At 50.4% G+C, this 118,962-nt stretch overlaps 3 protein-coding genes, 1 long non-coding RNA gene and 1 other non-coding gene across 11 annotated transcripts; 2 read left to right on the plus strand and 3 right to left on the minus strand.

Moving 5' to 3' along the window:
* Positions 1–2,172: 2,172 nt before the first annotated feature.
* On the minus strand, positions 2,173–7,437 carry TEDC2 (tubulin epsilon and delta complex 2). Of its 4 annotated transcripts, none has more exons than XM_066382846.1 (10): positions 7,378–7,437; positions 7,158–7,256; positions 6,841–6,911; positions 6,358–6,733; positions 5,844–5,897; positions 4,710–4,803; positions 4,437–4,548; positions 4,251–4,352; positions 3,268–3,458; positions 2,173–2,916 (listed from the first exon to the last, which is right to left on the minus strand). In XM_066382846.1, exons 1-10 carry the CDS (start codon positions 7,401–7,403, stop codon positions 2,770–2,772), a joined length of 1,272 nt encoding a protein of 423 aa, XP_066238943.1. In that variant the 5' UTR covers positions 7,404–7,437; the 3' UTR covers positions 2,173–2,769. The 4 variants fall into 4 exon arrangements, with proteins under 4 accessions (XP_066238943.1, XP_066238940.1, XP_066238942.1 ...); XM_066382843.1 differs by having other exon boundaries at positions 3,268–3,521; XM_066382845.1 differs by having other exon boundaries at positions 3,268–3,455; positions 7,369–7,430.
* A 2,168-nt stretch (positions 7,438–9,605) lies between these two features.
* On the minus strand, positions 9,606–38,006 carry CCNF (cyclin F). The gene is made up of 17 exons (XM_066382847.1): positions 37,909–38,006; positions 36,704–36,858; positions 34,092–34,198; positions 32,718–32,785; positions 31,120–31,313; positions 30,686–30,739; positions 29,464–29,568; positions 28,857–28,934; positions 26,259–26,410; positions 22,570–22,734; positions 20,610–20,733; positions 20,170–20,350; positions 19,621–19,708; positions 13,403–13,502; positions 13,179–13,306; positions 12,294–12,463; positions 9,606–11,581 (listed from the first exon to the last, which is right to left on the minus strand). The coding sequence occupies exons 1-17, from the start codon at positions 37,922–37,924 to the stop codon at positions 11,112–11,114; spliced, it is 2,355 nt and encodes a 784-aa protein (XP_066238944.1). The 5' UTR covers positions 37,925–38,006; the 3' UTR covers positions 9,606–11,111.
* Positions 38,007–38,112: 106 nt separating this feature from the next.
* LOC136403744 (uncharacterized) lies at positions 38,113–41,060 on the plus strand. The gene is made up of 3 exons (XR_010751181.1): positions 38,113–38,204; positions 38,324–38,571; positions 40,890–41,060. It is a non-coding gene; the product is annotated as an uncharacterized lncRNA (long non-coding RNA).
* Positions 41,061–47,518: 6,458 nt separating this feature from the next.
* On the plus strand, positions 47,519–109,862 carry ABCA3 (ATP binding cassette subfamily A member 3). Of its 4 annotated transcripts, none has more exons than XM_066382848.1 (32): positions 47,519–47,743; positions 58,909–59,096; positions 62,585–62,664; positions 62,828–63,092; positions 64,011–64,138; positions 64,876–65,041; positions 68,815–69,074; positions 73,137–73,253; positions 73,542–73,662; positions 78,173–78,346; positions 82,361–82,542; positions 84,362–84,505; positions 85,047–85,176; positions 85,356–85,510; positions 85,741–85,896; positions 86,184–86,394; positions 87,402–87,552; positions 91,924–92,022; positions 93,311–93,497; positions 94,293–94,596; positions 95,861–96,134; positions 101,409–101,613; positions 101,954–102,173; positions 102,523–102,681; positions 103,778–103,950; positions 104,540–104,668; positions 104,772–104,966; positions 107,075–107,262; positions 107,664–107,834; positions 108,094–108,284; positions 108,436–108,509; positions 108,958–109,862. In XM_066382848.1, the coding sequence occupies exons 3-32, from the start codon at positions 62,611–62,613 to the stop codon at positions 109,087–109,089; spliced, it is 5,115 nt and encodes a 1,704-aa protein (XP_066238945.1). In that variant the 5' UTR covers positions 47,519–47,743; positions 58,909–59,096; positions 62,585–62,610; the 3' UTR covers positions 109,090–109,862. The 4 variants fall into 4 exon arrangements, with proteins under 4 accessions (XP_066238945.1, XP_066238947.1, XP_066238946.1 ...); XM_066382849.1 differs by lacking the exon at positions 47,519–47,743 and adding an exon at positions 58,301–58,396; XM_066382850.1 differs by lacking the exon at positions 58,909–59,096.
* Positions 65,942–66,017, minus strand: TRNAT-AGU (transfer RNA threonine (anticodon AGU)). The gene has a single exon. It is a non-coding gene; the product is annotated as a tRNA-Thr (tRNA).
* Positions 109,863–118,962: the final 9,100 nt, after the last annotated feature.

Consider the following 118,962-nt stretch of genomic DNA (forward strand, 5'->3'; position numbering starts at 1 on the left):
TTGGTTCAGCATCACTCAATTCATGCTACACTTCAGCTGGTTCTCAGTTCTCTGCCTCCTGGGCCAGGATACCCTGGGGGCAGAGGCTGGTGTTACCCCAACTCTAAGTTACTGTCCATACTAAGGGCCAGGGCCTCAGCTCTGAGCATCGTGCCTAGTCTTTGTTGGTGCTCAGTAAAAGTTCATTTAAAGCAGGAGTCGGGAACCTATGGCTCATGAGCCAGATATGGCTCTTTTGATGGCTGCATCTGGCTCGCAGACAAATCTTTAATAAAAAAAATAATGTTGCCTGACCAGGCGGTGGCGCAGTGGATGGAGCATCGGACTGGGATGCCGAGGACCCAGGTTTGAGACCCCGAGGTCGCCAGCTTGAGTGCGGGCTCATCTGGTTTGAGCAAAAGCTCACCAGCTTGAACCCAAGGTCGCTGGCTCCAGCAAGGGGTTACTCATTCTGCTGAAGGCCCGCAGTCAAGGCACATATGAGAAAGCAATCAATGAACAACTAAGGTGTTGCAACGCGCAACTAAAAACTGATGATTGATGCTTCTCATCTCTCTCCGTTCCTGTCTGTCTGTCCCTGACTATCCCTCTCTCTGACTCTCTCTCTGTCTCTGTAAAAAATAAATGAATAAATAAATAAAATAAAATAAAATAATAATGTAGGCCCTGGCTGGTTGGCTCAGCGGTAGAGCGTCGGCCTGGGGTGCGAGGGACCCGGGTTCGATTCCCGGTCAGGGCACATAGGAGAAGCGCCCATTTGCTTCTCCACCCCCACCCCCTCCTTCCTCTCTGTCTCTCTTCCCCTCCCGCAGCCAAGGCTCCATTGGAGCAAGGATGGCCTGGGCACTGGGGATGGCTCCTTGGCCTCTGCCCCAGGCGCTAGAGTGGCTCTGGTGGCAGCAGAGCATCGCCCCCTGGTGGGCAGAGCGTCACCCCTGGTGGGCGTGCCGGGTGGATCCCAGTCGGGCGCATGTGGGAGTCTGTCTGACTGTCTCTTCCCCTTTCCAGCTTCGGAAAAATGCAAAAAAAAAAATAATAATAATAAAAAAATAATAATAATGTTGCCTGACCAGGCGGTGGCGCAGTGGATAGAGCGTCTGACTAGGATGCGGAAGACCCAGGTTCGAGACCCCAAGCTCTCCAGCTTGAGTGAGGCCTCATTTGGTTTGAGCAAAAGCTCACCAGCTTGAGCTCAAGGTCACTGGCTCGAGCAAGGGGTTACTTGAAGGCCCGCAGTCAAGGCACATATGAGAAGGCAATCAATGAACAATTAAGGTGTTGCAATGTGCAATGAAAAACTAATGATTGATGCTTCTCATCTCTCTGTTCCTATCTGTCTGTCCCTGTAAAAAAACAACCAAACAAAAAAAATGTTAAAAATATAAAACATTCTCATGTATTACAATCCATCCATTTCCTACCGCTCATGTTCATAGTTGCGGGTTGCTGGAGCCAATCACAGCTGTCCTCTGGGACACCACCATATTTTTATTGAATAATGCGTAAGGTACACGGGTCGTTGTATGGCTCTCACGGATTTACATTTTAAAATATGTGGCGTTCATGGCTCTCTCAGCCAAAAAGGTTCCCGACCCCTGATTTAAAGAATGCCACAGCCTCCCTCACCAGGGCCCAGGGCGGTGAAGCATCTTGTATCTCATTTATCTTCACCCCAGGCTAATAACCACTCCCCCCAGTGTAACAGTGGTGACAACGCTGAGATTTGAGGCTCAGAGTCTTTAAGAATCTTTTAAAAAAAATTTTATTATTATTTATTCATTTTACAGAGGAGAGAGAAAGGGAGAGAGGGAAGGGGAAGAGCAGGAGGCATCAACTCCCACATGTGCCTTGACCAGGCAAGCCCAGGGTTTCAAACCAGCATCCTCGGAATTCCAGGTCAACACTTTATCCACTACGCCACCACTGGTCAGGCAAGAATCTTGCTGAAAGTCCCAAAGCAGCCAACAGTCAGTGTAAACCCAATATGTGACTGGTTTAAAATCAGAGGCCATGCCCTTGACCTCTTGCCTTCCAAAGTAATGATTCCTTCAAAAGGGGAGGTGGGAGCCCCAGAAGAAGTAATAGAAGAGCAGGTGAGGGGTGTTGAGTAAAGGACCTGTTCCCTGTTGGAGGTCTTGGTAAAAAACACTTGATATATTTTTGGAAAACAAAAACACAAAGAAACCAAAATATGCATCAAATCCCATTTTGGTATGATAAATATATATACTTAAGTAGTTTTTTAAAAAATATTTTATTTATTGATTTTTAGAGAGTACTTAGGTAGTTTTAATGTCACATAAGCAGCTTGTAAGCCTAAACTGAGAAAAAACAGCCCTGGCCAAGTGCTCAGTGGATAGAGCATTGTACTGGCAAGCTGAGGGTAAGGGCACATACAAGAAGCAACCAATGAGTGCACAACTAAATGGAACAACTAAGTGGGCCAAGCTAATGCCCCTCTCTCTCAAATCAGTGGAAAAATTAAAGTGAGAGAAAACAGAGGTAGCTAAGAAAAGCTCTCCATGGGTTTCTGGTCTCCCCAAGCCACTGGAGGGCCCAGTTGACCAGATTTAGCAGCTGTGAGAAGGGACCTATTTCCTCAGGAAGAGCCAGGGGGCTGTCCATGCCCCTTGGAAACCTGGTCTTCCCAGGGTGGCCAGACATCTTGGCCTAGGCCACTGCCATCAGTGAGAATCTCCCCAATCCTTGTTCATTAACTCGGACTAGAGAGGGGGTGCTCTCCCCAGCTTGCCCTGACACAGCAAGGGTTCAGTCATCAGGCTCATCTCGCAGGATGGTGAGGAAATGATGGCCTCCCTCACAGAGAAGGCTGTGCACAGCCCGGAACAGCGCCAGCCAGGGCGGTCCCAGTGGCTCCCCTGTGCTCACCAAGGGGAGGAGCTCTGCCATCAGGACCTGGTGGAGAGATGTGGGGTCAGTGTAGTTGCAGAGAGGCCTTGTCCCAGACAGCTAGTCCAGGGCCCCCATAGGAGGGCCCAGGGAGTGTGGCAATCCCAGGGCAGGCTTTGAGGCACCATGCTCCAGCCTCTCCCTCCTCCAAAAGCTCCTAGCTCTCTGCTGCAGCCCCAAGGCCTGGCTGGTGCTGGCAAGTGCACGAGCCCAGAGGCTCCCATCTTCCTGGGGGCTACGGTGGGGAGCAGAGAAAGGTTCATAAGCCCTCACAAAGCTCCAGACCCAGAATCTTCTCATGGCTCCCTCTCTCCTGGCACCCAGCCACCTACTCCCCACCTCTTACTCTAGAAATACCTTTTCCAGGTGGATCTGCTGGTCCAGCATGCCCACTCGAAGCCTGAGGGCCGCCAGGGTCTGCAGCTCCTCGGTGCTGGAGTAGAGAAGCAGCTGGGGGCCCCAGATGGGGTCTGCTCTTCCTCCACAGGGCAATGAAGCCCTGGGAAGTCTTCCCTCAGGCCATGGCTTCAGTGGCTGTTCCACCACTGCTGTGAGGACAGGAGGATGTGGCCTCATGGGGTTGCAGCTAGGCACTTCCTCCCCACTCTCCTCTAAGGGGTACAAAGTTGCAAAGTCTCCATTTGCCTCTTGGATAAAGCCCTATTGTCGGCCCTGGCTGGTTGGCTCAGTGGTAGAGCGTCGGCCTGGCGTGCGGAAGTCTCGGGTTCGATTACCGGCCAGGGCACACAGGAGAAGCGCCCATCTGCTTCTCCAACCCTCCCCCTCTCCTTCCTCTCTGTCTCTCTCTTCCCCTCCCACAGCCGAGGCTCCATTGGAGCAAAAAGATGGCCCGGGCGCTGGGGATGGCTCCTTGGCCTCTGCCCCAGGCGCTAGAGTAGCTCTGGTTGTGACAGAGCGACGCCCTGGATGGGCAGAGCGTCGCCCCCTGGTGGGCGTGCCGGGTGGATCCCGATCGGGCGCATGCGGGAGTCTGTCTGACTGCCTCCCTGTTTCCAGCTTCAGAAAAATACAAAAAAAAAAAAAAAAAAAAAAAGCCTTATTGTCTAGTCATCTCTTGCAAGGCTAGGCCAGTTATCTGCCAGTACCTCTCTGATTCTCACATGCAACTTTTTCAATAACTGGACAAATATGCAAACTCTTTAGAGTGGTGGGGCTCTGTATGTGGGGAGAGGGAATGGGGTGGGGGGACTGTCCAGACTGGTCCCATGGGACAACTGGGGAGAGCTCTTCGGTTGTTATTAAAGTCCCTAATCCTGCCCTGTAGCCAGAGGACCTTGATCCCCTATCAGACTGCAGTACCAGTGGGGGTGGAGTCTCACCTGCCTGCAGCTCCTGTAGCCTATGGAGACACTGCCCCACCATGGCCTGCAGCCCCTCCAAGGTAAACAGGCAGCGGTACTCCTGCATCCAGTCTGTAGGGTCTATAAGAGTCAAGGAGGGCAGGCTGAGTCCATGTTGGTCCTGTAGCCTTCCCCACCCTAAGACCTGTATCAGGGCCCACTGACCTGTTGTGAGCTCTTCCCTCATTCGCAGTCTCAGTAGCGAGCAGGCCTTCTGCAGGCACCCCACCTCTGCCTCCACTTCTGCAGCACTGAGCCCAGAGCCGGGCCAGCCAGACTGGACACAGGTCAGGGAAAGTCCCCTGTGGTGAGCTCTCCCCCACCCACAAAGATGGGGTTTGCAAGTGGCTCTGGACCTTCCTGGAGTTACTCCTCAAATTCACCAAGTGTAGAAGCAGACACTTCCCCCTAATCCCCTAGCAAATCCAGTAAGGATACAGTCATCTGCATTTTCTGGAGGAACCGGGTTTTGGAGAACACAGTGGCATCCACGGAGTCGCTGGTCTGTGTAGAGCTGAGCTGGGCCCACAGGCTGGGATGTAGACATGGGTACCCCAGGAACCAGGGAGGGATCATTATTCCAGCCAGCTGGGGGCCTCAGGAAGTAGGTATGGGCCAGAACAGGGGCCCCAGCCTGGGCTTCTGAGTGCCAGGAAGGGCCTTGGGAGCCTTTAGGGAACTAAGAGGACACTGGCCAGCTAGCTGACCCAATCTGGGAAATACTAGGAGAGAATTCCAGGAAGAAGAGGAAAGGGGCCAGCAGTGACTGGTAACTATGATGACTGGTCAGAGCTCTGGGTGCTGGCTCTGTACCAGGCACAGTGCATAACCTGAAAGGAACCACTATGGTTAACATCTCTACAGAGCTACCAATATTATCATCACCTGCACGTGGAAGACAAATTGGAACTCAAAGACACCAGGTGCCTTGCTCAAAGTCTTGCAGACTACAAGTAAGCAGCTGAGCTGGGGGCCTCAAAACCCACTGAGTCTAAGGTGACTATGGCAGTCTGAGCTGGGCAGACTCTCTCTCTCTCTCTCTTTTTTTTTTTTTTGTATTTTTCTGAAGTTGGAAATGGGGAGGCAGTCAGACATGTGCCCGACTGGGATCCACCCGGCATGCCCACCAGGGGGCGATGTTCTGCCCATCTGGGGCGTTGCTCTGTTGCAACCAGAGCCATTCTAGCGCCCGAGGCAGAGGCCATGGAGCCATCCTCAGCACCCAGGCCATCTTTGCTCCAATGGAGCCCTGGCTGCGGGAGGGGAAGATAGAGACAGAGAGGAAGGAGAGGAGGAGGGGTGGAGAAGCAGATGGTGCTTCTCCTGTGTGCCCTGGCCAGAATCAAACCCAGGACTCCTGCATACCAGGCCGACGCTCTACCACTGAGCCAGCCGGCCAGGGCCCTGGGCAGACTCTCTTAATAGTGTCCCTACCTAGCAAAGAAAGTAGAGGGATCTTTTGGAAAAGTCTTACCAACATGCCCCCAAACTGGTGGGAAGCCTTGGCTTCCCTGCTTTCTACATTCCTCTGGTCTCCCCATCACCCCCACCAGTCACAGGACTCAGCCTCACCGGGAGTTCTGAGAAGCCGCCTTCCTGAAGGCCATGGGCAGCTGCAACAGGGTCCTGTCAGGAAAGCCAGTGCTCAGAAAAACGTCGCTTCACCCTGGGGCTGCAGACCCTGTACCTTGCTCATAGCCCACTCAGGGGTGAGACTAAGTGTCCCCCCCTTCCCCACAACAGGGCCTCCAGAGTGATCGTGTGAGCCAGCTCAGTCCAGGTCTGCTCTGGCAGAGAGAAGAGCGAGTACCACAAGCAGAGCCCGTCTGGAGCCCCTGGGTTGAGTAGGTAACTGAACAGGACACTGGACAGCCAAGGGAGGAGAGTGGAACAGGCTTGTCAAACTGGGCACATTCATACCCAGCTGTTCCAGCTTCAGGCTATGGGCCTCATGGGTGGCACTCCAGAACCCACACCCACCTCAATGCCCTGCCCTCCCTGACACCCCAAGTCCCAGACTACAGCTGCTGGCCAGGGTCTGATCGGGCAAAGAGCAGTTCCTCCAGTGAGGGTATCAGAAACCTACCCCTTCTCTTTCAGTCTGAAAGCTTCTGGCGCCTGAGGAGCAGCTGGGGGGGCTACTGGTTGGTCTCTGAGGCTTTGTCCAGGCTTGGCAGTGTGGGGCCCTCTCCGTATACAGGTCTGATCCCCCGCTGACAGAAGCCTGGGTTTAGGGAGGCGGGTAGCAGGCGTGGTGGTCTGGCCTATGCCCCTGGGGGGTTTTGTTTCAGAAGCCTGGGGTGGGGCAGAGGCTGTGGTAGCATGAGCAGCAATGGACCCAGACTTCAGGCTGGAGGCCTTGTCTCCAGTCTTCGAAATGCCTCTTCGCACCTGCACAGCTTTCTCCAGTGCCTGGGTCAGCAACTCCAGCTCCTTGAGGTCTTGGGGGCAGGGTGTGCATGCTGTAAAAGCCCAGGCGTAGTGAGCTTTCACCACTGTCCCCAGGAGAATCCTGCATGCCAGGAGACTGGTCAGGGGCAGCACCTGGAGGCGGGTGGCGGAGGTTTACCTGGAGGCAGGACTTCTTCATTAGTTTTTGGCCCTGGAGTTGGCTCTGGAGCCGGGGTCTCGGCTGGTTCCCTGCGAAGACACAGGGTAGCCGTGGCACACGGCCAGGAGGCGGAACCTAGGCCCAACAGACTCCGCGGGGTCGCCTGGCTTCGAAGCAAAACCCCATCCTCAGAACCTTCAAGGAAAGGGGGAAGTACCGACAACCGGCAACTCGGAAGTGGGCGCTGGGCCCGGCCTCCGGGTCCGGGGGTTCTGGGAGGGGTTCTGAGGGCCCGAGGGAGGGAGGTCTAGCAGGTGGTCCCGGAGTCCGCGTACCAGGCCCGCAGCAGCCGCCGGGAGACTCGCAGGCTCCGCTCCAGTTGTCGCTGTCGCTCCGCACAGGTGTCCAGGGCGTCCCGCAGCTCGGCCATCAGCCTGGGAAGGACAGATAGATGGGCAGCTCAGACCCGGGAAAGCCTCCCTCGGGCCTCGCTCGCTCCCATTCCTGCTCCCTCTCCCGCTCCCTCCCAGACTCCCTCTGTCGCACGGGCCACACCGGCGCGAGCAGTGCGCGGGCAGCATGAAAGCGGCAGCCACTCTTCAGGAATTGCCGCCGCAGGAAAGCCCCACCCCTTCCGGGATACAAGCCCGCCCCTTTCCGACGAGCTACCCAATCCTGAGCCCAGAGCCCCCCACCCCGGCCACCCGGCGCTCCCTCCCTCCCTGAGCTAGGTACCATGGCCTGGGGTGCCGCGCAGGCTTCTGGCGTGAGTAGCTGGGTAGATGGTGGCATCTGTGATCACTTCGTCTTTGTCCTTATTGAAGGTACTCTGAATTAGGGCCCACCTACCTTGTTGACCTGGGGAGTGGCCCAGTCGGTATTTACTGGCCACAGTCGCTAGAGATGAGGATGAAGTGTGTTTTGGAAGCGAGGTGGGGGCGGGGAGTGAGCATGGAGGGGGTTCAATTCTGGACATACTGGTGAAGTGATGACATCAAGGGGAGGCATTAGGAAGGCACCTGGGCAGTGAGGGATGAAGCAAGATGGCCCAAGGTGGAACAGGTGTGCATAGTCAGAGACAGTGGAGGAATGGATGAAGGAAGAACGAGCTCAGAGAGGTGGAGGGACAGCAGAGCCCGGTGTCAAAGAAGTGGAAGGCTTTACTAGGATGTCCAAGGGATGGGCGATGGGGTGTTCAGTGACTAAATGAACACCCTGGGTTGGAGGAGTGATGCGGACAAGGTCCAGTGTAGTTGGAGATAAGAATAGAGATTTGGGGGTAGCCGAAAGGACAACAAATCTTGGAGGCACGGTTGTTTCAAGATGGAGAGCTGTTCATACTGTAGTCACTAAAAGGGAGGTGCTGCAACATAGGAGAGAGAGACATGAAGGAAGGGAGTTGAGGGGGTCAGACAGAGAAGGGGAGGAGCGTTGGGACCCGGGCAGAGCTAGGACTGCTTTTAGGGTGGCCCCTCCAACTGCAGTGGCCTGGTTTCATGCCTAATGGGGGGAAGGTGATGCCATTCCTGCCAAAAATGACGTTCTCTGTAAGGTAGGAGAGGAAAGGAAAACGCACCCATCAGTACTTAAGAGACCACACCACTCATAGGTCACCAAGCTGATTGTTAGAACTTAGGGAGACACAGGGAGAACCCACACTGTGATCAGGCAGTTTTAGGTTCCACTGGAGTAGTTTTCTCCCACAGGTTGGGAGAAGGCAGACATGGGTCCACCCAGAGTTGAGACTTATTTTTTTTGTGTGACAGAGACAGAGAGAGGAACAAATAGGGACAGAAAGACAGGAAAGGAGAGAGATGAGAAGCACCAATTCTTCATTGCAGCACCTTAGTTGTTCATTGGTAGATGAGAAGCACCAATTCATTGCAGCACCTTAGTTGTTCATTGATAGATGAGAAGCACCAATTCTTCATTGCAGCACCTTAGTTGTTCAGTGATTGCTTTCTCGTACAAGCCTTGACTGGGAGGGGCTACAGCAGAGCTAGTGACCCCTTGCTCAAGCCAGCGATCTTGGGCTTCAAGCCAGTGACCATGGGGTCACGTCTGTGATCCCATGCTCAAGCCAGCCACACTGTGCTCAAACCGGCAACCTCAGGATTTCAAACCTGGCTCCTCTGCATCCCCGTCTGACACTATTCACTACACCACCACCTGGTCAGGTAGAGAGTTGAGATTTTGATAAGGAGCCATGACAAGTGCCCCAAAGTGACTTGGGTGACAGTAGGAAGTAACAACAGGCCCTATCCAGCTGGCTTAGTGGATAGAGCATAGGCCCAGCGTGCAGATATCCCTGGTTTGATTCCTGGTTAGGGCACATAGGAGAAGCGACCATCTGCTTCTCTTCCCCTCCCTCTCCCGCTTCTCTCTTCCCCTCTCGCATCCAGTGGCTTGATTGGTTTGAACATGGGCCCTGGGCGCTGAGGCTAGCTCAGTTGGTCCAAGCATTGGCCCCAGACAAGGGTTGCCCAGGTAGATCCTGGTCGGGGTGCATGTGGGAGTCTCTCACTATCTCCCCTCCTCTAAAAAGTAGAAAAGGAAGTAACAAGAAGGCAGTTCAGCCTTGGCCTGATAGCTCAGTTGGTGGGTGTGGTCCCAGTAAACAAAGGTTGCCACTAGTTCTGTCCCTAGTCAGGGCACATACAGAAGTGGACTGATGTTTCTGTCTCTCTTTCTCTCCACCCCTCCCTCTAAAATCAATAAATAACAATTTAAAAAAACCACAAAAAGGCAGTTCAGATATACACGTCACTCAGCTTTCACTATCCTCATCACATTTAATCCTCACAACACCCCTGTGAGGTAGGTATTCTTGCCCCATCTTACAGGTACACAGTTGACAAGAGGTCTACAATCCTAACACCAGGGTCCCCTCACCTCAACCACATGCCAGGTCAGAATTCTCTTACAGTAGCAAAGACAGCTCCCATGGGGACATAGATAGACACACACACACACACACACCTACACCCACGCAGAAAAGCCACTTCTGAGTCAGCATCTCCACATTACTGTAGTTCCGGTTCAAGAGCATTTGGGGAACACCCCTGGCCAAGTGGTTCTGACATTTCGAGAGGAAACAAAAGCTGTTGTAGCACGGCAAGTGTCAGTGGCCAACCCAACTGGGGAGAGGTCAGGGTCACTATTGGGCAGATCGCTCTGGTGTTTTGGCTGCTGCCCCCATGGGAGGGGGGAGCCCGAGTCTCTGGGCTAGTTATTCTCAGGAACACACAGCAGACCTACCCCTGCCCCACAGGCAGGGACAGATCCTCTGAATCTTGCTCTTCTGCCTCTGGGTCACCTCATTTATAAATGACTCTTACTTTCCTGGCTAACCTCTCCAGGAAAATTCTTTTTGCATAAACAGAGCTAGGATAGCTTTGAGGGGTTTGAATGAGATTTTCTTGTTTTAGCTAAATAATGTTAAAGAATCTATTTTTTAAAAATGTTAATACCTTCTATTTGAAATTTTTGTTTCCATCTTAGAAGATAGAAATACAGGAAAAGAAATGGCCCAGAAATTCAGCACAAAGAGATGTTCATACAGACACTATCTGTTGGGGACACAGATAGATCACTTTGGAAGGAGGGACAGATTTCGAAAATGAGCTGGGAATGTAGGAGGGAGGGAGCCTATGACCACATTGAGAACCTGGCCTTTAAAAAGTCAGGGCCATCACGCTTGGCTATCACATGCAGTCCCTTACAATGCATAGGTCAGGGCTCCCTCACCATGGGACCCTCTGCCTTGTGAGGAAGGAGTAGCTGACCAGGGCAGGTAAGGTGGGCATGGAGACAGACCTGTGCTCAGAGTTCTCAGCTCCCCTTCGAACCCCAAACCAGATAGCTGTGGGGAGGGAGGATGCTGTGCCAGGCTACCTGGATCACGTATGAACTGTGAAAGCTGTTGGCTCCCAGGATAGGGGTTCAGTGGGGCTGTGGTTATCAGGTTGTGGACTTAAACCTTCCTAGAAATCAGAAACAACATAGGGTGTGTGTGGTGAAAGACAGAGAAATAGGTTTTACATGGTGTTTGGCTTTGAGATTAAACTTTTCAGAGAAGGATCTGAATTTTTCTTCTGATTTAGACATTCTAATGGCTCAAATGGGACTCCCCTGGTGAAAGACTCAGTGCCTCAAGTGCTCTGTCCCCTGTTTGAGGCCTCCCCCCCCCCCGGGGGGTCTACACATCACCCACCTCCCATGCCCCCACGCCTCACTAGTGCAGCAGCAGCCCTTTCTGCCAGCATTCACTGTGGCAAACACTGACACACTCACAGCTTCAGGAAGCACAAGTTCGTGTCCTGCTCCTCCTGGATGGGGGCCGACAGGTTTTTCCTTTTCACCTGTTGCTGGGGAACACTGCTTTCTGGGGAGCTTGGGGCACGACACTGTAAACACGACTTTCTGGCATGATGGTGGCAAGGCTGTGTGTTCAAGTCACTGCCTGGGGACAGTACTGAGGTAGAATGGGGAGGGCTGCCATCCGAGGAGTTTGTGGGGCTCACGCTGCTGATGGAAGAGTACCCTGAGGTTATCATGTCCTTGCCCCGCTCCCTGCCACCACAGAGAGGGGCCTTGGGCCCTGCGGCCAGAGGCGGCTGGGTGTTCGGCATCATGGTATGCAGGTCCTGGCACCCTTCGTCCTCTAGAGAGGCCTCCTCATCACTCGATTCTTGACAGCAGTGCTGTTCTGGGTTGAGGTACACCACAGTGACATCAAGGACGCCGCTAGGAGCTGTCACTATGGGAGAAGTCAGGGGAGGTCAGGCCACGGACAGTACTAGGGTGACTCCCTGTCTAGTTGGGACCCTGGTGGCCCAGGGCTCAGCTGTCATGCAGCTCACTTGGCTACATATGTAAACCTTGCCAGATAGTTTCCTGTACTGATCTCCTTCAGGTTAAGGAATGGAGGATGAATTGCCTCCTTCAGGCTCTGGATGACACCCAATAGGACATAGGGGACAGTAGGAAGTAACAACAAATTGGTCATCTAATAGTTTACCTAATTTCCTGAATGGACACAAAAAAAAGCAATTGGAAAATCGACAGAAACTGAATTGGGCTTTCTATGCAGGGAGCTGCCTGAGAAAACGGGGACGAGGCCTCCTGCAGTCTCCCTTGGAGGAGTATGTGAGGCACAGAGCCCAACAGGGCAGTGGGGAGCACATCTCACACAATGTTCTAGAAAGATCGTATTGTGAACTCCAGACAGGGTCTCTTCCTCTTCCCCTACCCTGGTGAGGACCTTGTATTAACACAGGCCTGGCTGGAGCTGGATACAGACTTGGCCTATCCCCTGCTGTGGTGTCCTAGGGCCTCTGCTTGCTCACATCTACCTGTAGCTGGACATGTTTTTCTGTAAGTAAGGCCCGGGGCCCTTCACAAGAGCTGCCCTTCTGCCCACTGCCCCCTCTGGCCTAGCCCCTGGGGGGTTTCATGTCCATAGGACTTACCCTCGCCCTCCTTCTCGCCCTCACTCTCTTGGTCACCCTCATAGCCAGAGCAGTAGTCCAGGTTCCAGTCCAGGAAGCTGCCCAGTAACGTCTCCTCCTGGCTGGACAGCTCTGCGGTGGGCGTGGTGACAAAGCTGCCCCTGTCCTCCTGGAGGCTGTTCTCCCGCTTCCTATGAGGTGGAAGAGCCAGAAACTGAGTCACAGGCAGCTGTGTTGGATCCTTGGCACCTGCCCACCCTGGCCTAGTGTACGGTGACAGACAAGACAAAGCTGCCCAGTGCCTGCCCTCGGGAGTCCCAGAGGCGGGACCAGAGGCACAGGGAGAGTTCTGGCTCATCTAGACTTTGCAGAATCAGTAAGAGTTCTTCATGTGGATGAGAAGGGAAGTTACTCCAGGTGTGTACAGCCAGGACATTGAGGTGGGGGAGAGCGAAGTGAACAGGATACACACAGATTAGGGTGAGTAGGGGAGGTGCTGAGGACACTAATCCGGTCGCAGCTGGAATGCATGGAGTGGTAGCAACACCATGGAGTAGAGGGCCCAGGGAGGGCGCCATGACCAGTACGTGGCAGGACCAGAGCCTGCCGCAGAGCTCACCCTGTGCTCAAGCCCAAGCCCATCTGTCCTCAGAGGGGACCAGTCAAAGCAAGAAAGAGTACATGGAAGGACAGGGCAGCTCGGGTCCAGGGGCCTAAGGTCTGGACTCAACACAGCTTCAATTTTTACGGGGCCTTTTCCTTCTCCCTGTTATGCCTCAGGAGGCCCCTGTGTATAAAGGGGGTGACAGAGCGCCACAGGCAGTTGCAGGGGTCATGAGGGAACCAGGGTCCAGCACGCAAAAGCCAATACTGCACTGTACCCTTCTAGATCCCTGGCTTACTAACCTCTTAGTTCTTCTTGCAGAGGGAGAGGTAAGGAAGGCGTGAATGTCCCCTGAGCTGAGGAAAGGTGGAGGTTCTGGGCTCTCCTGTTTCACTCCCAGAGCCGCACATACTTGGCTGTAGCTCAGCACCTGCGAGGAAGTGGAGTCAGAGGGAGGGAATAGGTCCCAAGGGGCAGGCAGGGGCCTGTCCCACTGCAACCAAGAGAAAGGGTAGGAGGGTGGCACCTCTTCCTGGCTGATCTCTTCATAGCGCTTGTCCTCAAATCGCTGCTTCACGGCAGTCAGAGAGACTTGTCTGTAGTCCTTGGGGATGTCATCATGGAAACTGCAAACAGAGGTATACATAAGGGACAATGGGAGGACAGGTGGGGGTCTAGGGTGGCATTATCAACATGCCCATCCCAAAATACAGTACTCCCATTTTAGTCTCTGGCACTGAAAGGAGAGGGAACCACATACTTTGCAAAACAGCCCAGTGTTGGCAGATAAAACAGGGTAGTGCTGTGGAGAAGCCTAGCAGTTCCTAACAGTGCTAACCCTATGACCCAGCAATTCAATCCCAGGTATATCCCCAAGAGAAATGTGAACACTTGTTCACAAGGAAACTTATACTGGATGCTCAGAACAGCATGATTCTCAACAGCCAAATGGTGGGAACAAGACCGAGCAGGCGGTGCTGCAGTGGATAGAGCATTGGCCTGGGACGCAGAGGACCCAGGTTCAAAACCCTAAGGTTGTCAGCTTAAGCATAAGCTCACCAGCTTGAGCGTGGGGTCACTGGCTCAGCTGGAACCCCCCCCACCCCTCGGTCAAGGCACAAACGAGAAAGCAATCAATGAACAACTAAGGTGCGACAAAGAATTGCTTCTCATCCCCCCCTGCTAAAAAAAAACACAAAAAACGTGACCTGGGAAGTGACCAATGAATGTACAACTAAGGGAAATGAATGTGTCACTCTTTCTGCTGATCCTAAAATCAATCAATAAAGAAAAGAAAGACTATTTAACATTTCATATAATACTGACTTGGTGGTGATGAGCTTCTTGAGCTTTTCTTGTCTGGGAAGCTCTTTTTATATCCTTCAACTATAAATGATAGCTTCGCTGGGTAGAATAATCTTTGTTGTAAGTCAAGGTTATACTTTTCATGACCTTGAATATTTCTTGCCAATGCCTTCTGGCCTGCAAAGTTTCTGTTGATAAATCAGCTGAAAGTCTTCTTTTTTATGATTATTATTATTATTTTATTTTTTGTATTTTTCTGAAGTTGGAAACGGGGAGGCAGTCAGACAGACTCCCACATGCGCCCGACCGGGATCCACCCAGCATGCCCACCAGGGGGCGATGCTCTGCCTATCTGGGGCGTCGCTCTGTTGCAACCAGAGCCATCCTAGTGTCGGAGGCAGAGGTCATAGAGTCACCCCCAGCGCCCAGGCCAACTTTGCTCCAGTGGAGCCCTGGCTGCGGGAGGGGAAGAGAGAGACAGAGAGGAAGGAGAGGGGGAGGCGTGGAGAAGCAGATGGGCGCTTCTCCTGTGTACCCTGGCCAGGAATTGAACCCGGGACTCCTGCACACCAGGCCGACAATCTACCACTGAGCCAACTGGCCAGGGCCAAAAGTCTTCTTTTTTTAATTAAAAAAAAAATTATTTTTTGAGCAAAAGAGAGAAACATCAATCCATTGTTCCACCTATCATGCATGCATTGGTTGATTCTTGCATGTGCCCTTACTGGGGATCGAACCCGCAACCTCGCCATATGGAGACCAGGCCCTACAGGACTGAGCTACCAGGCCAGGTCAGCTAATAGTCTTATGGGAGGTCCCTTGTAGGTAACTGCTTTTCTCTTGCTGTTTTAAAGATTCTTTGTTTTTAACCTTTGGTATGTTAATTGTGATGTGTCTTGGTGTGGGCCTTTTTAGGTTCATCTTGTTTGGGAGTCTGTGCTTCTGGACTTGTATGTCTTTCATCAGGTTAGGTAAGTTTTCTGTTATTTTTTATTTTTTTTTGTGACAGACAGAGAGAGGGGCAGATAGGGACAGAAGAAGGGGAGAGAGATGAGAAGCATCAATTCTTCATTGCAGCACCTTAGTTGTTCATTGATTGCTTTATTGTATGTGCATTGACCAGGGGCCTACAGCAAAGCAAGTGACCCCTTGCTCAAGCCAGTGACCTTGGGCTCAAGCCAGTAACCACGGGGTCATGTCTACTAGCCTGCGCTCAAGCCGGCAACCATGGGGTTTCAAACCTGGGTCCTCTGCATCCCAGTCTGACGCTCTAACCACTGTGCTACCGCCTGCTCAGACCTGTCATTTTTTCAAATAGATTTTCAATTTCTTGCTCTCTCTCTCTTTTTCTTCCAGCACCCCATGATGCAAATGTTGCTACACCTGAAGCTCTCCCAGAGGCTCCTTACACTGTCTTCATTTTTTTGGATTTTTTCTTTTTGCTGTTCTGATATGGTGTTTTTAGCTTCCTTATATTCCAGATCACTGATTTGATTTTTGGCTTGATGTACTCTATTGTTTGTTCCCTATAAATTATTCTCACTTCAGTTAGTGTATCCTTCATTTCTTTTTTCTTTCATTTTTTTATTTTTAAGATTTTATTTACTACCTGACCAGGCGGTAGCAAAATGGATAGAGCGTCGGAGTGGGATGCTGAGGACCCAGGTTCGAGACCCTGAAGTCGCCAGTTTGAGCGCGGGCTCATCTGGTTTGAGCAAAAGCTCACCAGCTTGGACCCAAGGTCGCTGGCTCGAGCAAGGGGTTACTCGGTCTGCTGAAGGCCCGTGATCAAGGCACATATGAGAGAGCAATCAATGAACAACTAAGGTGTCGCAACGAAAAACTGATGATTGATGCTTCTTATCTCTCTCTGTTCCTGTTTGTCTGTCCCTATCTATCCCTCTCTCTGACTGTCTCTGTAAAAAAAAAAAAAAAAAATTACTAATTTTACAGGTGTGGGACAAGAAGTAGTTGCTTCACTCCAGCTGTTCATTGGCTGCTTGTTGTATGTGCCTTAACCAGGCAAGCCCAGGTTTCAAAGCAGTGACGTTAGTATTCTAGGTTGGCATTCTATCTGCTGTGCCACCACAGGCCAAGCAGTGTATCCTTCATTTCTGACTGGTCTTTTTTTATGCCATTGAGGTTCTCACTAATTTCATTGAGCATCCTTATAAATAGCGTTTTGAACTAGGCATCTAGTAGATTGCTCCATGGTTAGTTGTTTTTCTGGAGTTCTGTTCTGTTCTTTCATTTGGGAAATGTTTCTTTGTCTTCTTATTTAGGCAGCTTCCCTGTGTTTGTTTCCATGTACTATGTAGAGCTACCATGTCCCCCTGGCTTGGCAGAAAGGCCTAATACAGTAGGTGTTCTGTAGGGTCCAGCGGCACAGCCCCCTGGAGCACCCAAGCTGGGCACTCAGGGTGTGTCTCCTGTGTGGACTGTGTACACCGTCCTCTTGTAGTTGAGCCTTGATCGTTGTTGGCACTTCAGTAGCAGGGATTTACCCCCAGGCCAATCAGTTGCGAGAACTGGCTGCAACCACCAACTTCTGTGGAGGATCAGCTATGCAGAGGCCCACCCCACAGAGCGGGACTTTCTTCAATGGGGCTCTGGTGACCACTGAATCACCCCCTTGAGAGTGTTCTTTGTGGAGGTGGTTGGGTAGTGAGTCTTCAACTTGGTCGGAAGCTGTCCACTGTGTGTGCTAGCTCTGGGGCCTCATGTGAGGTGCAGGCCAATGTCAGCCTCTGTGTTCTGACCAGGACCACCTGGCATGAACTATAAAGTGATCTGCAGATAGCTGCTACTTGTGCTGAGCTTAGAGGTGCCCAGACAAGGCTAAGTTTCAAACCAAGGCCAATTGTTGCTAGTGCCAGGCCTGGGGCCACTTAGCATGAGTTATGGGGCATGCTGAGGCCAGGTGCTGCTTGTTTGAGAGCTTTTAGGAAAATCTGAAACATGAGCCAAGACAAGCCATTAGTATGGAAAAAACACTGGAAACAGCTTGGGTGGGCATGAGAGTTGGGTGGGGTAGAGCCTAAGAGACTCACCAGGTTGATAGAACTCAGATATGGTGCCCACCTGCCAGCTCTGTTGGGGGAGAGGGCTCATCAAGGGATCAGTGGCCTCTGCCAGCCTTTCTTTCTGGGAGAATGTTGCCTCCCAAGCTTCTGCCCTGTTGTCAGACAATTCAGTTCGTCCTTGTAAGTCCATACATATGCCCTTTAAAAGGAACTGGCTGGGACTCCAGTGGCCCTCTGGCTCTCTCAGCCTAATCCCCATTGGTTTTTACAGCCAGAAGTTATGAGGTCTTCTCTAGTTTCTCTAGTTGTACAATTTGCATTCAGCCAGATTTCAGGTGGTTCTGAATAATGACTTTTCTGTAGTTTAGTTGTAATTTTGATGTAGTTGTGAGAGGAGGTGATAAGGTGTTTATCTACTCTGCCATCTTGACTGAAGTGCAGAGTTTTTCTTTTGAGGGTGGTGAAAATATTCTAAAATTGACTGTGGTAATGGCTGCATAACTCTAAATTTACTAAGAGCCTGTTGAATCATACATTTAGAAAATAGTTCAGGCCCTGGCTGGTTGGGTCAGTAGATAGAGCATCGGCATGGCATATGGACATTCTGGGTTTAATTCTTGGTCAGGGTACACAAGAAGCGACCATCTGCTTCTCTCCCCCTTCCCCTCCCACAGCCAGTGGCTTGACTGGTTCGAGTGTCAGCCCTGGGTGTAGAGGATAGCTCGGTTGGTCTGAGTGTGTCAGCCTCAGGTGCTGAGGATAGCTTGGTTAATTCAAGCATTGGCCCCAGACAGGTTGCCGGGTGGATCCTAGTCGGGGCGCATGTGGAAGTCTGCCTCACTATCTCATCTCCTCAAAAAAAAAGAAAAAAGGAAAAATAGAAAAAAGTTCAGTTTGTAAATAAGTGGTTCTCATTTATCTGATACATCTGGAAATAAAAAACTCAAGGGATAGGTATACAACCTAGCAATAACTTTTGGTAGCAATAACAGGCAATGGCTATTTGCACTCCCTAGCATGAGCAACCACAGGTTATACACACGCTGACCTGTCTCTGCACTCCCAGTTCATTAGCTTCAAGATCTGAGCACTGTAGGAGAAAACAGTGGGCTGAATCCCATGTCAACCCCTGATAATAGCTGATAGGTCCCCCCAAAACTGGAGCACAGCAGGGAGTGGGTAGAAACAGTGAATGGGCCAGAGCAGAGGCTGGTCAGAGGGATCTGGGGCCATGCTGGAGTTTTCTGAGCTCAACTTAGAGGGTGTAAGCAGAAGTGACATGTTCAGAGGCCTCCACAGCAGTAATGCAGGAGGTGGCTGGGGGAGTGGCAGTGGAAACTGAGGGCATCAGATCCCAAGATGTAGAAAACCAAGTGCCTTTGCCTTCAGAGCCCCTGGGATGCAGGAACAGAGAACCAGAAATGGGCTGGCCTAAGGTCTCTGCTAGGATGACCAGGGCCTCAGCCACAGAATACCAAATGCAATCTATGAGGAGAAATAGCTCTAGGAGGAGAGAAGTTCTGGCTTGGATTAGCTGGCCGGGGGTCTGGGGCCCCAGGTTTAGATATGTTCTGAATCCTGGAAGTGGTTACATTTTCCAGGGATGTCTGAGGATAAGAAGCCAGAATTACACAGCCTCTCGTGCAGCGGGGAGGGGGACACTGAGGCAGCGTAGCCTGGTGAAGGAAGATCACTACGTGCTTTAGTAGATATGCATGTGGTGGTGAGGGAGTGGGGAACAAAGTGAGTGAGCCACAGAGTGGGAGGAGAGAGTGCCAACTGAGCAGAGATGGGCAGGAGCTGGGGATGTGCTAGTGGCCATAGTTTGCCAGCTCCTAAGCTAGGCCATGTGTCTTGCACTGAAATTCATACTTGTCATGGAGATGGTTTTGTTTTTTCTATATATTCTGCTGCCTGTAGAATTTGGTTTGGGTTGGGAGGAGCTACCGCATACAGATCAAATGCTAAAAAACAAGTGAAATAAGCAATATGGCCTTGGAATGTTTAAATGTCAACTCCGAGACATACAACTCACTGCAGGAAAGGTCTGTGTGGATTGGTCTTCCCAAGAGAATCCCCTCCCTCCCCCCTGTACTTGAGGATACAGCCTCTGTGGCAGAAGTAAGGTAGAAGAACCCCCCTTCCTTTTTTTTTAGGGAGAGACAGAGAGAGGGACAGATAGGGACAGACAGACAAGAAGGGAGAGAGATGAAAAGCATCAATTCTTCGTTGCAGTACCTTGTTCATTGTTTTCCCATATGTGCCTTGACTAGGGGGCTATAGCCAAGCTAGTGACCCCTTGCTCAAGCCGGCGACCTCAGGGTTTTGGACCTGGGTCCTCTGCGTCCCAGGCCAACACTCTATGCAGTGTGCCCCCTCCTAGTCAGGCAGAACCCATTTTCTTTTACACACTTACCACTTCTGGTGAAGGCTCAAGACGCAGGGTATGAGGTCTGCACAGGAGAACCCAGTGAGGTCCCACAGTCGAGAGGTCCAGGGCTGTGCTGGGGAGAAAAGCAGGAATGGTGGGGCTGTTCTGACACCCACTTACTCCTACAGCCCAGATGGTTCTGTTATGGCATTTTCTGGACTCAGGGTTACAAAGACCTGACACACAAAGCATGCCTGCTCACTGTCAACAGTGTGGGGAATACAGGGGTGGGCACAAGTAGGTTCACAGTTGCCCGTATGGAACGTAAGAAGTAATAATAGAATAAACTCTGTTTTGCATACTCAGAACTATAAACCTACTTTTGCTCGCCCCTGTACTTAAGCTAGAACCATCCCTAACCTCACCCTCAGAGAATGGCTTTTAGTCCATTCTGGTGTTTTCTTCTCCAGGGGAGGGGGGCCTGTTTCTGTCTCTCCCCCCTTCTATCTGAACATCGTCTCCTGACTCCAGGAATTGCCCAAGCCCCTGGCTTAGCCTATGCTGAGCAGCCGGCCCGAAAGGCAGGCTCCTTACTCTGCCCATGTGTCAGCCTTGCTAGCAGCAGGGCGGCCGCGGCCAGGTGGGCTGGCGAGTAGGCAGCCAGGCTGGTGTGCAGCAAGGAGAGCTCGCAGAGGAAGCTGCACAGGTGCTGGGTTCTTGGCGCCACAGGGATCAGCGTCAGCAGGATGTCCTTGTAATCAACCACAGTGGGGACCTAGACAGAACCGGGAGGTGGGGTCTCAGCACACAAAGAGCTCACCCACCCACTCAACAGGGAGTCTGGCCCAACACAGGGTTTGGCATCACTGACATTCAGGATGAATGCCAGGGCAAGCGGTGACAAGACGCCCTCTGGGTCCAAGAGGACTTCTCAGGGCAGGAAAGCTCAACACCGTGAGGTTGCCCTTGGATGCTGCCGCCTCCTTATGTGACCTCCACTGTGATTTACAAGAGAAAAGCAAAAAGCCACTTACTCGAATCTTCCCTTCCAGGGCGGAAATGATCTCTCCCATCATCCTCACCAGGTCCTCATACTTGTACGTGTTGTCTGTGAGCCACACAGCTTCCCGGATTGTCAAGATCTCTTTGTTGATGAACCTAGAACATTGAGAAGGGGTCCGAGAGTTAAGCCCAATTCCCTCAGTCGGGCAATCACTTCAGTGACAGTGGGTGGGGAGGGTCAAAGAGTGGACCTGGGTGCCTATGACTGCAGATGGCAACTGAAAAGATCACATAACCGTGTCATAAGGGGCTGGAAAGGAAGAGAGAATAGTGCCATGGACCAGTGAGAATGGCTGGAACATCTGTGTGCAGAACACACAGATGTTTCTGCAAAAGGCGGCCATTAATGACGTGACCAGTCAATCCTCTTAGTGCCTACAGGGCGGGGAGTTTGCCTGCTTTGTGCCAGATTCTGCAGAGTATAAATGGCAGGTGAGCCAGCAGAGCTGAGCTAGAAGTTGTTTGAATGTTTGTACACAGCAGAGTCTGACCACTGGAACTGTGATTGTCCCTTAGGCAGGTGCTCTGTACTCTCCACCAGAGCCAACTCTCAGTGGACACTCTGGTCCAGTGGCCTGCTGAGGACAGGGCCTGTGATCACTGTCCTGAGGACTCTGCAGCTCCCACACTGCTGTTGGCTTGACTGAAAGGAGAGGAGGTACAGGGACCACAGGTGCTGAAAAGATGAGATGCAAGTGGGGTCGCCGAGAACCCTGAGCTTGAAGCCATAGCACGTGCTACTTTAAGAGCAGAGGAGGGAGTATCTTGGCCTCTAAAACATTTTAAAGCAATTGGCATCTCGCTGCTAGTCAGTCTGTGGTCCAGTAACTCAGTGTCTGATGGCAAGAAGACTTGAAATGCTAAGGGGCCCGGAATAGCATGCAGTGGTCTGTTTGCTGACCCTGAGCCCACACTTCCTCCGCCTGTGGTCATACAGCCCTGCCTCCATGACTACCCAGAGACCACGCTTTCTCATTCCAAGTGTCCACGTGACTGAACATGCTGTGTAGACATGGTGACTACAGTGGTCAAGGGGGTGATGGCAGAGAGTGAGACAGAAACTGGGGCTCCTCTGTGACCTCGTGAAACAGAAAAGCCATCCCAATGACATGGTGAGCCTGGACCCCTCTGGGTTCCTGTGCAAAAGAAATCAATCTTTATAGTTTGCACTACTGTGTACAATGAGCCTGTTCCACACTCCCCCAAGCCTTGCAGACAATGATGGTTGGTCTGGAGAGAGTATTGTCCAAGGTAAATGGCAGGCCACCTGGTTTAGGAAAACTAGAAAATGCAAACTGTGTGATGGGAATCGCTGTCCATATTGCTTCCAAAGGCAGAGCTGGCAGACAGGCAGCTGCTAAAGGGCGGCAGACTTAGGTAGAATGTAGATGGCACAGCTTATACGATCGCCGCTGCCAGGGGTCCATGCTGCACGTGAGGCAAATGTGCCCTGTCTGTGTGGCTGCAGTGTACTCTTCAGGGAGCTGGGTGGGGGGGTGTGTGTGTGTGTGAGACCCACTAAATAGAGGTCTTTGATAACATGTATTTGAGAAACACATTCCTGGGAAACTGACTGCCAACAAGCAGTCTTTCTGTGATCTTGGGTGGAGAACTATGACCTTCCTTCCTTGCCAAGTCATCCTCAGGGGCCAGGGGTAAAGAGGTCCAGCTTGAGCCTGCCCAAGGAAGGCCATACTCGGGGGCCTGAGCCCTGTGCTGAGATGAGTGGCTGCCCATACATCGAGGGTCAGCTCTGCCATCCCTGTGTGGGGAGGACTATGCAGCTTGGGTACTCCCTAAAATTAAAACCCCCATCTAATAAGGGGATCACTGAAAGTTTATTTCTCTGAAAAGCCAGCCCAAGAACTAGGGCAGGGCCAGTATATTATGCATCATCCTATGGGCAAAGCCACAAGGAGGGGGGCTTCTCACCGGGTACAGATGACCATGCAGGCAATGCCCAGCAGCTGGAGCCTATACCGGGGTACCAGCCTCCTCCGTAGATACCGGTCCACACACTCCACAGTCAGGTGAAGGCATAGGCTTGTGAAGTCCTTCATGGTGGCAACTTCTACCAGCCAGTCAATTAGAATGTACCTTTAGGAAGAGCATTACTCCTGAAAACTAGAACGGTCTTTCACAAGTATCCCATCTCCCATTCCAAATGGCCTGTCTGACCCAAAGGAGTGAACTGGTCATCTATACCATTGGCTTATGCCCAGGAACCGTCCCAGGCTGGGATGCCATATTCAGAGCAGTTGGGGAGCCCCACATCTCCCAATTTTGTTTATGGGAGGCAGGTGAGCTCACATTATCTGTGTCCCTGCCTCTCCCACAAAACCCCCCAGGCATTGGAAAACCTGACACAGGTAAGGGGCAAGGTGGGGGTTCAAGAGCCTCGGCCCTCCTGGAGCTCACCTGTGAGGTTATTTTCCAAAACCCTCTGCATTGGAGCAAAGAGGCAAGAACACAATAAAGCAGGATGCACCAAGCCCATGAACTGGACTACCTTCATCACCCAGCAACCCTGATGGAGCACATGGCCTGACACCACTGATACACACGGGGTCCTTCCTCGAGAGCACTAAAACCTGGGGCTGGGGACACAGACATCACAAGGGAACGCTGCATGCAATGGCAAGGATACCAGAGTACAGTCAATGCCTTTCTGAACAAAGGAGAAGGGATGAGAAAATAAGAGAGAAAGATCGTGATCCTGTAGCATTCTGTGCTGACAGGTCAATGGGATACTCATGTCAGCCTGGACAGGAGCATCTCACATGCAGAGGGAAGCAGGGAAAAACAGGGCCAAAGCAGTGGAATGGAAGGAGGAGGGAAGCAATGGAGGTGAAATGGAGGGGGAGAGGGTGGAGGAAGACAGCATGAGCATCAGGTGTGAGATTTAAACCCACCACTATTGCAACAGAAGAGGAAGCTCCCTCACACAGACTTATCAAGCTTAATGATCTAACAGGAACAGAAGAACCATAATGTATACTTTAAAATGGTTAAATCTGACACTGATACAATGTTACATGTCAGTGATACTTAATTGAAACATAGAGAAAAAGTTTGCCTGACACAGAGGAAAATGGAAAGATGCTCAATTCAAGGGCTGAAATGATATTAATATTTCAATAATATCATTTTAGTTCTTGAAAAAGAAAACAAAAAAGTGAAATTTGTTTATGCTCGCCCCCACAAAAATAGCCAGTCCAAAAAATAAGTAAAAGGGCAGACCAAGAGGGGCCGCAGGTGCGATCAGCACATTCCTTCCAACGGAGAAAGGAGAGCTGAGAGGAACGGGGAGCAGGGCTGTCCCACCACCACAGGCAGAGCATCGAAAACACAACAGCTCTGTGACAGTTAATGTAAGATCAAAGAATGATGCATAGTGCACTGTGTGTATGAAACACCAAGTCTCTCCAGAAAAGACTAGATCCTTAAAAATAATTAGTTTATTTTGTTGAATTTAGGGAGAGGAAGGGAGAGACAGAGAGACAGGAACATCAGTCTGTTCCAGTATGTGCGCTGTCTGGGGACTGAACCAGTTAACTCTCTTCGCTTCAGGACAATGTTCCAAGCAACCGAGCTATCTGGCCAGGGATAAAAATAAGTGTTTACTGAGAACTTACTATGTGCCGGGCATTGTCTGCTGAAATACAGCCAAACCCTGCCCATTATAAATCCAAACGTATTAGAAATTTCTTGCATAAGTTTAAAAAAAGTGTTCACATTTTCCATTTTACTAACATGTTCTGTGATTGAGTGTATGAGTGTCTTATCTCTGAACCTTGGAGAAAAATGGACCTGCAGAAGAGGGGTAGTGCTGGGGTTTCAGTCTGCTGGGCACATCGCAGCTGCTCCACAGGGCATAGCTCCCTGGGGCAGGCTGGCTCAGAGGGCCATGGAATTTCATGCACTAAGTTGATGCTCATAATGATGGCCTGTAAAGAATAGGTGGTTTCTGGGCTTCAGAAATTGAGGGTATGAATCCCATCATTTTAGAAAAATGTTTAAAATGGTTTCACTTGTTCTGAGGCTTAGAAAGAAAAATTGGAGAAAGCAGACACTTTTTTTCTATAGGCTTCCCCCCAACCCCCTCACTGATTTGAGAAAGAAAAGAAAGGGGAAAGGGGATAGGGGTGGGAGGGAAGGAGGGAGAGGGAAGAAGAGAGAAAAAGAAGCATCAACTCACTGCTCCACTAAGTTGTTCCATTTAGTTGTGCCCTCATTGATTGCTTCTCATATGCACCCTGACCAGGAATCAAACCCTTGACCTTGGTACACTGAGATAACACTCTATCCAGGTAGCAACCTGGCCAGGGTGAGAGCAGACACTTAATTTTTTTTAAGCAGGGTGAGAGAGACAGACAGACAGGAAAGGAGAGAGATGAGAAGCACCAACTCATAGTTGCAGCACTTTAGTTGTTCATTGATTGCTCCACAGATGTGCTTTGGTTTGTTGTGTGTTTTTTTTTGTTGTTTTTTTTTGTATTTTTCTGAAGCTGGAAATGGGAAGGCAGTCAGACAGACTCCCGCATGCGCCTGACCGGGATCCACCCGGCATGCCGACCAGGGGGCGATGCTCTGCCCATCTAGGGCATCGCTCTGTTGCAACCAGAGCCATTCTAGCGCCTGAGGCAGAGGCCATGGAGCCATCACCAGCGCCCGGGCCATCTTTGCTCCAATGGAGCCTTGGCTGCAGGAGAGGAAGAGAGAGACAGAGAGGAAGGAGAGGGGGAGGGGTGGAGAAGCAGATGGGTGCTTCTCCTGTGTGCCCTGGCTGGGAATCAAACCCAGGACTTCCGCATGCCAGGCCGACGCTCTACCACTGAGCCAACCAGCCAGGGCACATATGTGCTTTAACCAGTCAGCTCCAGCTGAGTCAGTGACCCCTTGCTCCAGCCAGTGACCTTGGGCTTCAAGCCAGCGACCTTTGGGCTCAAGTCAGTGATCATGGCGTCATGTCTATGATCCTGCGCTCAAGCTGGCAACTTCAGGTTTTCAAATCTGTGTCCTCAGCATCCTAGGTCAATGCTGTATCCACTGTGCCACACCTGGTCAGGCTAGAGAGCAGACACTTCTTTTTTTTTTGACAGAGACAGAGAGTCAGAGAGAGGGATAGATAGGGACAGACACACAGGATGGGAGAGAGATGAGAAGCATCAATTCTTCGTTGCAGCACCTTAGTTGTTCATTGATTGCTTTCTCATATGTGCCTTGACCAGGGGGCTACAGCAGAGCAAGTGACCCCTTGCTCAAGCCAGTGACCTTGGGTCCAAGCTGGTGAGCTTTGCTCAAACCAGATGAACCCACACTCAAGCTGGCAATCTCGGAATCTTGAACCTGGGTCCTCTGCATCCCAGTCCAACGCTCTATCCACTGGTGCCACCACCTGGTCAGGTAAGAACACACACTTTTTATGAGGGATATTTTCTCCTCAAAGCCCCAGATAACTTTGGCATGACTGGTTTTAGAAAACACACACACATATGAATGGGGGGGGGGGTCCTAGTGGGGTTGACAACAGAGTGTTCTGTGACAGAACTGACAGATCCCTTCACTCCAGAGACTGGTGGTCACTCTGCCAATTAGAAGCTCTGACTTGAACCCCTCACCTCATTGTGTCGTTGAGTCCCTTCTGCACGGAAAAGACTTCCTGCTTATTAGCAGCATGGGAGGCCTGAAACAGCTGGCAGACTATCTCACTGGACGTTTTCACTTCTAGTCCAAGCTGGTTTCCATTTGCACAGGCTTTGGCTAAAGACAGCTGAGAAGGAAGGACATGCAGAATAAGCACAAAGCAGTGGCTTTTACAAGTTTTTCCATTCCCAAACGTGAAGAGCTGTTGAGGGAGAAGACGTGCATACCCATTCGCTCTGCTTATGCCTTCTAGGCCTCCTGGAACCAGTATGGCTAAGGTTTTATTTATCCTTTTTGAAATAAGTAATATATCACATGATAAAGGATCTTAAAAAGGATAAAAGGTATACAATAGCAATCTCCTTCATACTTGGTATAGCTCCTCAGCCAAAATATTTTGGCAACCTTTTAAAAAAATCACATTTGTGCCTGACCTGTGGTGGCGCAGTGGATAAAGCATCGACCTGGAATGCTGAGATTGCCGGTTCAAAACCCTGGGCTTGCCCGGTCAAGGCACATATGGGAGTTGAAGCTTCCTGCTCCTCCCCCCCTTTTCTCTCTCTGCCCCCTCTAAAAAAATGAATAAATAAAAAAAAATAATTTTAAAAATCACATTTGTTTCTGTTCAACTCCCAATTATGAAAGATGCCCAGTGGGACTCTGCATAGCCAAGTGGCAAAGAGCAGGCTGGGGGTTCAAATGACCTGCCTTTAACATCTGGGTCTGTATGTGGCCGCTGGCAAATACATACATGTCTATGTACTTCCTTTCAGGTTTTTCTATGCATTTGTAACAGTGTGCATATGCATTTGTGATCACAGTATACACATGTCTAATCTAGTCTTTGCTTACCTAACAATAACGTGTTTTCTTAGGAAATGAAATTATCTGCAAACATGTTTCACCTGTACTTCCTGTTCAGGTATTTCTGACATGTTTTATTATTTTGTGGAACATCTTTGTGCAGTCAACTTTTAGTGCCCGCACCAGTCTGCTCCCGTGGTCAGTCTACAGAAGTGGTGCTCTGCTAAGCATTTTGCTACTTGTGGCCAAGTTCTTTCTGAAAGGCAAGCACCAATGTTCACACCCACTAAAAAGTGTATTTTCTGAGTTTACTACCCATCTACTCAAAAAACACATGGACTGGCCCTGGCCGGTTGGCTCAGTGGTAGAGCGTCAGCCTGGCGTGCGGGGGACCCAGGTTCGATTCCCGGCCAGGGCACATAGGAGAAGCGCCCATTTGCTTCTCCACCCCCCTCCCCTCCTTCCTCTCTCTCTCTCTCTCTTCCCCTCCCGCAGCCAAGGCTCCATTGGAGCAAAGATGGCCCGGGCGCTGGGGATGGCTCCTTGGCCTCTGCCCCAAGCACTAGAGTGGCTCTGGTCTCGGCAGAGCGACGCCCCAGAGGGGCAGAGCATCGCCCCCTGGTGGGCATGCCGGGTGGATCCCAGTCGGGCGCATGCGGGAGTCTGTCTGACTGTCTCTCCCCGTTTCCAGCTTCAGAAAAAATACAAAAAAAAAAGAAAAGAAAAAAAACACATGGACTATATATACACAAACATGTATATACATAATTTGCTAATTTGATCCTCTGTACTCTCATTGAAACACATGCCCTTGTAGCCAGCAGTAATTAGAATGCTGCTTCTGTATTTCAGCCAGTTTTGCCTCTTTTCTCGGAGGTCACTCAGGTGCTGTGGACTTTATCAGGGTCTTTCTATTCTTATTGATGAGTTTAAGCTCCAACTAGAACCACATTGTTGGTTGTCTTATCTTACAAATTTGCTGAATGCCTTTTTGGACATAAAACATTACAGTATTCTGGGACATGTCAGGCTGGGCCACCTACTGCTTTGTGATTTCTTTCCTCGCTTTATTATTTTTTTTAATTTATTGATTTTACATAGAGAGGAGCTGGGGGGGAACGCAAAGTTATTGCTTCACTCTCAGCTGTTCACTGGTTGCTTGTGGTATGTGCCTTGACCAGGCAAGCCCAGGGTTTCAAACCGGCGACCTCTGCTTTCCAGGTCAACGCTTTATCCACTGCGCCACCACAGGGCAGGCCCTCACTTTTGAGGGTTGATGACTCTCAGCCATCCACTTGATTGGTTGAGCTTTTACCACTTGCTTTATTTGTCTTGAAACCATGACTTTATAGATACAAAGAGAGAGTAGTTGAAGAATGCCAACTATAAATCCCTGAAGTTCTGGTTCTGACAGTGGGCGACCCGGTGAGCAGGTCAAATGAGGAAAGGGCAGCACTGCACATGCCCACCTGCTCTAAGGAGCCTCAAGTTCTGTGGCTGAGGTAAGCTTCACCTGCTAGACACCTTCAGGGACTGGTATGGATTTGGACAACAATGCAGCCCACAAGCACTTAGAAACTGGACACACTGGATTAGGGGCAGTGGGCTTTGAGATGATAGGGTGGTAATGGGCAGAGGAAAGGAAAACTTCCAGGCTCTCCTCCTCACACATCCCAGAGCTAAACTTTTAAGACACAGTTCCAGTCCTGGGTCAATTTTACTGCCTCCTAAAAGAGAGCTCAGGGGTGTAAGGCCAGCTCCCGCCTCACCTGGGCTTCCCAGCAACCTTTGGCGGCGTAGTCCCTGAGTTTCCGAAAGCTGTGGAGGCATCGTCCAGGATCGGACATCTGTCAATGTGGGAAAGTCACATCTTGACTTAATATGCTTGTATCTACGGAAAAACTCAGAACTGACCCATGGGGTCCTTAAATGTTCCCCCAACACCCCCAGAGGGTCCCTGGCTGCACCTTCTTTCCAGTCCTCTATCCTCCAAATCAGTGTTTTTCAACCACCAGTCCACGGACCAGCCTGCCAGAAATTTTGTGCCAGTCCGCAAAAGTTAACCCCCCTAATGTTGTATGAAGATTATAGACTCAGTGATCTTAGTCAAATTCACTTAAACTCAGGGTGATTTCTGCCTTAGTGGTCCCCGAAATAATTCTATTTTCACCAGTTCCCAAGTGTAAAGAGGTTGAAAACCACTGCATGACGGTGGCCCTTTGGGGGCAGCACCAAGAGTGGCCAACTGAGCAGCAAGGGGCCTAGGAGCTAGCTGTATGAGGATCCTTTCTGTGGTGACAACCTCATCTGAGGGCCAGTTTGGAGACTGCTTTGGCCAACATAATTCCTCCTCTTCCCAGACCCTGGTCCACTCACATCGCTCAGTCTGTCACTTTCCCAGAGGAGGTACGAGCTGGTCAAACATCCCTGATTAGCAGACTCTTCAAAGAGGTCACGGGCCTGCTTCTTTTTCTCTTCATCCTGGAATAAGTCCAAGCATAATTTATTCTTTTTTTATTCTCTTCCTGCTAAACCATTCTACTAACTTCTAAGTAATCACATGCATTGCTCTTCGATAAAAATGAGTTAACTAAATTATTTTATTTTATTTTTTTACAGAGACAGAGAGTGAGTCAGAGAGAGGGATAGACAGGGACAGACAGACAGGAACGGAGAGAGATGAGAAGTATCAATCATTAGTTTTTCATTGCACGTTGCAACACCTTAGTTGTTCATTGATTGCTTTCTCATATGTGCATTGACCGCGGGCCTTCAGCAGATCGAGTAGCCCCTTGCTGGAGCCAGCGACCTTGGGTTCAAGCTGGTGAGCTTTTGCTCAAACCAGATGAGCCCGCGCTCAAGCTGGCAACCTCGGGGTCTCAAACCTGGGTCCTCTGCATCCCAGTCCGACGCTCTATCCACTGTGCCACTGCCTGGTCAGGTGAGTTAACTAAATTAGAATAGAAATGAATTCTCTAAAGATACACAATTTGAGAACCAATGTAGAGAGTGAATTCATGAGTTCTGCCCTCAAAGGCCCTGCTTTCTCTTTGACCAGGTTTGTGTTTGGCTTGGCCCTGGGCCACCTGGAGGGCCAGCCCTCCACACTGAACCACCCAGATGGTGATGCTGGGGGCTGTCTCAGGGCTCCACTACCCCCTTCACGCTCAGTGTCCCTCCCTGCTACTGTCAATGCACACCTGTTACCAGAAGCCACCACCATACCTGAGTTAGCAACAGAGGGGCTTTCTTAATCACAACATCCGTTACAGCTTTCTCAAGTGTGGAGAAGCCTGAGTGAGGAGTGGGAGAGGCTCCCCAACAGCAGAACCATGAGACAAATATGCCCTGGTCCAGTGCACTCTTGGATGCACCGGATCCTGGTTCCACATAGCCTCTCACAGGCAGGACTCACTTTGGCTTTGAACCCTGGACACCTCCTTTTGCTGCTTTTAGTTTATTTCCTCATCGTTGGTGTTTGTGCTTCCAGAAAGGTGAGCAGCATGGACACGTGAAGCTGCTGTACTCTGCGTGCTCACCCAGGCCAGACACATATCAAACAACGCAGAGTCCAAGGAAGATGGATGACTCAACTCACCTCAAAGAGACTCAGCACTCTCCCCAAGCAGTGCAGTATGGATGCTCTGTGAGTCTAAAGAAAGGAGAAGAAAGAAGGATAAGCATCAGTGGAGAGAATAGCTGAGGGCCGCCCTGCCAGTCTGTGGGTCCCATGGCCCCTGACTCACCCTCTTTGCAGAGGACTGACTGCTTCAGAGCCTCTGTCTAGCCTTTCCAGCTGTCAGTGTGCCTGCAGTCCAACCCCTCATCAGAGTCCCCTGACCCCAGGCTCTGAGGCCTCCTCCTGCAGCGTCATTTCTAACCACTTGATGTTCTGTGCCTCTACTGCCATCAGATCCCTGACTTTATATGGTCCACAGCTTCTCCCTTAAGGTTTTCTCACCTCTTGGGATCCTACGAAGCTTGAACTAGCCAGAGCAGCCTGACCCACGTGCGCCCCTTGCCAGGACTCACTCTTTGCAGCTGGCACTCCGCCCTGAGGCTCTCGTGAACCACGGCCTTGCAGCAGCTTCCAGACACTGACCATGGAGGGCGGATGAAGAGCCAGATGAAAGGTGCAGCATTCACATTTAGTCGCTCGGCAAGACTGAAGTAGCGAGAAGCTTTCAGGCCGTTCACTTCTGCACGGGCCTCATCAGACACAGACACTGTAGAGGTGGATGCAATGTAACTCAGGGATGTATGAGGACAAACGTGGAATGTTCTCCATGGTCTTTTGTGAAAGTCTTAAACCTTAAGCCCACTGCGATGCAAAGTTGCTGGTGTTTTAGGAGAGAAGAGCCCTTCGGGACAGAGGACTCCTCCCTTTCCTCCCTCTACTTTGTGAACCACGTGTCCTTGCCAGGTCTTCCCAGCAGCCTAGATTTAAAAGGTTGGGAAGGTGCTCTCTGTGGAAATGTCATATGCCCACCCTCCCTCCTACTGAGAACCTCTAGCAACTGCCCTGCTAAAAAGTTTCTTTTAGGGGTAGTGAGAATTTCCAAAATAAGCCACAATTCTGTGAATATACTAAAAACCACTGGGTTGCATACTTTAGATGAGTGAGTTGTATGTCATGTGAATTATGCCTGGGAACTGTTATCTGACAGGAGAGTTGGGTAGGACTGCTGCTCTCCTGAGGCTACACGAGGAATGTTCATCGCCTTTTTCAGTTACAACAGTGTCAACCAACCATGTGCATAAGTCACCTCTCAACAAGATGCCAGATCTTCTAGAAACAGAAAAATGGATGCTATACCCGTCTTTGTGTTTTGGGAACCAGGACAGGCTAGTTCTTGGTGTGTCAACCAAATAGGCAGGAATTGGGAGAAGGCCGCACAAAATTCTTTAAGGAGCACCTGATCCTTGGGGGTGATGAGATTCAGACATCATGCCGGCTTCACCTGTTTGTACTTGCCTCCTGCTTAGAACCCTGGCTACCTGCATTATTGATACCCCATGGAATTAGGCATGCTTTGACTGCTTCCCCAGAGCTCCACAGAGGAGCTGTTACTGAAAACAGGAGCCCGAGTCTGCACATGGGTTGCAGTGTTAACTGGACAGAGGGTGGGCAACCAGGAAAAGGCTGGCGGCCTGAGTAGCCCCCATTCCGAGTCTCTGCTCATTTGTCAACCGAAATGATTTATTAAAATAAGAGTTGACTTGGCCTGACCTGTGGTGGCGGAGTGGATAAAGTGTCAACCTGGAAACGCTGAGGTTTCTGGTTCAAAACCCTGGGCTTGCCTGGTCAAGGTACATATGGGAGTTGATGCTTCCTGCTCCTCCCTCCTTCTTTCTCTCTTTCTCTCTCTTACCTCTCTATAGTGAATAAATAAAATCTTTAAAAATAAATAAATAAAAAATAAGAGTTGACTCTTCGAACCTACAAAGTCGAAGTTCTCAATGAGTCCCTTACCTGGGCACCTCTGGGCTCAAGCTCCCTGGAGGAGACAATGAGGCAGACCAGCAGACATAGCAAGAAGAACAACTAAATTACAGACACTGGGAAGGACTCCTGCTTGTTCTAAAACATCAACACCAAGTGGGGCAATGCTAGCTCCAGCCCTACTTACGGCCTTCATTGTAGAGGTAGGCAATGCCTAGCTTCACAGCAGCTTCAAAATTTCCCTTTTCAGCAGCCCTAGAACATAAGAACATAACATATTGTACAGTTTTAATCCATAAAGGCAATGTTCCATCACAGCAACTGAAGCTACAATACTTATTTTCTGGATAGAAAATTATTTTAGGTAATGTAGTCATATTATCATTTATCCGTGACATGCTACAACATGGATGAACTTACAACATGGATGAACTTTAAAAACATGCAAAGTGAAAGAAGGCAGTCACAAAAGGCCACATGTCGATTTCTTTTCTCTCTCTCTCTTTTTTTTTTAACAGAGACAGAGAGAGAGTCAGAGAAAGGGATAGATAGGGACAGACAGACAGGAATGGAGAGATGAGAAGCATCAATCATCAGTTTTTTGTTGCGACACCTTAGTTGTTCATTGATTGCTTTCTCATATGTGCCTTGACCATGAGCCTTCAGCAGACCGAGTAACCCTTTGCTCGAACCAGCGACCTTGGGTCCAAGCTGGTGAGCTTTTTGCTCAAGCCAGATGAGCCCACACTCAAGCTGGCGACCTCGAGGTCTCGAACCTGGGTCTTCCTCATCCCAGTCCGACGCTCTATCCACTGCGCCACTGCCTGGCCTGGTCAGGCTCACATGTCGATTTCTTATATGAAATGTTTATAACAGGCAAGTCCAGAGACAGGAAGAGGATTAGCAGTGGCCTAGGATTTGAGGGATTGTAGATAAAATAGGCAGTGACTGCTAATGGCTATGGGGTTTCACTTTGGGGTAATTAGAACATTCTAAAGTTAGACAGTATTGATGGCTACATAACTCTGAATATATTAAAAACTATCAAGTTCCACATTTTAAAAGGGTAAATTGTATAGTTTGTTCATTACGTGTCAAGAGGCCTGCCTGAAATCATCAGCACATGGGGTTCCTGGTTTCCCCTCTGGGCCCCAACTCGAGCAGGGGAATGGGATCAGCCAGTGAATGAAATGCAATAGGGTTTAAACCGCATGATTCTGACCAAAAGAAAAAAGGGCTGACTAAAAGTTTCCACACACAGGTGACCTGGGGCTCAGTAATAAGGGATGGGTCACAGCCCCAAGGGGGTTCTTCAGAAGCACCACTGTGACTAATAAGCCAGGCCTGTGCTGGTGGATGACTGATGACGGTGCTGGAAGTCATGTGACTCGATGGGCGAGGTTGATAGCCCTCAGTTGCTTCCTTGGGAGTGGGTATAAGGCATTGGCAGGGGCTATAGGAAGAAAATCATGTCTAGGTCAGGACTGGAGACACAGGCTGAAATATCAGGAAGGCCCCAATGTGGGAGAAAAACCAAGCTGTTGTCAGGGTACAGAGATACCTTTCAAAGAGCTTTAGGTTCCTTGGAGAAGGCCACAGCTCTTGAAAGCTGGCACATGCCCATAAGCTGGCATGGTTGTCCACCAGGTACTTCAGATGGGAGTGCACCTGCAGAACAACAAAAAACAGGGTTGGTGGGGGGATTATTAAGGGACCTCCCCCAAAACCATGCCTCTGGAGCTCTTGAAGCTAATAGAAAGACATAGGGTCTTCTGTCCCCTTCCATACCCCAATAGTAAAGGACCCCAGCCTGTGTCTCAAAATAACAGTTGCTTTGAACAGAGAAAACAGCCCAGAAACAAGTTTCTCTATGGCTCTAAAGGTGGGGCCAGTGGTCCTGGAAGGGAGAATAAGCACCTAGACTGAGAAAGAGGAGATGACACCTCTGTAGGAGTATATACCTGCAAGGATAAGGAGATACAAGTCTAACAGGAGCAGCTAGGACAGAAATCTATTTTGTGTTGCCCTGCCTGGAGTCTTGCCAGTGGGAGCATGACTGGAGCATAGAGGTCAACAGGGGCTCTTGGAAAAGACTGACACATATGACAGCAGCCTCACATAGGACCTGGAACCTTTGCCCTAGGTGGGAGCCTTGATCATAGGTTAGCAACTTGAGCGCTATGTTCCCATTGCCAGTGGCAACTCAGCACCCATGGATATTAAAACCCAAATGGAGGAAGCTTTGAGAGTTAGAGAAGTAGGTTCTTATTTTCCCACTAACTTCCTATATGCCCTGAGTTAAGTCACTCAAACTGCACAGATATTGCAGTTCTGTTATCTGTAAAATAACTCCCAGAGTCCCATTCAGTACTGAACGTTACACAGGACTTGTACTCAATAATGTATTTGTGCCCTAGCCAGTTGGCTCAGTGGACAGAGCATCAGTACGATGTGTGGACATCCTGGGTTCCATCGCTGGTCAGAGCACACATGAGAAACAACCATCTGCTTCTCTTCTCCTCTCTCTCCCCATTCTCTCTCCTCTCTTCCCCTCTCGCAGCCAGTGGCTCCATTGGTCCAAGCATTGAGAACAGCTTGGTTGATTGGAGCATCAGCTCCAGACCAGGGTGGGGGGGGCGGGGGGGGCACAAGGGGGTGCTGGGTGGATCCCAGTAGGGGCGCATGCTGGAGTCTGTCTCAGTATCTCCCCTAGTCTCATTTAGAAGGAAATATATATATATATACACACTTGTATTTTTTATATATATTTTTTAAAGCAAGAGAGAGAGAGGAAGAGAGAGGGGAAGATAGACAGGAAGGGAGAGAGATGAGAAATATTAACTTGTAGTTGCGGCACCTTAGTTGTTCATTGATTGCTTCGTATACGTGACTTGACTGGGGGGCTCCAGCCAAGCCAGTGACCTTGGGCTTCAAGCCAGCGACAATGGGATCATGTCAATGATTTCATACTAAAGCCAGTGACCCCGTGCTCAAGCTGGTGAGCCTGTGTTCAAGCCAGATAAGCCTATGCTCGAGCCAGCGACATTGGGGTTTTAAACCCCTGGGACCTCAAGCATCCCAGGTCGATGCTCTATCCACTGCACCACCACCAGTCAGGCCTTTTTAAATAGTATTTCTTTAAAAATTCTTTTAGCCATGGCAAGATAGCTGGGTTGGTTAGTGTCCTTCTGGAGCACAGCAGTTGCCATTTTGGGTTGTAGGTTCGATTCTCATGTCAGGGCACATACAGGAGCTGCTCAATGTTCCTGTCTCTCTCTCTCCCCCGCCTCTCTCTCCAAACAAAAATAATAATTTTTAAAATTTTTTCCCATTGATTTAAGTGAAAGAAGGATCTACTTGTTTCATTTAGTTGTTCCATTTAGTTGTGTACCCATTGATTGCTTCTTGGGACGTGCCCTGACTGGGGGTTGAACCTGCAACAGTGTGCAAGGTCGATGCTTTGTTCACTGATTCACGCAGCCAGAGCTAAAGATTTATTTTTCTTTTTAAAATTTTATTTATTTACGTACTTATTTTTATTAAGTGAGAGCCAGGGAGGCAGAGAGACAGACTCCTGCATGCGCCCCTGGTAAGCCCCCTAAAGGGTGATGCTCTGCCCATCTGGGACAACTGCTCCGTTGCTAGTCAACTAAGCTATTTCAGCACCTGAGGCGAGGCCATGGAGCTATCCTCAGCGCCCAGGACCAACTTGCTTGAACCATTCGAGTCATGGCTGTGAGAGATGAAATGAAAGGGGAAAGGAGGGTGGGGGGAGAAGCGGATGATCACTTTTCCTGTGTGCCCTGACCAAAAATCAAACCCGGGACTTCCACACCAGGGCTGATGCTCTGTAGCTCAGCCAACCAAAATTTATTTTTCAATTACAGTTGAGATACAGTATTAGATTAGTTTCAAGGGTGATATCCTATTTCTTAAGAGATGCAAATTTTACTGCCAAAGAAGAGTGCTTTCTCTGTTAAACATCACAATGAGTGTGCTTCATTTCAGCTTTATTACAATCAGAACAACCTCAAGCATCTATTAACAATATCTAACCCTTGTTTCTCTGCCCTCTTTTGTAGCCAAAGTTCTGTTCTGACATTTAAGTACATGAAGCTTTGATGGTATGACCAACAAGGCTAGGGTGGACACTATTTTCATCTAGCAACTTACAGATCGAACAGCAAGGATATCTCCAACAGAAAGCCATTTTAGGATATGAAAGAGTACATCTTCTGGGAGACTCAAGATGGTTAGGTTTCGGGGTCTCCTTCTTATTCTTCGCTTTGTAGGATAACAGAAACACTTGGCACACCTACAGTGGACCACTTAAGAAAAAAAAGAATCAGACATCCCAATAAATAAAATGGAAAAAGGAGTTGTACTGATAATGAAAAGTTATGTCTGAAGATGATGTAAATTTTATTTGCCCCATAAAAGGAATCAGCCATATTTCTAGTCCCCAACAAAGAATAAAGGAGGAGTATTATAAGGATAACAGAAGACATCATCATTCATTTAAATATTCAGTAAGTATTTATGGTGAGTAGCAGATAGTCGTATAATTTGGCTATTGGAAAACCTTCTGATCCAGACCCCAGATGACAACCAGGAAGAGAAAAAAAGCAGCCCAAGATGATGAGGTCTCTCAATGAAGCTCCCTGGGACTGGTGCTCATCTCTGCTTCCATTTGCATACGCCTTAAATGCATAATAATGATCAGTAAGGATCTGTGGACTTGAACAGTCTGGTTTCGAGTCCAAACTATGATGGTCAGCGCCACAAGGAAGCAAAGGCTGATCTTGGAGGCCAGGTCGGTCTCCGCTCTGCTCAGCATCCTCTCTCCCCGTTGGGCTCATTTCAACTCCAGCAGCATCTTCCTCGCGGTAAGCAGAGGATTTAGAAACCCCCGCGCCGGAGCCCCTTGTCTACAATGTACCTGGTTTGCCACCCGCTCCTCCCTCCTGTCGGGACCAGAGGTGGCGGCTCTCCCGGCAGCACTCCGCCCGCCGCCCCGCCGCCCCGCCGGGTCTTCCCATCAGCAGTTAACGTGCTGCGAAAGCCAGACCTACACTCGGGGCGACCGGTGCCCACTGATTATATGAGTTTTACCACACTGTCCTCATTTCCTTGATGTAGGATAGACACAAAAACGCTTAACTGCCACAGTGACAATCACCGAAACCGCGACTGCAGTCACAGCCCTCGACAAGGTAGTGGGACTGGCGCGGGGATTTCATGCGAACCAGGCGCTGCCTGGCATTTAAACCGCGCGCAGGGCAGGTGCAGCCGGGACCCCAGGGCGAAGGGCTCGAGCCCGTGTGAGCAATCTCGGGCCGCCCGCCCACCGCTGTCCGCGTCCCGAGCCCCGCGCTCACCACCGCCGCTCCCCATCGCCACCTGCACGGCCACTTCAGCCGCCGTCGCCACTGCCTCTGCCTGAGCCGCTTCAGCCACGGGACAGCCCTGCGCGGACCGCCCCACGCACGCGCAAACCCGCCCCGCCGCCCGCTCTAGTTTTCAAACGCGCCCAGTGCTCCCATTGGGCGACCCGGGGGGGCGCGCGCCGCTGGCCTACAGGCTCCGCCCTCGGTCCCCGCCCACTTGGCGGCCTCGATTGGCCACGCCAGGACGCGAATTCGAACGTCGGTCGTCGATTGGCGGAGCCGCCCCGGTACGCTACTCCAGGCGGGGGTCCCGAAGGGACGCGGCCCTGTTTGGCGGGCAGTAGTTTCGTTAACCCGAAATGGCCCGCGTGTTCACGGGCTGTTCGGTGCTTGTGTCTCGCTGCAGACTCGGCGTCAGAGGTCCTGGCCACCCGAACCCACGGCGCGCAGTGGGTTGTCAGGGAAGGTCGGGCGTTCCGGCTGCGCCTCTGGATGCGGAGTCTTGCGTACGGCAGTGCGCACCTGGGGCCAGGACGGAGTCGTCTACCTGTGGACGCGGACGAGCCGGCACCCGCGCGCGGCGCCCAGGCGGCCCCTGACCCCTGGCCCTCACCCCGAGGCCTCACGCCCTGCTTCTTCCTGTTTGTGTTTTAGGTGAGGACACCCGCTGATTGCACAGATTGTAATGCAGAAAGTTGAATTGGAGGTCTGGGCTCGAAATCATCCACTCAGTCAGCACATTTGACCTCTTCTTCCCCAAGAACGAGGCTCACCCTGGACCCTTACTCCATTCCTGCCCAGGGCAAGCCCTAACCCTCTCACTTTGACCAAATATCTTTCCAAGTCTATCCCCAGTATCTTTCCACTGTCACTTGAGAGCCCTTCCTAAAAGGAAAGCGCACACCTGTTTACTGGTTACTACTGCCAGCCACAGCTGAGCGTTCTGTTCATTCAGAAGTATCAGTGGGGTGCTCACATAGTCTATCAGAAACCAATTCACATCCTATCTCTTTTATGAGACATTCTAACAAGGAAAGAAATGCAATCCTTTTGGGTTCAATGGAGAACAGAGTAGCTTTGCCTGGAGAAGTCTGGAATCTTGGTCACGGCTCAGATCCTCCACCCTCCCAAAGCCTCAATCAGCTGTCATATCCCCTCTGTTCCCTCATCCCTCCTGCTCCCTGAACCCCGTGGTGCCCATGTTCCATGCCAGTCTGGAGCAGAAGATGGAGAAGTGAGGTGATGGATGATCACAAGGAATATGAGAGTCTCAGTGGTCCTAAAATGACAAGGGGCTATAAATTGGGGGTGTAAGAGGGGGTTGGGGTGATGTGCACAGGAAGTCAAGTGGATAAAGCTGAACATGTGTGGGGTCTGCACCCCCAGATGTCCCACATAATGTAGGAATCTGGAGGACTCCTCAGACTTCTCATCTTGCCTCACACCTTTGCTTCTGTTGGTTACTATTTGCCAATTTGTTACTTTGTTGCCTCCTCTCCTGCTATGTTACTTTGTTGCCCTCCTCCCCTGCACTGTTACTTGTTGCCTATTTCTCCCAGGCAGATATGTACAGTGTTAGATTTTGGGAGCACCTTGCAAGCCCTAATAAACTGGAATGAGCTAGTCAGTTGTCATTCACTGCTCTAACTTCCCTGTAATACTGCGGCACTGAGTAAAGAATAGCACCCTGGTCACTCAAAGTTCCTCAGTTGTCCTCTGTCTTGTTCTTTTTTTTTTTTTTTTTTTTACTTTTATTAATTTTTAGAGAGGAGAGAGAATGAGAGAGACAGAGAGAGAGAAGGGGGAGGAGCAGGAAGCATCAACTCCCATATGTGCCTTGACCAGGCAAGCCCAGGGTTTTGAACCGGCAACCTCAGCATTCCAGGTTGATGCTTTATCCACTGCGCCACCACAGGTCAGGCTCTGTCTTGTTCTTTATATCCTTATTGCTCTCCTTTGTACAGAGGTGAAGTTTTCTTATTTTTCAGGAATCAGATGTTCTCCTCTTGGCTATGCTGCAGCCACACCTTCCTTAGCCCCCACCCACTGCCCTAGCAGTAAGAGCGCCTAGGACCCAGTGGGGTAAGACACACTCTCAGAGGGTGTGTGAAGAACCCACTTCCCATGGGGCTTCAGGAGGATAAGAGAACTCATTAGAAAGTCTAGACTGTGGGGAGCACAAGGATGTTCCTGCTTGGAATAACATGGCAATTGAAGGCCCTGGGGTGAATGGAAAAAAGAATTCTTGGGTGTCAGGGTGCGGAGGAAAGGGTAAGGAAATGTGAAGTAGATTGGGAACTCGAAAGATCGCACCGTTTAAGAGAAAGGAAGAGGAGCCTTCAGAAGAGGCAGAGAAGGGTTGTGGAGGAATAGAGAACCAGACAAAGTGGGGAGAGACCACAGGAGGGCTTTCATCAGAAGGCTTCAAGGGAAATTGTAAATGCCACAGAGAAGTTACATGGAAAAATCAGAGAGAAACCAGTGGGTGTGGTAGCAAGGGATGTGATACTGCTATAATTTTGGGTGAGTGGTGATGGGAGGTAGGAAGTGTGGGCAGGGACAGTAGACACCACTTTCCTGGATCTTGGATGAGAAGGGAAGGAGACAATGACCTACAAATGAGGAGCTGAGAGTGCTTTTAGAGGGGGCCAGAGTAACCCCACTGGAGAAAGGCATGTCTCAGAGGAGATCCTCATAACAGAAGTGGGTGCAGAGCCACATCTGTCCACACTCACAGGCTGGATAGGGTGATGGTCTGGAGCACACGGGCCTTGGGTCAATGGTTCTCATACCTCGGTTACATCAGAAGCACCTGTCAAGGTCCTGACTGGCTGGCTCAGTGGTAGAGCATCAGCCTGGCGAGTAGAAGTCCCAGGTTTGATTCCTAGTCAGGGAACTCAGTAGAAGTGACCATCTGCTTCTCTGCCCCTTCCTCTTTTCTCTCTCTCTCTTTCTCTCTTCCTCTCCTGCAGCCATGGCTCAAATGGTTTGAGCAATTTGGCCCTGGGCACTGAGGATGGCTCCATGGCCTCCACGTCAGGCATAAAGAAGAGCTCAGTTGCTGAGCAATGGAGCAATGCCCCAGCTGGGCAGAGCATCGCCACCTAGTGGGCTTGCCAGGTGGATCCTGATTGGGGCACATGCAGCAGTTTGTCTCTGCCTCCCTTCCTTTCACTGAATAAAATAAATAAATAAATAAAACTATAAAATTTCTAGGAAATAAAAACATAGAACATCTCTGTGACCTTGGACTAAGACAGTGGTCGGCAAACTGCGACTCAAGGGCCACATACGTCTCTTTGGCCCCTTGAGTGTGGCTCTTCCACAAAATACCACGTGCAGGCGCTACCTTGATAAGGAATGTACCTACCTATATAGTTTAAATTTAAAAAATTTGGCTCTCAAAAGAAATTTCAATCGTTGTACTGTTGATATTTGGCTCTGTTGACTAATGAGTTTGCCGACCACTGGACTAAGAAAAGACTTCTTAGTTATGCCATCAAAGGCATAAAAGAAAAACGTATAAATTGGCCTTTATCAGGCCCTCGCCGGTTGGCTCAGTGGATGTAGTGTCAGCCAGGCATGTAGATGTTGTGGGTTCGATCCCCGGTCAGGGCACACATGAGAAGCAACCATCTGCTTCTCTTCTCCCTCTCCCCCTTCTCTCTCTCTCCTCTCGCAGCCAGTGGCTTGATTGGTTCAAGTGTCAGCCCCCCAGTGCTGAGGATAGCTCAGTTGGTCTGAGCATCAGCCCCAGACAGGGGTTGCCAGGTGGATCCCAGTCAGGGTGCATTCAGGAGTCTGTCTCTCTATCTCCCCTCCTCTCACTTAATAAATAAATAAATAAATAAATAAATAGGACCTTATCACAATTAAAAACTTTTTATCTGCTAAAGACTTAATAGAATTGTCTGACCTGTGGTTGCGCAGTGGATAAAGCATCAACCTGGAACACTGAGGTTGCCGGTTCGAAACCCTGCACTTGTCTGGTCAAGGCACATATGGGAGTTGATGCTTCCTGCTCCTCCCCCTTTCTCTCTCTCTCTCTTTTCTCTCTAAAATGAATGAATGAATAAATAAAAATAGCAAAACTATGAAAAGAAAAAGACTTAATAGAATAAAAAAATACACAAGCCACTGACTGGGAGAAAATTATTTGCCAATTGCTATCTGACAATGGAACTGTATCCAGATAAATAAAGCTCAAATTCAAAGTAAGAGAACAAGCCAATTTTTTCTTTGGATAAAAAGAAAAATGAAGATGCTTAATCAAAAGGGATATATGACTGGCAAATATGACTATGCAAAGATGATAAACATCATTAGTAATTAGGGAAATGCACATTTAAACCACAACAAAATACTACTACATAGCTACTAGACTACTAGAATAGCCAATTTTTTTATAAGCTAAACATATACTTCCATATCATCCAACAAGCCCATTCCTGTTTTTACCCAAGAAAAAGGAAAACTTTTCTTTTCAAATGTAAAACTTTATTTTTACTCATGAACCTATACACAAATGATTATGGAAGGCTTTACTCATAATCTTTCCAAAACTGGAAACTGGGCCCTTGCAAAGTGCCAAGCACTTTTCTAAGTATTTTCTGTTTGATGCATCAAATCTACACAATATCCTATGAAGTGAGTACTGTATGATCCCCACTTTACACAAGGAAACTAAGGCACAGAATGGTTAAGTAAGACATTAAGATTTGAGATTCAGCCTGACCACGCGGTGGCGCAGTGGATAGAGCATCGGGCTGGGACGCGGGAGTACCCTAGTTCGAGACCCCGAGGTCACCAGCTTGAGCACGGCCTCATTGGGTTTGAGCAAGGCTCACCAGCTTGAGCCCAAAGTTGCTAACTCAAGCAAGGGATCACTTGCTCTGCTGTAGCCCCCCCATCAAGGCACATATGAGAAATCAGTGAGTGAAACAACCAAGGAACTGCAACAAAGAATGTTTCTCATCTCTCTCCCTTCCTGTCTGTCTGTCCCTCTCTCTGATTCTCTGCCTCTGTCACACACACTCACAAAAAAAAAGATTTGAGATTCAGCCTGAACAGGTGGTTGTGCAGTGGATAGAGCGTCGGATTGGGACCTGAAAGGCCCAGGTTCAAGACCCTGAGGTTGCCAGCTTGAGCGCAGGTTCATTTGGCTTGAGCAAAGCTCACCAGCTTAGGCCCAAGCTCACTGGCTTGAGCAAGGGGTTACTCAGTCTGCTGTAGCCCCATGGTCAACACACATATGAGAAAGCAAGCAATGAACAACTAAGGTGCCACAATGAAGAATTGATGCTTCTCATCTCTCTCCCTTCCTGTCTTTCTGTCCCTATCTATTCCTCTCTCTGAGAAGATTTGAGAGTCAACTTGAGGCTGTCATCAGATTCAATAACAGGCTTTAACCACTACAATGTAATGACTGAATAACTGAATGAAGGGTTGGTGTACAGCCATTGGTCTAGAATTTATCGCCCCAATTATAACATTGTTCCTGTGGAAACAATCAGAGAAGCTCTATTCTAAAACTCTGCATTGAATACCAGCAGCTTAGACACTGCTGTACAAAATAATAATAATAATTCATATATTGGGATGGAGAAAGAGTGATAGATAGATATAGTATTTGTGTCCCTGAAAAAGAGATAAGAGCTGACATTGGTTTCTTTTCTTTCTTTCTTTCTTTTTTTTTGTTTTGTTTTTACAGAGACAGAGAAACAGAGAGAGGAATAGACAGGGACAGACAGGCAGGAACGGAGGATTGGTTCTTGAAAGAAAAAATTGTATAAGAAAGAGGTGGAGGCCTGACCTGTGGTGGCACAGTGGATAAAGCGTCGACCTGGAAATGCTGAGATCGCCAGTTCGAAACCCTGGGCTTGCCTGGTCAAGGTACATATGGGAGTTGATGCTTCCTGCTCCCCCCCCCTTCTTTTCTCCTTTCTAAAATGAATAAATAAAAAAAAATTTTTTTTTTTTAAAAAGAAAGAGGTGGAGTGAAGAGAAAGACCAGTCAGCCAGGATCATAGAGTTTTCTGGTAGAAAGGGGTTAGAAGGAAGGGGTGAAGTCTGTGAGGGCTTATAGGAAAAGACAATTTTTTAAAAATTATTTTTATTTATTTATTTTAGAGGGGAGAGAGAGAGAGGAGGGGGGGAGGAGCAGGAAGCTTCAACTTCCATATGTGCCTTGACCGGGCAAGGCCAGGGTTTTGATCTGGCAACCTCAGCATTCCAGGTCGACGCTTTATCCACTGTGCCACCACAGGTCAGGCCAGAAAAGACGATTTTTTTTAAAATTTTATTTATTCATTTTAGAGAGGAGAGAGAGACAGAGAGGAGAGAGAGACAGAGAGAGAGAAGGGGGGAGGAGCTGGAAGCATCAACTCCTATATGTGCCTTGACCAGGCAAGCCCAGGGTTTCGAACCGGCGACCTCAGCATTTCCAGGTCGACGCTTTATCCACTGCGCCACCACAGGTCAGGCTTTTTTTTTTTTTTTTAAATATTTTTTTATTTCGATTTTTTTTAAAATTTTATTTATTCATTTTAGAGAGGAGAGACAGAGAGGAGAGAGAGACAGAGGGAGAGAAGGAGGGGAGGAGCTGGAAGCATCAACTCCCATATGTGCCTTGACCAGGCAAGCCCAGGGTTTCAAACCAGCGACCTCAGCATTTCCAGGTCGACGCTTTATCCACTGCGCCACGACAGGTCAGGCCCAGAAAAGACAATTTTTAAGATGTTTGCAACACTTTAATAATCTATGCTCCTACCCATCCTACAAATACATTCATTTTTGGGTGGGTTTTTTTCTTTCTTTCTGTATGTTCATTATAAAATACCAAGCTATATAAGGCTCTAGTTGTATTCACGTTATTCTAGTATTTATTTGACATTTATGTGCCAGGCATTGTAATAACCACTTAGCATTTGACCCTAAAAAAATGCCTTTGAGTTTGGAATTATTATTATTACAGTTTTATTATTATTTTAATCTTAGAGATAGGAAATTGAGATTCATAAAGGTAAATGACATGCTTATTAGTTAAGGGATCAGGTTAAGTTTTTCTTTTAATTTTTAAATTTTATTTAGAGAATTAACGTTAACATGGTGACATTGACCAATAAGAGCACATAGCTTTCAGGTAAACATTTCTATAGCATTTGAACTCTTGATTATGTTGTATACCCATCAGCCAAAATCAAATCATTTTCCATCATCTTATATTTATCCCTCTTTATACACTATCCCCCAACCCCCAGGTTAAGATTTAAAACCAGGTATTTGTGACTTTTTATTCAACAAATATTTACCAAGTGCCTCCTCTCTGCCAGGCATTCTGGCATCCTGCAACGTAGCCATAAACCAGACAAAATGCTTTTCCTCATGGAGACTACCTTGTGGTGAGGGACAGAGAGGGAGGAAAATCAAATAAGTGAATACCACTGCAGATAGTAAAAGGTGCTATAAACAAAATCAAATGGGGCATCGAGATGCTCAGTTACTAATCTATAAGGAGTCTTCAGGTGGCAGAATAATAAACCTCTCTACTTGTCATTACTTTACTGTTTAAAAAGTCGTATCTTGATCCCAGAGGCGTGCTGGGAGCAGAGACAGGAACTGGGCTGGTCAGGTGGCAGTGCCCCAGGACTGGCTGGCTTGCTGCGGCCCAGGAACTGCTGATAGGAACCGCCAGATTCCCGGCGGGGACAGCCGAGTGGCTCACCTGTGGCTGTGCCTTGGGCTGCTGGAAGAGGATCCTCAGAGTCTTCAAGTTGCTGGAGACATAGACCCTACTGGGCCATGTTGCAGCGACTGTCGGCCCCGCGCTGTCCACACTCCAGCCCAGTGCACCCTCGCCCAGCCCCATCACCTGCCACGAGACCCTCCAGTCTCAGGTTTGACCCCAACTAGGCCTCAAAACTCTCAGCCCCAGGTGACCTAAACCCTGTCCAGTGACTTTCCCAGACAGGTGATGTTTGCCTCAGGACCCTATCATTCCCGAGTGACTCTGACCTGACCTCACTATACTTCGGTCCAACCCAACCCATCACTTTGGGCAAATGAGTTTGTAAAATTTGTATTTTTGTAGTTTGCTCACTTTTAGTGTTAAAAAATGGTGCTGGGCAGTGCCAGGTATGTGATCTGTGAAATTGCTAATTACCTTACTGCTTAAGAAGGGCCATTGTTATGCTAATGTTGCCGGAGGAGGGATTTTCATGCCAGGAAAGTTTTGGTTTTTTTAAAGATTTTATTTATTGATTTTTAGAGAGGGGAGAGAGAGAAGGGGAAGAGGAAGAGGAAGCATCAACTCCTAGAAGTACTGTAGTTGCTTCTCATAAGTGCCTTGACCGGGCAAGCCTGGAGTTTCAAACCAGCAACTTCAGCATTCCAGGTTGGTGCCTTATCCACTGCACCCACCATAGGTCAGGCATGCCAGGAAAGTTTTAAAAAGAAAAGAGGGGGAGAACAGAGAGAGAAGGAGATGGGGAACAGAGGTGAGGGCTTTTGTGAGCTCCACTGAGACTGGTGGAGCCTTTGATTCTAGGAAAAACCGGAGAAGATTCTCCTGGTTGTGGAACTGGAGAATGTGTCAGTAGCTTTGTGAGCTCTGAATAAGAGGGAAGTGTTTTACCCCGTGTGTGTTGCTCGTTGGCTGGTACGAGTCTTTTTTTTTTTTTTTTTTAAGATTTTATTTATCCATTTTTTATTGGGGAAAGAGAGAGAGAGGAAAGATATAGAGAGAACAGGGGGAGGAGCAGGAAGCATCAACTCCCATATGTGCCTTGACCAGGCAAACCCAGGGTTTTGAACCAGCAACCTCAGCATTCCAGGTCGACGCTTTATCCACTGCACCACCACAGGTCAGGCTGGTACGAGTCTTGAATAAAGGAATGGCCCACCATTTCTTGACTCCACTGTTTCTTTACTGTCTGTCCGAATCTAATAGGAACCTGCATGTGAATGGCTGGCGTTACACTCACCCTCCTGCCTAAAGTGACCCCAATCCAGCTTTGGGAACTTCCTCAACCAAGGTGACCCAAATTTGGCCTTGGAACCCTCCAGTCCAAGGTGGCCCCAACCCTAACCTGTGACTCTCTTTGTGGGAGATGACTCCAACCCAACCTTGGGAACCCCTGGCCTCCCCGCCCTTTTGAACTGCCTCTGGTTTCTGTGGTCACATCCCGGGATGCCTGGCCTTCCTGTCCACCCTACGACCGTTTTCCAGAAACTTCCCTGCCCTCCCAAGGTCTTGTCAGCTCCAGCAGCTGTCAGCACCAGGCCAGACGAGGTACTGGACACGAGAGGAGTTGTCCACCAGGAGTGAGGCCGATAGAGAGGTCCATACCCTCTCCGTGAGGAGATGGAGCAACACACCCAACAGAACCCAGTGCTAAAGGTAAAATGGGAGACCAACCAAGATCGAGGTTCCGGTGATAACTACTTCACCAGCCTTGCAGCACCTACCGACAACCTGATTCAGCCTCTGTCAGCACCCCCACCTGGCCCAGCTGTCCCGCGCCCCCTGCTGGCGTTGACCTGGCGCACGGGACACTGCGCAGGCGCGATAGGGAGGGGCGTTCCGGAGCAGGCAGGGCACCCGCAGGGTTGGCCCACGGCGCACGCGCGAGGCGGCCGGCGCGCCTCCTGCCGGATCCTGAGTTGCCAGATCTGTCTGGCTGTGGCCGATCGCAGGCGCCCCCTCCCAGCCTCGGCGGCCTAGCATCTGTCAGCATCTGTCGCTTCCGCGAGGCGGGAGCGGCGCCGGGGGCCGAAGGAGTGGACCCCGCGAGAGGGCAGCGCGCCGGCCGCCCGGTGCCCAGGGTCGGTGAGTGCTGTCCAGACCCGCAGTCAGCGCGGCTGCGGGGCCGCTTCTCCGCTGCAGCCGCCTCCTAGCTCCTGCTGACCTGCCCCGGACCCCCGCCACCCTGCACCGCCCCCGCTTTGCCCGCGCCCACCCGAGCTGGCCCAGCAGGTGCATCTGCCCGCAGCGCCAGGCCGCCCTGAATAAGGCTTCCGCGCCTCCCGTGCCTCTGGGCGTGTCCCTATCCCCGCAGGCAGGTCGCTGAAGCCGGCTGCCCTCAGAGAAACTTAAACCTTCCTTCCTAGAGATAGAATCGCTTTGGAATCTTTTGTGCCAAGCTGAGATAAGACTCGCCGGCATTCATCCAGCAGGCACCTGCCTGCCTAAAGCCCTGCTAGTCCCAGGTTGGGGAGCCTACGCAGGGCCTCCAAGGATGCTGCTGGCTCATCTCTCAGTGCAGAATCCCAGAGTGGGTGGAGTGGGTGGAAATCGTTTCCCATACCGGAGTCCGCCTTGCTCCCAACCCCTCAGTCCCAGAACAGGGGTCCAGTGGAGATCAGGATCCACTGTTAGCGGTGGGAGTTGTACGGGGGATAGCGGGAAGGAAATTCCTGGTCTAGGTTTGAGGGGCCTGCAACAAGCCTATGTACAACCCCTGTCCGTGGTTAGTCTAGATTTGGTATGATTTTGTGTTTCCACTTGTATCTGCTCTCACACAGTATGCTATAAGCTTGATGAGGACAGGGCCTATCTCCTGCAGGAGGGCTTAGGACAGGTGTATATTTGGTACATGTGAATGCACGCCCTCTCCTCACTTTCTTGGACGTGGTTTGATTAAAGCTGTTGCCTTATAGGATTATTTCTGTTTGCCCCTTTGCCTCCTGAACTGTGTGCTCCCTGAAGGCACGGACTGGATCTGGCCTGGATCTGGCCGAAGCTTGCCCTCCCAGCACGCAGTCAGTGCCTAGCACGTGACAGGCACTTAGAGAGGGTGTTTGAGTGAGTGGCTGAGACCCTGTAACAGAGTGGAGACTCCAGCAAGATGCAAGTGCAAGAGTCATGCACTTTCCTCCTTAGCAACTGTATCATTTGATTGGTTACATTTTGGTGCTGCCTTTTGTAAACTTGAAAAGATGAAGGCAGTTTTTCTGTAGGAAGTTTGCATCATGGCAAATATAAGAGAAAGGGAAAATAGGTAAAAATGGATGCCCTGAGAATCTCCCCCCTTTTGTAATTTTTAGAGAATTTTAAAAAATTGAACACTTACTTATTATATCTGACAAACAGGATGGCATCATTCCCCTCTGAGGTAATCTACCACTATTGTAATTGTAATGAGACAGCCTTTTAAAACAAGAGGATAACTCAAGTTTTTTTGTTTGTTTGTTTTAGGAAGAGAGAGAGAGAGAGAAAGAGAGATGAGAAGCATCAACTTGTTGCTTTACTTTAGTTGTTCATTTATTGTTTCCCATACATGCCTTGGCAGGAAGGAGGGTGACTCTCCTGTCAAGCCCCAGTGACCTCTTGCTCAAGCCAGCGCCCTTTGGGCTCAATCCAGTGACCATGGGGTCATGTCTATGATCCCATGCTCAAGCTGGTGACCCTGCACTCAAGCCATATGAGCCCGTGTTCAAGCTGGCGACCTCGGGGTTTCAAACCTGTGTCCTTAGCATCCCAGGTCGAAGCTCAAACCCCGTGATGGTGAACCTTTTTATAAAAACCACCCACTTTTGCAGTGCTGGTCAACCTGGTCCCTCCCACCCAATAGTGGACATTCCAGCTTTCTTGGTGGGCCAGCTTTCATGGTTGCCGGTAGCAGAGCAACCAAAGGGCGCTGCGATTGGCCCACCATGAAAGCTAGACCGCCTGCTAGTGGGCGGGAGGGACCAGGTTGACTAGCAATGCAAAAGTGGGCGTTTTTCTAAAAAGGTTAGCCATCATATCCACTGCTCCATGGTGCATATGCTAGGCAGTGTAATGGGAACCTCTTTTGACTTAGGCTCAACTGGGAAGGCCCAGGTAATACTCCCTAGTTAACAGGTTTTTCTCTAGACCTGCTTCTTGAAACAGACTCTCTTTTTTTTTTTTTTTTTTTTTGAGAGAGAGAGAGAGAGAGAGAGAGAGCGCAATATTGAGCTGCTCCTGTTTGTGCCCTGACCAGGAAATCGAACTGGCAACCTCTGTACTCCGGGATGATGCTCCAATCAACCAAGCTATCTGGCCAGGGCTTAATTTGTTTTTACTGACTGACTGACTGATTGATTTTTAGAGAAGTAGAGTGAGGAAAGGAGAGAGAGGGGAAAGGGAAGGGAAACATTCATTTGTTGTTCCACTCAGCTGTGTACTCATTGGTTGCTTCCTGGGGCTGCCCTGTCTAGGGATCGAACCCACAACCTTGCTGTTTTGGGATGACACTCTTAACTGACTGAGCTAACTGGTCAGGGCTAGACCCTTCTGCTCTTAAGTGTGTTGACAGGGAAAGCATTCTAGAACTCTGGGGAGAATGATGGGTAAGGCTCTGTGAATGACTGAAAGACTTACTGGACATGGGTCCTGCTCTGAGGACCTTAGGGTGGAGTTAAAGAGATGATTTATTCACAAATAGCTATGATGTAAGACAGAACAAGATAAGTGACACATGAGATATCCACAAAAGGTGCTGAAAAGTGTCCAGAGGTGGAGGAGGATGGCTTTCAACAAGAGCAGAAGGTCTCAACTGTGGCTGCACGCTAGAATCACTTGGGAAAGAGTCTCATGGCCCTAGTAGAGCCCAGAATCTCCAGGGGTTGGTCTCAGGTATCAATTTGTATCTTAAAGCACCCTCAGAAGATTCTGTTGTACAGCCAAGATGAAGAACCCTTGGACCAGTGTTATCAGTGACTGCTTCACAGAGGTACTAGGACTGGGCTGAGGAATGATAGGTAGGATTTTAGAAGCTGGAGACAGATATGGTGGGTGATATTCCAAACAGACAAAACCACAGAAGGCCCAGACACCCATTCGAAAGTGTAAGGTGTGTCAGTCCCTGTCCTGGGGAACCTGGGTAGTGAATGGATGGCTGAATTATTTGCATGTTCGGAGTCAACAGGCAGGTAGGAACCTTTGCAGAGGTGAGTCATGAGTTTGCTGCCTTGCTTCTTACGGAAGATCCATGGTTACCTCTCCCTGGGGATTCTCAGTTGCCCCATTACCTCATTTCCTACACCTAGAGAGGCAGATGGGCCAGCAAGACTAGGAATGGGCCTGAGATCCCAGCAGGGGTTAGAAAAGCAGACAGCAGCACAGATTTTTGTAGAACTCTCTCCCAGTAATCTCCTTTGGGTCACGTTTCTGACAAAAACATACTCTACCAACTCCCCCCAGGAACTTTAGTGGAAACTCAGAGCCATGTGATCACCCTGAACAGAGCAGGTGGTGGTGTTAATTGTGAGATCAGCAGACTACGTCTCCACCTGAGCCTCCCAATGCATGTGTCCACAGCCTCAAACCTGGGGGGCATGGAAAGGGGAGTCCTCTCAGACAATGACTGAACCTTAGGGATTTCTTCCCACCTCGTCCACACCAGGACCACTTGTGTAAATAAGTCATCTAAAAACTTTTCTTATGCACTTTCTTTTTTTTTTTTTTTGTATTTTTCTGAAGCTGGAAATGGGGAGAGACAGTCAGACAGACTCCCGCATGCGCCTGACTGGGATCCACCCGGCACGCCCACCAGGGGCAACGCTCTGCCCACCAGGGGGCGATGCTCTGCCCCTGGGGGGGGGGGGGTCGCTCTGCCGCGACCAGAGCCACTCTAGCGCCTAGGGCAGAGGCCAAGGAGCCATCCCCAGCGCCCGGGCCATCTTTGCTCCAATGGAGCCTTGGCTGCAGGAGGGGAAGAGAGAGACAGAGAGGAAGGAGGGGGGGGGTGGAGAAGCAAATGGGCGCTTCTCCTATGTGCCCTGGCCGGGAATCGAACCCGGGTCCCCCGCACGCCAGGCCGACGCTCCACCACTGAGCCAACCGGCTAGGGCCCAGGGCCTCTTATGCACTTTATTCTTTTTTTTTTTTTCTTTTCATTTTTCTGAAGCTGGAAACAGGGAGAGACAGTCAGACAGACTCCCGCATGCACCCGACCGGGATCCACCTGGCACGCCCACCAGGGGCGACGCTCTGCCCACCAGGGGGCGGTGCTCTGCCCATCCTGGGCGTCGCCATGTTGCGACCAGAGCCACTCTAGCGCCTGAGGCAGAGGCCACAGAGCCATCCCCAGTGCCCGGGCCATCTTTGCTCCAATGGAGCCTTGGCTGCGGGAGGGGAAGAGAGAGACAGAGAGGAAGGTGCGGCGGAAGGGTGGAGAAGCAAATGGACGCTTCTCCTGTGTGCCCTGGCCGGGAATTGAACCCAGGTCCTCCGCACGCTAGGCCGACGCTCTACCGCTGAGACAACCGGTCAGGGCCTATGGACTTTCTTGTGTAAGAGTTTGAGCATGTACTCCCATATATTCTATTTGTTTATTAAATATAGCCATATACCACTGTCCTCAATATTTTGGACATGGAAATATACACAAATATAGGACTTTTAAAGGGCTGAGAGGCAAAGTGAGCATGATTAAATCTTGTCCATGTAGTAATGCAGCGATTTGCAGCTGGTGTGCTGCAAGAATTTTTAAAACATGCGCTCCCTGACTTTTAATCAGGGGCACTGAACTCCTTTCCCTTAGACTGTCAAATTAAAAATGACAACAGAAAACACAACAATAGCACTATGAATGAATCAATTATACTGCTCATAAAAATTAGGGGATATTTCAAAATGAATATGAAGCGATAAAATATCCCCTAATTTTTGTGAGCAGTATATATGTATTTTTTTGGTCAGATTGGGAAAAAGTATATTTGTGGAGTGCCACAGGATTTGAGTAATTCATTTATGTGTGCCATGAGATAAAGGAGGTTGAAAATTGCTGTATTAATGGTACAAAATCTATCGTACCGACATACATACGTTGTTTTTCAAAGAAAGCCATGTGGGCCTGACCTGTGGTGGCACAGTGGATAAAGTGTCGACCTGGAAATGCTGAGGTCTCCGGTTTGAAACCCTGGGCTTGCCTGGTCAAGGCACATATGGGAGTTGATGCTTCCAGCTCCTCCCCTCCTTCTCTCTCTCTGTCTCTCCTCTCTAAAATGAATTTTTAAAAAAATCTTTTAAAAAAAAAGAAAGCCATGTGATCGAGTCCACATCTTGTTTATAAAATGGTGAAATATATGTCTCAGCATTTGAATGTCTGGTTTTGTGTGCTCTCTACCTCAGTTCCCGGTTCTTGTGGTACATGGCATTCACAGGTCAACATGACACACATCGTGAGGACACAGGGACTACACTATGAGATTGGTGCTTGTTTTTCAACCCCACTCACCAGTCATGCAAGGGCTCTTGACTTTGGTCTGATAAATGTTCATGGACTATCAGGGAAGCTGGAAGTCTGGTTCCCAAAGCTTTTGCTGTGCAGGTGTAGGTGTTTGTAAAGATGTTGCTCCAACACAGTCACCCAATTGTAGAAACGTCTTCAAATATCCATTTTCCTGCCCTGGCCGGTTGGCTCAGCGGTAGAGCGTCGGCCTAGCGTGCGGAGGACCCGGGTTCGATTCCCGGCCAGGGCACATAGGAGAAGCGCCCATTTGCTTCTCCACCCCTCCGCTGCGCTTTCCTCTCTGTCTCTCTCTTCCCCTCCCGCAGCCAAGGCTCCATTGGAGCAAAGATGGCCCGGGCGCTGGGCATGGCTCTGTGGCCTCTGCCTCAGGCGCTAGAGTGGCTCTGGTCGCAATATGGCGACGCCCAGGATGGGCAGAGCATCGCCCCCTGGTGGGCAGAGCACCGCCCCTGGTGGGCGTGCCGGGTGGATCCCGGTCGGGCGCATGCGGGAGTCTGTCTGACTGTCTCTCCCTGTTTCCAGCTTCAGAAAAATGAAAAAAAAAAAAAAAAAAATCCATTTTCCTAAATGCTCGGTTCTTGGCACAGATTATTTTGAAAGGACATAACTTGCACATATTGTCGCCTTGAAGAGACTAATTAGCTTGAAGGGCCCAATTAGCTTAAAAGAAATAAGCTAGCTGACACACTGCCGTAGTCATTTGCCCTTGAAAAAAAGAAAAGGAAAAGGTCTCCAGATTTGGAACTTTTTTTTTTTAATATTACTACTATTTTATTTAATTTTTTATTTAATTTATTTATTCATTTTAAAGAGATGAGAGAGAAGGAGGGAGGAGCAGTAAGCATCAACTCCCATATGGCCTTGACCAGGCAAGCCCGGGGTTTTGAACCGGCGACCTCAGCATTCCAGGTCATTGCTTTTTCCACTGCATCACCACAGGTCAGGCCTGGAACTTTTCATGAAAGAAAATGTGAATTTCCTCCTTAAGTTAGAATCACAAGATAACCAGTGAACCTCTGTCACAAAAGATTTTCATAGTTATTCCTGAATCACTACAAAGTATTGTAATACTTTGGCTATGTAAGAGTCTTATTTTGTTTTTTTTTTGTTTTTTTGTGTGTGTGTGACAGAGACAGTCAGAGAGAGGGACAGATAGGAAGGGAGAGCATCAATTTTTTTTTAAATTTTTTTTTATTTTTCCGAAGCTAGAAACGGGGAGAGACAGTCAGACAGACTCCCGCATGTGCCCGACAGGGATCCACCCGGCACACCCACCAGGGGCGAAGCTCTGCCCACCAGGAGGCGATGCTTTGCCCCTCCGGGGCGTCACTCTGCCGCCTAGCGCCTGGGGCAGAGGCCAAGGAGCCATCCCCAGCGCCCGGGCCATCTTTGCTCCAATGGAGCCTCGGATGCGGGAGGGGAATAGAGAGACAGAGAGGAAGGAGGGGGTGCGGGTGGAGAAGCAAATGGACGCCTCTCCTATGTGCCCTGGCCGGGAATCGAACCTGGGTCCCCCCGCACGCCAGGCCGACGCTCTACCGCTGAGCCAACCGGCCAGGGCCGAAGCATCAATTCTTTATTGCGGCACCTTAGTTGTTCATTGATTGCTTTCTCATATATACCTTGACTGGGAGGCTACAGCAGACCTAGTGACCCCTTGCTCAAGCCAGCGACCTTGGGCTCAAGCTGGTGAGCTGTGCTCAAACCAGATGAGCCTGTGCTCAAGCTGGCGACCTCGGGGTCTCAAACCTAGGTCCTCCTCATCCCAGTCCGTCGCTCTATCCACTGCGCCACTGCCTGGTCAGGCTGATTTTGTTGTTTGTTTTGTTTTGTTTTTTACAGTGACAGAGAGAGAGAGTCAGAGAGAGGGATAGACAGGGACAGACAGACAGGAACAGAGAGAGATGAGAAGCATCAATCATTAGTTTTTCATTGCGCGTTGCAACACCTTAGTTGTTCATTGATTGCTTTCTCGTATGTGCCTTGACTGTGGGCCTTCAGCAGACCGAGTAACCCCTTGCTGGAGCCAGTGACCTTGGGTTCAAGCTGGTGGGCTTTTTGCTCAAACCAGATGAGCCCGCGCTAAAGCTGGCGACCTCGGGGTCTCAAACCTGGGTCCTTCCGCATCCCAGTCCGACACTCTATCCACTGCACCACCGCCTGATCAGGCTGTTTTTGTTTTTAATGACTCCAATCATGATATCTTTTTTTTTTTTTTAATAATTTTGAGAGGACATTTATTATAGCTGGGGACAGTGAAACAAGGATCGGCCTAGAATAGGAGATGCAACAGAGAAAGTAGGCAGGGCTGCTTTGGCTCTCTAGAAATGTTATAGGAAAGAAGTGAGCCAAGGCGGCGGGGCTGTAGTCAGCTCACTGGAGAGTCAGAGAAAAGGAGGCCTTGGAGACAGACTCAGGGGGTTAGCCCAGGTTGATCTGCCGCTGCCTACTGCTCCCCTGGTTGGAAGGGAAAGGCGTGGGCATGCTCTGGGAAAGGAGAGTGCCCGACAGGGTATCTTGAAGCATGTAAACTCCAACATGTCTGAGAGGCTTAAAGTAAACTAGTGGGGAACAGCCAGTCATCACCCCCATGTCATAGAGCCTCTTCCGTCAGGGTGTCATGGCTGCTGACACACAGGTCAACAGGGTGCCAGGGTCCTCCCATGTATTAAATATTAGTAAAGCCAATTTTTCTCATTTTAAAAGAAAAATACTTCTAAGTAAAATTTCTCACCATTCCATTATTCCAGCAGATCATTTTGCTCACCCAACTTGGAGACCAATAATGGGGTTCACTGGTGGGGACCATACTCTATAAATGTGCCTGTTAGTTTTAGCCTGTTTCTTTTTACAGTGGTTGTTAGTATTTGGACATTTGATCTGCAGAATCCATTGAATTAGATATTTTCACATATTTCCTGCACATTCTGCCCCCAGAAGAAAGATCATGCACTGGATAAAAAATTAAAACAAAACACCCTCAGGCAGCATTACTGTATATCTGGACACCCTGTCCCTCCCTCCACACACCAGTCCAGCTCCCTTCTTGGCACAGCACCCAAGTCCTGGTCAGGCTCCCCTTCTGGCTCATTCTCTGCTGTTCCCTCCTCACCACTCTGAACTACTTGTTGTTCCCCACACACTCTTCCACTTCTTTGTGGTCTTGTAATGCCTTCTACCCCAACCAACAAGAAACTTGAGGCTAGTCTCCCATGTCACCTCCTCTTGGGAGCCTTCCCAGAGCTCTCTTACACAAATGTGTGTGTGTGCGCGCGCGCACACACACACACACACACACACACACACACACACACACACACACCAAATTCATCTCCTCCAGAATCTCATGATGCTTTTATTTGGCTTCAGTTTTGGCAGTTACAATACATGCAAACATTCACAGACTGTGAACTCCTTGGATGGAGAACTCTGGGGTTCTCATTTCCAAATCCTTAGTCCCTAGTACAAGTGTCCATTACACAGGGAGCACTTCACAGATGTTTATTGGGTGAATAAATGCTTTTTTGTCTTGTGTATCCTGAAAGGCCACAGATTTTACTCACAAACGTTAAGTATGTATACTTGTCATTCTTCAGTGTGTACACACACAGCCCTTTGATACTGCTGACTGTTCTGACTGTTGTGGACTCCGCATGTTGGTAAGGAAGTGCTTTCCTGGCTGAGAGGGGTCCTCACCCACCTTGGTCCTCAGGAAAAGTGCCGAGTCCTGGCCAGCACCACCAACAAGGCTAGCTCTCTATTCCACACCTGTGGTCAAGAGGGCAGAACCATGCTGGTCTGTTCTCTGCCTGACATCAGGAGGAACATCTGTGGCTTTATTGAGACCCCGCCCCTCCTACCCACCCATGTCTCCCTCCAGGCCTGTGCAGACGTAGGTTTCTATGAAAGGAGATGTGCTGAGCCTGGGATATGACAGGAGCATGTGACATAACAGGGTGTGTGCCTTGTCCACTTGTGCTGATCTTGAGGCCTGCTCAGCAGTGACCTCTTTAGAAGCCTTGACACTATTCTATTCCATATATGCAGAAATAAAACTTTTTTTTTGTATGGACATATAGAAGTTGGAGGAGTTAAGCCCATAATGAGAAAAAAAAAACAAATAAAAAAAGTGGAGGTGTCTAGACCCCTCAACGTGTACTAAAAAATGCTGCTGAGGCCCTGGCCGGTTGGCTCAGCGGTAGAGCGTCAGCCTGGCGTGCGGGGGACCCGGGTTCGATTTCCGGCCAGGGCACACAGGAGAAGCGCCCATTTGCTTCTCCACCCCTCCCCCTCTCCTTCCTCTCTGTCTCTCTCTTCCCCTCCCGCAGCCAAGGCTCCATTGGAGCAAAGATGGCCCGGGCGCTGGGGATGGCTCCTTGGCCTCTGCCCCAGGCGATAGAGTAGCTCTGGTCGCAACAGAGCTACGCCCCGGAGGGGCAGTGTCACCCCTGGTGGGCGTGCCGGGTGGATCCCGGTCGGGCGCATGTGGGAGTCTGTCTGACTGTCTCTCCCCGTTTCCAGCTTCAAAAAAAAAAAAATTGAAAAAAAAAAAAAAAAAGAATGCTGCTGAGCAGTGGGCCCCTGAACAGCCCTGGGTGCTCACGAACTGGCACAGCCCATTGCTCTTCAACTAATGAAAGCGACTGGAAAAACCATTTTCAGAGGACTTCTCTGTGCCATCAAGAGACTTCTCAGAAATTAACAGCCCACAATATGCACTCACTCTGGACCAATTCAGTTGCTCACCTGAAAAACAAATATTGAAATACTTAACAATTTGTGTAATGTTTAATATTTTAACAGTAAGCAAACAAGCCTCTTAGTGGTGGGGGGTGGCGCCCTCCATTCCCTTCCCACTCTGTCCCCGGAGGAGTGAGTGACCCTCTGGGAGCCAGGAGTTCTCAGACATGCTCTCGTGGTGCGGAGGCGGCAGCTTCGCAAGCGGCCAAGTGTTTGCCTTAGAGTAGAACCCTCCTGGGCTGGTTCTGGATCAAGGCCATTCCCACTTAGAGGGACTCTCAGTGCCACCAGGGTCAAGGGTTTTAAGGAACTTGGGCTTCCTTTCCTCCTGTACATTTGCTTTGGTAACCAGAAAGAAGCTTTCCCGATTTTGTAATTCCGGGAATCTCCTCCTTTAAATTCTTTTTACTCAAACAGAACAGACACAAGTATAGCATTCGGTGAGACTTTGGAGAAAGCGTGGCATGTGCAAAGCAACAAGCTGGGTGCTGCAGGGAGACAGAGAAAAACAGAATACTAAGGTGACAGGGCTTGGGGGCATTTTTTTCTTTTAATTTTGAGTGTTATATTCTGGGAGCAATATATACAGATTTTATAAGGATGTTTATTGCTTTTAGGATACACAAGGATATAGAGATATAGTGATAAAAACATGGCCTGGAAGGTTCGGATCCTGGCCCTCTGGCTCTCTTGCTGTGTGATCCTGAGCCAGGTGTTTCCTCCTGGTTTTTGTTTTTGTTTTTGTCTATAAATGCGTGATGATACCAGCAGCCAGAGCTGGATTAGGCTGTATAAGTATAAAAGTGTATAATGGAAAAGCTTCTTATCTTTTAATGGAGCAGAAGAGAACAAAGAGCCGCCCTGTGGTCTGGTCTCTCTTTTCCGAAATCCATATTTCTTGGTATTGGATCTGTTTTGTCTTAAGGAATATACTCGCAATCTATTTTGCCCTTTGATTTTCTAACTTGGTGAGGGGTGTTTTGTGATTATTTTCCAAATTATGTTCTAAGACCCTCCCTCCATTTGCCCAAAGGTGCCAGAGAGTCATGCCAGCGAGACCCGGGCCTCTCCTGATGTCCCAAGAGGCGTCAGTGCTCCTGATCTCCAAGGTCACCCTGCCAGCCCCACCCCAGAGCCTTCTGCGCAGGGCTGCCTCCTTTCGGCCAGTCCTTCCGTAGCCCTGGAAGAAGACTGCAGCCAGGAGCCTCTACCAGGACTCAGGTCAGTTCCCAGATACTGCTGTACAGCCTCATAGGAAGGTGAGGGTCTGTCTTTCTGTCCCCCCCCCCCCCCGCCTTCTTTCCTCTAGGCTTAGAGAGACAGGAGTAAGCATGGTGATGTGTCCTCCCTTGGACAGACTTTTCCAGGAAAGGAAGTCACTGACTTCTCTGACCAGAAAAACCTCTGTGAACTGTGATGGTTTCTACATTCCCCTCTTGAGATAGAGGAATAAAGTTCATCTTGGCCAGGCCAGATGACCACGGGATGGCTGATCCCACTAGAGGCCCTGTCTTCCCTTTTTAGCCTAACCCACTGGAAGAAACCACGGGCCTCCATGGGAATTATTAATCAACGAACAACTAAGGTGTCATCCACTACTTACTTATTGCTTGTCTACTGATTTTTAAGACAGTTTACTACCTTGTCAATTTTTTTTTATTGAGTGTTTTTTAGAGAGGGGGTAAGGGAGAGAAGGAGAGAGAGAGGAACATCTATTTGCTGTTCGGCTTATTTATGTATTCATTGGTTGATTCTTTTTTTAAATTATTGATTGATTTTAGAGAGACAGAGTGAGGAAAGGGGAGAGGGAGAGAGAGAGAGTGAGAGAAGCATTCATTTGTTATTGTACTTAGTTGTGTACTCATTGGTTGCTTCCCTGTGTGCCCTGATTGGGCTCAAACCAACAACCTTGGCATTTTGGGACAATGCTGTAACCAACTGTGCTAACTGGCCAGGGCCTCCACATTGTTAATTTTAAAAGAATTGGGATAATTTGTTACATTGCTGCTTAATAGTACTTTTACTATTTTAGCTTTTTTAAAAAATTTTTTTCCATTGATTTGAGAGAGAGAGAGAGAGGAAGCAAGAAAGAGGGAGAGAAAGAGAGAGAGAAAAGCATCAACTCATTGTTCCACTTAGTTGTGCACTCATTGTCTGCTTCTTGTGTGTGCCCTGACCAGGGATCTAATCTGCAGTCTCAGCGCACCTGAATGATACTCTGTTCTCTGAACCACCTGGTCACGGATATTTCTGCTTTAATTTGTTCACATTTTAACCATGTGATTAAGCCCTGGTCAGATAGCTTGGTTGGTTAGAGCATCGTCCTCTGATGCACAGAGGTTGCCAGTTCGATCCTTGGTAAGGGCACATACAGAAACAGATTGATGTTTCTGTCTGTCTCTCTCTCTCCTGTCCTCTCTCTCTCTCTCTGAAATCAATTTTTTTAAATGTGGTTAATTGAAAGCCATATTTTAAATTAATTTTAAAATTAATTAATAAGTGCCTGACCAGGCAGTGGCACAGTGGATAGAGCACTAGACTGGGATGCAGAGAACCCAGGTTCGAGACCCCGAGGTTGCCAGCTTGAGTGCGGGTTCATCTGGTTTGAGCAAAGCTCACCAGCTTGGACCCAAGGTCACTGACTTGAGCAAGGGGTTACTTGGTCTGCTGAAGGCCCATGGTCAAGGCACATATGAGAAAGCAATCAATGAACAACTAAGGTGTCACAAAGAAAAACTGATGCTTCTCATCTCTCTCATTCCTGTCTGTCCGTCCCTATCTATCCCTCTCTCTGACTCTCTCTGTCTCTGTAAAAAAAAAAAAAAATTAAAAAATTAATAAGTAACTACTTGCAGTTGTGTTATCTATAAATATTTAGTGACTACCCTTTAAAGCATAAATTTTGAGTTACTATTATTAGACAGATATGGACACATCTTTTCTTTAAAAAAAAATTGTTAAAGGGCTTTGCTGGGAGTTATTTTCAACCGACTGAAGCCAAAAGTGAAACTAGACATGTTATAAAACAAGCTCTTACTCTGCGCACACTGGGTCTCAAGGCAGGTCCTTTGTTAGCTTGTGTTCAGTAATAATGATTGACTAACTGTATGTCTGAATCTTTCGTGTGTTCTTAACCCACTTAATGGATGGTGTTGGGTTAGTATCAGCCTGAACTTGGAGCCAGTTGATTGAACTTAGAACTCTTTTCCTATGAGTCATGGAGGTTTCTCCCCCACTTAAAGGACTCTGAGCTGTGAAGGGTTCTTCTCGCTCCACCTGTATCCTGGGTGCATGAACAGTGACCGGGAGCTCTCTGAGGCCTTCTTCCTCTGCCACCTGCTGCCCACTTAGGTCCTAGCAGCCTGGTCCATGCTTCAGCCTCCATGCCCGCAGCTTCCAGAACGCAGTGCCTCTGTCTTCTGGGCGTTGTGGGGTCTTCCTAAGCTAATTCAGACCACCTCCTTCTCTAGCAGGTAAGCATCTAATGAACTCTAATGAGCTCAGTATCTCTGCTTCTCACATGTGAAGTCTAGTGAAGTGGGTTTCCCTAAATCGAGAGAGGTCTTTTTATTTTTTTATTTTTATTTTTTTGTATTTTTCTGAAGCTGGAAATGGGGAGAGACAGTCAGACAGACTCCCGCATGCGCCCGACCAGGATCCACCCGGCACGCCCACCAGGGGCGACGCTCTGCCGCGACCAGAGCCACTCTAGCGCCTGGGGCAGAGGCCAAGGAGCCATCCCCAGCGCCCGGGCCATCTTTGCTCCAATGGAGCCCTGGCTGCGGGAGGGGAAGAGAGAGACAGAGAGGAAGGAGGGGGCGGGGGTGGAGAAGCAAATGGGCGCTTCTCCTATGTGCCCTGGCCGGGAATCGAACCCGCACGCCAGGCCGACGCTCTACCGCTGAGCCAACTGGCCAGGGCCGAGAGAGGTCTTTTTAAACCTACACTCTTGTTTCTGCTATCTCTTATTTATCTGTTTGATTACCTCTCAGCAGACTTTTCCAGTTTATGTGGCAGATGTAAACAGAACATTCAGAGTGACACATGATAGATTTTCTTTGGAGGAAAGTGACCACTCTTGTATGGAGGTTCACATACCAATGCTCAGAGTTAAAGTAGGAAAGACTGACCCTTTGGGGTCAAGGTACACTCTGTCATCCCACTTATGGGTCTGCCTCCTGGGTCAACGAGGCCAGTGAGGGCCCCCATCCCAGGCCTCTCCTCTCCCTCCCCCCACAGTCCTCTCCCAGCTTAGAAATCAACTCCTCCCCAAGCCCGCCCGCTAAGCTGAGTTTCCTTTTGCTGGTTCTGTGTTGGTTGAGAGAAAAGCCAGTCAGAGAGAGGAATTCCATCAGCCTGATATTTTGCTAAGAAATAACACATTCATATGAACTACACAGAACATCTGAATAACATTTGTCAAATGATAAATACCACTCTAGCAGTCACGTTGCATATAAAAGCCGGTTGTTGATCTTATGTTTTAGGAGGAAGCAAAGTCAGTTTCCCAAAAGAATGTACTTTTTTTATCTGCTGTCTCTCTCTCCTGTGTGCTATTTTGAATTAAGGTGGTATAAAAGAAGGGAAGGAAAAAATGGAGAGGAGGGTCTGTGTCCCAGGACTCGGCCTTCCCCCTTCCCATGTGTCCCCCAAACACAAGGCGCATTTTCATGGCACGCCCTAACCTCTTGTCTTTGGTCTGTACCTAGTGCTGAGGGTCCCTCCTGGTGAGAGGATGGCAGTGCTCAGGCAGCTGGCACTCCTGCTCTGGAAGAACTACACTTTGCAGGTATGTCCTGCTCCTGGGAACATGGCAAGAAGTACATGCCCACTGTGTGGGCGCCTTGGGAGGCAGGGGTTCAGGGCATGCGTGGAGCTTGGAGGAGGGGGCGTCTATGAGCCCCCTTCTGTGCCTCTTGGTCCGTCAGCATGTGACCTCATTCCTGTTCCAGAAGCGGAAGGTCCTGGTGACAGCCTTGGAACTCCTCCTGCCCTTGCTGTTTTCTGGGATCCTGATTTGGCTTCGCTTGAAGATCCAGTCAGAGAATGTGCCCAAGGCCACTGTGTACCCCAGCCAGTCGATCCAGGAGCTGCCCCTGTTCTTCAGCTTCCCTCCTCCAGGAGATGCCTGGGAGCTCGCCTACGTCCCTTCCCAGAGCGAGGCTGTGAGGACCATCACAGAGACGGCCAAACGGGCGCTGCTGATCAACCTGAGGGGTGAGGTGTCCCCGGGGTCCTTCTCTCTGCGAGGCTCCAGACCACTCTCCGGGCCTAGCATCTCCCCTCATGGGGCCATGTTGCCAGTGTGAACCCCCCAACTCTGTGTCATCTTATTATAGAGTGGGGACCAGAGTTGTGAGGACCCATTGAAGTGACAAGTGACAGCTTGAGCAGCACCCAATTACCCATAGTGGGAATAGGTGGCTACGTACCCAAAGAAAGCTCTTTAATTACAAGGGCGAGATGCGGTTTGAGAGCGCAGGGCCAAGAACCTTTTCTGGGATGTGGTTTTCGGAAGAGAGCTCTAAAATAGAGTCATTAGGAAGCCTTTTGAGGGATATTCTCAGTAAACACGTGCTAGCCTCCTTTTCTAGCTCTTTGATTTCAGGATAAAAAATGGTATCCCTTTTATTCTGCCTCTTAATCTTGGCGTATACCTCCTGTGGCTTAATTCATTATAGTAAACACTTAGGAGAAGACCCTTGGTCCCTCACCGGCTGATCACAGTAAATCCCTTTATGTGAAATGGGGTCTGGGTGATAGAGAATCTTTTAACAAGCTATATGTTAGTGTCTACTCCAATTTCTAAAGCACACCACTATGGCTATAAGAGAGGCTGCCCCAGCGGTGGAACCCAGTGTGGGGTGGCATGGAGGAGGGTTATGGACCGGGCATCGCTGCCAGCCCTGCCCCAGTCTCAGCAGAAACCCAGGCTGCCTGTGATTGCGAGTTCTGGCCATCTTCACAGCAGCCCGCCTCTCTGCCAAAAACAAGCCTCCTCGAGTCTTAGGAAAGGTTTACACAACCCTAGAGAAATGTGTAGGTTTTCAGTCTTTTATCTGCAAATGACCGAACTGTCCAGATTTTTCAAGTGAGGCAGACGATTGGGCAACTCAGCTCCCGCGCTCTTCACAGTTCACGGTTTTCCCTCGGAGAAGGACTTTGAGGACTACATCAAGTATGACAACCGCTCCTCCAACGTGCTGGCCGCCCTGGTATTCGAGCACACCTTCAACCACAGCAAGGACCCCCTGCCCCTGGCGGTGAGGACTCAGCCCCGCAAGCTGAGTGCTTCCTCCCTCCCCCACCCAGACCCCGAACTAATCCAGCCCACAAAAGCGCTCTGCTGGCCTGGGAGTAAATGTCCAGCTTTCCCTTTGGGTCCAGTATTGCCATCTTTGTCCCCACTGAGGGAACCCTGGGGACATTTAGCCCATCAGGCCAGAGCACTTTAGAAACCTAACTTGCTTGAAGAAAGCGGCCTATAAGCCATAACTCTAGGCCCCTTTATTGTCCCTTCATTTCAGAAACGGTGTTTCTGGTCTCCTCTTTGGATAGAATCAGATGGATAGATAAGAAAACAGTAGATACTTGGGGCTGAAATGAGGTGGCATCAGCATTTCAGTTATATATTTAAAACAAACAACAACAAAAAAGTTTTCCTCTTGCCCAATGGTATTAAGACTGAGAAATCATCAAATACCACTAGCATTGTTTCAAAGGCCCTCATTCATGAGTAGAGTTCATGTGAATAGATGGCAAGAGAGGGTGGCCGAGAACAGCCAAGGTGCCCCATGGGGCTTCCTGTTCTCCCTGGGGCAGTCCCACTTGCTCTGACATTCAGAGACCACATGGACATTGGCGGAGGCGGAGGGGGTGGGGAGGTCGGCAGAGTAGTGAGTTCACAGAATAACAGACTTCTCTCACCTCTCATCTGAGACAGCTGTTTGGTCCTCTGTCTGGATCCCTCAGAGAAGTTGGTTTTCTCTTTTTTCCACAGGTGAAATATCACTTACGGTTCAGTTACACACGAAGAAATTACATGTGGACCCAAACAGGCTCCTTTTTCCTGAAAGAGACAGAGGGATGGCACACTACTTCCCTTTTCCCACTTTTCCCAACTCCTGGACCGAGGGAACCCGCATCCCCCGATGGTGGAGAACCCGGTGAGAAGCATCTTCCAGGTTGTGTTATCGCCCCCGGTTGCTGACTGGTGATAATCACATGAAGGGAAAAACCTACCTTGCATTATTCTGCAGAAATATGTGTTAGGAATGTTTGACCTTTGTAGGAGGAAGAAGAAAACATGCAGTAACACTGCTTTCTCTGAGGTTAAAATAATCTTTGAAATCAGCAGACTCCCTTCCTATTTTTCAGAGACATGTGCTCTTGAATGAAACGTTTATATTTCAGTTTTTAGGGAGCTTCGATTTTCATTGAATCTTTTGGGCTTGATTTTACATTTTCCTTCTCGTCTTGTTGCCTCAGTATACAGTTTTATAGGAATTTTAAGCTCGTGTTGTCTAGCATGTGTGACTTGAACAGGTAGTTGGCATGTTTGTTTCCTCTGAAGCATGGTTACATCTTGGCATGTGCTAGATAGCCAAGAACGAACAGGACTAGACGTCACCCTCAGGCTGAGACACGAGTGCAGTTTCTGTAACATCCAGAGCCTTGCGGAGAACACAGGATTCCACAGGTCTGCAGGAGGCAGAGCTGGTTAGAGGTTTGTTTTTTTTGTTTGTTTGTTTGTTTTTTCCATTTTTCTGAAGCTGGAAACAGGGAGAGACAGTCAGACAGACTCCCGCATGCGCCCGACCGGGATCCACCTGGCACACCCACCATGAGGGGAAGCTCTGCCCACCAGGGGGCGATGTTCTGCCCATCCTGGGCGTCGCCATGTTGCGACCAGAGCCACTCTAGCGCCTGAGTCAGAGGCCACAGAGCCATCCCCAGCGCCCGGGCCATCCTTGCTCCAATGGAGCCTTGGCTGCGGGAGGGGAAGAGAGAGACAGAGAGGAAAGCACGGCGGAGGGGTGGAGAAGCAAATGGGCGCTTCTCCTGTGTGCCCTGGCCGGGAATCGAACCCGGGTCCTCCGCACACTAGGCCGACGCTCTACCGCTGAGCCAACCGGCCAGGGCTGGTTAGAGGTTTTGATGGAAAGACCCAGGAATGTCCCTAAATGGAGAACAAGGGAGACAAGAGGTAGGAAGGAGGTGGCCGGTGTGTAGCCAACGTGTGTGACCTGGCTGGTGTCAGGGCCTGTCACAGGCTAATGTTCCAGGACAAGATTTCAAATCCAGAAGAAGAACCAAGATGAACAAGGCAAGGTAAGGTGCAAGAGACCCCAGAATAAGGTTCTGGACAGGTCATCAAGCCTGGAGATAAGGTGAAACCACATCAACAGCAGGAGACACTGGTCGCTGAGACCCAGAGGCTGGACTAGAGTCCCTGCTTGTGTGGCCAGTTTCCTAAGCTTGAAAGCAACAGAAAAACGTTCTCAGAGGAAAAGACTGACAGATTTCAAGGACTTTTTTTTTTTTTTTTTTTTTTTACAGAGACAGAGAGAGAGTCAGAGAGAGGGATAGACAGGGACAGACAGACAGGAACGGAGAGATGAGAAGCATCAATCATTAGTTTTTCGGTGCGCATTGCAACACCTTAGTTGTTTGTTGATTGCTTTCTCATATGTGCCTTGACCGCGGGCCTACAGCAGACCGAGTAACCCCTTGCTCGAGCCAGCGACCTTGGGTCTAAGCTGGTGAGCTTTGCTCAAACCGGATGAGCCTGTGCTCAAGCTGGTGACCTCGGGGTCTCGAACCTGGGTCCTCTGCATCCCAGCCCAACGCTCTATCCACTGCGCCACCGCCTGGTCAGGCAAGGACATAATATTGATACTAAAAGCAAATAGAAGACTGAGGATAACATTTTCAGCAAATGACAAAGGGTAAATACCTTTTGTTATATGAAGGACTCATGCAAAGCAGTTAGAAAAATATGAAGACCCCAAGAAATGCGGGTAAATTGGGTCTAGTGTTCTCCCCCAGCCCACCACCCAAAGGTCTGTACCTGAGACTCACTGATCCCCCTGATAAGAATTTAACCCTATCATAGTCTAAAAGAAGGAACAAATCCACAGGCACAAATATGTTCACCATAACTTTAGCTACAATCACAAAAATTTCAGCCAAGGGAAATGACTGATTACAGAGTGCTGGGCCGCCACACCGTCATGGTGATGGAGACCATCTGGTAACGTGGCGAAGCCTTGCTAGACTACAGTATGTGAGCGGGCAGGCCGGATATCTTGTGGGGGAAGTGGTGTGATGTTATGAGAAGACACTGGCTTCAAAGCCAGAGACTGGGGTCCCAACCCAGCTTTGCTCTGCCACCAGCTGTGTGGCTCAACTGCCTGGGTCTCAGTGGTCCCATCTGTTCAGTGGAGATAACGTTAGCTCCTCTGCAGGTTGGTTGTAAAGATGAGAACCGCCCTGGCCGGTTGGCTCAGCGGTAGAGCGTCGGCCTAGCGTGTGGAGGACCCGGGTTCGATTCCCGGCCAGGGCACACAGGAGAAGCGCCCATTTGCTTCTCCACCCCTCCGCCGCGCTTTCCTCTCTGTCTCTCTCTTCCCCTCCTGCAGCCAAGGCTCCATTGGAGCAAAGATGGCCCGGGCGCTGGGGATGGCTCTGTGTCCTCTGCCTCAGGCACTAGAGTGGCTCTGGTTGCAACATGGCGACGCCCAGGATGGGCAGAACATCGCCCCCTGGTAGGCAGAGCGTCGCCCCTGGTGGGCGTGCCGGGTGGATCCCGGTTGGGCGCATGCGAGAGTCTGTCTGACTGTCTCTCCCTGTTTTCAGCTTCAGAAAAATGAAAAAAAAAAAAAAAAAGTAAAGATGAGAACCGAACCCTCACCCAGCACACAAATGGGTGACCTTAATTGAGCACCTACTATTATCAGAACCATAAAAAGACTTAAACCTAAGGGAAACACACAGGTACAGTAACTCCATCTGGGGGTATAGTTGGGATATTGCTTTTCTCTTTTCTAGAGGCTGGAACCAAGGCAATTCTATGTTAGAGGGTCTCAGATGTTCTAAACCTCACTGTATTATATGAGTGGAGGAGCTCATGCTACCTAGACCTGTACCCCATGTCCCTCCTCTGTTTCCCAGGCTCAGGCCTCAAGCTCAAGCTGCTGTTTTCTCTCTTAGGGCTGTGCTGACTCCTTCTTCACACTGAGTCCCTCCCAGGCTTATCTCTGGACTGGAATACCATGTCCCCAGTTAATCACTCCTCCCAAGCCCTTTTCACTCTAAAAGTGTTATTACAAACCACTTTGAGGAGTCAAAAAGGGCCAGCATGGAGAAACCACAAGGTCCACAAAGGTCTGGTGGCAGTGGTCTTTGGGCGGTAGTGTCGGCCTCTCTTTGAGATGGTGATTCAAGGGCAGAGCTCCTTGTGGCCGGCAGCATTATGCTCTTAAAAGATGCCCACATCCTAATCCTCAGAACCTGTGAATATGTCAGGATACATGGCAAGAGGGAATTAAGGAGGCAGATGGAATTTAAGTTGATAATCAGCTAACCTTAGGATAGCCAGATTATCATCAATTGTCCCAGTGGGCCCACTGCAATGAGTGGGCGAGGAAGGCAGAAGGGAGGGTCAGAGAAAGATGTCATGGTAGCAGCAGGGTCAAAGAGGTGCTGTGTTATGGCTTTGAAGGAGGAGGGAGGAGCCACAAGCCAGGGAATTCTGGAGGTCCCTACGAACTAGTGGAGTGAAAGAGACCTTAGGGAGTTAGGTGATGTCGCTCTACAGCCACACTCAATGGGAGAGATCAGTGCGCGTGGCTCTCTGAGATCGGAGCATCCCAGGCTGCAGCTTTCACAACACGTGTTGACTTCCTGTGCTGGAATGTCCTGTTGCTCCTGCATTCAGGGTACATCCGAGAAGGCTTCCTGGCTGTGCAGCACGCTGTGGACAGAGCCATCATGCAGTACCACGCCAACGCCTCCACGCATCAGCTCTTTGAGAAGCTCGCCGTGATGGCAAAGCGGTTCCCGTACCCTCCTTTCATCTCGGACCCCTTTCTGGTGGCCATCCAGTACCAGCTCCCCCTGCTGCTCATGCTCAGTTTCACTTACACCTCCCTCACCATCGTCCGGGCTGTCGTGCAGGAGAAGGAGAGGAAACTCAAGGTAACCCTGTTTGCATTTGGCTGTCAAACATGTTGGCAGGTTGATTCCAGGCACAATGCCACTGTGGGGCGGGTGTGTCCCGGGCCCTGTTGCCGGACATGGGAGTGGCTCCTGGGCGCTGGAGCCACAGCGCAGTTCAGAGTGAGGCAGGCACCCATGGTGACTCTAGCCTAGTTCGGGGCCTCTTTGAAACCAGCCCTGGTCTATCCAGACTTTAAAAATCACGAGAAAGCACCATATTTTGTGTGCAGTATACTAAGACCTGAATGTGGCTTTGGAGCTGCCTTTTCCAAACGGGAGCCACACGCCCTGGGCTTCCAGCACTTTGCAGGGTGTCTGGCCTGAACGGAGTAATGCTGAGAGAGTAAATGTACACTGGATTTCTGAAGTCTTAGCATGAAAAAGGAGTGTAAACTATCTCATCAGTACTTTTTTTTTTGACCTTTGGAATGCAGTATTTTTTTTTTAATTTTTAAATTTTATTTAGAAAATTAACAGGGTAACATTGATCAATAAGAGTAAATAGGTTTCAGGTGGACATTTCTATAGCGTTTGAACTGTTGATTATGTTGTATACCCATCACCCAAAGTCAAATCATTTTCTGTCAACTTATATTTGTCCCTCTTTTTTTTTAAATTTTTATTAATTTTAATGGGGTGACATCAATAAATCAGGGTACATATATTCAAAGAAAACATGTCCAGGTTATCTTGTCATTCAATTATGTTGCATACCCATCACCCAAAGTCAGATTGTCCTCCGTCACCTTCTATCTAGTTTTCTTTGTGTCCCTCCTCCTCCCCCATGAGTACTTTTGATATTGATTATATGTTGAAAAGACAATATTTTGGACATTTGGGTTAAGTAAAATACATCATTGAAATTAATTTTGCTTTTTTTCCCCCTTTTAACTTTTTCTTTGTGGCTACTATAAAATTCTAAATTACATATGTGGGTCACATTCTGTTTCTGTTGAACAGAGCTACTCTAGGGATTAGATCAACAGTGAACCACAATGTCTAAGTATATGGCCAAGCAGAACATTAACACACTTTACATAGGGATCAAGAATAGCTGTAGTTCTAGACTCTCAGGCACAGTGTAATGGGAAATGCAGAAGTATATGAAGTGTCACTCTACAAGTATCACTCTAATCGAATGTATCTGAATGAGTAGTGTCATCTATAAACCCATACCAATGACATTGCCAAAATTTCCAAAATGTATTCAAAGTTCCTCTTTTGGCAATATCTGCAGTGCCAGTAAACGACATTTAGAGTGTTCTTAGAGGCCCCCGATCTGATGAGGGGGGTTCTGTCTGCTCGGGCCCCTTAAATAACTTTGATAAAATGATATAATGTTTAGTTTAAATAGTTAGCAGTGGACAATGAAATGGTTCAGAAAATGTTTGTACACGTGCATACCTGCAGATACATAATAAAACCAATGTGGCAAAGTATTTTTTTTTCAGAGAGAGTCAGAGAGAGGGATAAACAGGGACAGACAGACAGGAACGAAGAGAGATGAGAAGCATCAATCATCAGTTTTTCATTGTGACACCTTAGTTATTCATTGATTGCTTTCTCATATATGCCTTGACTGTGGGCCTTCAGTAGACCGAGTAACCCCTTGCTCAAGCCAGCGACCTTGGGTCCAAGCTGGTGAGCTTTTGCTCAAACCAGATGAGCCTGCACTCAAGCTGGCGACCTCAGGGTCTCGAACCTGGGTCCTCTGCATCCCAGTCCAACGCTCTATCCACTGCACCACCACCTGGTCAGGCGTGGCAAAGTATTAAATGATTACTGAATCTATGTGGTTGGTACATGAGTGACCATTGTTGCAGTCTTCCCATTTTTCTGAGGGTGTGAAATTGTTCATAAGAATCTGGGAAATTGCCTGACCTGTGGTGGCGCAGTGGATAAAGTGTCGACCTGGAAATGCTGAGGTCGCCAGTTCGAAACCCTGGGCTAGCCTGGTCAAGGCACATATGGGAGTTGATGCTTCCAGCTCCCCCCTTCTCTCTCTCTGTCTCTCTCTCTCTCTCTCCCTGTCTCTCCCTCTCCTCTCTAAAATGAATAAATAAAAAAAATAATAATAAAAAAGATGGCAAAAAAAAAAAAAAAGAATCTGGGAAATTGATAGCCTGGCTTGGTGCCAGGTTTATAAAAGACCAGCCATGCTGGTTCCCTTTTCCAGACTAGCGCTGTCCATTGGAATATTCCGTGGTGATGGATGGACATGTACTGTGTCTGTTGTCCACTCTGTCACCACTGGGCACTTGTGCCTAGCACAGCTGAGGATTGGAAATAGCCTCGTGTTGCCACTGGCCACTGTAACAAATAGTGGGGCTTTATGTGTCCTGGGACTCCCTGGTCAGTGTGGTCAGTGGAGTAGCTTGGGTTTCCTGACCACACCTCCTGACAGCAAGGCCTATGCCCAGCATCACTATGCGCCTGTCCTTCCTGAGGGGGCCCTGCCCTCACAGCGACAGTCTGGACCCCTCATTTCAGACTGGCAGGAGGGGAAGCGGTGCCTCTGGCTTTTTTTTTTTTTTTTTTTTTTTCTGAAGCTGGAAACAGGGAGAGACAGTCAGACAGACTCCTGCATGCGCCCAACCGGGATCCACCCGGCACGCCCACCAGGGGCTACGCTCTGCCCACCAGGGGGCGATGCTCTGCCCATCCTGGGCGTCGCCATGTTGCGACCAGAGCCACTCTAGCGCCTGAGGCAGAGGCCACAGAGCCATCCCCAGCGCCCGGGCCATCTTTGCTCCAATGGAGCCTTGGCTGCGGGAGGGGAAGAGAGAGACAGAGAGGAAAGCGCGGCGGAGGGGTGGAGAAGCAAATGGGCGCTTCTCCTGTGTGCCCTGGCCGGGAATCGAACCCGGGTCCTCCGCACGCTAGGCCGACGCTCTACCGCTGAGCCAACCGGCCAGGGCTGCCTCTGGCTTTTAAAGCGTTCCCGCAGCCGCTGTTGGTCCTAGAACAGCGCCGGGGCCACACTCTGTGGCAAGGGCATTAGAGTGATTGGCACTAGACAGTGGAGGAGCTGGGCTCCACTCTCCTGACTCAGAACCCCAACACCAGCTGCCCCACCACACAGCTTCTCGGGCAGCAGTAGGGGCACCCAGAGAAGACTGGGAAGCACAGGAGTCTGGGATTGCTCCGAGGAATGAAGGACTGTTGAAAGAGTTCATTAGCTTGGGCCCTGGCCAGTTGGCTCAGTGGTAGAGCTTTGACCTGGCGTGCAGGAGTCCCGGATTCGATTCCCAGCCAGGGCACACAGGAGAAGCGCCCATATGCTTCTCCACTCCTCCCCCTCTCCTTCCTCTCTGTCTCTCTCTTCCCCTCCCGCAGCCAAGGCTCCATTGGAGCAAAGATGGCCCGGGCGCTGGGGATGGTTCTGTGGCCTCTGCCTCAGGCGCTAGAGTGGCTCTGGATGCAACAGAGCAACGCCCCAGAGGGGCAGAACATCGCCCCCTGGTGGGCATGCCGGGTGGATCCCGGTCGGGCGCATGCGAGAGTCTGTCTGACTGCCTCCCCGTTTCCAGCTTCAGAAAAAAAAAAAAAAGAAAGAAAGAGTTCATTAGCTTGGTCAACACAATGCATGCCCACCTCAGGCCCTGACTGAAGCCCTGGGGTGGGGGTGGGGGTAATGGCTGAGTAGAGGGCAAGGGTGAGGGGAAGATGGCTAGTCCTGGCTGAGAAGTAGAGAGGGCATCCAGGTGGGTAGCACTTCTGGGGAAAGGTAGGGAGAGGGTGAAATTCCTCATACCCAAAGGTCAACGGCTGACACGCCAGTGGCACCCATGTCTTCTGTCTCTGGCTGATGTGGGTTTCACTGCTCAATGCCCCTGGCCTGTGGCCCGGGTGTCCTCCATCCTCTCTTGGCCCATGTTTGACCCCTCGCATCTGCAGTCACACTCACACACAAAGGCTCTGAGATGATCAGTGTGAGGAAGGCGGCAGAGCCTGGCGTGGCCGGCAGTGGGAGCTCACCCCTGCGGGGCCGTCGCACGGCTGTGTTGGGCATGATTGGAGCGCATGCTGCTCTTCCCCCAGGAGTACATGCGCATGATGGGACTCAGCAGCTGGCTGCACTGGGCCGCGTGGTTCCTGCTCTTCTTCCTCCTCCTCCTCATCGCAGTCTCCTTCATGACTTTGCTCTTCTGTGTCAAGGTAAATGTGGCTTCAGGAGGGGGTCTGCTGTCAAGAACATGGCATTCGAGTTGATGGGAAAGCCAGAGGCAGCCATAGTCCCGCCGCAGAGACCCTGAGACCATGTGTGCAGATCCCAGGGAGGGCTGCTTGGGCTCAGTAGAGAGGAGCGGTGGTTTCTCAGCCGAGCACTCAGCAGAGGCCCTTCACCAGTCCCCACCCATTTCACTTACGGCTGGAAGGTTTCCCACCTCCGCCTTCCCTGCTCTGCCCTGTGTGTGCTCACCTCTGGGGTGGCATGTCACACAGGTGAAGAAGGACGTGGCGGTGCTCGCACACAGCGACCCCTCCCTGGTGCTGGTCTTCCTGGTCTGCTTTGCCATCTCCTCCATCTCCTTCAGCTTCATGGTCAGCACCTTCTTCAGCAAAGGTGAGTCTTCCTGCCCGTGGGAGGAGAGGACTGTGGGTGATAAAACCTCAGAAAACAGGGCAGTTTCGTGTGGGATACATAGAAAAAACCTAGGAACTGAAGGGTTTTTTGTATTCTGCACCTTCCTTTGAACTTAGTTTTTTGTTGTTGTTTTTTTAATCTTTTCCTCTTTTCCTGCCTTTCTGGTTTCTTTTAAATTTTATTTATTTATTTTTACAGAGACAGAGAGTGAGTCAGAGAGAGGGATAGACAGGGACAGACAGGAACGAAGAGAGATGAGAAGCATCAATCATTAGTTTTTCATTGCGCGTTGCAACACCTTAGTTGTTCATTGATTGCTTTCTCATATGTGCCTTGACCGCAGGCCTTCAGCAGACTGAGTAACCCCTTGCTGGAGCCAGCGACCTTGGGTTCAAGCTGGTGGGCTTTTGCTCAAACCAGATGAGCCCACACTCAAGCTGGCGACCTCGGGGTCTTGAACCTGGGTCTTCTGCATCCCAGTCCGACGCTCTATCCACTGCACCACCGCCTGGTCAGGCTGACCTTAGTTTTCTGGGTCATGAAGTATATCCCTGAATAATACTTTTTTAAATTTTATTTTATTTTATTTGTGTGTTTGTTTATTTATTTATTTATTTATTTATTGGGGGGCAGACAGGGGCATACAGACAGGAGGGAGAGAGATGGGAAGCATCAATTCTTCATTGTGGCACCTTAGTTGTTCATTGATTGCTTTCTCATGTGCTTTTTTTTTTTTTTTTTTTTTTTTTTTCAGAGGCAGAGATAGACAGGGACAGACAGACAGGAACTGAGAGAGATGAGAAGCATCAATCATCAGTTTCTCGTTGCGCGTTGCGACTTCTTAGTTGTTCATTGATTGCTTTCTCACATGTGCCTTGACCGTGGGCCTTCAGCAGACCGAGTAACCCCCTGCTGGGGCCAGGGACCTTGGGTCCAAGCTGGTGAGCTCTTTGCTCAAGCCAGATGAGCCCGCGCTCAAGCTGGTGAGCTCGGGGTCTCGAACCTGGGTCCTTCCGCATCCCAGTCCGACGCTCTATCCACTGCGCCACCACCTGGTCAGGCTCATATGTGCTTTTGCCCGGGGGTTCCAGCTGAGTCAGTGACCCCTTGCTCAAGCCAGCGACCTTGAGCTCAAGCCAGCAACAGCGACCTTTGGGCTCAAGCCAGTGACCATGGGGTCATGTCTATGATCCCATGCTCAAACCAGGGACCTCATGCTCAAGCTGGTAAGCCTAGGCTCAAGCTAGATGAGCCCGTGCTCAAGCCGATGACCTCAGGGTTTTGAACCTGGGTCTTCAGTGTCCCAGGTTGATACTCTGTGCCACTGCCTGGTCAGAATAAAATTGTTTTTAATTATAATTGACATACAATAAATATATTAGTTTTGGGTGTACAGCATAGTGAAGCAACATTTATGTAACTTAGAAAAAGATCACCACAATAAGTCTAGTAATTGACTGTCACTATACATAGTTACAATGAATGATGTTATTGACTCTGTTCCCTATGGTGTACATTATATCCTCATGACTTATTTTATAATGGAAAGTTTGTATTTCTTAATCCCTTTTCCCTTTTCCACCCCCTCCTACACACCTCTCCCCTCTGGATACAGAGAACAAACTGATTTCTCTTGTTGAGGTGCTTGTGCCCTTGCAAATGTGACCCTGCCGAGGGCGGCAGCTGTCCCCCTCATCCTGGGAGCACATATTTATTTTTCTAGCCTTGTCCTACAGAGTTCACCTCCAGCCTTGACATTGCACACCTGACATGACTGATAGTGAGCCCTGAACCCCAGCCTTGTTCTCTGTATCTCTGAGTTTGTTTCTGTTTTATTTGTTTGTTTTTATTCCACATATAAGTGAGATTATATGGTATTTGTCTTTCTCTATCCAACTTATTTCACATAACATAATACTATGTAGATTCATCCATGTTTTTGCAAATGGTAAGATTTCATTCTTTTTTATGGCTGAGTTACTCCATTGTATATATGTACCACATCTTTATCCATTCGTATATTGATGGACACTTAAATTGCTTCCATATCTGTTATTGTAAATAATGCTGCAGTGAACATAGAGATGGGTACATATATCTTTTCAAATAATTGTTTTTCTTTTCTTCAGAGAAATACCTAAGAATGGAATTGCTAGGTCATATGGTAGTTCTATTTTTAATTTTTTGAGGATTCTTCATAGTGTTTTCCATGGTGACTACACTAGTTTATATTCTCACCAACAGTGCACAAGGGTTTCCTTATCTCCACATCCTCCACATTTTTACTGTTTTTTTTTATGATAGTCATTCTGACAAGTGTGAGGTTATATCTCACTGTGGTTTTGATTTGCATTTCCCTGATGACCAGTGGTATTGAGCATCTTCTCACATATCTGTTAGCCAGCTAGATGTCCATTTTAGAGAAATATCTACTTAGGTCCTTTATTTAAAAATGAAATGTGTCAACATTTAGATCTGCATAAGCATTATTTTCCAAATGACCAATGCATCATGTTACAAAATCATGCGAGAAGATTAAGTCATTCAAAGTGCAAATTAAACCAATGGATTTTAGTGTAACAGTATGAAAAGTTTATTGAATAGTTTCATTCCACATAGCACCTAACCTTTAAGAAACTACCACTTGTTGCATGCTGTAGTGTCAAAGAAGGATATCCACAAATATCTGAAGGACTCCTCTTTCAGCTACTTATCTGTGTGAAGCTGATATCTTTATTCACTTCACCCAAAACAATGCAACTCAACAGAGTGAATGCAGAAGCAGATATGATAGTCTAGCTGTATGTAATCTGTTAAGTCAGACCTGCAGAGGTTTGCGAAAATGTAATACAATGCACTTGTCTTACTAAATTATGGGAAAAGTTTTTCATAAAAAATATTTATGTAGGCCCTGGCTGGTTGGCTCAGTGGTGGAGCATCGGCCTGGCGTGCAGGAGTCCCGGGTTCAATTCCCGGCCAGGGCACACAGGAGAAGCGCCCATCTGCTTCTCCACCCCTCCCCCTCTCCTTCCCCTCTGTCTCTCTCTTCCCCTCCCGCAGCCGAGGCTCCACTGGAGCAAAGATGGCCCGGGCGCTGAGGATGGCTCCATGGCCTCTGCCTCAGGCACTAGAATGGCTTTGGTCGCAAAGGAGCAACACCCCAAATGGGCAGAGCATTGCCCCCTGATAGGCATGCCGGGTGGATCCCGGTCGGGTACATGCGGGAGTCTGTCTGACTGCCTCCCCATTTCCAACTTCAGAAAAATACCCCCCAAAAAATTTATGTAAACTTGTAATGGATTTATTCTTGTTATTCTTATTCTTAAATATTTTTAAATTTGTTTAGTATTAATTTTTAATACAGTAAACATTGATATCTATAGATATATCTATATATAGATCTAACTCACATAAACAACGGTTACTTGACATCCTTGATAATTTTTAAGGGAGTAAAGGAGTCTTAAGACCAAAGCATTTGAGGGCTGCCCTATGGACTAAAGCCATGCTGTTTTCCCCACACCTCCACAACCTGGTCCTCACCTCACAGGTCTTTCTCGTGTGTCACCTTCTCATCAAAGCTTTCCTTGGCTACCTGGTCATAGCCACAGTCCCTGGCTCAGGGAATGTCTTGTCCCCATTCTTTGTCTTGTTGGTCATTGGTTGACTGTCTGTGTCCCCACAGGATTATAAACTCAGGTGGGGCTGGCTTTATCTGTCTTGTTTGTAGCTGTCTCCATGGTGCCTGGAACAGGGCCTGGCACAGAGTAGGCACTCAGCAAATACCTGTGGGATGAACGAGTGAATGAGGGAGAAGACCAGGCAAGAAGCAAGGCTGGGGTTCAGGGCTCACTATCAGTCATGTCAGGTGTGCAATGTCAAGGCTGGAGGTGAATGAACTCTGTAGGACAAGGCTGGAAAAATAAATGTGTGGTCCCAGGATGAGGGGGACAGCTGTCGCCCTCTGCAGGGTCACATTTGCAAGGGCACAGGCACCTCAACAAGAGAAAAGTCTTCAGGCCTGACCAGGCAGTGGCACAGTGGATAGAGCGTCAGACTGGGATGCAGAGGACCCAGGTTTGAGACCCCGAGGTCACCAGCTTGAGCGCAGGCTCATCTGGTTTGAGCTAGGCTCACCAGCTTGGACCCAAGGTCGCTGGCTTGAGCAAGGGTCACTTGGTCTGCTGTAGGGGCCCCGGTCAAGGCACATATGAGAAAGCAATCAATGAACAACTAAGAGGCCACAATGAGGAATTGATGCTTCTCATCTCTCTCCCTTCCTGTCTGTCTGTCCCTATCTATCCCTTTCTCTGTCTCTGTCACAAAAAATAAAAATAAAATAAAAGACTTCAGAACAAGCCTGCTGTTCCCAGCACCAGGGCATGAGTCCAGGGAGGGAGTCTGGTAGCTCACCGGCTTCCTTCTGACACATTCATCCAAATTCTCTTGCACGATTTTGTCACACTCCGCTTCCTCTCTCCATCTCTAGCCAACATGGCAGCAGCTGTCGGGGGCTGCCTGTACTTCTTTACATACATCCCCTACTTCTTCGTTGCTCCTCGATACAACTGGATGACTCTTAGCCAGAAGCTCTTCTCCTGTCTTCTGTCCAATGTCGCCATGGCAATGGGAGCCCAACTCATTGGAAAATTTGAAGCAAAAGGTGAGTCTTTTTCTTTTGAGAAACTCCCCTTGCTGATTCAGTTACCCCCAGAGAGAGTCTAAACAGAGGCACCTCCAGCTCCAGGAACAGACACATCACGACAGCTAAGCGAGTGATGCATTTGGAAGACAAGTCCTGAACACCCACTTAGCTGGTGTAGTCCAGGCTTTCAGTTCCCACAGTGCTCTACCTGGGACCAGCTGTTACCGCAGGAAAATGCTAATGGGCGCATCTGCTTCTGCTGACATGGGATTCCACTCAGTCACCTCTGAGTCTGCCTGCATCAGCAGGCATTCCGAATGATTACACCTGTGGTCTCTAAGTCTGTATTTTTTTAAAGAATTTTTTATTTTTCCATTCCAGATGATGTACAATATATTAGTTTCAGGTGTACAACCCAGTGATAAGACATTTATATAACTTATGAAGTGATCACCCCGATGAATCTTGTACCCATCTGACACCATACGTAGTTATTACAGTATTATTGGCTCTGCTGGACTTGACACCCCTTAATGTTCTACCAATTTGTACTTCTTTTTTTTGTTTTTGTTTTTTGTTTTGTATTTTTCTGAAGTGAGAAGCAGGGAAGCGTAGAGTCAGAATCCCACATGTGTCTGACCGGGATCCACCCGGCATGCCCACCAGGGGGTGATGCTCTACCCATCTGGGTCGTTGCTCCATTGAACCAGAGCCATTCCAGCGCCTGAAGCAGAGGCTATGGAGCCGTCCTCAGTGCTCAGGCCAACTTTGCCTCAATGGAGCCTTGGCTGTGGGAGGGGAAGAGAGAGACAGAGAGGAAAGAGAGGGGGAGGGGTGGAGAAGCAGATGGGCACTTCTCCTGTGTGCCCTGGCCAGGAATCAAACACCCAGGACTTCCACACGCCAGGCCGACGCTCTACCACTGAGCTAGCTGGCCAGGGCTGGGCCAGAGTCTTTTTAAAAATTTTTTGCCAATTTGTACTTCTTAACCCCTTCTCCTTTTTCACCATCCTCCAAACCCCCCTCCCAGGTGGCAGCCATCAAAATGTTCTCTGTGTCCATGAATATGTTTCTGTTCTGCTTGTTCATTTATCTTGGTTTAGATTCCACATTTAAGTGAAACCAGATAGTATTTGTCTTCCTCTGTGTGTCAGAGTCCATGGGGTTTGAGCTACCTGTAGCTCTCTTTAAAGTGGTATAATTAGTATCTCTCCACTTCCTAGTTCCTTGAAACCCACAGTGATTTTCAATGAGGATGAGGAAGCCCAAGAGAAAACAAGGGACAGACCAGAACATGGTTTTGTTTTGATTTTTTCATTGATTGATTTTAGAAAGAGAGGAAGGAAGAGAGAGAGAGAAACTTCAATTTGTTGTTTCACATGTGGTTTCACAATGCACTCCTTTGTTGATTCTTGTGTGTACCTTGACCAGGGTGGAACCCGCAACCATGTCATATTGGGATGACACTCTAAACAATTGAACTACCCAACCAGGACCAAACATTGTTTTCTTGATTTTTGTGAAATTTTCTGATTTTTAAAGTATCACAGGGATGAAATAAAAACACTTCTTTGGGCTGTCTTTGGCCTTGTAGGCTCCCACTTTGCAAGCCATTGCGATAGCTGCTCAGATTTCAATTGATGGAGTCAGGCCTGTTCCTCTAACGTGATGAGAGGGCACCTGGCGTAACCCTTCACCTTCCTCCTGCTGGGAAGTCACCAGAGATGGAGAGCTCACTTCTTAGGAGAAGGCCCCGTTGATTTCCCCATCACTTAACCTCCTCTCCCAGAAGGGCCTTGGAGAGGTGGCTGAACTCAGACTGGCCCAGCTCTCTTGCTTGCTCTGTTTCCAAGAGGAGGATTGAGGGGTGCAGGTGAGTCTCTGCGAGGCTGGTGTTATGCTCACATCGTGTCCCTGCAGCTTCTGCCTGTTGTTCTGGCTCCACCAGCAGGAGGTAAAATGTCATCTCCCTTAGACATGACTGATCTGTGTGCGTTTTAAGACCATCTGGGCCCTGCCCCATCCAGATGTTCTCTTTTTTTTTAAGATCTTATTTATTGATTTTACAGGGGGGGGGGGGCAAAAAGTATCAACTCATAGTTGCTTCACTTTAGTTCATTGATTACTTGTTGCTTATCATATCTACTTTGACCGGTCAAGCCCAGGGTTTCAAACTGGTGGCCTCGGCTTTCCAGGTCGATGCTGTATCCACTGTGCAATCACAGGCCAGGCCAGATGTTCTCTTTTCTCAGGCTGAATGCTCTTGTTTCTTCCAGCCATGGAATTCCTAGTTGTTGTAGCTCTGATTGGCGGCATCTGTGGAAGGAAGCAGGTGGATAGCCACAGGAACCTTCGTATAGCTGTATCTATTTTCCCAGTGTGGCATTATCTTAGAATTTTTCTTCTTCAGTTGTCAATGTCTTCTAACCCTTCAGTTTTAAATATACAGTGGGGCAAAAGTAGGTTTACAGTTGTGAGTACATGAAACAGTTCATTCTTGTATTATTATTTATTAATATATTGTTTTCCATACAAACAACTGTAAACCTACTTTTGCCCCACCCTGTATGCGTTCCTCTGTTTAGTAGAGTGATGTATAATGTGGACTTTTTAATGCAGACTCTTCCAGAATGCAAATATTTTTTAAAAAGCCATTTACAAAGAAGAATATAACTATATGACACCTCTCGTTTTTCATAGTTCTGTACTGAATTTTCTTCTCTTTTTTTTTTTTTTTTTTAAGGAGAGGAGGGGAGATAGTGAGACAGAGTCTCACATATGCCTCGACCGGGATCCACCCGGCATCCTCCATTGGTGGTTGACACTTGAGTCAACCGAGCTGTTTTTAGTGCCTGAGGTCAATGCTTGGACCAACCGAGCTATCCTCAGCCCCCGACTGATGCTTGAACCAATTGAGCCACTGGCTATGGGAGGGGAAAAGTTGGAAAAGGGGTGGAGGAGGGGAAGAGAAGCAGATGGTCACTTCTTGGGTGCCCTGATCAGGGATTGAACCTGGAATGTTCACACTCCTGGCTGATACTCTATCTGCTGAGCCAACTGGCTAGGACCTGAATTTTCTTAAAACAGACAGATTTCTCATTGTTTGAAATTGAACACTAATCGAGGCCAGAAAACAGCCATTTTTATCAGGGAGTCTTGAGCAACAGAAGGTCATCTAGCTACACAGAATTCCAAAGCATCGTTTGGACTGTGCCATTGCAAGACCAAGAGTAGATAAAACAGTATAAGCACCTCTAAATAGAGCTTTCTCTGTGTCCAAAGTATTTTTTTTTAATTTTTCTAAAGTTGGAAACGGGGAGGCAGTCAGACAGACTCCTGCATGCATGTGCCTGACTGGGATCCACCCGGCATGCCCACCAGGGGGCGATGCTCTGCCCATCTGGGGCGTTGCTCTGTTGCAACCAGAGCCATTCTAGCGCCTGAGGCAGAGGCCATGGAGCCATCCTCAGCGCCCGGGCCAACTTTGCTCCAATGGAGCCTTGGCTGCGGGAGGGGAAGAGAGAGACAGAGAGGAAGGAGAGGGGGAGGGGTGGAGAAGCAGATAGACGCTTCTCCTGTGTGCCCTGGTCAGGAATCAAACCCAGGACTCCTGCACGCCAGGCCGACGCTCTACCACTGAGCCAACCGGTCAGGGCCGTATTTTTTTATTTTTAAAAAGACTTATATGAAATGCACACTGTTACAGTGTTGGGTTTACCCCAAATCACATATGTGTGTGTGTGTGTGTGTGTGTGTGTGTGTGTGTGTGTGTGTGTGTATGCATATGCATATCATGTGCAGGGATATGTGTTTGTGTATTTATATGTTATAAATCAAACGTGAGCCTATCTAGTCAATTAATGAGCTTTTGCTGGTTCTAGAACATCGATTTTGTGACTTTTGTGTTCAAGACCTTGGAGAGAGTCCTCAGATTCACTCTAAAGCAGGAAAGAAGTCCTGCTGCTTTGCAGTGGCTGTGTTCGGGGAGCAGCTGCAGGTCTGCTTCAGGCCTATTCCTGGTATGTCTTCCAGGCATGGGCGTCCAGTGGCAAGATCTCCTGAGTCCTGTCAATGTGGACGACGACTTCTCCTTTGGACAAGTGCTGGGCATGCTGCTGTTAGACTCCGTCCTCTATGGCCTGGTGACCTGGTATGTGGAGGCCATCTTCCCGGGGCAGTTCGGCGTGCCCCAGCCCTGGTACTTCTTTATCATGGTGAGTCCTAATGCCCTGCTCCTCCCGCCAGCCACCTCTGGGTCAGGGTCAGGTGGGAGCAGGTTTCCTTAGCCTCATTCCACTTGCTCCAGTCCCTGATACTCATGCCTAGTCGGCCGGGACATAGGACCTGGCCCTGGGCTCAGTTGATGAGCAGTACATCCTAAGGGCCCTGAGACCACACTCACACCCCCCACCTCCCGAGGTGATCCCTGCACTCGAGGGTCTGAGAGAAGGAGCTCGTGCTGGCCCAGCAGACACAGCAGCAGCACACCTCACCCTCAGCTTCTCTTTCTTGTCACTTACTGGGTTTTCTGTGTACAAAGTAATATGGCTTCTTGTAAAAATGATTGCATTGCAGAATATATAGCACTGTCCCCGAGACGAACACTGTTGATATTTGGATGTATAGTTCTTCTGACTTTTTCCAATACATAGACTATCCTTTAGCACAGTGTTTTTCAACCACCAGTCCATGGACAGGTACCAGTCCGCCAGAATTTTCGTGCTGCTCTGAGAAAGAGTTAACCACCCTGTTGTTATATGAAGATTATTGAGTCCATAATCATTGGGACCAGTAGTTAAAAAAACACCACTCTAGCATACATGGGTGTGTACATTTATTTTTAGAAAAAGAGATGATATTATAAAAACGCTTAAAACTTGCTTTTTTTTAACCTATAAGTGCACCTTAGATATCTTAAGTACATATATATAGAGAGAGATCTTTAAAAAAATTTTTTTTGTGTGTGGCAGAGACAGAGAGAGTCAGAGAGAGGGACAGATAGGGACAGACAGACAGGAAGGGAGAGAGATGAGAAACATCAATTCTTTGTTGCGGCTTCTTAGTTGTTCATTGAATGCTTTCTCATATGTGTCTTGACCATGAGCCTTCAGCAGACCAAGTAACCCCTTCCTCTAGCCAGAGACCTTGGGCTCAAGCTGGTGAGCCTTGCTCAAACTAGATGAGCCCTCACTCAAGCTGGCAACCTCGGGATCTCGAACTTGAGTCCTCCGTGTCCCAGTCCGACACTCTATCCACTGCGCCACCACCTAGTCAGGCTTTATAAGATTCTCCTCTCTAAGGCTTACCTCCGCGGGAGTTCTTTCAGGGCCCTGCTCTCCCCTTTCCTGTGGCCCTGCCCACATCCCTGTGTTCCCTGTGCCCACAGGCCACCCTCAGCAGTGGGGTATTGTACAGTGTATAGTCTTACCCCTCAAACATCCTGTCCCTGTGATGGACAGACAGAGGATGGAGGGTCACTGTTCTCTAGACAGGTCAGGGCTTGTCCTTGTGGAGACAAAGGGTGGAGAGTCATCCTCTAGAAAGGGCGGGGCAAGACTTCCTCATAGCAGAGGAAGGCCTGGTCCTGCTTGGTTACAGGCTTCTGAGTAGGAGTAAGGGTGCAGTTGGGGGCGTGGAAAGACGGCCTCTTTCATCTTCTGCCCTGACATCACTCTGGATTGGAACATTCACTAATCTGTCTGTTTTTAAATGTCACTGTTTGCTTTGTCTCTGTCTCCCATCTGAATTGATATGATATGACAATACCTGTAAACTGCCATCATGCCGGACGACAGATTAGGAAGCTGAGGCTGAGCGCTTCCCCGGGCGTAGAGAGTGAGGGGCCATGCTGGCATCTGCCCCAGCCCTGGGGGGCTCTAAGTGGTATCCCCTGTGCAGCAGCATGGTGAGCGGAAGACCAAGGGCTCGCTGGTGCATGCTGTTAGCATGTCAGTTAGTTGTTGTTCTGTTTGTCACAAACACAGTGACCCAACGTGGATCAGCCACCTGAAACCCATTTGATTTCCATCCTAGCCCTCGTATTGGTGCGGGCACCCAAGGACGGTTTTAGGGAAAGAGGAAGAAGATCATGACCCTGAAAAAGCCCTCAAGACAGAGTACTTTGAAGCTGAGCCAGAGGATCTGGTGGCCGGGATCAAGATCAAGCACATATCCAAGGTGTCACACCCTGAGGGGACAGGCAGGGAAGGGGGACTTCGGAGTCTCAGGTGGTAAGACCTGCTGCCTTGCCCATGGCTCTCTCCAAGCTGGTGACTGTTCTCTGGGCCTTGTTGTCTCCTGGGTCCTCCGGGGTACTTTCTACCAGCTCTCCCAGGCACTGGCCACCACTCAGACTCTGGGTCCCCAAGGCCCAGTGTGGTGACTCAGGGTTGAATGAATAGACTGCACCTCTCAGCAGCTTTACAGTGAACGCTTGCTGTATTGGCCACACAGGGATGCCTGTCTCACAGGCCTTTGATACGAGACACAGAGGATGTTGGGTCCTATTGGGAGTGGGGGAGGCGGAGAACCGCGGGGGCAGCGTGGCCTCCAATCAGCGCTTTATTTGAAACTTCCTGCCTCTTGCCTGCTGGCTGGTGATGCTGGGCATGGTCCCCTCTGAGATCCTCGGTGGTTATCCAGAAGGGAGTGGGAGGGACTCGCGGAGTAAGTTCCTGAGGGCCCTGAAGTCCAGGGGATGCCTCTGCCTCTGCTGCAGGTGTTCAGAGTGGGGAACAAGGGCAAGGCAGCCGTCAGAGACCTGAACCTGAACCTGTACGAGGGCCAGATTACTGTCCTACTCGGCCACAACGGTGCAGGAAAGACTACCACCCTTTCCATCCTCACAGGTGAGGGGCCACAGGGCCACCACGGCAGGAGTGGGGTGACCAGCAAAACGACTCACAGGCGGGTTCTCGGGCAAATCAAGGGACAACTGCGTGGGCACGGCGAGACCATCGCGCCTATGCAGTCTGGCAGGGTGTCCAGTGGAACCTAGCGAAGCCTTTGGTTTTCTTCTTGGCCGCAGGTCTTTTCCCGCCAACCAGTGGGCGGGCATATATCAATGGGTACGAGATTTCACAAGACATGGCTCAGATCCGGAGGAGCCTGGGCCTGTGCCCGCAACACGACATTCTGTTTGACAACCTGACAGTTGCAGAGCACCTGTATTTCTATGCTCAGGTGAGCCAGCAGGGGGTTCTGGTCGTGTTTGTTCCTTAGCCCGCACGCTTGGCTTTCCCAGGCAGCCAGCTGAGCCCTTAGCCTCCCATACACTTGGGGCAGGGGAGGTGGGACGGGGAGTCAGCACTGGAAGGCCAGCACAGGAAAGGATGAGACGGTGCAAAGAGGTGGCTCATGGGATGGCCCCATCAGAAGCCCCTGCCAGATCTCTGTGTCCCCTGCTATTTCAGCTGAAAGGCTTGTCCCGCCAGAAGTGCCCTGAAGAAGTCAAACAGATGCTGCACACCCTCGGCCTGGAGGACAAGCGGGACTGCCGGAGCAGGTTCCTGAGCGGGGGCACAAAGCGCAAGCTGTCCATTGGCATCGCCCTCATAGCGGGCTCCAAGGTACGACCTGAAGGACACAGGTCGGGGCCCCCATGTGTGGCAGACAGACACTCGGGGCAGCAGGGTCCAAGGGCATTGCCCTCTGACTCCTACCAGGCCCGAGCCAGCTGCTGGCTCTGCAGCTGGGGCCCAGGAATCTTGGGTCTGGGCACAGTGGACAGACACTCTGGTGAGGGCAGTACTGCTGCATCTTTGTGGAACTCCAGCCACACAGGGCTGACGGCACAGCCAGCCTGGGCCTGGGATGCGGCTCTGCTGTTGTCACAAGGCTGCTCTCTGCCCTCCAGGTGCTGATGCTGGATGAGCCCACCTCAGGCATGGATGCCATCTCCAGAAGGGCCATCTGGGACCTCCTTCAGCAGCAGAAGAGTGACCGCACCATCCTGCTGACCACCCATTTCATGGATGAGGCTGACCTGCTCGGGGACCGCATTGCCATCATGGCCAAGGGGGAGCTGCAGTGCTGCGGATCTTCACTGTTCCTCAAACAGAAGTATGGTGAGTGCTGGCGGCCGGAAGCGGGCTGGGCGGCCCAACTGCCACTCCGCACGGGTCAGTGTCACTGAACCAGCCCACTGAAGAAAGTGCTCGGTGTTAACTTCCACGGAGGGCCCCTGAGATCAGGCAGGGACAGACCCTCCCTAGACTTCCTGTCTGGATGGAGGAAGTGGGGCCTCTAGAGGGAGACCCAAGGCCCCAGGCAGAGGGGATTGTGAGAATGAAGAGGGAAGGAAGTGGGGCAGATAGTCCTGATTTCATTAGAGTGACAATTAGGAGTGGCCAGTGAAACAGCAGTCAAGGACCAGGGCTGCCAAGAGTGCCCTTGGAGAGACCAAGTACATTTGCCAACGTTGGAGCTCTCCAACCAGCAAGGGGCCTGCGACACGGTCCAGGGCTGGTGAGTTGCATGTGGAATCAGGACCCTCTTTGCTACGTGGGCATGGCTTCCTTTCTCAAGGGCAGCAGCTCATGGTCCAGTATGCCAGGTCCCATCCGCATTCTGCTAGTGGGAAGGAGCAAAGACAGAAGACGTGACACACCCAGGAGTTGCATACCTTCCTTCTGCTGCTTCCTCTGGCGGGCACACAGTCATGTCAAACAGATGGTGACCCAGTGTAGTTACCGTCAGGCTGCTGGGGGCTGGAGAGGAAGCCTTTATCCTGGGGTTCCATTACTGAGGAGCAAGGAGAACAGGTCTTGGGGACAGTATCTACTACAGCCTCTGAGACTTGAAGTCCAAAGTCTGGCTTGGGTTCCGCTCCTTATCATGCTCAGCACCCAAGTTTTTCAGCATCTCTTCCCAGCCAGGTAGCAGGAGGCAAGCCCCTCAGGACAGCTCTGAGATGTTGCAGTGTGCATTCATTCTGGTTCAGCTGCCCCCTGCTCTCTAGCCCCTTTCCCATGAGCCTGCCACAGTCATGAGCCCACCACGGTCATGAGCCCAAGGGCCCAGGTAGGCCAGGGGCCCTGGGAGGTAGCGCATGTGGGGCTCCGCCGTGTTCCAGGTGCAGGCTACCACATGACCCTGGTGAAGGAGCCGCACTGCAACGCCGAGAGCATCTCCCGGCTGGTCCGCCACCACGTCCCCAATGCCTCTCTGGAGAGCAGCGCTGGAGCAGAGCTGTCCTTCATTCTCCCCAAGGACAGCACGCACAGGTTCGTGTCCCAGGGAGAGCACATAGGTACAGGTCCGACAGTGGGGCTCAGTGGGCCTTGAAGGCTCCGTGCTTCGAGTCACAAACTCTGCACCTGTCAGGCCTGGCCAGTGAGTGTCGCTCAGGTCCTGGGCCTGTGACAGTCTGCTTGGTGAATCTGCTTGCTGGGTCTAAGGTGCCAGGCCTCCTTGTGCAATGAGATGGGAGAAACTTCACTTGTACCTGAAAAACAGAAAAGTGTTTGATTATTCAAAAGGAAGTTCAGTGCATTGATCACACTGGGTGAAGTGTGCACAGCAACCTATCCAAAGTTCTCTGTTGAACTGTGAATTTGTATGTCCTCTTGGTCTTAGAATTTGAGTCATGGACACATGCCTCATAAACAGAGCAGACTACCAGTGTGGGAAGTGAAAAACCAAACTTTTGTGTGTGTGGCAAAGACAGGGAGAAAGAGAGAGGGCAGACAGGGGCAGACAGACAGGAAGGGGGAGAGATCAGAAGCATCAATTCTTCATTGTGGCACCTTAGTTGTTCATTGATTGCTTTCTCATATGTGCCTTTACCAGAGGGCCACAGCAGAGTGAGTGACCCCTTGCTCAAGCCAGCAACCTTGGATTCAAGCCAGTGACCTTGGGCTTCAAGCCAGAAACTTTTGGGCTCAAGCCAGCGATCATGGGGTCATATTTATGATCCCACGCTCAAGCCAGCAACCCAGTGCTCAAGATGGTGAGCCCACATTCAAACCGGATCAGCCCGTGCTCAAGCCAGAGACCTCGAGGTTTTGAACCTCAGTCATCTGCGTCCCTGTCTGATGCTCTATGCACTGTGCCACCACCTGTTCAGGCGGTAAAAAGCCAAACTTGATTCATATTCTGAAACTTTGGGACACAAATCTTTTTTTTTTTTTTTTTAACAGAGAGAGAGATAGATAAAGACAGACAGACAGGACCAGAGAGAGATGAGAGGCATCAATCATCAGTTTTTCGTGGTGACACCTTAGTTGTTTATTGCATTCTCACATGTGCCATGACTGTGGGACTCAGCAGAGGGAGGAACCCCTTGCTTGAGCCTGCGACCTTGGGCCCAAGCTGGTGAGCTTTTGCTCAAACCAGATGAGCCTGTGCTCAAGCTGGCAACCTCGGGGTCTCGAACCTGGGTCCTTCTGCATCCCAGTCCGACGCTCTATCCACTGTGCCACCGCCTGGTCAGGCGGGACACAAATCTTAAAAGTACATTTAATCTTGCTATAAGACCAATTGAGTAATGTGGTTTTAATAACTACATAGTGTTCCCTGACGGATATATAATTTATATATAACATCTACGCTATTATCACATGCTCATGGTTTTCCAAAAAAAAAAAATGCTATTGAACATCCTTCTAGAAAACTTTGTGTCCAGATTTCCAGTGATCCCCTTAGGACAAATTCCCAAAAGTGGGGTAATAAATAGGACCAAATTACCTTCTAGAAAAGTGGTATGTTTGGATTTCCTATCAGTAGGATAGGAGAGTGTTCATTTTATTCTACAGTAGTTATGTTTGAGTACATTTTTAAATATTTGTGGCCCTGGCTGGTTGGCCCTGTTAGGATAGAGCGACGGCCAGGCATGCAGAAGTCCTGGGTTCGATCCCCGGTCAGGGCACACATGAGAAGCCACCATCTGCTCTTCTCCTTCTCTCCCCCTTCTCTCCTTCTTCCCTTCCTGCAGCCAGTGGCTCAGTTGGTTCAAGCGTTGGCCCCAGACTGTGAGGATAGCTTGGTTGGTTTGAGTGTTGGCACTTAGCACTGAGAATAGCTTGGTTGATTCGAGCATCAGCCCCACATGGGGGTTGCTGAGTGGATCCCAGTTGGGGCGCATGCAGGAATCTATTTCCCCTCCTCTTGCTTAAATATATATATTTATAATACCTATCTGATGGGTGAAAATGGCATATGCTTAACTGGCATTTTGTATTTCTTCCATTCCTGCTGGCAGGAGGTTGAGCATATTCAGTGCTACTAGTCTTTAAGCCTTGCTTCTTCTGGATATTGTTTGTTTATACCTCTTACTCATTTATCAGTCACGGTGTTTTATATATAGTTGACCCTTGAACAATCCACATATAAATATTAATTCCCCCAAAACTAAACTACTAATAAATAGTCTACTGTTTACCAGAAGCCTTACTAATAAATAAATAGTTGATTAACTCATATTTGTTATGTTATATGTATTATATAATATATTCATACAATAAAATAAGCTAGAGAAAAGAAAATGTTAAGGAAAGCATAAGGATGAAAAAATGTATTTTTTTTTCAATTGAATGTAAGTGGATCATGTGGTTCAAATCATGTGGGAGGTTTTTTGTTTTGTTTGTTTGTTTTATATTTTTCTGAAGTTGGAGACGGGGAGGCAGTCAGACAAACTCCTGCATGTGCCTGACCAGGATCCACCCGGCATGCCCACCAGGGGGCAATGCTCTGCCCATCTGGGGCGTCGCTCTGTTGCAACCAGAGCCATTCTAGCGCCTGAGGCAGAGGCCACGGAGCCATCCTCAGCGCCCTGGCCAACTTTGCTCCAATGGAGCCTTGGCTGTGGGAGGGGAAGACAGAGACAGAGAGGAAGGAGAGGGGGAGGGGTGGAGAAGCAGATGGGTGTTGTGCCCTGGCCGGGAATCGAAACCAGGACTCCTGCACGCCAGGCCAACGCTCTACCACTGAGCCAACCGGCCAGGGCCAAATCATGTTTTTAATATCAACCATATTTGTTGCAACTCTTTCCAATTTGTATTTGCCTAATAATGTGGGATTTTTTCCCCATGCAGATACTTTACATTTAATGGATCATATCTTTTTTTGTGTGATTTCTTTTTTTTTTTTTTTTTTTTTTTTTTTTTTTTTACAGAGACAGAGTCAGAGAGAGGGATAGACAGGGACAGACAGACAGGAACGGAGAGATGAGAAGCATCAATCATCAGTCTTTCGTTGCGTGTTGCGACACCTTAGTTGTTCATTGATTGCCCTCCCATATGTGCCTTGACCGTGGGCCTTCAGCAGACCGAATAACCCCTTGCTTGAGCCAGCGACCTTGGGTCCAAGCTGGTGAATTTTTGCTCAAACCAGATGAACCCGTGCTCAAGCTGGCGACCTTGGGGTCTCGAACCTGGGTCCTCTGCATCCCAGTCCATCGCTCTATCCACTGCGCCACCGCCTGGCCAGGCTGTGTGATTTCTTTTTAAAAATTTTTTCCCCTGCCCTGCAATCAAATGAACATTCACCAATTGCTTTTGGTTTGTTTTGAGATCTTGTTGTAGCAAAACCAGCAAGAGTATACATACATTCTCCACACCAAAGTTCAAATTTAAAGGAGTCTTTTATTCAAAACCGGGGACCGCACAGAGACCTAAGTCAGTCAAAGCATGTGGCCCGGAACACAATCTGAAGTCAGCTTTTAAAGACAAAATTACCCACTGATTGGGGGATGGGGAGGAGGAGAAGCCTAGCAGTAAAACAAAGCAGTGAAACAAGCTCTTTTACAATGTTTATCTATACGATTAATTCAGGGAGAAACATTCTAGGAACATCTGCAACCTTGAGGAACTAGCTCAAGTCCACAGCCTGGGAAACCAGCCTCAAAGCCAGGGGTAGGGAGTCTTTTAGAAAAAGTAAGTTCTGCTGAAAGTCTCTTTGTTTTAGAGAAAGTAAGTTCTGCTAAAAGTTATTTATGCTAAGAGCCTTTCCTTTCTACATTTCCATCTCACATAGGTGTATACTATCAAAGAATGCCTTTGTATTCACAAGATGTTACATGGCAGGGGATGAGGGGGTCAAGGAACAAAAAGTAACTTATTTTTATTTTTTTTTATTCAGTGAGGGGAGGGAAGGGGAGGCAGAGCAGACTCCCGCATGCACCCAGACTGGGAGCCACCTGGCAAGCCCAGTAGCGGGTGATGCTCTGCCCACCTGTAGCCCTTGCTCTGTTTCTCAGCAACTGAGCTCTTAGCGCCTAAGATAGAAACCATGGAGCCATCCTCAGTGCCTGGGGCCAACTCGCTCCAAGAGACCCATGAATGCAGGAGGGGAAGAGAGAGAGAGAGAGAGAGAGAGAGAGAGAGAGAGAGAGAGAAGTGAGAGGGGGAGGGGTGGAGAAGCAGATGGGTGCTTCTCCCATGTGCCCTGGCCGGGAATTGAACCCAGGACATCCACACACTCTGCTGACGCTCTACCACTAAGCCAACCAGCCAGGGCCGACTTATTTTTTTTATAATGGTATTTTAAGGAGCTCACTTCCTTTGCCTTTCTCCCATCCTACATGGAGGTGATTATTTAGGAATGAATTGTCTGGAAAGTCACTGAGAAGGGACTCAGCACTTGGGCTCTCTTTTCAGGTTTGAAAGTCTTTTTGCTAAACTGGAGAAGAAGCAGAAGGAGCTGGGCATCGCCAGCTTTGGGGCCTCTGTCACCACCATGGAGGAAGTCTTCTTACGGTCAGTGACTATGTGTTTCCTGTTTCCCTTAGTCTAGGACTCAGCAATGTGGATGATTTTTTAAAAGTGTAGCGATAAAGCAGTCTCCTCAATTATCATCTCTAATACCCATCTGAGGGTGGAAGCAGAGCAGTGGGCCAGCTGTCAGAGCCCGAGTACAAATCGTGACTCTCTTATTAATACCTGCACAAACCTGCTGAGGTTTCTGACATGCACAGCAATTTAGGAAGAGGAGAGCAGCTGTGTTCCAATCCTGTAGGGAGTGTATGTGCTTCCCCTGGGGTCCTGCCCAGGAGCACCATGGCAGTAACAGGCTTGCCAAACTCCTCTCGGTTTAGATAGTAGTCCAGAGCATGTCTCCTTCCATAATGAAGATGTGAAATTTAGCATTCAGATCCTCAGAACTGCAGGGTGAGCTCAGTACAACTGACACATGTATTAGACATCTGTGGAATACTTATTTGGCAAATATAGCACTAAGAACTAGAAATGCAAAAATGGAATGTGAGGTAGATATTTTGCCTTAAGAACCAGTGGCCTAGAGCAGGTCACAGAATGAATAAATATAAACACAGTACAGCTATCATACCCCAAGCCTCTGTCCCTCTGGAAAGCCTTGGTTATAATTGCTGACCTTGGTCAGTTTCCCCATGACACTGGGATCCCCATGGACAGGGTCCTATCTGCTTGTCCCTCTCTCCTGGACTTGCCTTGGCTGCAGTAGCTTTATTCTAGAGATATTTATTGATTATTGATGGACAAACCAGCTGATGAACCTGATGGCATTCTACTTTAGTACTTCTGACAGATGCCCTCTTTTCCTCTCTAATTCCCTTCTCTGTGGAATAGCTTCTCCCTCCCTGGGAGCCTAGTTATGGTCAGGACTTGTGTGGTTTTTTGTTTTTGTTTTTTAGCAAGAGAGAGAGAGATGGACAGACAGGAAGAGAGAAAGATGAGAAATAGCAATTCACAGTTGCGGCACCTTAGTTGTTCATTGATTGCTTTCTCATGTGTGCCTTGACTAGGGGGGCTCCAGTTGAACCAGAGACCCCTTGCTCAAGCCAGCAACCTTGGGTTCAAGCTAGCAACCTTGGGCTTCAAGCCAGTGACCTTTGGGCTCAAGCTAGCAACCATGGGGTCATGTCTATGATCTCACACTCAAACCAGATGAACCTCTGCTCAAGGCAGCAACCTCGAGGTTTTGAACCTGGGTCCTTAGCATTCCAGGCCGATACTCCATCCACTGCCCCACCACCTGGTCAGGCGGGACTCATGTGTTTTGGTGCAGGGTCGGCAAGCTGGTAGATACCAGCATGGACATCCAGGCCATCCAGCTGCCTGCCCTGCAGTACCAGCATGAGAGGCGGGCAAGCGACTGGGCAGTGGACAGCAACCTGTGCGGGATTATGGACCCGACCGACGGCATCGGTGCCCTGATCGAGGAGGAGTGCACCGCCATCAAGCTCAACACAGGGGTGAGTGCTGGGGCTGCAGTCAGGCAGCACAGGGGGGAGACACTCCTAAACCCCAGGGGGTACGGGTGTGTGGGGATAGATGTGGACTTCAGGAGAAGCAGGTGCCAGGAAGAGGGCAGATTATAGCTCATGCTATATATGCTCCCATGGGTTGGCAGGGAAAGGAAAACTTGGACCATTTTTACTGAGCAATTTTAACTTCTTAGTATTCTAAATTGGCCACTCATGAATAAGAGCGAATCTTTGCTTATCATGCTAACAGTGCTCTTCCTGTGAGCCGGCATTTGGTGAGGTGGAGGCAGGACTGGTCCCATTTTATAGACAGGAAACTGAGCCAAGTTCACGCGGCCAGCATATGGCAGACCCGGGGACTGGTCCCTGTGGCACTCCCCACACTGAAGACAGTGAAGGGGTGAGGTCGGGGAATATGGGCAGCTGAGGGACGTTTGTTCATCTGCACGTGCGGCTGGGGTCCTCATACCAGGAGCAGCGGGGAGGCAGAGGCCTTGGCAGGGGAGCTGTGGGGTCGCAGCCAGCCCCCTAATGTCCTGTGACAAGGAAACAGTGCCTGTTCTGCCTCCATGGCTGTTGCAAGACCCCCTGAGGCCCACATCAAGACCTGCAGAGATGTGTGCACACATGTCCTGCATGTCATCGACCAAAGCCCTGTGAGAAGCCCAGGGGACCTAGGGGGCAAATGTCAGCCAAAGGCCCCAGCCTCTCCTGGGAATCACACCTGTTGCTGGTCAGATACTCCTGAGTGACAGCCATGTCACCTTGTCCCCTCTGCTGCAGCTCACCCTCTGCTGTCAACAGTTCTTGGCCATGTTTCTGAAGAAGGCCACATACAGCTGGCGGGAGTGGAAGATGGTGGCAGCCCAGGTCCTGGTCCCTGTGATGTGCATTACCCTGGCCCTCCTGGCCATCAACTACTCTTCCGAGATCTTTGACGACCCCATCCTGAAGCTGACCTTGGGCGAGTATGGCAGAACCGTTGTGCCCTTCTCGGTTCCTGGGACCTCTCGGCTGGATCAGCAGCTATCTGAGCATTTGAAGGACATGCTGCAGGCTGAGAGCCAGGAGCCTCGTGAAGTGTTGGGTAAGGGGCACCCCTGGGGGCTCAGGACCCGAGCTGTGCTGTCAGAGTCTGGCTTCTCAACCAGGGCACTGTAGATATTGGAGGCGGTTAGTTCTTCGCTGCCCTGTGCACTGTAGGACTTCTGCTCCCCCAGCTCTGCCCCATCATGACAACCAAAAACGCCTCCAAACATTGCCAGGCCTTCCCTGGGGGAGGAAATTGTTGTACGGAGTCAGAAAAAGACACAAGGCAACATCTCTGGGGCTAAACCTTGCCTAGGCTGTCATTTCCTGAAGTTATTTATTTGGGATTATTCAAATGAAATGTGAAACTTCCATGATCTTTTTGTTACCTTTTCTTTGTTTGCTTAGGTTGGTCACAGTGTCCATTAATGTGATGCAGTGTTTTCTTCCATCATCCTAGAACCCAAACTATCTCATGTTTCTGGTGGTGGCAGTTGGACACTGCCCTGGGTTTAGAGCTGGTAGGATCCCTGTCGTTACAGGGACAATGCTGGAAGGTTTTCCCCCTTTATTGCTCCCCTCCCCCCACTTCCTGGCCTGCTACTTTGAGATTCAGCATACTGAATGGCCACAAAACCTTGGCCGGAATTAGGTTCTCCTTTAGCTGGATGTATGGGCAGCCTAGCATGGGCTTGCACTACAGAGGGCACTGTGCTGGACAGGAGTGACTGTGACCCTGCCTAGCCCTACTGAAATAGTGGTGGGTGCCCCTCTTTGTCACCCCATGCACCCCAGCCTCTTCCTGGCTGTTACCCATCCTGGCCCAGAGATTGTGGGGTTCCCATGGTGCACAGTGGCTCTGTGCGATCGAGGAGGCTGCCACAGATGCTCCGGCCTGATTCCATCTGGAAGTTTACATTGCCTGCTCCCTCACTGAGTGTGGGCCTCTTGTTTCTGACCACCTCACTGTATGATTTTATCATATTGTACTTAAAATCATTTGACCTCTTTCCTTAGGTAATGACAGCAGGCCTTGATGGAAGCCATTATAAATATCAGTTCTAGGAGTGACTGATATGTCCCTGTCCCCTCGCTGACCCTTGGGACCTGCAGTGTAGGTGTCATCACTGTACCCATTTTACAGCTGAGTGAGAAGCAAGGCCCGAGCAGTGAGCCTGTGTGCAGGGTGGAATGACCCGTGGACAGTGTGCACGTGGAAGATGGCTGTCCTTCCCATGGTTCTCCCAGGCCTTCAGAGCGCCCTAAAGTGTGGGCCATGGGAGCCAGTGGTCCACACTGCTGACTCTGTCGTTGCCCCCCAGGTGACCTGGAGGAGTTCCTGATTTTCAGGGCCTCAGTGGAGGGGGGAGGCTTTAACGAGCGGTGCCTGGTGGCAGCATCCTTCAGAGATGTCGGCGAGCGGACAGTTGTCACTGCTTTGTTCAACAACCAGGCATACCACTCCCCGGCCACTGCACTGGCCCTTGTGGACAACCTCCTGTTCAAGATGCTGTGTGGCCCTCAGGCCTCCATCACAGTCTCCAACTACCCCCAGCCCCGGAGCACACTGCAGGCTGCCAAGGACCAGTTCAATGAGTACGTGTGCTGCCCCACCATCCCTGTCCCCCGGCAGGACCCTGTCCCCATCAGATCAGGCCCTTGCCCCTTCCTGTCAGGACCATCATCAGAACGGACCGCCTTGGCACCACCAGGGGCCACCAAGAACCATGGAGGTGAATGAAGCCGAGTTTCTGCCCTCGGGAAGCTTCTGGTTCTTGGCTAGGGAATCCTTACTCCACATCTTTCTCAGCCCTCCGTACTCACCCTTTTCTTTGATAACACATAAGCTGGTGAGACTTTATCCCTGTGGGGAGCTCCTGAAGATTTTGAGGGTGTCTGTAACCTCTTCCCAAATCTGCAGCCAGGTCCTGCCGGCCACATCCCCAAGGAACCCCAGCACTCACTCATGCTCGGGGCCGTGCCTGGCTGGGCATGTGAGTGAGGACAGCAGAACGCAGCGAGCTCAGGAGTTCTTGCCCCTTGGTGGCCTCGAGTCAGGGAGCCTAGGAGGCATCTTTCTCCTTAGGCCTTGTCAGGCCATCATGTGTACAGGACTGTCCCTCACCCCTGTCACAGAGCTCCCAAAACTCTAGGACTATCCAGAGGATGCCAAGAAAATCAGTTCACTTCAGAACAGTCACTGCACTTCAGGGCAGCTAATTAATGGGAGAAGAGGGTTCATCTCCCCCCCACCCCATTCCAGGCTGTTCCCTGGGCCATGCCCTGTGTCTTCTCCCTCCACTACCCCACAAGAAGAGGCATCATGGCAGCCGTTTGATTTCCTTGGTACACCAGAAACAAGCACAACGATAAATATACTTGTGATGGAGCAGATGGCAGGGCTTTGAAATGATACACAAGGTGCTAGGGAGAGGCTTCCCCTTGATTGAGACATCAAGAGACCGTCTGATTTGGGGGGGGGGGGGCAGAGAGAACAGGTTCAGACCGAGGCAGTCCTCAGCGCCTCCGGGCAGGAGCTGTGTGTGCTGTGGGCACCGAGAGAGCAGCTGCCTCCTGATGGACTCTGAACTAGGAGATCTGGAGGTCAGGCAGGGCAGGTTCAAGCTTAGTGTGATAAGAGTGGACCAGACAACAGGAATCTTTGTTTTAAAAGTTTAGGAAATAGGCCCTGGCCGGTTGGCTCAGCGGTAGAGCGTCGGCCTGGCGTGCGGGGGACCCGGGTTCGATTCCCGGCCAGGGCACATAGGAGAAGCGCCCATTTGCTTCTCCACCCCTCCCCCCCCCTTCCTCTCTGTCTCTCTCTTCCCCTCCCGCAGCCAAGGCTCCATTGGAGCAAAGATGGCCCGGGCGCTGGGGATGGCTCCTTGGCCTCTGCCCCAGGCACTAGAGTGACTCTGGTCGCGGCAGAGCGACCCCCCGGAGGGGCAGAGCATTGCCCCCTGGTGGGCAGAGCATCGCCCCTGGTGGGCGTGCCGGGTGGATCCCAGTCGGGCCCATGCGGGAGTCTGTCTGACTGTCTCTCCCCGTTTCCAGCTTCAGAAAAATACAAAAAAAAAAAAAAAGTTTAGGAAATAAGCCTGACCAGGCTGTGGCGCAGTGGATAGAGAGACGGACTGGGATGCAGAAGACCCAGGTTCGAAACTCCGAGGTCGCCAGCCTGAGCACAGGCTCATCTGGTTTGAGCAAAAGCTCACCAGCTTGGACCCAAGGTCACTGGCTCGAGCAAGGGGTTACTCAGTCTGCTGAAGGCCCGTGGTCAAGGCACATATGAGAAAGCAATCAATGAACAACTAAGGTGTCGAAATGAAAAACTGATGATTGATGCTTCTCATCTCTCATTCCTGTCTGTCTGTCCCTATCTATCCCTCTCGCTGACTCTATCTCTGTCCCTGTATAAAAAATTTAAAAATTGGCCTGACCTGTGGTGGCGCAGTGGATAAAGTGTCAACCTGGAAACACTGAGGTTGCCGGTTCAAAACCCTGGGCTTGCCTGGTCAAGGCACATATGGGAGTTGATGCTTCCTGCTCCTCCCCCCTTCTCTCTCTCTCTCTCTCTCCTCTCTATAATGAATAAATTTTAAAAAATCTTTATTAAAAAAATAAAAATAAATAAATAAATTAATTTAAAAAAATAAAAGCTTAGGAAATATAATTCACCTATAAAATATCCCTGTTAGCCTGACCAGGTGGTGGTGCAGTGGATAGAGCATCAGACTGGGATGTGAAGGACCCAGGTTCAAGACCCCGAGGTCACCAGCTTGAGCGCGGGCTTATCGGGTTTGAGCAAAGCTCACCAGCTTGGACCCAAGGTCGCTGGCTTGAGCAAAGGGTTACTTGGTCTGCTGTAGCTCCACGGTCAAGGCACATATGAGAAAGCAATCAATGAACAACTAAGCTGTCACAACGAAAAACTGATGATCGATGCTTCTCATCTCTCTCCGTTCCTGTCTGTCTGCCCTATCTATCCTGCTCTGTGATTCTTGTCTCTGTAGAAAAAAAAATATCCGTTATAGTATATACAATTGTATGATTGTTAGTATATTCACAGTCATGAAGCCATCATCACAATGTAATTTTTTAAGATAATTGACATATAACATTAATTTAGTTTGGATGATTTGATACACATATTGAGAAATGACCACCACAAAAAAATCTAGTTAACAACCCTTAACATTTTATACATAGTTATAAAATTTTCTTCTTGTGATAAGAACTTTTGTTTTGTTTAATGAAAGAGAGAGAGAGAGGCAGGAAGGAAGAGAGATAATAAGCATCAGCTCATAGTTGTGGCACCTTAGTTGTTCATTGATTGCTTTCTCACATGTGCCTTGACTGAGGGGGCTCCAGCCGAGCCAGTGACCCCTTGCTTAAGCCAGCGACCTTTGGGTTCGTGCCAGTGACCATGGGATCATGTCTATGATCCCACGCTCAGCCAGTGAACCCACACTCAAGCTGGCGACGTTGGGGTTTTGACCCTGGGTCCTCAGTGTCCTAGGCCAATGCTCTATCCACTGTGCTACCACCTGGTCAGGTTGTGATAAGAACTTTTTTTTTTTTTTTTTTGTATTTTTATGAAGCTGGAAACGGGGAGAGACAGTCAGAAAGACTCCTGCATGCGCCCAACCAGGATCCACCCGGCACGCCCACCAGGGGCAACGCTCTGCCCACCAGGGGGCGATGCTCTGCTCCTCCGGGCCGTCGCTCTGCCATGACCAGAGCCACTCTAGCGCCTGGGGCAGAGGCCAAGGAGCCATCCCCAGCGCCCGGGCCATCTTTGCTCCAATGGAGCTTTGGCTGCAGGAGGGGAAGAGAGAGACAGAGAGGAAGGAGGGGGGTGGAGAAGCAAATGGGCGCTTCTCCTATGTGCCCTGGCCGGGAATCGAACCCGGGTCCCCCGCATGCCAGGCCGACGCTCTACCGCTGAGCCAACCGGCCAGGGCTGATAAGAACTTTTAAAATTTACTCTCTTAGCAGCTTTAAAATATGTAATGCAGTACAGTATTATTAACCATGGTCACCATGCTGTACATTACATCTCCATAACTTACATATTTTATAACTGGAAGTTTGCACCTTTGACCCCGTCACCCACTGTGCCCATGCCCGACCTCTGGCACCCACCAGTCTGTTTTCTGTATCTACCAATTTTGTTAATTTTCTCTTTTCAGATTCCACATGTAAGTTTGATCATGCCATATTTGTCTTTTTCTGTCTGATTTATTTCACATAGCATAATCCCTCAATTCATGTCACAAATGGCAGGGTTTCCTTCTTTGTTATATCTGAGTAATAGTTTGATATATATATAACATTTTTAATCCACTGATCCATGGACACTTAGGTTGTTTCCACCTTCGCTATTGGAAATAATGCTGTTATGAACATGGGTGTACAGATATCTTTTTGAGTTAGTGTTTTCGTTTCCTATGTGTAAATACCCAGAGAAGTCACTGGATCATATGGTTGTTCTTATTTTTAATTTTTTGAGGAAACTTCACACTGTTTTACATAGTGGCTGCACCGATTTGCATTCCCATCAACAGTGCAAAAGGGTTCCCTTTAACCCACATTCTCACTAATGCTTAGTATTTCTTATCTCTTTAATAATAGGCATTCTAACAGGTGTGAGGTGATATCTCATTGTGGTTTTGATTTGCATGTCCCTGATTATTAGGGATGTTGAGCATTTTTTCATGTACCTGTTGTACTACAATATAATTTTATTGGATGTGTCATCACCCCAAAAAGACAACCTGTGACCTCAGGCAGTCACTGTCCATTCCTCTCTCCTCCATCTCCTAGCAGCTGCTAGTCTACTTTCTGTCCCCATGTATTTGCCTGTTTTGAACATTTTATATAAATGGAATGATATAATATGTAGCCTTTCATGACTGGCTTCCTTCATTTCCATCCATGTTGTAGCAGGTGTCCGTACTGCATTCCCTTTTAGTGTCAATTAATACCCGGCTGTTTCCAGTACCATGTATTGAAGTGGTCAGAAGGTTTTTTGGTTTTTTTTTCCCTGTATTTTTCTGAAGCTGGAAACGGGGAGGCAGTCAGACAGACTCCCGCATGCGCCCGACCGGGATCCACCCCGCATGCCCACCAGAGGGCGATGCTCTGCCCCTCCGGGGCGTCGCTCTGTTGCGACCAGAGCCACTCTAGCGCCTGGGGCAGAGGCCAAGGAGCCATCCTCAGTGCCTGGGCCATCTTTGCTCCAATGGAGCCTCGGCTGCGGGAGGGGAAGAGAGAGACAGAGAGGAAGGAGAGGGGGAGGGGTGGAAAAGCAGATGGGTGCTTCTCCTGTGTGCCCTGGCCGGGAATCAAACCCAGGACTTCCACGCGCCAGGCTGACGCTCTACCACTGAGCCAACCGGCCAGGGCCGGTCAGAAGGTTTTTAAGCAAGAGAATAATGCCATCAAAGCTAGTTTGTAGAAGGTATTGCTAGCAACCGAATGTAGAATGTATGTGACCCAATAATGGGGTCTGGCAAAGGCAGAACAGAGAGAACTAGGCAGAGGGCTCTCAGATGTGGGCAAGGCAGACTGATACCGGAGTGTGTGTAGGAAGTGGGTGGCACAGGGGACAGATTAAGGCAACTAGGAGAGTGGCACTGCCATCATTGGGGAAAGGAAATCCAGTGGAGGAGCTATTCTTGAGGAGTGCGGTTTTCCTGGTTCTGAGATGCCCCCCCCCCCAGCTCTGGCATTCTCTCTTAACCCCCTTTAGTGGTTAGGCCTCTGCATCGCATGCTTTGAATGGTAGTGACCAAGGACCCAACCCCCCAGGTGAACAGAAGCACTATCCTCTATTCCTGAACCTCCCTGTCCTCCCAACCCCCGCAGGGGCCGGAAGGGATTTGACATCGCCCTCAACTTGCTCTTCGCCATGGCATTCTTGGCCAGCACATTTTCCATCCTGGCGGTCAGCGAGAGGGCTGTCCAGGCCAAGCATGTCCAGTTTGTGAGTGGCGTCCACGTGGCCACTTTCTGGCTCTCAGCTCTGCTGTGGGATCTCATCTCCTTCCTCGTCCCCAGTCTGCTGCTGCTGGTGAGGGCCGCAGCGGGTACTGGGACCCTTCTCTGCACAGACCAAAACCAGCCCGGGATACACGCTGGCAGCTCAGCCCTGATTCCAATTGGGAATGCCAGGCAGCCCCCCTTGTTGGTCTCCACGCCCCCAGCTTCTGCCCCCCCTTTGGTAAGGCAGGGCCCTGGGGCCAGGTGCCCTGGTGACCGTTCTGACAGCAGAGGAAAGAAGGGCGACCTCATCAGGAAGATCCCAGGGCTGAAAGCCACCATGGGGGACGACTCGGCCTGTAGGGCTGATGGGCCTGGGCTCCTGCGTTGCTCTGCAGGCATACCAAGCCACCCTCTCTGTGCCGCTGCAGGTGGTGTTCAAAGCCTTTGATGTGCATGCCTTCACACGGGACGGCCACGTGGCCGACACCCTGCTGCTGCTCATGCTCTACGGCTGGGCCATCATCCCCCTCATGTATCTGATGAACTTCTTTTTCTCGGGGGCGGCCACTGCCTACACGAGACTGACCATATTCAACATCCTGTCAGGCATCGCCACCTTCCTCATGGTCACCATCATGCGCATCCCAGGTGGGAGCCTGGAGACCGCCCCCTGCTCCCCACAGCCCGGGCACCCATGGCGCCTCTCTGCCCCAGTGTGGAGGTGGAGGGGTGGGGGGTGGTCTTGGTACAGGCACTGGGCCAGACCACACTCCAGCAGCACCCGCTTGTATTTTCAGCAGAGCCAGTGGGGCCGCCCCTGGGAGGTGGTGTCCCCGGAAGGCCTAGGCCGACCTGTGGAGGACACCCAGCTAGATGCCCTGGCCCGCACACAGTGCATAGGGAACATCGGGGACCCGCCTTCCCTGGTTTGATCTGTCCTTGGAGGCAGGTGTGGTATGTCCTCCTGTATTCACTGGTCTGTGCCTTCTCCCCACAGCGGTAAAATTGGAAGAACTTTCTAGAACTCTGGACCGCATATTCCTGGTGCTGCCCAACCACTGTTTGGGGATGGCAGTCAGCAGCTTTTATGAGAACTATGAGACCAGGCGGTACTGCACCTCTTCCCAAGTGGCCGCTCACTACTGCAGGAAATACAGTGAGTGTTGGCTCCCACGGGCAACCCCTTTTCTCCGCTTTCTCCCCAGGACCAGCCAGGGCATCCCCAGGAGCCTTGTTTCTGCACAGGGGCCCCTCTGGAGAGAGCTGGGGCCATGGCATGGCAGGGCAGGCTCCTGGGCCCAGGAGTGAGACACCCCAGGTGTGTGCAGGAAGCAGATCTTCAGAATACTTGTGTTCACCCCCCCAATAATATGCTCTTCTTCCTGCCTGCCTGGCTGACCCCTAAATCGCTGTAAGACCAGCCTAGGCACTCCTTCTGGAGTTCCCCATCGCCAGCCCCACCATGACTTGGATGGGTTACTCCTCCCCTGCCTCCTTGACCACCTGATCCCACCAGTTCCCACCATCACTCCAGTCTCCTTTTCTACCTTTATGTGGCTTTCTCCATCTGTCTCTGTATCTCAAATCTCCCTCCCCTTTCTTTTGTAAGGACATGTGTCAGTGGATGTAAGGCTCAGCCTAAACCCAGGATCTTGCCTTGAAATCCTTAACTGATTACACCTGCAAAAACCCTATGTCTAAGTAAGCTCATTCGAAGGTTCAGGGGGTAAGACATGGATGTCTTTCTGAGCAGCAGGATTCATCACACTGCAGACCCTTTCTGTACCTGGAACAGTCTTTAGCAGGCAGTTTAGTTGTCATGTCTGCAGAGCCCTGTGCATCCATTCCACTGGCAGGCTCAGTCTGCTCGGTCCCTACCCCTTTCTTCATAGACCAGCAAGGGGACAGGGAGAGGGAGGCACCTCTTACTGTCTTTATGTCTCAATGCAGTCCCCAAGCAAGGAAGTGAGTGTCTGTGGGAGTGAGGGCATGACTCAGTCACTTGTCATAGCTGCCCCTTGCAAGGTGAAACTGCCCCAAATGCAGGAAGTGTTTGGGGCTCTTGTGTGGTAGTGACAAACGTGGGATGTACCCTCTTAAGATGAATGGACCCTGTACCTCCCCAGCTTCCATGTAGAGGGCTAGGGTATAGGTGCTTGGTGGGCCTGGAGAGAGGGACGTAGGCTGGCGCCCCAGTAGAGGAGGAAGGGCAGTAGGGGACGCAGGTGCAGCACCCTCCGTTCTGTCCACAGACATCCAATACCAGGAGAACTTCTACTCATGGAGGGCCCCGGGGATCGGCAGGTTCCTGACCTCCCTGGCTGCCTCAGGGTTTGCTTACCTCACCCTGCTCTTCCTCATTGAGACCAACCTGCTGTGGAGGCTGAAGACCTGCATCTGGGCCTTTCGGAGGAGGAGGGAGCTGGTGAGTGGCTCCTGCAGCTGCACCAGGCGGCCTGTCCAGCTAGGCCAGGCTTTCTCCAGCTGCGCCTGCTCACAGGGACGGCCTCAGCACTCAGCAATGGCTGGGCTATATGCTTCAGCCTGGGGGTCAGGGACACAGTCCTCCTGAGACCTTGGGGTCCTTGGTCTCAAGAGGGGCAGTGCTGAGAGGCACCGTCGGGTATGACTCATACATCCCACAAACAAAACCTGCTGAGATGACATTGGATGCACAGATCAACCCAGAGCAAATTGGCTTCTCTAAATAATAAGGCTTCTTGCTCTGGTCAGATTGTTCGGTTGGCTCAAAGATCATCATCTCGAAGCGCAGAGGTTGCTGTCCACCAGTCTTGCATGGTCCTTGTTCCTCAGGCAGTTGGTGTCTGCTCTGTGTTCATTTCAGCCTCTCTGGCTCCCTGCCCCCACCCTGCCACTCTCCCTGTGAAAGGTCTGAGTCTGAGCAGGTAGGCTGGACTAGGAGAGCTGTCTCAGAGACCTCAGCCTCTTCTCCCATAGAAAAGGACCTCTGGGGCTGGAGCTCACGCCTCGTGGTCTTTTTCTGGAACAATTAGATGGGAATGAACACCCGTCCATCAGCACTTCCTGAGGACCAGGACGTGGCAGATGAGAGGAACCGCATCCTGGCCCCCAACCTGGACTCCGCACTGGACACACCTCTGGTCATCAAGGAGCTCTGCAAGGTAAGGCGGCTACACTCCGCTGGCACCTGATCTGCCCCCAGTGCCCAGCTGCCCAGAGGCTGGACCCCTGCCTCCCCGTCCATTCCTCTCTGGAACTTAACAGGTGTATGAGCAACAGATGCCCCTCTTTGCTGTGGACAAGATCTCCCTTGCAGTCCAGAAAGGAGAGTGCTTCGGGCTGCTGGGTTTCAACGGAGCCGGGAAAACCACCACTTTCAAAATGCTGACTGGGGAGGAGACCATCACTTCTGGGGACGCCTTCGTTGGTGGCTACAGCATCAGCTCAGATATCGGGAAGGTGGGTGCCACTGGGAAGGCGGGAAGAGGGGGCACCCTGGAGGCAGGGATGCAGCTCTTCTCTGGCTCAGGAAGTGGACAGCAGGATGAGGCAGTGTCTGTGAGCAGAGCCAAGCCAGGGATCGGGAAGAGAGAAAGGATAGGAAGATAAGAGCCTCCTAGGCTGGGAGGGCCCAGGCCCGGCTGAGGGGCCGAGACTGGGCCTCTCCCAGAAAAGCTGTCTCACTGGACCTGGTGGGCATGGTGCTCACAGCACGCTGCCCTGCTCAAAAGAATAGGCTCTCTCCAGTCTGTGCGCGGAGATTTACAGTAATGGTCCCCGGGGCTATTCGGACCAGCCATGCTCCGAGCATCAAAAGCCGGATAAACATCGATGACAATAACCGGGTAAATATGGTGGTAAGAATAAGGAGGTGCACACAGCATGGTGAGGAACTCGGACTGAAATCCAGGAGCCCTGAGAGGCACAGGGGGCCGCTGTGTTCTATGCAGTGGGCATGGGTGTAGGGGCCTTGCTGAATGAAGACAGCAGAAACAAAGGTCCAGGGCCCCATGCTAGGGTTGTAATAGACTTCCCCCACGTGGAGTTGAACTGCAAAGGCTGTCTCTCAGGGTAAGAATGAACCGGGCCACCCTCCTGCTCCCCTACCCCTGGGGATTGCCTGGCAGGTTCCCTGTGTGCTGAGCAGAGCAGGACAAGGAATGGAGAAGAGCCCGTGTCTGGGAGTGACCTCATTTCCTGAACTGGCAGCGGGGCCTGACTGCCGCTCACACCCGCTCTGGAGGAAGGCCTTTGTCCTGGGTTTCTAAGAACACCCCAAATAGTGTTTTAAGGCCTATGAGGAGTACACAACTAAACAAACAAAGCAGACAGTCCCTGGGGCTAGAATCTGCAGACACGAGGGTCCCACCACTTTAGAATATATAGTTTTTAAGATTTTATTTATTCATTTTGGGGAGAGGAGAGAAAGAGACAGAGAGGGGTCCCACCACTTTAGATTTGCAGTTGCCAGACCCAGATTATAAAAAGCTGTGTTTACTGTGTTTAAAGAAATAAACACACCTGAAAATATATGGAGGAAAGAGAAAACTATAGATGTAATCTAGAAAATGGAGAAAAGGGTGAGAAGTCCTGAGTACATTTAATCTGAGTTCCAGCAGGAAAGGAGAAAATGAGAGAAAGATAATCATTGACAAGGTAATAGCTAAAAATTCTCCCAGACTGAGTAAACACAAATGCTGGAAGCATAAGAACCCCAAGGACGATAAAGAAAAGAAACTCGGTCTTTGGAATCCACAGACTTCAGGCTTACCTGTCCCCAGACAGCTGCTGAAGGTGGGGGGGGGGGATAGCAGTAGCTGTGTGGCCTCCTGGCTCTGATTAGTGTGGCCATCTGACTAGGGGATGTCGCACTGCAAAGGCATTGCCCCCAAACCTCTGTCATTAGAGGGAGAAGAAAGAAAGTCCTAGCATATGTTAGATGTTTGTTAAATGTCCGATGAATGAATGAACAGATGATACGCCAAGAGATATTTTTGTGATGATCACTCTGTATAATCAATACATTCTTTTTTTTTTTTAAGTGAGAGACAGAGAGAGGGACAGACAGACAGGAAAGGAGAGAGATGAGAAACATCAAGTCTTTGTTGTGGGCCCTTAGTTGTTCACCAATTGCTTTCTCTTATGTGCCTTGGCCAGGGGTCAGGGGTGGCTCCAGCCAAACCATTGACCACTTGCTCAAGCTGGCAACCTCAGAGTTTCAAACCTGGGTCCTCTGCGTCCCAGGCTGACACTCTATCCACTGTGCCACCACCTTGTCAGGCTAATCAATACATTCTTGTACTAGCCTGCCCCCACACTGCCCATAGTAGACAAGGCTCTGGCCCATCTCTGAGCCCTCACAATTGGGCATTGAGGCCACTTGTGGCCTCCCTGAGCCGGCCAGGCCGCTCCTGTGTCCCTGCTGAAGTGCTGCTTGTAAGCTTTGGCTGTGGTCAGCGCCAGGGCCTGTGTACTGGCTGAGGGACCACCCTGCACAGATTGTCTAAGAGAAACCTCGAGGAGCCTCCCTCTGCCCTGTTACCTCCCTGGCTGTTTTCCAACCCAAGGTGCGACAGCGGATTGGCTACTGCCCCCAGTTTGATGCCTTGCTGGACCACATGACGGGCTGGGAGACACTGGTCATGTATGCCCGGCTTCGGGGCATCCCCGAGCGCCACATCAGTGCCTGTGTGGAGAACACACTTCGGGGCCTGCTCCTGGAGCCACATGCCAACAAGCTGGTCAGGAATTACAGGTGCATTTGTGTCTCAGTCCCTCCCCCACCCCGTGACTTGACGACCCACGAGTCTTCCCGGGATAGTCAGTGTCTCCCTCCCCTTAGACAGCCACACAGGTTGGGAGCTGCAGCTCCCAGGTGAGAGGGGCTTCTGTCAGTTCCCACCTCCTGGAGGTAAGGCCAGCCTCAGGTCATGGCAGGAGCCCCCTAGGTGCATAGACGGTGTTACTGCTCCATGTGGGGGTGGGAATGACCCACCCGTGCACACAGCGTTCTCGGGGGCCTCCAGCTCTCTGAGGTGAGAGCTCTCCGGGCACACTCCCTTGTTCCTCTTCACCTGGGCCCTGTCATCTGTTGGGACTTGAGGATGCCATGCTAGTAATCAGCCTTGTCCTCTCCTGCATCCCTTATCACCCCAGCGGTGGCAACAAGCGGAAGCTGAGCACCGGCATTGCCCTGCTTGGAGAGCCTGCGGTCATCTTCCTGGATGAGCCATCCACTGGCATGGACCCGGTGGCCCGGCGCCTGCTCTGGGACACCGTGGCGAGGGCTCGTGAATCTGGGAAGGCCATCGTCATTACCTCCCATAGGTAGAGCCAGGGTCTCTGTGGGCCAGTAGAGGAGCCACAGTGGGGGCTATGGGAGGGCTGGGCTGGGTGGAGAGAGAGAGCTCTGACATTGGCTGGCACAGAATCCATGAGGAGTATCCCCAGGCTTTGGTACATGGCCACACTCTGAGCACGAGAGTCACAAACAGCCTGATATGGTGTTGACCCTTCCCAACTACACAGAGAGGGTGGGTGTCGGCATACCCCAGCCCTGTGTCAGGCCTCCACACCCTCTCCCCAGCATGGACGAATGTGAGGCCTTGTGCACCCGGCTGGCCATCATGGTGCAGGGTCAGTTCAAGTGCCTGGGCAGCCCGCAGCACCTCAAGAGCAAGTTTGGCAGTGGTTACTCCCTGCGGGCCAAGGTGAGGAGTGACGGGCAGCAGGAGGCGCTGCAGGAGTTCAAAGCATTTGTGGACCTGACCTTTCCAGGTGTGTGACACTGCACAGAGGACATCTGAGCCTTGCCTCTACCAAGTCCCACATCCCTGACCCCTGGGACAGTCTGTGATTCTGTGGGCCCAGGCCACGGCCCCCAGGCCCTCGGCCCAGCCTTCATGAGAACAGTCTCTCCTTTGTGCAGGAAGCGTTCTGGAGGATGAGCACCAAGGGATGGTCCATTACCACCTGCCTGGTGATGACCTCAGTTGGGCAAAGGTGAGCAGGGGCCTCAGCGGGGGCTGGGGAAGTTTCCTCCAGCAGTCACTCCTTCTGCGGTGGTTCCAGGCTTTTTCCAAGGAGGAATCACTTGTAGTTTCTGTTCTAGCACTCTAATATCTATTAGGTTTGGGAGTTTACACCTGAAATATTTGGGTTGGAAAACGGTGCAAAAGAGGAAACTTGTTCCGAGAGGGAGTACAGCTTGCCATACTCTGCACTGAGTCAGGAGGAAAGCCAGCGCCCAGGCCTGCTCACCTAGCACAGCCCGCCTCCCTCTGAGCTCTCAGCTCACCCTGCAAGGCCGACTCCCTGTGGGTGCTCTGGGGGCTGGACTGAGCAGGGGTAGACTCTGCGGCCATACCGCCCCTTACGGCCACAGGACTCTCAGACCAGCCAAGCGGCCAGGCCCTGGGCTTGTTAACAGCAACTTGTCTGCTTCCCAAAGGTCTTTGGTATCCTGGAGAAGGCCAAGGAGAAGTATGGAGTGGACGACTACTCTGTGAGCCAGATCTCGCTGGAGCAAGTCTTCCTGAGCTTCGCCCACCTGCAGCCCCCCGCCGAGGGTGAGGGGCCATGAGGAGCCCGACCGCGGTGGGATGAGTGGAAGCCCAGGTGGACATGCTCTCCGAGTTCATCTTACCCTGCACTTTTATTTCTAATCACTGTTTTCTATGATGGATATGAAAATCAAGGCACAATATAGACTGGGTATATTAGTGCCTTCAAGCCGGGAATCAGCATGCGAATACCCACGTCTAAGGTGGTCACCAAACCCTACTCCCAGAACTCAAGATCCCAACCAGGAGAGGGTCTGGCAGTTTGTGTGGGCAAGCTGCAGGGTCTTCGGGGAGAGCTATCCAGGGAGGGGCCCCAGCTGACCCAAAGAGCGAATTTCCCTACGAGCTCATGAGCACTCAGTGACATCTCCGTGTTCCCACGTGGCACAGAACTTCTGTGGGAGTGAAATGGGAAACTGGAGGGACAGTTGGCAGCAGGGTTTGCCAGGCTGCCCAGAATGGACAGAAAGGTCGCCTGTCACCATCCATGAGGGAAACGCCGGCTGTGATTGGGCACTGAGGTCTTGGCTTCCAGTATAGCTGGGGGCATCCTGAGAGTCCCTGCTCCTCAGAGGGTGAACACTACACTGGACAGAGCTGACCCTTCATCCAGTGCCATCCCACCAGCATCTTCCTGAACCGGCCAGTGCAGGGAGGGAAGGCAGCCCTCCATTCCAGACCCTGGCCTCTGAAGCACCACCAGCCGAGGCCAGTCAGGGACTGAGCTGCCAGCTATGGAAGATGCACCAAACATATGGTGCTTGGTGTCCAGAAAATAAAGGCTGGAAGGGAACATGTCCACAGTCTGTAAGTCACACACAAGATGGGGGTCACAGGCCCAGTCACTCTGTTCTAACACAAGCCTTCTGTGTCAAGCTTCAGGTAAACAAGAGCTCCTTTCCTCCAGCATGTCATAAACTTATAGAACTGTCATGAGGTGAAGGAATAAGCAAAACACAAGTGCAAAAGCAAGACATATAAACGGCCAAGTGACAGATGTTTGTCTACAGCGAGGAAAGAGCGGTGTAGGCTTGGTGTATAGGGTGCAGGGGTGGGCAGGAGGCCTCTGGCTCCAGGGCCACTCATGGGCTTTAAGCCATTTTCCAGAAAATTCTTCAGCATCAGCTCCCTTTTTGTGTACTATTTATTTCTTTGTTTTCTAAATGTCCATGATTTGAATCTGTGCCTTTTACATCCCGTTAGATTTTATAGTTTGAGGAAGGACTTGTTTTCATCACTTTGGTTCATTTGGGTCAGTTTCAACTTTGCACTTTTATCAGTCTCTCAAAGTTTATAAACACCACAAATAGTTTCCAGTAGCTCTTTTATTCCCTTTAAAATTCTTCAAACTATCATCATTTAGTTCCACGTTATAAAAATTAAACTCAGGGATGGTTGCAGTCCTAAACATTGACCAAGAGACATCTAAGAGGTGGGCCTGAGATCTGTGGGCAGGAAGTGTGGTTGCTGAGAACACGTTGGGTGCGCAGGGTCAGGGAGGAGGGCAGAGGCCAGCACAGTGGGTGCGCGGGGTCAGGGAGGAGGGCAGAGGCCAGCACAGTGGGTGCGCGGGGTCAGGGAGGAGGGCAGAGGCCAGCACAGTGGGTGCGCGGGGTCAGGGAGGAGGGCAGAGGCCAGCACAGTGGGTGCGCGGGGTCAGGGAGGAGGGCAGAGGCCAGCACAGTGGGTGCGCGGGGTCAGGGAGGAGGGCAGAGGCCAGCACAGTGGGTGCGCGGGGTCAGGGAGGAGGGCAGAGGCCAGCACAGTGGGTGCGCGGGGTCAGGGAGGAGGGCAGAGGCCAGCACAGTGGGTGCGCGGGGTCAGGGAGGAGGGCAGAGGCCAGCACAGTGGGTGCGCGGGGTCAGGGAGGAGGGCAGAGCCAGCAGTCTGGCCACATGTACACACTTGGCAGCCATACTGCAGGACTTCCTGGGCAGTTTTTAAGCCTGCATTAGAAATTTATCATATTTCTCCTTTGTTGCCACCAGAAAAGGGTGTGAAGAAAGGGGTTTACGGCTGAAGGGAGGTGTATGTGAGATGCATGTATGAAATCAGACTGCATCAGTTCAGGGAGAGGCGGGTTGGTTGATGGGAGATGAAGTGGAGAGATCAGTGTGAAGGAGATAGGCAGGATGAAAGTGGGAACTGTCTTGCTCAGAGATCATTCTTAGGAAGATGACCTGGCAGCCGTGGAAAGGATGATGCTGGCACAGCCCAGGCTGCAGCGTGGGGACCAGAGGGGAAGGTACACAGAACAGTCAGGGAGAGCCCAGAAGACCAAGAGGAGCCCGTGGTTGTACCCAAGCATGGAGCTTGGGCAACTGCAGGAAAGAAAGGACCCCAGCCAAGAGCAGGAAGGGGCACTGGTGTTAGGGTCCCCAAGTCATCTGCAAGATTGCTGGTCACCTGGCATGATGCTGAGTGTCCTCAAGGTGAAGTGGGGCCTCAGAAAACCCCTACACACTGTGCCCTGGCTGGTTTGAGCTGTAGCACCTCTAAGCCCAGGAAAGGGGTGTGGAAAGGAGCTGTGGACCCCCCAGCAGAAGAGTCAGCCTGTGTCATCCATCCTTCCATTCCTATCTCACTCTCCTCTAGACCTGTTTTTCAACTGCCAGTCCACAGACCACTGCTGGTCTGCCAGAAATCGTGTCGGTCCACAAAAGGCACTGGATAGACTATCATCTCCATATAACATCACGATGGTTAACTCTCTCATGGACCGGCCGTGGTTCCATGAACCAGCAGTTGAAAAACACTGCTCTAGACCTTCAGGCCCAGACAGTGCCTAGAGATGCTGGTTCCGAACGGCTGTCACATCTGGCAGGCACAGCCCTCCATGGGGCCTCCACTCCTGCCCTGCCCCCAGGAGACAAGGCATGCCTTCCCTGCCCTGTGTGGCCTGGTCCAGGGCTCTCTAAGAGCAGACAGCCATATCAGGGCTGAGAGCAAGGCCTAGAAAAGTCCTGCCCAGTCCAATGGTATGGCCCAGCTGAAATAGTGGATGCAGGGACTGTCCTTCAGCCTGACAGCTGCACCCAGAACTTCGAGAGGGCTCTAATAAGGGAAGGGGGAGAGACTCAACAGGGGGGCAGGGCTGAGGCCAAGCCTCTCCAATGCCTTCACTGTGAGGAAGGGCTGCCAGGCAGTAGGTCACAGGTCAAGGGGACCCCACTTTCCAGGCCACAAGAACAGCTCCTGCAGAATGAAGACTCTGCAACAGGCTTGCTGAGCACATCAGAAAACCCCAGGATGCAGTGATTTAGAAAAGACAGTTGATTTCTCTGCCAAGTACAAAGTCCAGAGAAGGCAGTCTAGGCATTCTGTCACCACCAAGGTCTCAGGGGGTCAGACTCCATCTGCCTGCTCCATCCAGGTGCAGGCCTCCCTCTTCAAGGCCACCTCTCAGGGTCCAAGGGCTGCTGAGTCTTCCAGATGGCATCATGAGAAAACAGAGGAAGAGCAAGAGGGCACAGCTCCTGGTGGCTGCCACACACTTCTGTTTCCACCTGGCTGCCCAAAATGCAGGCACCTGGCTACACCACATACAAAGAGCTGGGACTCGGATAAAACCAACACCAGCCTGATCAGGGCCCCCTGGCCTGGTCTCGCAAAGCAGCAGACAAGACTGAGGAGTGAGGCCCTGGCCGGTTGGCTCAGTGGTAGAGCGTCAGCCTGGTGTGCAGGAATCCCGGGTTCGATTCCCGGCCAGGGCACACAGGAGAAGCACCCATCTGCTTCTCCACCCCTCCCCCTCTCCTTCCTCTCTGTCTCTCTCTTCCCCTCCTGCAGCCAAGGCTCTATTGGAGCAAAGTTGGCCCGAGCGCTGAGGATGGCTCCATGGCCTCTGCCTCAGGCGCTAGAATGGCTCTGGATGCAACAGAGCGACACCCCAGAGGGGCGGAGCATCGCCCCCTGGCGGGCAGAGCGTCGCCCCCTGGTGGGCATGCTGGGTGGATCCTGGTCGGGCGCATGCGGGAGTCTGTCTGACTGCCTCCCCGTTTCCAGCTTCGGAAAAATGCAAAAAAAAACAAAAACAAAAACAAAAACAACAAAAAAAGACTGAGGAGTGAGCCAAGGCCAGCACCTGGAGGGGAGGGGAGACTGGAAGGCAGGTCCAAGAGTGGCCACAAGCTGTCTGGGGATGAGGAGAGAAGGTTCCAAAAGGCTGGCCTAAGGCTAGACTGCCAGCCAGGGCAGCTGATTCCTGCTGTTCCACCTGGGTGACAGCCAGCTGCTGTTCAGTTCACCTCTGGGGACCAGCAAACACTCATACGTGGTCCAGGACCTCTGGGACTTCCCAGTCCCACACAGATGGGTCAGTGTGAAGGTGAGTGCTTCCTACATTCATCCAGAGCCCACCCACTGCACTGAGGGACAGAGCTGCACCTGCAGACACAGGGACAGACATTCCTGGGTAAACGGCCTGGGCCCCAACCTGAACCTAGAGGGGCTAAGCTCCATCCACTCCTGCGTGACAGATACGGCCAATAGGTTCTAAGAGGTAACCCCAACATCAAAATTAGGGTTAGGCTGCTTACCCCATCTTGCGGCTGAGGCCAGCAGGTCAAGTGTGTGATGTCCCACTCTCCAGACACAAGGCTCCATTCCCTGAGCCCACGCTCATATCTGAACCCAAACCCCAAAATGCTCAAGCGCCTGCAACCTGTCTCCCTTCCCCAGTAGAGGACAGAACACTCTGTGAACCCTGCGTGAAAGGGGGCTCAGGGCAGGTGGGCCTGGAAGTTGCCAGAGAAAGGGCAACAAGATGGGGGTCCAGGCTCCCCAAGAGAGGCAGCCAGGAGGCAGGACAGCTCTGGGCTCTGGAGTCCCATCACCCCTGATGGGCTGAGCTGGTCTGGGCTTCAACCAGGCAGGTGGATGGGCTGAAACTATGGGGTCAGGCCAAGGGAGCGGGTGTCCGATAAACTCAATACACATTGCTGCCCAGGGCCCCCTATTGGGGCCTGGCCTACACCCTATACGTGCTGGCTTCAGATGCCTCCAAGGTCAAAGAAGCTCTAAATTGACAGACTGCAAAGCCCAAGGGAATGGAGGAGGGTTGGAGGCCTGGCCACAACAGCTCAGCTCCGGCTACCACCACTGCATGACCTGAGGCTTACCCTGTGCTGCAACACACTATACACCTGCTCTGCATCCAGCTCTGGCCAGGCCCCATCCTATTCCGTCACTGCCCCAAGGTGGGCAGCTCAGTTGTCACTATCTTTAACTTCGTTGGAGCAGACACAAACATGGAACTTTGGGCATTAAAACCAGCAGACTCCTTCCTCACCAGGCGGTGGCACAGAGGATAGAGCATCGGGACTGGGATGCCGAGGACCCAAGTTCGAGACCCCGAGGTCGCCAGCTTGAGTGTGGGCTCATTTGGTTTGAGCAAAGCTCACCAGCTTAGACCCAAGGTCGCTGGCTTAAGCAAGGGGTCACTCGGTCTGCTGAAGGCCCGCGGTCAAGGCACATATGCGAAAGCAATCAATGAACAGCTAAGGTGTCACAATGCTCAACGAGAAACTAATGATTGATGCTTCTCATCTCTCTGTTCCTGTCTGTCTGTCCCTGTCTATCCCTCTCTCTGTAAAAAAAAAAAAAAAAAAAAAAAACCAAAAAAAAAAACCCCCAGCAGGCTCCCAACCCACTACTTGGCCGACCCTGGTCATGCAGCGCCTCCTGAGAGAGTCCAGAGGTGCCTGCTGCCGGGGGGTGGGAAGGTGAGGGGGTGGAGTAGGGGAGCTCAGGACTTGATGCCCCCCCCACCTTGAAGACACTAACTGGGAAGGCCTCACTACAAATCTAGACCCTCATTGGCTAGCTGGCCCTTTCAGACCCAGCCTGGCCACAGAAGGACCAGCCAGCACTGGCTGGGTTCCTTCACAGGCTGCAGGCACCCACCTCCACAGACAGGAGCCAGACTTTGGCGATCTGCTCCCTCTTCTTTTTATTTTTTTGTATTTTTTTGTATTTTTTTCTGAATTTGGAAATGGGGAGGCAGTCACACAGACTCCCGCATGCGCCCGACTGGGATCCACCCGGCATGCTCACCAGGGGGCGTTGCTCTGTTGCAACCAGAGCCATTCTAGGGCCTGAGGCAGAGGCCATGGAGCCATCCTTAGCGCCCTGGCCAAGTTTGCTCCAATGGAGCCTTGGCTGTGGGAGGGGAAGAGAGAGACAGAGAGGAAGGAGAGGGGGAGGGGTGGAGAAGCAGATGGGCGCTTCTCCTATGTGCCCTGGCTGGGAATCAAACCTGGGACTCCTGCACGCCAGGCCGACGCTCTACCACTGAGCCAACCAGCCAGGGCTGCCCCCTCTTCTACCTCCCTGACCCCACCCAAACCTGTCTTCCACCAGGCTGGGACACATCTGCTCTTGGCACAGACTACTAGCAATGAGTAGAAGTGCTTTTTTTTTTTGTATTTTTCCTAAGTGAGAAGCAAGGGGAGGTAGACAGGCTCCCGCATGCCCACCAGGGGGTGATGCTCAGCCCATCTGGGGTGTTGCACCACTGCAACAGGAGCCATTCTAGTGCCTGAGGCGGAGGCCATGGAGCCATCCTCAGCGCCCCGGGCCAACTTTGCTCCAATGGAGCCTTGGCTGTGGGAGAGGAAGAGATATATAGAGAGAAAGCAGAGGGGGAAGGGCGGAAAAGCAGACAGAAGCCTGACCTGTGGTGGCGCAGTGGATAAAGTGTCAACCTGGAAATGCTGAGGTCACCGGTTCGAAACCCTGGGTTTGCCTGGTCAAGGCACATATGGGAGTTGATACTTCCAGGTCCTCCCCACCTTCTCTCTCTGTCTCTCTCTCCTCTCTCTCTCCCTCTCCCTTTCTATCTCCTCTCTAAAATGAATAAATAAAATTTTAAAAAAAATTTAAAAAAAATCTCCTAAATTCTTTAAAAAAAAAAAAAGCAGACAGAGCCTCTCCTATGTGCCCTGGCTGGGAATCGAACCTGGGACATCCACACTCCAGGCTGATGCTCTACTGCTGAGCCAACTGGCCAGGAATTAGAAGTGTTTTTTGACATGGATTACAAGGGGGTCACAATGGCTGCTCAAAGCTCCTGGGTGGCTGGGTGGCCCAACCATGACCTCTAGAACCCTAGCTATCTGTGACCCTCTTGGTGTCTGGCTCACCAGCCTCCAAGGGCAGGCACTGAAGAGGTTATCAGGCCCACAGAGGGTTAAGGCAGAGGGAACATTCTACTCTGATGTGGGTATGCCCTCAAAGTGAGAGCAGCCCCACATTGTAAAAAGGTGGCCCTCAGCACTGGGAGGAAGGAGAGCGCAAGATACCTGTGGCTGGCTGCCAAATGCTCTGTCCACAGGATCCCTGCCCCACCCCATCTATCAAATCTGGACCAAAGACCTCCTGAGGGCCCCGAAGACCCCTGCTGCAGGACCTCAGCCCCCATGACCTCAGCATGCTGGCACTGGGGGCTGGGAAGGGGAAAGGCCAGGAATATAGAGTTTTATTTTCTCATGTTTCTTTCAAACACATCTGCTGATTCCCCAAATGGCAAAAGCCAAGATGCTGTAATGTCAAAGCTCACCTGCTAACACACTTGGGAACAAAAACCAGTAATACTGAGAAACAATTTTTTTTTTGTTGAAACACCTTAGCTGTTCATTGATTGCTTTCTCATATGTGCCTTGACCGTGGGGCTACAGCAGACCGAGTAACCCCTTGCTCAAGCCAGCAACCTGGGGTACAAGCTGGTGAGCTTTGCTCAAACTAATTGAGCCCACACTCAAGCTGGCAACCTTGGGGTCCTGAACCTGGGTTGTCCACATCCCAGTCTGATGCTCTATCCACTGCGCCACCACCTGGTCAGGCGAGAAACAAATTTGAATAAACTTGTAAGTGAATAAATCATGCTTTTAGATTTTATATAAAATGTTACACAATATAGAGATGATGTATTATAAAATTGTACACCTGAAACCTATAATTTTTTTTTTCCTTTTTCTGAAGCTGGAAACGGGGAGAGACAGTCAGACAGACTCCCGCATGCGCCCGACCCGGATCCACCCAGCACGCCCACCAGGGGGCGACACTCTGCCCACCAGGGGGCGTCGCTCTGTTGTGACCAGAGCCACTCTAGCGCCTGGGGCAGAGGCCAAGGAGCCATCCCCAGCGCCGGGGCCATCTTTGCTCCAATGGAGCCTCGCTGCGGGAGGGAAAGAGAGACAGAGAGGAAGGAGAGGGGGAGGGGTGGAGAAGCAAATGGGCGCTTTTCCTGTGTGCCCTGGCTGGGAATCGAACCCGGGACTTCTGCACACCAGGCCGACGCTCTACCACTGAGCCAACCGGCCAGGGCCGAAACCTATAATTTTATTAACCAATGTCACCCCAATAAACTCAATAAAAGGCGCTAATTTATTTTTAAAAAAGATAAGCCTCGCTGGGCAGTGGCACAGTGGATGGGGCATTGGACTGGAATGCAGAGGACCTGGGTTCGGAACTCCAAGGTCGCTGGCTTGAGCGCAGGCTTATCTGGTTTGGGCATAGTTTGCCAGCTTAAGCCCAGGGTTGCTGGCTTGAGCAAGGGGTCACTTGGTCTGCTGTGGCCCCCTGGTCAAGGCACATGTGGGGGAGCAGTCAATGAACAACTAGGGTGCTGCAGCAAGGAATTGATGCTTCTCATCTCTCTCCCTTCTTGTCTGTCCCTCTGTCACCAAAAGAAAAAAGATAAAATGTGTTATATGCATTTCAAATTATATTACTTTAGAGCATTAAGAAAAGCAGAGGGGGTGTTAGGCAAGCTGGTTATTTTCCCACCCTCCTCTGGTCATGGTGGGGGACAAGGACCTGCCCTCTCCCAACCAGGGTGTTAACGCTGCCCTGGGCAAAGGCTCTGGGTTCAGGCCCTTCAGGCACCTCCTGATGGTTGACCCAGGATGTGCGGGGCTCCAACATGCGGCCACAGCCTCCTCATAGATCTCCATGTGCTGCGGGCCTGGACCACCAAGACTACCCCATTGCAATGCTGACCCTCGGGCCTATTCATTGCTGCAGGACCAAGGCTGCCCTTACCCCTCCGTGCCTAGCCTTGGCCGATGTGAAAGTGAGGGACAGAATTTAACTTGCTCTAAATGTGTCCCCATCCTTACCATCACATCTAAATCCAAAGGGAGGAGGACATCCACTAACTCAGCCTGTGGACCCTCATTTGTCCCGGATTCCTCAGACACCCTTCAACACAGGGTGAAGTGTTAGGGGCACACTTAACATCCCTGGACCGGACCAAATGCACTGGAGGAGGCAAAGGTGTCACCATCATTGGCTGAGAACACCAAGTGGAACAAAGAGCAATGACTTGCAGAGGATGTCCGCTTCACCACCCATCCACCGCGAGTCACCAAGCCTTTCTTGCTGACATCTAATCCGTCTCTACGTCACATTGATTCCTTCCTCAAAAAAAAAAAAAAAAAAAAAAAGGCAGCTTGGATCTGTTCCCTTCTCCTTGCTGCACTCACCTATACAGACAACGTCTGGACTCGGGTGCACATTCCTTCCTCCCACTAATAGTCATGGCGCAAGGGCTGCTTGCCAGACCTGGAGGCGGGGGACTGGAGGAGAGCGATGGGGTTGGCACAGAGGCGAACAAAACCCAAAACCCTGGGCCCCTCAGAGCCGTTTTAGTTCATCAGCCCCGGCTGGCCGGGGCCTCTACACCCTCACCCCTCCTTCTGCCTTTTCCAGAAGGTTCTGACAGTGTCTCCCAGCCTGCACAGTCCACCGTACGGAATGAAGCCTCGGCCCGTATCTTGCACATCCTCCATGTCCCCTGCACCGGTGAACACCTTCCCCGCTCCGGCTTGCGAGCCGGAACACTGGCCTCCCTTCGCAGCTTCTAACGAGCCTCTTCGCCTTTGCATCTGCTG

Source organism: Saccopteryx leptura, chromosome 4 (genome assembly GCF_036850995.1).
Source record: "Saccopteryx leptura isolate mSacLep1 chromosome 4, mSacLep1_pri_phased_curated, whole genome shotgun sequence".
NCBI lineage: Eukaryota > Metazoa > Chordata > Mammalia > Chiroptera > Emballonuridae > Saccopteryx > Saccopteryx leptura.

Bases quoted from the DNA above. Each gene is read 5' to 3' on its own strand.
- TEDC2 (XM_066382843.1), bottom strand. From the start codon at position 7,403: ATGCTGCCCGCGCACTGCTCGCGCCG. The intron at 4,353-4,436 runs GTCAGTGGGCCC...TGACTCTTATAG, and splicing joins GAGGGAAGAGCTCACAACAG to ACCCTACAGACTGGATGCAG. The intron at 3,522-4,250 runs GTGAGACTCCAC...TGTACCCCTTAG, and splicing joins GCTACAGGAGCTGCAGGCAG to AGGAGAGTGGGGAGGAAGTG.
- CCNF (XM_066382847.1), bottom strand. The intron at 31,314-32,717 runs GTAAGTAGGGCT...CCACCTCTACAG, and splicing joins CTACCTCTACAATGAAGGCC to TGTCTGTGTCTGATGAGGCC. The intron at 19,709-20,169 runs GTAAGGAGCCTG...TTTTCTCCCCAG, and splicing joins AAGGCTGACACATGGGCAGA to CACAGCCCTGGACCTCTCGA.
- ABCA3 (XM_066382848.1), top strand. From the start codon at position 62,611: ATGGCAGTGCTCAGGCAGCTGGCACTCCTGCTCTGGAAGAACTACACT. The intron at 92,023-93,310 runs GTCAGTGACTAT...GTTTTGGTGCAG, and splicing joins ATGGAGGAAGTCTTCTTACG to GGTCGGCAAGCTGGTAGATA. The intron at 103,951-104,539 runs GTGAGTGGCTCC...TGGAACAATTAG, and splicing joins TTCGGAGGAGGAGGGAGCTG to ATGGGAATGAACACCCGTCC.